Source organism: Lagopus muta, chromosome 12 (assembly GCF_023343835.1).
Source record: "Lagopus muta isolate bLagMut1 chromosome 12, bLagMut1 primary, whole genome shotgun sequence".
NCBI lineage: Eukaryota > Metazoa > Chordata > Aves > Galliformes > Phasianidae > Lagopus > Lagopus muta.
The window spans coordinates 8,164,138-8,286,033 of NC_064444.1; the positions used below are offsets into that span (position 1 = coordinate 8,164,138).

Consider the following 121,896-nt stretch of genomic DNA (forward strand, 5'->3'; position numbering starts at 1 on the left):
GAATTCTGCACATATCAGATTAACCAGTAGATGAATGACCATAAATCCTCTCCCTATCTATCATCTGTGTTGTTACAGTGATGTAGGGTAAGTTTTGCACACTGTCTGTGGAATTAAGACTGTCTACCAAGCCTAAAAATAAGCTGGACTACTATTAGGTATTATAAAAAGATAAAAACTAATGGTATTAAAGTACACCCTTGAAAAGTGAACCCTCCTAATACTACAGTGTTGTGATTTGATAAGGATTGTGATTTGATATGTATAGTTATGAAGAAAAGATGTCCCACTCTCAGTAATGCTCAAGACACTACACAACTCCCCTCTTCAACTGCTGCAGGTTTACAAAAAACAAAGATCTGCTGTCAGGAAGGGTTTGGCATGGCAGGGCTCCTGGAGAGGCTTGGCTGAGTTCAGTGTCCCACTCCCCCGCACTGCTCCTTACAAACACAGCTACAGAGGAACGCTGTAGTACAGAGTGACTTCCTCTGATGAGTACAAGAATCGATAACTATGTGGGTGAGATGAATAGTTGGTTCTTTGCAAAAACAAGATTTCAGACTGAAGACGGTGACTCAAAAATTGCTATTCAATGTTTCCATAGGAATACTTTCTTGCTATTTTTTAAACACGTAATTGGCAGTTACATCAATAACATCAACGTATTTTTCATGTCGATTCTTACACATAAAAATAGGTAATATCTTTTAATGGTTACTTTTCACCATTAGCTTGCCTATAAGTGCTAGTATGCAACCTGTAAAGTTAGCAATATATAAATGGGCAACATAGGTATACATGGAGGTACAGGTAGCTGCCTACTTACATGGATATGCAGTCAGGCATTCCATTGTCCTACTGCACCCTTCATCCTTCATACTCTTAAGCCAATGCCCAATTTTAAGTAGCTAATGAGACTCAGTGACTCTGTATCTGACCAAAATCTGCATAAAACACTAACATATGGACGACTGACAAAGAAAGAGGAATGTGCTGGCTCATACTCAGCACACTGTCCTCTGCAACCTTGCTCTTGTAGTGCTAACTTTCCATTTCCTCACCTACATCCTTACAGCCCTCATTACTCAACCAACATTCAACTTGCCCACTTACCTCATTCCTACAAGACCATCACTCCTCAGGCACCAGCTGTTTAACTGCTGCTCATGTCCCTGTGCAATTCTTACCTGCTTTCCAATGAAACACAATCTTACCTCTACCTTCTTTACAGCACTGACTTTGAACTGCAGTATTATTTTGGAGACTTTGTGGTCAGTTAAGCATCACAGAAAGCAGTTTCTACTTAAAAAGACGCTACCTGTTAATGCACTGCCCCAAATCTCTCAGCACTATTTGACTGTCATAGACCTTTACAGAGAAGCTAATAAAACGTCATGCTTGCATGTATGAAACCCTCCACCAGAGGAAATCAGCTGTGTGCTTCTGATAGGAAACTTAGGCTGGTCAGGAGAGACATATACAGAAAACCTATGGTAAACTTAGCTGTAAAGAACTAAGGGTCCTTTTAAGACAAATCTTGTTTACAGATGGGTCAAGGGAAAAGTTAACCGAAAAATCAGGTATATAAAATAACTTATAAAACTTTTTGTTTGTTTTTGATACTTTTGGTTCCCAAATTCAGAAAGCCAACATTTGGATGGAAAAAGAAAAATCAGTAGGAATAAAAAATATTGTTAACACTTGAACTATTTTTCTGTATTGTCTGTTCATTGCTAGAGGCAAGATAAGACTTCTACACCTGAAAATAAAGATGGTCACAATCTTTGACTCCACAAATGAGAACTCCAGAGCCACACAGCTCTCCAGCTACCCAGGCCCATAAGTAGGACTCAGCTCAATTAAATACACCTCAATGTCTTCGTAGCTCTGCTGCAGCAGTTTTCATTCAGTGAGCATTAGTTCTAGCTGCTCCTCATACTGCCTTCAGCACCCCCTCTGATCAATGGCAACACCCATATATTTATGAATGCTACAATTTTAAGTTACTCGGTATGTTTTTCATAAGTCCTTCTATGCACTGGAGAGATTCAGCCCCACATCATAGTCTCTTAATGCTACTCAAACAAATGGTACCTGGGATCTGGGGATGTAATCTGACCCCATATATGGAATACAAAAGCAGGAAAGAGGCCAAAACTCACACACTTATGAATAGCCCCCTTGATTTCAATAAATATAAGGGTATGAAAAGGAATACCAAGAATTTGGCTCAGTATATGAGATTCCCATTCAGTATATTAGGTTTTCCTGCTCTTTTAAAATAAAAAAAAAAAAACACTTTGAATTTCTTTAGTATTTATGATAATATAAACAAAGGCTCAACAGCTCACCAGAAAGAATGGATTCTTTATCTTTACATCCACAATGCTATAACTAGGCATTTTTAAATTCATAGACAGGCTTTCTATGCAATTAACTAATAGCATTAAGGAATAGAATTTTGTGGGGTTGATTTTGGTTTTGTTTTGGTTTTTTTTTCCATTTTTTGTATCATGTTCTACTGTGAACTGTAGAGTGGCAATACAAGAATAATTTAGAGATAAATTAGCATAATAATTAGAAGCCTAAAAGTCTTTATAGTGTTTTTAATATTTATGCTTGATAAATATTGCTCTATTTGTCAGTTTATGCAGTATAAAGTGAAACTTCATGTAAGAAGGTTATTAGCATAAAATTAGCATAATGAGTAAAAAGCAAAACACAAAGGTAATCAAAAATAACAGAGGTTGTTTCCCATTGCCTCTCTCAAAGGACATACTTTACACTCAAAAATCTGTGTTACGGAAAACAAATTTCATTTAAATTAATTATGAGGTTCTATTATAACTGTGAAAAATTGATATCTTTTAACAGTTCTTCCAGAAAGTGCTTTTTTGTCTCTTTCAAACTTCTTTCACACAGTCTAGACACTCAAAGCATGAAATCACTCTGGTCATATTGCTTAGGAAAAGTGGATTTTAAAAAAAACGACGCTTGTCCAAAGTCACAAGATAACAGCTTTGATGACACAGAGATATTTCAGCATTAAACCAAAGAGACATACTACAAATTCACACCATTAGACACTAACAAAGAGGAGCAAGTAGCAAGAGGCAAACGACAGTAGCATCCGTACCAGCAGAGCCATCAGCCAAAGTTACGTGCGACTGTAACATTTTGCTGCATGCCTCAAAGTTCATGACGCCCCACCTCTAAAACCAGGTACCTGACATTTAGTTTTGCTGACTTGTACAGCTTCCTAATGATACTCAAATCTCTCTTTTCACAGAATCACAGAAGTGCAGGGGTTGGGACGACCCTCTGAAGGTCACAGAGTCCAACCCCTGCCAAGCAGCTCCCTGCAGCAGGCCAAACAGAAAGCATCCGTGCGGGGCTTGAATATCCCCAGAGAAAGAAACTCCACCACCTCTCTGTGCAGCCTGTTCCCCTGCCCTGTCACCCTCACAGGAAAGCTTTTCCTCACCTTCGTATGGAACTTCCCATGCTCCAGTTTGCACCCACTGCTCCTTGTTCTGTCACCAGGCATTGTGGAAAAGATCCTGGCCCCATCCAGCTGACTCCTGCCCTTTAGATAAGCATAAAATCCCCCCTCAGACTTCTCCATGCTGAGCAGCCCCAGGTCTCCCAGCCTTCCCTCAAACAGGAGATGGTCCAGGCCCCAAACCATCCTTGTGGTCCTTCACTGGTCTCTCTCCAGCAGTTCCCTGTCTTTCTTGAACTGAGGAGCTCAGAACTGGACACAGTATTCCAGATGCAGCCTCACCAGGGCAGAGTAGAGGGAGAGAATCACCCCCGTGCCCTGTTGGCCACACTCTTCTGAACGCACCCCAGGGTCCCACTAGCCTTCTTGGCCACAAGGGCACACTGCTGGCTCATGGGCAACCTGTTGTGCACCAGAACACCCAAGTCCTTATCCACACAGCTCCTCTCCAGAAGGTCAGCCCCTCACTTGTACTGATGCACGTGGTTACTGTTATCTCTGAATGGCAGCACAGCCTTCTGGTGTGTTTATCTCCTTCAATTACAGCTTCCAGAAGTTTGTCCTGTACTATGAAACTCATGGCTTTAGAGACAAGGGCAGCTGAGGTGAGCACTGATAGGGGTGAGTGAGAATGCAAAGACTCCAAACCATTCACAAAGCTCCTGTGATATGACCTGCTGCAGGCACAAGAGGGAAAATGTTATGAAATCAGCTAAACCTGGCCAAAACGGATTTCAAAACTATTAAGTCATTATTCCTCAGGAATAAATTAAGAAGCAGTTAAGCTCCTTTCTAATATCACAAGCTGAAATGGCAAGCATCTATCCAGAATATACATCAATGTTCAGAATTAAAGCCAGAGAACGGAAAAGCATCACTTGGATGTGCCGCGATAAGATTAATTTATCTGCAAAAGATAAAAGAGGGGAGAAGCTGCGTCCATGAATAATTTTAGGCCCACACAACCAATTCTCCAAGGGATGCAGCAACCCAAACTCACTCCTGGTGGTACAGTAATGCCACCCCTACACTCTTTTTTCCTCCCATGACTTCACACCGCCATACATGATCTTCCACAACTCCATCCTTTCTATTGCATAAAAAGAACACAACTAGCACGCAAGCACTAGCCCACAGCCAAAAAGGCAGCAGCTTTCTTTCACACTCTCCACAATCTCCAGTGTGGAAAATACAAATATAACAAGGTGAATTTACATAAGTTAATTTTTTTTCTAACTGAAAAAAATGATCACATTCTTGACATTTCTGCTGTAGTTGTGCAAGGAGTCCAGGTCCAAAAGTCACTCACAAAGCCAGATCTCCTTGGCAACATATGTAGTAAAATACAGCTTGGAGCTATTGCTTTTTTCCTAATACTATTATTTTTACAGTACCCACAACAGTATTAGTCATCAGAAGGCAATACTTGGTTTATGCTGAAAATTTATGGTCCTTTCCACACCACCACCATTTATAAGATATACTAATTAGCAAAGTAAGGATTTGTGGAAGAGATCAGGAAATAATAAGCCTTTTAACAGGCACAGTAATTAAGCACACACAACAGATGCTAACAACAATTTTCACTTCTGTGGAAAAATGATTGAGATTTAGAAGTACAATAGCAAAGAGGAATAAGAACAAGGAGGCATACACACGAGACAATTTATGTGTGATCACAATTACTAATTTAAAAAGAACTTTCACACTGGAAAAATCTCAAAACCACCTCCTCAACAGCAAGCTGTTTGCCTTTCATGCCATCTTCCCACTTCCTGTTAGCCCAGTTCTGCTATTTACAAAAGTCATTTCAATCTCTGCATCAGTTTTCTGTCATATGTAAAATGTCAGGCCAGGTGTAAAACCTGTGTCTTGAATATCTGCTTACTAACAAATCTTCCAGAACCTTTCAGACTGCTCTGAATATTTGTTTCTAGCACCCTGGTAAACTTGGGTAATTGTGTATCAATTTACTTTTAATAGCTTCCTATATACAAGTGGAGCGTTGTTTTTCATTCAGTGACCCAAAACACTCCATGTGATGTTTAAGTTCCAGTGCTGAAGTAGATGTGTATCATTAATGAGTATGTAAATTCCTATAAAAACATACATACACAGAACAAGAGTCAAGTCTTCAAATTACTACCAACCTCAATGTTTAATATAATGAACAGTTGAATTCAAGTTCATAGCTTCGTTTGTGTCAGTGGTAGACTTCCTGTTAAGTCCAAGAAACTGTTCATTAAGATAATTGAAGTTCTGAGCCATTTCACCCATCAATCAGACTTTCTTCTGAGCACTTACCAATTATTGCTGAATAGACTGTGACATAACCCATTAACTCAGCATGTTTGCCAGAAGTTACAGGTGCTTTGAGATCTCTAGGAATGAAAGGTGACATGTAAATCAAAGGCATCACCACCATTTGATGCTCCTGAAATCCGTACTGAAGTTACCTTAATCATTAAGGATTGACATCACCAACATTTGCATTAGAAGTCGGGACTAAAATTTCATTCCAAGATCAAAAAAGGGGGGAGAACTGGCTGGTGAGGTTGTGAACCTGATATTAAAGCAGACCTCTGGCAAGGGATCCCAGAGACAGAAGTATTTATGTAGTTGTCCTTTAGAACAAAGCAGGGAGCAATAAACCTGTTAAAAGATATTTTCAAATCAAACCATTTCTACTTCAAATGTCCACACAAAAAATAGCTTAGCAAATTCCACGGCTCTGTGGAAGAAAGATTTACCCTTTGTGCCTGCAATATTTTTTGAGAATGAGACACACCTCCTCTTCACACAATAAGCCAAAGAAGCTATTGAAAGAAAAATGACTCAGCCTACCCTGCATTTAAGCGTGCTAGGTGTTTTGTCAATTATTTAATGAAGCAGTGGGCATATAGGCATGACAAAATATGAGAGTTAGCTTTACAATAACCACGCTGGCAATGTAGTTATGGTAGTTTTGAATTTAGTATAAACCAGCCTCCGGATAATTTTTTTGTTTCTAAGGTAAAATTTGCAAATAAGGGTATTTTTGGTCACCACAGCAGCCCTGGTAACATGGACATGGTTCTCCAGCACAAAGCTCACAGACACATCCACAGGCAACATCACAGTCCGCATGCCACTTCCTGGCAAAATTTTACAACCATTTCAGGAGTGCTGTGCTCAGCCTGACCTGCCTGTGGACTAACTGTGAGGGCAGATCAGGTGCCCAAGCACTCTCACATTGCAACTTTCCCACCATCTACTGCTGGAAGAGCTACAGATAGCCAAAATTCTCAAAGCCCATCACATCATGAAGCTTTCTGTTTTTTCTTTTGGCATCAGAAAAACTTGCTTTTTTAAGGTTCAAACAAGGCCACATTACCGCTGCCATTTTCTCCCTCGGTATCTAGGCTTTCATGTTAAAATATATTATATATATATACACATATATATACATAAGCAAATTGCTCCTAACATAACATCGTCAGTAGACCAGATCCTGGAACATACCCTTGCCATGCTATTTGCCAGCAGACAAGTTTAACTCCCAGTGGGATATCAGCTTCCCCAACTTAAGGTATTTATGTATTTATGTCTGTTGGACATCAGGCAGCTGACCACTGTGCTTTCCTGCGCTATTTCCTGATAACACAGACAGTGATATTTGTGGAATTAACTGTGCAACTGTTGCTCAATACTTTAAGAAATGTGTTCTAAAGATGTTAAAAAGGATGTTTTTAACTGATAGCAAATGCTTGCTTTATATATATATCCTTCAAAAAAGTGCCCTAAATCTGTTCTGTGAGCGTATACAAAGACTAGATATTAGCATTTATGGTATTTACAGAGATTAATGTGAAGAGTGTTTACAGAAAGTAATGAAGACACTGATCTGGCTTTCTGTTGTTCTCTGCCAAACTTAGGAAGAGCAACACAGGAAGCACTTGGTCATAATCTTTTCTGTGACAGATTTTTGCAGGAGTTAAAGAGAACAAAAAACTGTTTTTTACAACTGTTTCAGTAGTTTGCAGTGTAATCAAGAGCCAGTGTGAGTAAATACCCCCTTGTAAACAGCATCACATTAGCAGCTCTCAGCTGCATTCTTTTGGTGGAAGAAGCATGGCAAAAATACATTTTTCATGGGGAATGCCATCTGGAGAGGCCAATGCAGCTCACGTGCTTGCCCAAGAAGAGTCACTGAGCAGCTCAGAGCACTGGAGAAGCCAGGGCAGTGTCACAAACAAATACACATCCTATGCTACACACACCCTATCCATATCGGAAGAAATGAACCTTCTCAGTGGAACCAGCTGTACTTTTAATTTCTTTCTTTGGAATTCTCAGACCATCAGTACCTCCACAGCATCAAGGTGATTGCAAAGGTCCCAGCTCCTCCTGCCCTTCCTCCTTTTTTCCCCATCAATGACGTGTACTTGAGTACCTGGTTTCTTTCACTGCAGAACTCCACGCTACCAATTCCCTGGCAGCACTTTTGATATAAATCACCATCTGAAAGTGAGTATTGGGCAAGGAAACAGATCCAGCCTTTTACATTGACAGGGGAAGAAAAGAACAGCCAGAGTCCTTGATTTATGGTGATGAGGGCCACTTTTAGTGTTATTTTGATTTATTTGTAATAGAAGATTTTAAGCCTTCTCCTCTCATAGCTAAGGGAACGACAAGAAAAGCCAAAACTTATTGTAAATTAAATATTATTGATAACAAACAGACAGTAATCTCCCATGGACAGATCTTGGTATCTTACAGATTGTTTATCATAACACAAACAGCACTTATGATAAAAAGAACTCAGGACAGAACCCTTCCATAGCTATATGCTGGCACAGAAATATAGCTGAAGCACTTCCACAAAGCTACTATAAATTACTGACAGAACAATGTTCTGATGTATCTACTGAGAACTAGTCTTTGCAAGTACTGCGTTACTACACTGTGCTGTGTTACAGCTTTGGCACTAAGTGGAGATGCTGCACAGAGAGGGAAGTCTCAGAGCACATCTCTACAGCTTCACCACAATGCCACTGAGCACAGCTGACATCCGTGTGTGGCACTGCAGCTGCTGCTGCTCACTCACAGCTGCTCAGCACACCCAGGTGAAGTCAGTGACATCCTCACCTTGGTGCCACCAGCGCAGCACGAGGCAGCTTCCTTCCAAAAGTCAAAAGGAAAAAAGGATCTGATCTGGAATCATCTAATATCAAAAAGTCCATAAAGCACAGATGTGAGCATTCACAGCAAGGAGATTCTCCCTGATGAACCTTACTGCACAGCCTCCATCTCCATGCCCTCTCCAGGTTTCAAAATAGTAGAAGCCAGTTATGAACTGCTCTGTAACTCCTGTTCTATTCAGCAGAATCATTCAGTGATACTCACCAATTTTAAATGATGAAAAAAGAACCTAGCAAGTTCCCACTGACAGCTCACTAACAAAGAAAGTGCCTGAGGTCATTTAGTAAATTATTTGTTCCAAACTGTTTCACTAAATCTAATACACAGTACCCTAGGACAGTACCTATACGTATGGGAAGGAAAGAGAGAGCAATAGGAACCGTTAGACATATTTTGGAAATGTTCACGTCAATTGTGTATAATTTTCGTCGTTAATGGCTTTTTGATATATAATAACGGAATTCCCATTTTTTTTGCACATATCCTAGTTGTGAAACCTGTTTCATTTGCATAATCATAAACTGCAGTTAGCAACCCTCAGCATGTGGTTATTCATTTGATGAAAATGTAAATTTCAATTTTATTTTTCTTCAATTGCATACACATTGCACTTACTGAATATGAAAAAACATTTTAATTTAACCAATGGATTCAGCTCATTACAACCTACTAAGAACACAGAGGAACCCAGAATTTTGTAACAAAATGCAGCTTTAAGTAATTGTTAATAATTAACTTACCTTTTATTTGAGGTTTTAACACCTAGAAAATTAGTCACTGTGTTTGCTATTATCTAAAACCTTCCCTTTAGAATGCAAGATTGTTCCATCATCTTGGATACAAAATTAGTATAGTCATATTCAAAAGGAAGGCACCCAGTTAAAAAAAAAAAAAAAAAAGGAAATATGCAAAGCTAACACTGAGTAAAATCTCCTCAGAAATAAAATGTTTTGTGCTAGGGACCTAAAAGAGACGCTCATGTAAAAATGAATCCTCGAATCAACTCATCTGCCTACACAGGCTGAGAATCTAGAGCTGGCCATGATGAAGGACATCTAAATGTCATCTTTAGTTGTGAACTGGATAAATTACATGAAGGCATTCTTGGGAGACAAAAGTCACAAACTCTTGTAGAAGTCTTGCATAAAGCTTCCTTTAAGAACCTTAAATCACCCTATTTAATGCAACTTAATGGAACTTTGGAGGTACAGAGAAACATGGAAGACTTGTAGCTCTGCTCCGCCAATGCAGTTACAAGTCTCCATTCCTGCTATTAGCATTCATTACCATGCTGGTGCCAGTGGAGCGACTCCCAGCACAGCGGTAGTGACAGCCCACTCCTTGTCAAAGCACAGGCATTCCCAGGCTACAGACAGGAGCAACAGGTGGAGGCTGCAATTCTCCAAGGGACCATTTAGTTGGCTGAAATTAATTTGCTCTGACATTCTAACTACTACTTCTAATTAAGCCAAGTTCATGATCTTCATAGAAGAGAAGTAAAGCTTAGAAAGATGAACAAGTCCAAATATTTTGAGATAATATAAGTAAAAATTATACTGAAGCAACTTTGGTCTTAATTAAAAATGTATTTGATAATCGCAGTAATGGGCTTTATTTTAATAAATTATTTTTATTGCATATTTTGCAAGATTAACCTGGATTCCATTTCTCTTCAGAGGTAGTGTAAGTATAAGTAATTAAACTTTGCAAATTGATAAAACCTAGCATTATAATTCTATGCCTGCTTTCCTTCCTGCAAGCATTCTCTTCCTCCACCAAACCCCAACTGTCTCCCTGTGTGCTGCCAAGCTGCAGCCATTGCTTTCCCATGACTTCAGACCACACTATCTTCAGAAAAAACAACTTCTACAAAGGCAATAGAGTTGTTGCTTTACACACAGAAATCCTGACTGGATGAAAAATGAGGAGGATTCAGGACACTTGTCCAGAATGTCTTAACATCCTGCAGCTCAGTCAGGTGAACAACTGGAACTTGTAGGAAAACAAGACTTACTTAATGCCCATGCACAGTCCCACCCCACATCACAGCAAACCTGGTCTGCTTGCTATAAACAGGACCTGATGTAATGCGCTGCATGTTCAGAGTTCTCTGGGCACACAGGATTTGCCTCACATATCCTCCAGCTGTGAGCCACATGTATGGCAAATGCAACAGGAAAACGTCAGACTTCTCATGCATGCATAGCAAAGCAAGGATCACCATGAAGCCAAGATATGATGAGGCAGCTATGGCCTGTGCTGTATCTGGTCTGATGCTGATATGAATGAGCTGAGATATTTGGATTGCAGCATGTGCTATAAGCCAATATTCATAATGGGACCAAGCGTCCCTGCCAACTGGTACAATAGCTGGCTTGAAGGAATGAAAAACATTCAGAGAAGGAGAGTGAAATATGTATTTTGTTCTGCCTTCAGTTGAAAACCGAGGAGATTCACAGTCATAAAACCTTGTGGTTTCCTTTGGGCAACATATTGCTGAATTTCATTTTTCTGGTCTATCTCATGAAATTCTGAGGCATTTACTATATTTCAGGCAAAGCCAATGGTTTGTGACTACTGCTGTACAATATAAATATTGATCACACATTTTCTGGGTAGAAAAAGTATATTCCTTTTTTCAGATGTGATAGTTCTAAGCAGAATGCAATGAATATAGAAAATCAAAGTCACCATTGAAAATGTCTACAGTTTATATATATATTTATATATATACATTGATATATATATCATTTTTTTTAACGTGAATATATATATATTCACATAAAATTAGCTACAAGATTCAAAATCCTAACCTACTTCACAGAATGCTGCATAGTAGATTTTCCAGCCACCCAAAGTAAACTGTGATAACGTATACCAAATATACAACAGGCAAATATCTAGAAAGTGGAATCCCTCCTAGAAAAGAGAGATGAGCAGCTCGGCCAGCTGGCTTTTCTCTCCAGTGATTTGGCACCATACCTGAGCTGGCTACTGTACATGGCCCTGGTTGAGATCTGTGCTGGGCACTCTCCAGGTGGCTGTGCTGAACCCACAGTGCACTGCAGAGGTACCTTCCATCACCACAGTCCCTGGCTCTCAAAAGCATGACACACTTTTGGAATCAGTCTCCCTTCAGAAGCAGAGCCATGCTCGATCAAGAATTTCATGTCTTGAGACCAAGGCAGCAGTAGCACTACGCTAAGCAGTAAACTAAATAACACCTAGGAAAAATTTGTTTTTTTCATGTGCTCCAAACCACTCTATCTCATAGAGAGTAGAATTGCTGAATTTGACAGAAAGCGGGTGAAATAAAAAGAACAGTTCATAAAACCTACTCACCTACCACTTTGTAGGACAGCATCATGTGGCAGACTGAATTCAGAGCACTGAGTTCAGCACCTTACACTATCTCTAAGCATCTCCTTGTCTGCCTAAGATCATACATTTAACTAATTCATATTCCAGTTTCTCCCATATGGAATGACTGTATTATTATTCAGGACAAAGTAGTTCAACATAAAAATATGGATTAAAAAGAAAACGAGAACCATATAAAAATAATGCAATACTGCTGATGTCAACGCCAAAAATGAAACAAACAAGAACACTTCTCTTGGTGTTTGCATTAGCAGCCTCAACTATAACCAGGGGGATTAAACAACATACTGCAGAAATAATTCAACTAGTGATTCAATAACTTAATTAAGCAAACATGTTTAGTGCTTAAGTTTTTCCATCCCATGAAATAAACAAACATTCCCAAGCCAGCAAAGCCTCCTCCGTGCCAAGCTGAGTCCTGCCCCCATCCATCCCCTCCTGCTGGACCACACCCTCCCGCATTGCCCTGCAGACAGTGGCTCTGCTCCATATGTCACTTGGGTTTCAGCCATCCTTTTGCTTGCATGGCACTATTTGTATCAAATCTGTTTTTCATCTCAACCCTGATCATTAATTGCTGTGTTTCTGACAAGCCTCTAGAAAATTCAGTGTGTGCAGCTATGGCTGGAAACCAAGGACGCCTAAGAAAGAAAATGGAAAAAAGAAAGGATGGTGACCCCTTCAGGAAGTTTAATACAGGGAAACAGTATCCAGTTTTACTATTTTGAGTCCAGATCCAGTAGAGACCAGGGTACAAAATTTCTTTCAAACAAGAGGCATATCCTCAGCTGCTACAAAATGCTGCTACACCAACTGACCAGACCCAACTGAGGATACGGCTCTGAATGTTTGCATATTGTATACCATAGCAAATGCTGTCAGCAAATGCATTACACACACAAAATCCCCAAAACCCACAGAAGGAAAAAACGTAAGCAGTAAATCACCAACAACACAGAATACTAAAACACATGTACTGTATCACCTACACGTTTTTGGATCTGAGTGCCAAGTCAGGCACAGAATCTGCCCTTTACAGTTCTAACCTACAGTTCACAAAGCTCTGAAAATGTTCTAGGTTCATACAGCCTCTGTTAACCGGGTCTCGACACATCACAGGTACAAATTTCACTGTTACTTTCTACTACATTCAGCAATAGATCAAAAAGCTTATTTAAAAATAGAAGTTAAATTACCAAAACTAGGCTACTTCTTAACTTTAATAAAGAGTATTCTCTTAGTCATTACCTCAAAGAACATCCATGCCACAAGATGACGACGGTAGTGCTAGCACAATTCAGCATTACAGGCAGTAGCGCATATATTCAAATGTGACCTATTTTTATCTCCGAGACAGTTTTCAATTTTGAATTCTACCTTTATTGAAATGAGAATGAACTTTTTGTAAGATTTAAAGATAATACGCTAGGACCATGGAGACAAACATATTCCCTACAGCAGCTCATGTTTCTTGCTATAATAACACATAAAATGCAGCTAACCTTTATCAGCAAATCTAAGATGTTTGGAGAACCTGAGCTTCTTTTAATATACCAGTAACTTCCATCCCTGAAGGAAGATGATCTACTGAATCTGGGTATATAGCCTAGAATCTTCAACTGGGAAAGAAAAGCAACTGTAATAGAAGATGCAACTGGCAAAATAATTTTAATGAAGCTGTTTCACCTTTACCCCAATGTAAAAATGTGAGGCACTTCAATAACCATCTGGATTTACATACTGTGACTCAGAATATAATTATGTGACCTATTCACAGCTTCAGCATCTAATCAATTGCAGCATTCTCTTGAATCATACACTTAAAGCCATACTCATCTCATCTGCAAAAGCAACTTCACTAAGTAGCACAGACAAAAGATGGACAAAGTAAACTTCACATTTGGATTAAGACTACACGAAAATCTTCCATAATGCAACTCAGCCCAAAATCTTCATTAATCAGGCACATAAATTCAGTCATCATTTTAAGGGTGCAATATATTTGATACTTAGATGACTTAGATACTTCAGTGCCTTCCCACATACAGCATCTAAGGCACCTTTATAAAGAAAAATATTTGTTAGTTATGCATTAAAAATAAACAAAAATTTAAGAGACAATAAGGATCAAATATAAAAAACATATCTGTCATATTTGAGAAATGTAAAATCTAAGAGTTGTATGAGAGAGGTCACTGGTTTTCTAAGGTGGTGGAAAAAAGTCATCATTCAAGACCTTCTGAGGCATACCAGAAGCAGTGGACATTAATGATCTAAGAGAAAAAAGGCCACATCAATGCATTTAAAATAACTTCCGTGTGAGCTTGTCTCAGAGACCAGACTTCAGAACTACTGTGCCCGAAAACAGAGGATAAATAAAGCTTCCAGCCAAAGGAATAATACCGATCAAAAATCCATGCAAGGATCATTTAGCAAGCATGAAAATAAGGTTATGGACAGATTCACAATACTTACCATAAGCAGCAAAGTTACATATTTCAACTCCTTTAAGACAGGCTTCTGGCCCCCAGCTGAAGTCACATGTTTCTATTCCCTTGATTGAAGTGAGCACAGTGATTTCCAGAAAAAGCATTTTTCTATCTGAATTCAAAACCTATGAGAAGGTTCTGACTCATGACAGAGATTAGTCCTCCTGCTGCTCCTGCTTGGCTTTGAGATGCACATTTTTTCCGCACATTTTTATGGAATTTCTGAACAAAAATGAAACTATAACACATTAAAATACACAATCTCTAGGATCTTTTTGATAGACATTTGAAATTCCTTTAAAATGCTCCCTTGGCTTCTGACACAAATTCCATACATGGGTAATAGTCCTTCCTACGCATGACACCAGACAGCCTCAAATACTGCTGTCAAACTCTCAAAAGACTGATGGATACTCTCAGCATGGTTGTGTACAGATCATAATTTTCTACAGGAAACTTTCTCTATTTCCATCTGAATCAGTTCTTATTCAGAGCTGCCCCTAAAGTCAAAGACAGAAACACCTGAGTAAAGATGAGGATTTGGATGTTAATTGTGTACCGTTAGGCAGAAAGAAAGAAATGGACTATGGAAACCTCAACTTTCTAATTAGTGAGAAAACAACCAAATGCAGGGTCTGGTCCAAACGCAGGATAAAACATCACCTTGTTCCTTCCAGCACTTTCTTCTCTCACTTGGCCTTATCCAAGGGGCTGTATTCAGAAAACATTTCAGACTTCAGACATGCTGTTATGCAGTAATCTGTGATTTGCTTCATTAATACAGAAAAATTCTAACTAATAACACAACACCTCTTGGTAATCTCAAAAGACAGCAACAAAGGAGAACATTTACTACTCTCCAGTGGGCTGTAGATAATACAGCTCATCACTGAGTCTCCCTCCAGCAGCCACAATAAACAAAATCCACAATATCCCTTGAATCCTCCACAAACAGCAGAGTTCTAAGACAATAGATTCACTAAAATAACAAAAGTACTAAATAAGGATTACGAAACATTGCGTCCAAAGATCTCGTGTATTTTTCACTCAGCACATAATGGTTTTGAGTCCTAATAAGTGCTCCATACACTGCAGGATGGTGGCCCAACCTGCCTCTGTAGAACTCTGTAGAACTGTAGGTGCAAAAGCAACATCACAAGTGGGTCCAGACTGTTGAGCTTCATTTAGCTGCTCCTCAGCTACTGGGAAAAAAAAAAAAACTATCTGATGTCTCAGCAGTGCAGCATGCCTCCTCCAGTGTGAAGAGCATCAGTCCTACCACAGACAGACTACCACAGACATTTTCACACACAACACCTAAAATTGAAGACATTTCTGTTCTATAGCATTCAGCAAAGCATTTGAGCAGACTAGTTAAAAATGGCAGACTGATTGAAGTAGTTGAAAATCAGTTTATCATGACAAAACATTATGCTGTATTTTGAGTATTTAGTGCTGTATCAGCTACCTTTATACCTGTACATTTGGAATAGTTTGGCAAACTATCTCTGCAGAGGCTTTCATGCTAAGTTATGTTTTATCATTCTCTGAGGTGCATTTCAGATACTGAGGAAGCTTCTCTTACAGAAGAAAGAAAATTTTCCTATAATGCAGTTCTTGGCCTTCTAGATTTGCGCATATGCACAAAGGTAACTTCTCAGTAAGGCTCAGCTGACTTTTATACACTGCAGTGAACAGGCACTTAAACAAGCAATGTTATTCTCTCTCAGCAAGGAGAATAAGCTGTCCATCCAAAGAAGGATACGAGTTTTCAGAACAGAACACTCTGCTGGTGTACAGCATGTGTCACAAATCATCAGTTCATTAAGGAAACCAAACACAGGAATGGCTCTCTGCAAGCAAGACTCTACAAACAGAGTCTGCGTTTTGTAACCCGTGAACTATAAAAACATTGCAAGCAAGTACAGACACAGCTGAGCCAGTATATTGTAACATCAGTCAATTACCTCTACTCAGGACAATAACACAGGAGATGATGACTTCAGATATGTAATATGTGAGGAGAAGACAGCAATATACTTTAGCTAAGGTTCCTGACTTTCAATGCTTTTCTCCTGAAATGGCAAATTATGGAAGGGAATGAAGGGAAGAGAGTCTATTAATATTTCTGTAAAGCTACAAGTGCACTTAGGTAGTCTATGCTCACATCTGTCTTGCATTTACACCTCATGAATGCTCTCAGAAATAAATCTGCCAGCTGAAACTGCAGATTTTACATAAATACTGAAGTACGTGCAAAAAAATGAGTCTGTAATTCAAAAAGAGCAGATATTAACGATGGGAATCAAAGTTTTATAGTCACCAAGCCATGGAACAGCCAACACATGACATTTGAGTTCAATAAAAAAAGCTGGTGCAATTCAATTTAGGTAGACCAAACACTTGTAATTGATTTCTTCTGCATTTAATCTGCAGGTACAGATTAAGATTTGTTCATTGGTATGAGTCACAGAAAAGTAAAAAGTATATATTGGTTGCAGAAAATTTGTAAGCAGAAAAAGTGCTGAAAGAGAAAAACATAAAACAGTTACTTTGAATTACAGATTTCTCTAGAGCATCTCCTAGGGAGATGCATTCCTGCACATGTTTGTTTAATAAAATGGCATATGCCAGAATACAGAGCCACGCATGCACAAACCATTCCCCCTCCCACAGCAGTTGTCAGACATTTCCACCAAACTAACATGCTGTAACTAGCACAAAGTACAGCTTTATTGGTATGTTTCAACCATGCACAGTACGAATGCTTTCTGCAGGAGCTAGTTCTGAATGATTACATCAGGCGTCTCCAATGCTGACAGATGCTGAGAAGATTCAATAAAATACTCCAGACTCACTCACCTTCTGCAGTCATTGGAGAAAACAATACACTTCTACTATTATGACTAAAAAAATGTCTTTTCAAGTGGAAAATAAAGTATGTTATTAAATAGGACAGGAGATATCAATAGATATTTATGTATATGAAGGATATTAAACTTCATTAACTACATACTAGAAGTGTTTATCTTCTGGCACCTTAAAGAATGCCTCCATTAACAGAGGAGAACAGACAATTTTGACGCAGAACTCAATTTATAAATATCTCTGAAAGCAGCGCTCTGTAGCAAGCAAGGCAACAAACAGTGGCCTAAAATGCACTAACTGTGCCACATGCCCAAAGGGGCACTGCTTGCCTCCTGTGCCCCACACATGCCCAATAGATGGGGACAGCATAGCACACTGCCCACAGCAGGCTCCTACTCCCTGCTGAAGCCTGTATCTTACATCACTGCAGCAGAAGAAAGCAGATGAGAACCACAGGGAACGCAAATCCATTTTCCATCACCAAAAGATATCTCCAACAGGAGAACATGGTGACACAACATATTTTATTATGAGGATCTCTGTGATAGTCACAGATCACACGTGGCAGTGTATGAATATATGATGTGCTGTGAAACAACTGACTGGATCCCTGAGAATCAAAGAAAGAATGGGACAGGCAGCTCCTTGCAGCACAGGAAGGACACACAGCAGAGCTTCTAAACTCCAAAAGAAATATTTCTGACCCAGTACACTAGAGAGCTAGCTACTGGCCTCATAAAGACACCAGCAGGACTTTGTGAACAGCAGCTAAGTACCTCTGAGCTTTAAACCTGTATCCTATTTAAGCAGCCAGATAGATTCTTATCACAATGCTAAAACACTCCAAACTCTTCCCGTAAGTGGGCTCCAGACCCCCTAGTGTTAGTTAAACCAGTCATGGTAACCAAATTTGTTGCCACCTGAGCTTTTTTCTTTCTAAAAAAATTGATTTTTGTCTGAAATAGAAAGCATGCTCATGATGTGTCACACTGACCACAGAGAGCTTTACATAAAACTCAAAAGAAAACCACTTCCACAGACTTCTTCCTTGGTGAAGTTTCAGTTTTGTAAAATCTTAGAAGGCAGCATGCAAGCTTAGGATTATGGCATTTCTCCTCATTATTCTTTATCATTAATGACATTTACATTAATAAAGGCTGAGTAGGGGGAAAGAAGTGTCCCTTTTATTCATTGTTCCTCATCAGAAGTTTAATTACAGCTTTCCAACTCCTTAACTGATTACTATCAGGTAGCAGTGATGATTACAAACCCAGGAGAGAAGTAGCAGAAATCAGTGTGTGCAAATTTTCTGTTACCCTGCAGTATCTTAAGTATATTTGATTCAACAAGTGAGGACAGTGAAAAAGTACATATGTCAAATAACCTGGATTTAAGAAATCTTCCAAGAAATGCAAATGCTCTTAGAAGTGAAAGAGTTTTGATTAGGAGACACATAGCACTGCGAGCACACTGGATATGCAACATTTCTCAACCTAAATTCAGCAAAGTAATCTGCAAACTATTTTCTTGTTAGAAATTCTCAGAAACCCCAACAAACTGCACTGCGGGCATGGCACACTGTAAGCCACTAACACTGTAATTAGCTGCTTTATAACCCAGTGTGAATGTAGTCCTCAACTGTGAGGTAATTAAATAAAACCTTTCTAATATTATTCTCACAAATATTAATACAGAAAGTGGATATGTTAGTTTTCAAGAGAACAGACATTCAGACTGGCATAGAAGCGCTGTGATATAAAACGGAACAAGCATTTCTTTTTGGCACCAAAGGAGAGGGGACCGAGCATGAGAAGGTAAAGCACACCTGAGGGATATACATTTTTTATACAGTTTGATAATTGTTTCTTTCAGTAGCAGTCCATCTTCTTCTTGTGTCTGATTATACCATGGCATCCCCTGAGCAGCATCTCCAGCCACACTGAGGAACTGAGCACCATTAAGGATCTGCCCCTGCCTACACCAAAAGTCCACGGTCTACCTCTGGGTCCATCTTATGTCTGCCAACCCAGCTATCCACGTCTCATCTCCCTGAGAGCTCAAATCTCAGAGGCAGAGGCAAGCTCCCATTCTCCTCATTTGCAGGGCCTCACACAGCAGGGCCTCTGCTACCGCAGCAGAATATCAATAAGGATCCTTCTCAAATGGCACTCACACATACACGGAGCTCGGGGTGAACATGATGGGCAGCTACACACAAGTGAGGATTAGAAATTAAAAGAGTGGGAGACAAACTATCTGCAAGCAGCTGATAATTCTGCAGGGGAACAGTAGGAATAAAACACTGCAGAGAAGTTGTCAACTTCCCTCTTTCTCTGTAGTGGGATTAGCAGAAAAGGTTAGACTATACATTATCCAACAGTCATTCTAATGATGTATCACTCAGAGGTTTTCATAAAATTAATCTCTGAATAATAAGACATAATACAGGTTTCATGCATACTAGGTAATTAAAGAGCTTGATGAATAGATGAAAGAGTGAATGTTCTGGATCCTTAAACAAATCACAGCTTTAAATTTCATTAATTTTAAATTTACTCCAAAATCTAATTTAAAATTGGCAAAGCTTCCCTACCATTCACACAACCAATCATTAAATAAAACTGAATTACATTATTTATTGTTTTCTCAGGCCAATCAAATACATCAACATACAATACTGGGATGTCTAGAATATGACAAAATCTCTGTAAAATTATACACAGTTTCAAAAATTCACTGCAGCTCTTGGTTGAAAATTTAAACAAGATAATCAGTTCATAGATTCTTTCTTGCCTTATTCATTTTCTTTTCTATGCCTATGGCTAACATACTGAAAGGCTTGTAATAGTTTAACCATCTTCTGCTGGAGCTTTGAAGGAGGAAAAGAGTACTGATTCTACCTAGCTTTCAGGCAACAAAACCCATGCAAGGTGTTAACTAAAGGCTGCAGAGCATATCTGAGTGCATGTAGCACTCTGAAACACCACAACCTCAGTAAAACCAACACTGCTGGAAGCAGTTCTTCAAGGCTTCAAATCGTAATCTAAGTATAAATTGTAAAAAACAAATAGGGAAAATTCACAACAGATCAATAACAGCTCATAAATAGCAAAACTGGGATTTGACATACCTATTTTACTACAAAATCAGGAAAAACTCCACTTTGTGAGCCATGGCAAAATAATCAAAGACAACAATGTGGTGTTTAAACGTGGGGCAAATCTCATGCACGAGGCCGACAGCCCGCAATGTGCCAGTCTGCCTCTCCTGGCAGCCCATCCCATTCCCTGCTTTCGTTCCACAGCCAGCAGAGCCCAGTGGTTCCCTAAGTCAAAGGGGAACCTCTGAATATAAAACCCTTATAAATATTATTTTTAGGGCATTCTAAATGTTCACAATAAAAAAGCCAAATGTTTACTTAATTTCAATACAAGATATGCAATTAAGAACTTCTTTTTGCTGTTGTAACTAACAAAATTACCATTAACAGAATCAATACGTTTGTTAAAAGAGCCCAGATTCCACCACTCTTGCTCATCACACCTTCCTGCTATACTGGGAAAAAGCTTGATGCAAGGAGGCCCTGACTGGAGACCTGATCCAGATCTGTGTAAAGGAGATTCTGATGTAATCCACTTTCTCCATTGCTGAAAGAGAAATATTTCTTGGACTGCTACTTCAATGCCTCTCATATTCACACCTGACACCAAATTGGAGGGCGAGGATTAACTGAAGAGTCAAAGATATTTGAGTCATAGAGGAGACATTATATTACATGTAATATATGCTACTGTTGTGCATATTATTTGTCCTGTATGGAAATAGATCAAGTTAACCTTCAACATGTATTTTCATGAGACCCATTACTACTCTTCAAAGAACGTCTGATTTCATCAAGAGAACTGAAGACTGAAAAAAAAAAGAAACCCATACCTTTAACAGGCTGACGAAAACTAGTTTTGCATTTTAACTCTCTCCGACTCAGTTCATGACATGCATGCATGATCAAGCATCAGCTCAAGACCATACCTAGATTACAGCTGGTTGCCTTGGACCAGATCCAGACAACAATGTGGTAATAATAGCAGACTGAAATAAACAACTGAAAAGATTTTATCTGTCTTCTGATGGAAGAATACCTCATCACCTTCCTCAGTTCAAAGGCTATATCAGATCTTCATAGCTGTCCCCAAGTGCCCCAGCAGCAGTCCCACTGAAGAGTGATTTTATCCATCGGAGTTTGATGAAAGAGGAAAGACTTTTCCTATCCAATAATGAGACCTGTATTGTGTCTTTTACTTTCACAGATACGACTTCCTTTAGAACTTGTTGCTCTGGATTATCAGTTGCAGGCACTAATGTTGTTGCTTGAGTTTGTTGTCTAGAAGTTTCTAAGTTGCACTTAAAGAGTTATACTGACTTTTAAAGGTCTCAGCCTGCCTGAGATGGCACCTATTTTGCTATGCAATGAGTTAGCAGTTACAGTTAAGAGAGGCCCACAATATAGTTAATCAACCCTCTCAAGCAGTTGTTAAATTGTTAGCCAGCATGCAGTAGTCACATGTGGATGCTTATTATTCTACCAACAAATGCTGTATTTCATTCTGGTTTCCTTGGCAGGAACAGTTCACAGCATATTCTTTGTCACTTAATTTCCTGCGTATATAGTGAACAGTTAGGAAAGCTCAGCAGGGTGCATCAGAGAAACCTAAAGAAAGAACGTAGAACATTAATCAAATTACTCTATTAGACACTATTACACGCCTTCAAGTTGGAACTAGTTTGTACTGATTTTTACAGCTTTCTTTTTATCACATCAGAAGAGATCGAAATAACTTATTAGGTCAATCCATCCTTTCCACTGCCCTTGCTGACTGTGCAGGAAAATGCAGACTGTGAAAAAGAATGTGGAATGGGGCAATGCCCAGACACCACAGGGAAGGATGGGCAGCAAAGCACTGTCATCCCCCCTCTTCTGCAGGCAGGCTGGCTTCACACTCCCCTGGTAGCTGGATATGGCAGCATGAACAAGCTGTGTACCTCTCACATACGCTATTTCCACTTCAGTGATGTCTTTCCCAGTGCTGCCAAATCAAACCATCCCTTCGTTTCCCTGTTGCTTTTTCTAACTTGTGCTTTGTGCTTCTGTGAGGGGGTCAGCAGGTGTGGAACTGGGTGGTCTTTTTAAGGCAAGGCACTTTCAGTTACCACAGCATGAAACAGAGTTTTCTTAAGAGCTTTCTTAGACAGCTAGCAAAACAGGGACTGTGCTGGGCAAAACATAATAACAATCCCTTCTATCCTATCAAAAGAAGAAAAGTGTATCTGAAAAGTCCTCTGCTGGGAAAAATGATTTAGTAAATTATATATCTTTTGACAAATAAATTAGGCAGTTTCAAAATTTGCAATTAATCTAGGATGCAGTCAATTATTTCCTATTCACAATCTGCATTAATTTCTTCACTTCAGGTGGTCCTGAAAAGTTTTATGCGCGTTGGAAATTATTAAAAGCTTTTATACAACCACATCTCTGCTTTTGCCTTTGCATTTCTGTGCTCATATCACTGCACATGAACAAAATATACCAAGGCTTTTCAAAAATTAATGTCAAAAGGAACACCGACAGTGCAAAAAGATGCAAGAAAAGTGTATTAGGAAGAGGGAAAAAACAAAAGTCCTTCATGGCAAATTGTAAACATATGTTCTTTGTAAATGGCCCTCATTGCAAATTCATGGAAATGGCATGCACTGGTGTTTCCCACATCAGCACTACACTTGTCTACTAGTTAGAATGACTTACGGACAATAAATGAGTAAAATTAACCATTACAAAAATAACATTTGCTACAAAAAAGGACTGTAATGCAATGGAAAGGACAACAATGACAGCAGATTATCAATGTCCTAGGCTACAGCAAGTAAGGGTTTGCTCAAATGCAACAGTTATGGGCATAGAAACAAAGGAAGAAAGCTGCTTACTTTGAGAAGGGCTCAGATAGGCAGGGATCTCCAGCAAGAGATGCCCTCACCACTGCCAATCCTTAAATGAGGGCTGGGAAGGGCTGCATCCTGGCTCCACCCCTTCTGGTCACTCAGGTGCACTGCATGCACGGAGCTCCCCTGGGTTGGCCCTGCCTTCCCACCAGGTGCTCAATCACTGCTTCAAGCCATAACTTAGCATTTCTACTACAAGGGACTGTGCAACAGTTTCTCTCCATATTCACCTGCTTATATAAGCAAACAGAATTCATCAAATAATCTGTAATATCAGCTTCTGTAGGCTGTAGGGAGCACGGGATAGAGAAAACAGAAAAGAGTTGAAGGAGATGCTATAAATAGAGAACACTAGCCAAAAAAGAGATGGCTGCAGAAGATCAAAAAGAGACATGTTAGATTTAAAGGTGCCAAAGGACAATGTAAGGCTAAACTGCTAGAACCTGAGCACATGCCTTGAAAATGCCCTGATTTTCACAAGTAATAAATACCTCTTGACATCATGTTGACATATTGACATCAGCTCTGTGCTCCTGACTTTGAAAGTGACAACTCTTACCAAGGAGACTAAAACAAAGGGTTGTAAAAGATGATACGATTTAAAATCCTGGCCTAAAGCCAATGAAAGAAATGTATAATAAGAGTCTCTAACCTGTGACTTTGTAAGGTCAGAGTCCACATGTATGAGTCTTCATATTTTATGAGAGTGAATATATCTAAGAGTATTTGGCAGTTCACTCCTGCATTTGTGTTTGAGGGAAGAAGGCTTTCTCGATGGGCAGGCCTTTATCTCTGGCTTTGACATGTGCCATCCTCCAGAGCTACAATTTACCAGGACTCTGGGGAACGTTCAAGGAAGTTGTTCTAAGTCACAGGCCAAAAGCACCTGTTTTTCCACAACATAAGTTAGATGCATTTAGCAAAAGGTGCACAGAGCAATGTTAGCAAGTAGTCGGTTATACCAGTTACTTACAGTGAAGCAGAAACGTCTGTAAACCAGCTGGAGTAGGAGAGTTTATCCCTAGACCGTCACTGAAGACTCTGCAACTTTGAATTCAGTCAGAGAAATAATTGGCAATGAATAATTTCAACTGACAAGTTTAGTGCTTTCTGTCAACAAGTTATTTGCAAACAGGCTATAAATTTCATTAATTTGTTCATTATTTGTGATCCTTTAGCAATTACCTTGTACAAATAAATTTAAACTTACAATTAGTTGCTAAGAATGCTTGTTGTTTATTACATGTTACTGAAACGACACGTCTAGCTTTCTAATAAGCATGCGTTTTTGAATAATTGCAACCTCCCAAAATTCAGCTTTCCAAAATGCTTCTTCTATATTGACTGCAGTGCACCTTGTAGAGACAAATGCTAATGAAATTTGAGCCAGAAAAGATATTCTCAAGCATAAATTCTTTTAATGTAACAGAAAATTAGATTACTGTACCTTTCTGAATTGCCTGAATTTACTCAGTATATAAAATATCCTGGGTTAGATTTTCAGATGTTACACCTGAACAGCACTGACTAACACAGAATTACAGCTTTGAAGGAACGATGATAGCTAGTACAAAAAGGCAACAAAAGAGCTAAACACTTGTGTCCCAGCAAGAGTCTAGTATTAATTATGGTCCTCTTGGGTCAGAGAATTTTTCGACCTTATCAAACCCACACATTTTAGCCTTCCAAATGTGACCAACTTCAAATAAACCTAAGAGGTTTTGGTGCACTGGGTCTCACCATATTTTCTGACCAGCAAAAACACAGAATGAGCAAATTGCAGTCATGAACAAACAGGGCTGTACTGCGCTGACTTTTTTCTGTCTCATACAGGGCGATTCCTCCTTATGCGATTAGATCAATTTAAAGGCTGCTCTAGCTTATGGCAGTATGCTACACCTATATTTGTCCTAGGACCCTTCACAACGGTTATAACAGAAACAGGTATAATAGCTACCTGACAGCTATCAGCAAAGATGAAGAGTGGGTAAAGTTCACCTCTATCAGCGCACATAGTTGAGAAAACCTCTGTATCCACATTTGAAACAAAACGATGTAACCCACTGCCACTTCACGTGGCCTTGGCTAACCCACCTAATGTTCTTACCTAGCAATACAACTTTCCACATGCAAACAGCAACACAAATAACATTTTCACAGAATCACAGACTTACACGTGTTGGAATGAACCTCTGGAGATCGAGTCCAACTCCCTGTTAAAGCAGGTTCCCTCCAGCAGGTCACATAGGGAGGCATCCAGACAGGTCTTAACCATCTCCAGAGGAGGCAATTCCACCACTTCTTTGGGCACCTTGTTCTAGTGCAGTGTCAGTGAAAAGTTGTAGATTTTCTGTTTGCAACAATTAGCCTTTCAAAAGGGGGGTTTTGTTAAGTCATATGAGTTGCTTGCAATACTTTACCATATAAAAGTCATAGATAGTTAAGTTACACCCTCTGCCTTGTACTGATATCCCATAAATTATATCAAAAATCAAAATGACACCCATTGGTATGGTCTTTTTAAATATAAGACATCTGATTTTTAAAGGTTCCTTGCCACATAATGGACAAAAAGTTGAACTAGTTGCATAGCTCAGCAGCCTGCAGATGACAACTTTGCTGTTTGTATAACAAAGCCCCAGGTAAGAGTGCACTGTGATGGTCACTACAACAGAAGTATGATGGTCATTCTTTCATGGTTGTAACTACTTTCAAGCTGTTATTTACACCAGCAATCTCTTCCTTGTCAATGCTTCACTTGAAAGAAAAAAAAAAAACAAAAAACCTAGGTTGAAGTTTACAGAGGCATTTATCTATGTTCACTTTTAAACACCAGCAGTATCAGCCAGTCTACAAAAAAACTCTTGAGAAGAAATATGAGATAAGCAGTAAGAAGAACATCTCAGAAAAGAAACATAACTAAATCTGCTCAAGGCTCAGTTCATAACCAGGTACTACAAAGATAGCAATGTATTTATGAAGGCCAGAAGACCCAGGTTACAGAAGCATTAGGTAAGGGAACAACAAAGGGAAAAGTATGGTGTGAGGAATTATTTTTAATTGTTGAAGAAAAATTGCGACAGCTTCTATTTCACTATAAATTTTGCCAAAGATATTACATGGGTTATACACAGATCACTTACCAGAATATTCTGTTAGAGTGAGAACTGCAGAGCACTAGAAATGCATTTATGATTTTTGAAAACAGAAAAAAAAATCCAACCCAAAGTTGAATCATTGAGTATTTATGTGTACACTGTGCATAAAACATCTTCCTTAAATGTATCCCAAACCAAGTTCTCTTAACATAGCACTTCTAAAATAAATATTATGTTCTGAATGCAAGGAACTCATTTTTATAATCCCATTTGCACAAAATGGACCAAGAGTTTATTATCCTAGACACCAGTGCCCTCAGGGAATGCTCCTTCCACACCGTTCTTAACCTTTTCTAAAAGAAATACAATTGCATTTGTAAGTACAGCATTATGTGACAACAACAAATGAAACCATAATACTGTTTATTACATATTACTTAGGCTATGGAAAGAACAGAATTGTCATTTCTAGAGGGACAACGAAGACCACAAACCAGGCATTTACCTGGACATTTTTACTACATTTTTGTATGAGTCCCTTTCAAATCAATGCTGCAAATAAGAAAAGAGGGTAATGCTTTGTATTTATTCTCTCAGTACTGTTACGATTAGATATTAAACAATGAAACACGATGATACACACTCTGCCAATGGGATATAGTATATACAGCATATAATCAGAGCCACAGATAATAAGCTGTTAACCTTATGAAAAGTTTTACTAAAATGGCTTCATATATTTTTAGTATATGGTGAACACAAACAATCTGTTTTTGCCACTAAAATAATGCACACAGCTTTTTACTTCAATAATTGCGCTGCTTTGAACTTTGAGGCAGAAAGCTACATTGGGCTTAAGGCTCTGTAAATGAAGAATATGGCTTCAGTCTGTTTATGTTTGACAAAACGTTACTAATTATAATACCGTAATAGTTCTTGCTTATATCCTGAATGAGTTAATATTGACAGAAGCATACAGTGTGGGTACCAGCTCCTCTATCAGCCCAAATGGTGGAGTACAGAAAGGACAGAGAGGGTGTTAAGAGGGTGAAGACAAACTTACAGCACCAGCTGGAAGAATGAGGAGTGCAGATGCTATCAGACTGTGCCACATTAAAAAGGGTGGGTAAGCAAAGCACTTCCCATGAAGTGCACATGGCAGTCTGGCATCTAAGCATGTCTCAGGGCTAATCCAAACTCTCAGGACTGCTAGGTACAGTTGTCACGATGGAGATCATCCAACTAATAACAAGGTGTCCTGAGATTAACTATGAACTTAATGACAAGACATACACTCCTCAAAGAGGGAGAGAGAAGCAGAGGTGGACATACTAACGATGAGCTACATTACTGTGACTTATATTTTCACCATAATTCTGACCTTTTCTTACACTGACACCTGGCAGCCTTTGTATTTGTTGTACAATGAAGATGCATTTACTTCAACAGCAGATAATGTTCTGTTTTGCCTTTTTATTATTAACTTGTCAAAAGAAGAGAGATGATAATAATGAAATGACAAAATAACATGTTGTTTAAATAAATTGGATGTATAATAAATCAGGAAAGGGTAATTAATTATATGACTGATATACACAATGTCAGTTATTCATAACTACTCTAAAACACTCACAATTACCCATGTTTAAAAATACTGATAATCATATAAATGGGCTTAATTATAACAGTGGATTTTAAAAATAAAATAAGCAGTTAACTCTAGACCTAGGTAAGGGCACAGACTTCTGGAAGAAAATAAAAAGGCCTGATGGTCCTACATTAAAGTTGCATATTTTTCTGTCACTGTCTATAATCCCTTTGTAGCATAACAACTGGTGAAGTTTTTAATTGAATTTCACTGATGACTCTTCATTTTATTATTTCCAAGGTTCATCACATAACCTTATCCTTTACTTGATCTAACTTGAACTTTCCCTGAAGCTCTTATTTTATACATGAAGACTTATGATACCCAGATATGACACTATACAGCACAATATAAAAATGGAAAAAAAAATTCTCCAGTTATAATATTTTACCATAAAATCCAGTTGAATTCTCCATGCTATCTTTAAGGCTTTACTTTTACTCATAAGATATATCATACTCCATACAGTTTATTTTCTAGATTAACTATGGCCACACAAAACTTGATTTTTAACTATATTGCTGTAGTCTATATATAAATTGGTTTTGAAAATGTCTATTTTCTGTTCTTAAAGTATGCTTTTATTTTAGAATTTGTATGCAGATATTAAAGTTCTTTGAACTAAAGCACCATTAAAGAAGACCACTTTGCAATACAAACAGACCCTATTCCTAAAACTCTGATTCAGGCAGAATTCCTGTGGGAAGGCAAGATCAGAAGCAAAAGCTCTATTTTTACATGTCCCAAATAGTACATGCCAGAGCAGACCAGAAGCAAAGCAGAAACAAAAGTTTATGTACTGAAGTAGAATAGCCGCTTGCTAGGAAGATGAAATAATTTGCATCCAAGTATTTAACACTTCATAATCACATACCTATAACATATGCTACTTCAGTAATGATCTCATTTGATAATTAAAAAGTAACTGCAACTGTAGACTTCTCATTGCAATTGGCTCGGATGAGGTGGGGGGTAGTTATAAGCAAACTGGTCATTTAAATCAGGCATTGTGCCTTTCCAAACACAGATTCAAATTAATGCATGAGGGAGCAAGATGGTGCATCCAGTGCCAGACTCATGGCTTTGGCATATATGTCTTCACTGCTCTTGTTTGAAAAAATCCTGTCTACAGTATTAAATTCTCTGAAAACATCATTTTAATTACTCTTGAAAGACTTATCCACCTATTAAATGATCCAGGGTTAACTGAAGAGCTACTGCTATAGAAAGATTTAAACAGTCCATGGTGATTTTATCAAATTTCACAGCTGTTCCTGCAGAAAATGCAGTTTCTCAGAACACAAGATTTCTACTTAATCTGTTAACAGCAATTTTGGAGAAAATCTTTATCAAAGGAAAGACTTCTGCACAGGACTTGCCTGACTGGATTGGACCACAGTCAGCCCAGTCCAGAAACTTGTCTGGATAAGACAGCACCAGATGCTCCTATGAAAATAAATACATAAATATGCAACACACAGATGTAATTTTGCCTGCAAAAGGTCATTCTGTTTAAATTGCTAAGACACAGTGTTTTGTTTTCTCCAACGTGCTTTTATTAGCATTGCATCATGCAAGATCCTTGTCAGCCATAAAAAATATCCCATCACACTTTGAACCTGTTTCCTGGCTCAAGCAATGATGAAACCTATATTTTGACAGTGTGGCTTGAAGATGGACCCTTTTCTCATTCAAGATTTTTTGTATTTCTATCATGTTGCTCTTTTATCAGGAGGTAACTGAGCCTTAGGCTATTTTATTATCTTTTATTTTGTTCCCCTTATTCTTCACCCTTGTAGAGTGGGTAGTCTCAGTCACTTCAATTTCCTCTCCTCGTAAGAGATTGTTTTTCTGTCTGATCTCATTCCCAACACCCTTACTGATGAAGCCACACAACGGCAACTTAGGTAACCCATACCAAGAGAACAACCAGAGATAGGCCCATTTATTTTTGCTCTGGAACCACAGTTAGCTAAACCACTGTTTAGCTGCATCTCAGATCCTGTAGTCATGCTGACTTACAGCCTGAACCCAGAGAAGAGTGAGAATCTAGCAGGAACTAGCACACAAACATCTTGTATTCCAGTGGTTGGATGTGCTTCCCACATAGGTCCAACTACAAAAGCCAGCCAACACATAAAAAGCCTTCTAGCTTGATCCTGTGTTCAGTTAAGCATAGCCTGTCTTCCTTTCATTACCATGATCTAAGGATCATGGTGCTCTGCTAGAGTTTTCTCTGTTCTTGTTCAATCTCTGCCAAATATTTTTCACTACACACAAATTCCAAGGGCAGATCTAAAGCTGAGGCTAATAGGCAAACACATTTGTGTGTGTTAACAATTATGCCTCTGATGTTAGGAAACTTTGTAGAAAATTTACACACATGCAAGATAGACAATTAGTCAAATACATGTTTCTGATTTCTGAAACTGGAAGCCAGGCGTGGATTATTTTTTCCTTTGTGTTGCTTGCATTTTGTTGCTTTCTATTGCACTATACGCTTAGCAAACTTACAAATAAGCTCACAAGTCAGCAATTAGAGCTGTATATGTAACTAGCTGTGCAACAACATTTACAGATGAAGGAACACAACTAAAGATAGTCTGTTCTGGTTGAACTGCAGCAAGAAAGGTATTCTGCATTTCCTGATCGCTTATGGACAAACCATCCAACCAAGGGGACTTCTGGCAAGCAGAGTAAATTGCCTGTGTAATTATGACTTTAGCTACCCACACCTTATCCATGTTCAGCTAAATAGGCCTCTGCCTTTGCAGACAAGCTGCTGTCTGATCTCCTGTGAATCTCAGAGGTTATGTCTGAAATTCTAGGGGGCGATTACAGTAGGTATGATGTCAAATCCTTCTGTCAAATTACTGCATAAACTGGATGTTTCAGATCCCTTTCAGTTGTTGGTGCTTTATCCTGTTTGCCCCAAACTGCTGAATATTTCTTCTAGTCGTGCACACTAATGCCAAAAGCCACTGTGACAAAAAATACATTTTGAACAAAGGCTAAACAACAGAAACACTTTTACTTTACAGATGGCAGTCAGAACTCAGCAGATGGTGAAAGAAATCCCACAGGATGTTCTTCTCTCCCTCTCTTTTTCTTCTCTTCCCTCCCTCAATATATATATATATGAATGCATGCGTGCACACACAGAACAGCAAAGTGTCCTGATGAAATACTCAAAAGGTTTTCACAAGAGCAGGATCTACCCACTTAACAATATCTTGCTGACTCGTTTTAGAATAGAAAAGATGCAGCCAGTGGCTGGTTACCAGAGAGGGATTCAGAAAGCCTACTCTGTCCATGGGTTACATCTATCCCCTTTGATACATCTTTGGGCAGGCAACTCTCCTTTGTTCTTTTTTCTTCTCTTTCCATACTCCGCCTTCTTTAGTTTTATTCTAAGATCCTCAGGGAGGAGACTTTCTGTCTCTAACTGTTAGGCCTTAAAACAGCTTGTACCATGCTGGTGCGCTTCAATCCAACTTGTTTCACAGAAAGCATGAGAGAGACAGCATGCTCTGTGCTACATTCCACAGAAGTGAATATAAAGCTCTCCATGAAATTTCCCTGCCTGACAAGGGGAATAGCATGGCCAAGGACAGACCATACAGAATCTACAATCCTCTTTTTGCATCAGGCCATTTAAAAAGACAGAAGATAGATTAAAGCTGGCAGAGAGCTGTGCTAACAGGCACGACTTCATCCAGTTCTACTGGTCATGGGGTAATCGTACACAGCAGTGCACTGTTCCTTATAGATAGGTATTATTTTGCATTTTTGCTATATTAAATTTGTGTGTACTCCTAATGGAAATGAATCCAAAACCATTGTAAATGAACTCTTCATAGTTGCGCCCCAAATCCTACTCACCATAGAAATGTCACTCATGTCAGAAGCATCAGCAGCTCAGCAATACAGAGCAGCACCAGGCACCCAGTAAGGGCTAGAACCAGAACCTCCAAGCTCACCTGGAACTGCGGGAGGAACTGGCAGTAGGCACAGCTCTGGCCTGCAATTTTCAATTAGCCTTTCACTCCTTAAAGAAAATCCCAAGAACTTTCAAAGATAAGAAATCAGCAATTCTCTTTTCTTTGCAGTACACGAGAACCCCCCCTAAAAAGCAGCATATGATTGCACGTCACAGTATCGTTTAGCATTTCATAATGCAACCACGCACTGAACCAACCACGCTCTCCATAATGCTATGCTCTTACCTCCTGGAACAAACAGACTCTTTCGATCCTGTCATTACAATCACACTGAACTCCATGTTGTTTCCACATACAACCCAAGACAGCCTTCATCTGTAAAGTACTACGCAGTCTCCACAAATACAAAGCCTCAAATATAAAAATGTCTCTCCTTCACTTACATTCAAGGGGGTATATTGTACATATTTGTGATGGGCTCTGTGGACTGAATTTTACAGACATAGGGCCATGCAAACCTGACCCTCTGTAAATGGGAGCTCACTTGTTGGGGAAAGTAGATCCAGCATGGCACGAGGCCATCATGGACATAACCAGCACAGCACGCAAGAGACAGCTACATGGCACATGCCAATACTTTTTAAAATGCCAGCGAAATCTGAAGCTGGTCACATATCTGAATGGACTACAGCAAGAGGAGCACAGTGATATGTGTAGCTGTTCTGAAGTTACGGAATCACTGAACAGATGGGCTGCCTTGTAGTAGGATGGAACCTACTACAGCCTTTCCAAATTGAGGAGTATCAGACATATGCATAGAAAATTGTACATATAAGACTGTACTCAGCTATCTTGACGTTTACAATTTTGGCAACTCATTGACAAATCTGTTGTTTAACCAGAGAGAAAAGTGCTTTTTTTTTTTTTTTTTTTTACTTACTTTACAGGCAACCTGATTGTTCACAACAGAGATTACTTCAGGTAGAAGAAAGCCATCACAGATTTACATGACACTCAGCACAAGATGTTGCAGGCTAAGAACCCATGCCAAACACTTCACATCATCTATCTCCCCACCTCAAGAAAACACTTCAAATCACAATACATGTAGTCCTACACTCAAAGGTGAACTATTAATGAAGGCCTGCTTGCAGTACAGCTGCTTAGGTCTAAAAACTACTTTGCTGCAGCTCTAGGTGTACATAAAAAAGCAGAACCAAAAGTGGGAGCCACTTGCTGAATACAAGAGGATCTGCCCTGAAACCATGGATTACTTCTTGGAAAATAACACACAGAAATGGCCTGTCGTTGGCTCTGAATTTTTCCTTCCTCACCATTTCAGCCCAGCGGCACTCTGACGTATAACTGTGTCTTCCGCCAGCAGTAACACAAAAAGCAAGTTGGCCATTACTGCCTATTCATAAACCTGTATCAGCTGTTAAGATTTAGCCAAGTGGGTGAATTTTTTAAGTGAGAAATATCTATCAGCTGTGATGCTTGATCAGTTAGTCAGTCAGTTCCACATCAAATATTACATCTAAAGCACTGCTACAGAGTCATCTAATCTTGATGGCTGACCCAAGCTTGGTATGCTATCCAATCTCATGGGCACTTTCCTTTATGCAGAAATTCAGACCATGCCAGTTAGGGCCCAGAAGACCAAGGAACACAAGCAAGCTGCTTGCGAGGTGCACCTTCCCCATAGCTCCTCTGCTAGCTCCAGGCAATGGGAAAAGAAGCTGGAATGAGAAAAACGCTACAGGAGCAAAAACTCCTGAACAGTAGTTTAGGAGGTCCAGAAACACAGCTGGAACTCAGACATACCAGAGACTCTCACTGTTGATCAGACCAGGGAACAAAGGTAGAAGCGAAGTAGATGGGGGCCACCAGTGGAAATGGAAGAAGTAAACACTGAGTGGTATTTAATTAAGGGCTGTATTGTTTGGACGTAGGAGGAGCTCATAGACAGACAATACAGGAAACCACATTCCTGGTATTTCCTATATTGAGGGTGGGACCGTGATCTCTATAAGACTTTCATGATATGTTATTATGGATTGTTGGTGTATACTACAGATACAAAAGCTGTCTGAAGTATTTGAACTCTGACTGGAATGTGAAACTACTCAGAGCTCAGATCCAGGGGATTTATTTGGGCTCATTTCTAGTTAAAACATTGTGAGCTGAGGTCATACAATTCCATGGAATAAGGGCAGTTTCTAAATCAAACCACTGCAGTATTAGAAATGGATAGCTCCATCTTTCTGTCAGGAGCTTTTTTATTTTTCCTGCCTCAAAGGAAACAACCACAGCCGATTCTGGATGCCTCTGAACCTGCTGAAGAAGTTACATTAAAGCCTTGTTTAAAACAGCTGTACTGGCTTGATACTGTTTGAGGAAGAACCTTACCCAAATAAGAGGCTCCTATCTCAGAAAAGATCTTGCAGTACTCTACATTAATTAAAGATAAGGTGATATCATTACAGAGATAGACATTGCTATCTTTCCCCCTAATGTTATCATGGCTGCTTTTATGCTTACAGACGCACACTTCCAGATGAAGATATTTTTGAAAACCTCCTATTGTGTTTGAAAGCAGCTGCTAAATGGAATAACAAAGTTTCACAGGGAAGCATATTTTGAGGTCTGATCTGCAGCTCACTGAAGTCAAAGAGAAGGCATACAAAAGCATACTTTACTGTCTCTACTCGGGGATGTTAATTTTGTAGCATACACTTGTATAACATAAAACACACTGCGAATTTCTTTCACTTTGCTGGTTGTTAAATCAATGTTTATAGGAGATATTTTCAAGAATCTACCTGGGTTCTGCTTCACAGAAAAACATTACTGGGCAATGAAGGAAAAAAAAAAAAAAGGCAGCAGCCAAAAGGGTTTCAGTTGCTGCCAAAACTTCAAACTATCCATTGCTGAAAGCACTGAGAATTCCAGATGGATTTTTTTTCTACGTGACCAAACTCAAGCAAGGATTATGTGACGGTGTACCCTGACTTCAGACAGCAGCAGTATCTTCAGATACAATCTAAATCCCTTCCAAATGAGACTTTGGAACATACACAATAGCAATGATTTACCTAACCTACAGGGGAAAGCTAAGCAAAGGAGCATTTAAAGTATGTAAAAAAAAGTTGGTGTTGGCTTAGCTGATCTCCTGGTAAAATTATTTTTAGGATTTTTATCATTTGAAGCCAATTACTTAGTCAAAGTTTCATATATATATATGTATTCATGTATATATACACACACACAGCAGGATGCTGGCTTGTGGGTTCACTACAGCACACATTTTGTCAGGATGCACTTTGGGATGATAAAAACAATTTTTGTAGCTGACACTATGAAACATCAGAATAGACCAATGAATCCTCCCTAAAATAGGGAATTCAACCCTGTCAAGAGACGGAGTTGCTGAAAGACAACAATGGTGAAAAACAGATGGTGCTTACACTGAAATTCATACTTTGACAAATGAATTCATGTTTACTTTTTTTTTTCTTTTCAATTCTTTTGGATAGAGACAAGAGCTCCCGAGGTCTCTAACTGTACACTTGGTAAATACAAGAGAATGAATGAATCTCTACGTATTTCTTCATTCAATTAAGGAAAATTTAGAGCATTTTCAATTTAAACGGATTATCAGGTGATGCCTAACAGACATTTTATTTTTTTCCCCTTTGGTTTTCAGGCAAGCAGCTGCCATACAACCTTCTGCTTCTAGAGCTTAAGGGAAATCTGAAAGATAAAGTACTGATTTCCAGATTTAACTCCTCAATATCCTCTTGTTTGGTAAATTCCAATCATAAGCTTGAGTTTGTTCCTGCCGATCCCAGTTCACAAGCAGACTGGAAAAAAAGCTCACAGCAAGAAGAGTCATAACTTGAGAGATGTGTTACCATGGTTCCTACAGCATGTCCCTGGATCAAAGTCATCCTTTGCACACAGAATTCCCTGGGAGTTAAAGCCTCACATCACTAAGCTTCACTTGAATCTATGGAAAACTTAAAACGGTACAGAGCTGTCCCTGCCTGGAACTATATTGCACTCAGACAAAACCAGGCTCTAGGCTTGATGAACCACTCTAACTCTAAATTTTATAAATTTCTACCTGCTTTATTTTTAGAAATTTGCAATATGTATCAGTTAACACAATGCCAAAGACTTCTGCTGAAGATTTAGTAAAGGCTTCCAAATAGATCAAGTTTGGTAAAATAACACACTTTATGGGAATGGTCAGACAACAGCAGTAAAGCACACAACTAGCCTCAGTCAAAATTCTGATGCTTTCTTTCCTGGCTGATTAAGAATCCAAGGCTAATGCTTAAAATTAAAGATGAAAAACAGCAGAGAAGTGTTTTGGAACTGTAGGCAGATTTTTTTATGCTTATGTGCCTTGTGATGCAGTTAGGTGTTGAGTGTTTTTTCAACAGTATTTGAACAGCTAATTGCCAATAAGAAACACTTCTGAAATTCCCTATGGACATCTAATTCTGTCTCTAACCTAAAAGTCTGGCTTCTACAGTTCCATCATCCTGTAAAAAAAAGAAACTATGAGCAAGTGCAGCAACCTGAATCTTGGCTAGCTCGAAAGAGTTTGTATGGTAGAGCATGCTACATATAACACATAACAACAGCTCCTACGCTTAACTACACTGCAAGTGCACATGGGTTGATACTTGCAGTTTGGAGTGCAATCCCTGAAACCTTTTAAGTGAGGTAAAATTAAAAGACAGATTAGAAAACTGCAATAAAGTAGCTAAAAGAGGCAAAGATTGTTTCAACTGATCTCCTTGAAATGAGCATTTATTACAGCATTTCAGCATGTTTCTATCCACAAAGAATCAGGAACAGAAGTGACGCTGTGCACAGCGGCCAGGAGCTGGCAGCAATTGCCCATGGGCCTGATGAGCTCTCCATTCGTGTTCTCAGTCTAAGGCTTTTAAAAACTGCAAGAGTCAGAGAGGTTGATACCACTTTTAAAGCAGCAAGTTCTTCACAACTTCCCTGGAAATTCAAAGAAAACTGTTACGAGCATTATATTGTTGCTTACATCGACCTCTAAAAACTGAGTGTTGAAATGTTTTTTGGTCTGGAAAATTTAGGTCTGACTTGTGGAAACATTTTCTATCTCCATGTGAGCAGTACCACTTGCAGAGCCAAACCCAGGGTCAGTACAGTATTAATGATCAGAATGTGCCTCCTATTAGCATTGCCTGCTTTCCCTATCAGAACTGCTACATGGTGTAGCATCACTGCATCTTTACATCAGTATAGTTACAGTAAGAGCAGAGGAAAGGTAGAAAAGGTGCAAAGGACGAAAAGAAATATCACATCCAATATTACATTACTAGCAAAATTTAACATATGCATCCTTTCCTACAGTCAATCTCTCTATGGCATCCTCTTCCACTAGCTTTTTTTTTTTTTTTTTTTTTTTAACTGCTTGCTCAGGGAAGAGGTAGGCAGACATCAGATCCCAAATTGGGGCAGAGAAAGCCCACAGAATTCAAGAAAACTGGCAGCATTGACGCTAATATCTCCTCACTTTCAATCTCTGAAAGCTTTTGGAAGGAGCCCTCCAGTTCTCCGCAATCAGTCGCCGTGCTCTGAGCTGCATCGCTAGCTCAAAACTAAAATATTCCCTTGGTATGCAAGTGAAAGAAGTCGGTAAGTGGTGGCAGGAGACTGGCCAAGATCCACAAGCCCAGATGTGCAGAAATGTGTACAACTGCCCACTTTTTTCTTTTTTCACACTCTTCTTGCTTCACCTTCAACTCTTCAGACCATCGAGTGCTATCAGCAACCAAACTGCAGGGGGCAAACCAGCAGGCAGCAAGTGGGAGCCTTCTGCTAACCCAGAGCTTCCAGGGCAGGGATGAAGGAAGGGGAGGTGATGGGGATCAGCTGAGCTGCTGCTCTCTAATGATTAAAGGTTTTCAAGTGTCAGGAGCAATTTCCAAATATCACAGATCATTTTCCTCCTGCATGGCTTCACTACAGCATTCTGTATTCAAAAAGTTTAGTTGCAAATTATGAAAAGCTCATCTGTAGAAAAGGCAAATGTCTCAGATACAATGATTCTGATTTTTTGACAACTGACTTCTGAAAACAGAATATTTATTCAATGAGTTTAAGCACAGCAGTACCAGTTGTTGACTCTCCTCATGAAAATATTGATTCTAAGCTCCCTAGCTTATAATGTTTTGATCCACATTCTAGGCCTATTGATTTACCTTTGATACTTCAATCACACTGCTGTTTATATCAACAGCAAATGCATTTGATCTCTCCAAAATAATTAGATTAATCACAGGAGGATCTGTGAAAGCTTTGTTTTGATTGATTATGTCTTTATGCTCTCCTGAGGAAAACAGGTAAGTTCAAAAATGTAAAAAAGAGACAGTTGTTAGCCTCTTCCTTCTAGCATCTGTGAAATGTTTTTAGTCTCCATTTTCCTTTTACAATATGAGACTTTTTACAAGACTGCCAGCTTGCAGTGTGCTTAGTTATGATTTCCTCAGTGGCTGACATTTTGCAACACATAATGATTTAGTCAATCTGAGCAGAACTATCATTACACAATTTATTGTTCCCCAAAGCATTATTTGTTATAGAAGCTATTAGGCCAATGAGTTACATTTTATAGAATTTTTATTAGAATTATTTTAAACTCCAAGGAAATTAATCTCTTCCTTCCTCACCTCCTGGTCCCAGATTTCCATTTTGCAAAAGTATTCAAGCATGAGGGAGGTGGGGACTGTAGGTACTTTTCCTGAAGTCATCAGCGCTTTTATTTGCATAGAAAGCAAGTACAGACCCCAAGATTTTACATTTAAGGAAGAAATTCTCTTAATTTGCGTTACAGAAACACTACTGTTGCCAATGGGAGTTCTGTGCAAGTGCTGAGCCCAGCTGCAAAAATAACGTTGGATGCAATGCCGCTGTTAAAAAAATGTATTTTTATTTGATGAATGAATTGCTAAAGAAAAAAGGAACCAATTTTTTTTTCCCCACTCTCAAAACAATGACTTTGTATAATAATCCTATTGTTCAATCATCACTACAGTCTCTACTGGAACCAAGCCCAGAAGGACTAACATTTTGTGCTAAACCTTCTGTATACCTTTTCAAGGGGACCTACTCATTAATCAATAGTTTGATTACTCGATCTTATTATTATTCCTTTTTTTTTTTTTTTTTTTGGAACAAATCACTAAGGTTATTAATTACACTGAGAAAGTTATTTATCTGCTAGCAGAACAAATCGAGCTCATCCTGTCACTCTCAGAGAGCTGTTTAATGCACCGTGACATGCTGAACTTCACTCAGCTTCACACTCTTCCCATCCCCTCTGATGGTGTCACTGAATGATAGGATCAAACCTTGGGTTACGGGGCCAAGGAGGTTTCCCTGAAGATGAAAATGCCACCACTGCTGCTAAAGGTCACTTCTGAAAATGCACTTCTCAATTTGAGAGGGAGATCAGCTACTGGAAGCAGTGCAGGAAAAACAGGGCTTGTCTGATGTTGAAAGCAAGCTAGGCCAAGGGCACATCAAACATCAGGGAATGGTCACCAAAGAAACTGAGCAGAAAGAGGGGGGGAGGAGAAACAGGGAAGAGAGAGCTGCTAATCTGGGGGGTTTGGTTTGCTTTTCAGGCATGCAAAATGCAGAGCAATTAGCTCTCCCTGTGAAGCGAACTTCTGTATGTCAGTCATGAAACAAGAAAGCCTCAGAACTTCTTATTCAAACGGAGTAGAGCAACACTACAGAGCCAACTGTAATGAGACCAGACCAAGAGACATCATTTTATACCCAACAGTGCACAGAAGAGCTGAATGACACAGCATTTCTAGGAAGTGCAAAGAGAACAAAGGAGCGGTCAGTTTTTACACACTTACTTTCCATAGGAAAGCAGATCTGTATTTATGAAGTCAGCCACTCCTCTGAAGAAACCTCCTTCCCCTACCTTTCTAATTACGTGAGGTTCTTGTGATTTTTATTAGATGAGAAGACTGTCTTTTCCTTTAACTCATAGCAAGACTTCTCATATGGTTGCACAAAAAGAAAATTCAGAACTTGCGAGTGTAAGAGAGCGTGGGAGCCACCAGCTAGCAGCCTGTCAGGTCTCATGTACATTCTGTGCTGGCTGCTGCAAGCGCTCAGCATGACATCATAGCCAGAGCTGCTGCGTATCTGACATCACACCTTCTGGAAGAATGCCATCTGCCTGAAAATAACAAGCCAAAGCTCAAGTCAGAACGTACAGTACCTATTTGAAGTGTACAAGTCACACAGATTGGGCACATCTGGGATCCGGCACTGCTTAAGAAGATGAAGGACGTAATAACATCCGTCTACCTTAGACTGAGCTTATGATTTTCTTTAAGAATCCATAAAAAGCTGCATCTTTTTAAAGCACCTGAATGGCAGATAAAACAAGACTTAATATAAATCTCCTTCCCCCTTTTTGAGAAGATTCTCCTTTTTCTCTTTTTGTGGGATTGATTTCCCCTCCTTGATACAAGTCACTACATTATGCTCTGCCTTCCTTCTTCAAGTGCTTTGGTTTGGTATTGATACTTCAACCGCTGGTCTCAGGAACCCAGGCTCTTTCTTCTGTGTCTCTACAGTACAATAGCATAACAGGCTCCCAGTATACCACAGATTGTCTACTATACTTCTAAAATATAACAAAAGTAGAATGCTACGGCACAACTTGAATTTGGGAAAGGTTTTGTTGTACAAGATGCTAAAACTGAACTCTTTTGTTTATGTCTGAAATAGCTTGGGTTTTGTACAGCATAAGGACAAAATCGTAATATATAGTTTTCTGAAGTGATGACAGAAAATAGAAAATTAAGTAAGAGAACTTTTGCAGCTGCCTTGGATTCACTTCTCCACTGTTCTGAACCTGTTTTTTCCTGCAATGTCTGAAATGACAAATACAAAAATTCACATTACAAGTCAGAAGAAATCTTAGGAAAGATACATTGATTTTTTTTTTATAGAGGTGTCAGAGGAAACCACTTTTTCTTATGCCACAACAAAAATTAATCTTACATATTTTATGGGATAAAAAAAAAAATCTCAATAGAGTTGAAAGCACCACTCCTAAGAAAGGCCCTGCTTAAATTCCATGAACTCATTATGGAGCTGGAGAGAGATGACTTTTCATTTATCTAAAATTGTCAAGTTACAGGAAAAGTATTACAACTAAAGAGCAAAACCAAAATGTTCACAGGTTTACAGATGTGTTCTACCTGAGACCCACTGGATTCCAGTGCTGGGTCCTAAACACCCAAATCACTTCAAAACAAATCATTTCAAAAGGTCCATTAGAAAAATTACTTTTCTCCAATAGTTAATGAAACATAGCACTGCACATTCCTCTGATTTCACATATGGCAAGAATTAAAACCACCAGCACATTTTAAAGATTCTGTTTTAAAATGTCATCTTTTGATATGCAAATACAAGGCCAGAAGTAATACCACTTCTTCCACTAATGTTCTGTTCCTTAAACCTCAGGAAGAAAGAATCAAATCAATAAACAGCTTCAATTTCTACTCCTTCTGTCAAGTTGCTTCTAAAACAATATGCAGCTAAAACCTCATAGTTCAGTATTCTAGGCCAACATATCGCTTCAATTACTGTCACATAACCTTTTTCAACTTGATATCTGTTATCTTATCTCTAATAGATAAATATCTACTCTTGGGAAAGGACCTGCGCATAATAAAGAAGAAAATTGAGTCATTCTCTTAAGACAGCTGTCACCTGGCACAAAAAGTGACAATCAAACGATCTAAAATAGCACTCAAGCAGATCAAATTTAAAGGGAAAGCTTTTTTTTTCTTCTTTATTTTTTTTTTTCATTTCCCCACAGATGTCACGAAACAGGGTCAGTTCCCCCTACCTGCTGTTCCTGAAAGAAACAATGCCTAGAAGTTTGAAACAAACACTTTTCCTCCAGCAAATCCCAACTCCACCTCAACAGGCTCTAAATTCACTGCACAGGACAAAAGGAAAGCAAAAAATGTAAATCATTTGTTAAAAGACAGTGCAGTTTGGATAAACAGTAGATTCATGTTTAAACTTGGCAAGAAAATCAGAGGGAGCGGCCTCTCCATTTTGCAGGGATCTGGAAAAAGTAAAAAGCCTATGGAAGACTAATAAAACTTTTTTGGCATGCCATCTGGAAGCATCAGCAGTTTCTGATTTCAGAAAGAATGCATTCTGCTTTTAGCTTCACACAATGCCTCATTTCTGCTTTCACGTACTCAAGACCAAGAAATCTTTTTTACAAACAGCCCAAGAATCAATACGTGTTATTCTGTCTCACCCAGGTACGTGCTCTTTGAAAACAAAACTGAGCCATCCTGCAACTTAACATCACACAAAAGCTCGGCCAATTCTGACAGCAGGAAGTGCGAGTGCAATACAGTCAAAGCCTGCAGACTGGAAAGGTTGTGGAGCACTGAAAATGAACGGAGGAGGAAAAACCAAAGAGAAGAAAATCCTTCTTATTCTTCACTTGAGGGACATAGCCTACAACATGGCAGCCTTCACCTAAGACATCATCCAGATTTTGCACTTCAATTCAGAGTACTTAACTCAGACTTTACCTTAAGACTGTGAATAGATTGAATTCCTTCCAGTTCTGAGTAGGAATTCATATATACTTAGTTATGAATGCCTAACTAGATCAAGGTCCAAGTTACTGGGACAAGGAGCTTTATTTTTTGAGCATATGAAGAATAGGAACAGAGAACAGTTTTTCTAATTCTTAGTTGGAAAAAGGACGCCAAAGAAAGACAAAAGCAGGAAACACAAAGTCCAAAAATATTAGACGTGGTACGACCTTCTAACAAACCTTGACACTCTAATAGCAACTATGCAGACTGACTTTTGGCTATAATCAAATCAGTATACTCTAAAAACTTATTCAAATCTTGTGATAACTAAATAAAGCAGAAACGTGGACCAGAATCCCCCACGTGTGAGTGCCACATTTCAACCATCTGATCCAGGACAAATGGCACAATACTCCAGGAACCCAGATGCTCTCATGCTCTGGTTTAAATCTGAAAACAGGTTTTTCAACAGTTCAATTTACATGAAGAGTTCAAAAGGCTTATTTTTCATTCCAACAGAGAATTAACACAAATGTCAGAAGTTGCCAGGGAACAGACTGTCACCCTCCAACTGCTTCCCTCCCTTCAAATACTTGGAGGATATTGTACTTCGTGTATCGCCTTTTAATCCTGTGTTCTGGTGCAGGGTTTTTAATATATACTTGCCATATCTGTATAAAATCTCAAAATGCAGAGTAGCCTACCAGACACAGCTCTGGCTTGGGATTTAGGGGACCTGTGAACTGTTAAAAGTTATTAAGAAGGCTGCAGTACAGTCACTTCCCTATTCTGTGCTCCAAGCCCTGCACTTGGCAGTGTAATATCAACAGGCTTTGAAAGTGGTGGATGAAAAATCTCTCAGACTGAAAAAAACTGAAGTATAAACACACACAACAGACATCCTTGCTAGAATGGAAAGATGCAAGAATACATACAGAACAGTCAAGAAGATGGTTTGTTTCTAATAGCTAGACTGCACAATTTCCACAGACCATTTCTTAAGATATTCCACCCTGCATTACTAAACCAGTTTCCTTCTAAACCAGTTTCCTTCTAGCTCCTGTTCACTGCTCCTTCTATTTTAAATCCCAAGCCTGAGATGGTAACCTTTTTCCTCCATAACAAGAGTGATGATATGCTACATCCTTATGGCTTGTGCAGACATAAGTACCCATTATGATTTCAAATAAGAAAATAAGTTACTAGAAAACATGTCTTTAAAATCGTTTGCTTAATATATTTGATGTGTGAGCTTGCAGCCTCTAGATTGAGAATTTAAATTCAAAGCAAGTTCAGAGTGAAAGAAAATTCTGCCATCTGGTAGAAATTAAAGCAATCCACAGTGTAAGTGGGCTGGTGCTGACATCCCAAAAAGACTGCCCTGAGTCTGCCTGGGCTTCCTCAGCTGAAGTACAAAGTTAGAACAGGCCAGACACCAGTCTGCTTCTTCCCCTTCTGTAAGTTCCCAGGAGAGAAAAACACAGTATGCATGAGCAGAGCCAGTAAACACAGCATTTTGGTCCTCTCAGTGTACTCCACTGGAAATCAAATGAACATTGAAAAGGGGAGGACAACTCTTTGTCGATGAGATGCAGGCTGTCTGATGTCAGTCGCAGTGACAATCGCATCAGGCTGATTGAGCAGAATGTGTTGAGAGTTCATCTCCTCCCAGAGGCAACTCTGCACTTACTTGTTTTCCAAAATAATCAGTCTAAAGAACATGCTGAATGAAAAATGTGCTGAATGAGTCGCACACAAAGAAACTCCAAAAAACTGTGTTTCAGAGAGCCAAGGAAGAGAAAACAGACAGACAAATGCTAATTAAAGATTAGATTTTCAAAATGCCACATAAGCGCAATGCCTGCAACATGAAGGCTCTTTCACAATGGAAAAAAAGCCTGATGGTGTTGTTCTCATGAATTACTTTTCATCTAATCCTCTCCACAGTCTTGGCAAATGAAGAAAGTATGTTCACTCACCAACACCTATTTCATATCCAGATACTCTACTAGGAAAATGTCAAAAGCATCTTCTCAAGACTATATTGCACTTTTCAATATAAAGAGAAAGATAAAGGAGTTTCCAAAGTCAGAAGGTTCCTGGTAAGCAAACTGTCTAGTTAGCTCCCACTGACATAGGAGCTGGGCTTTATGCAATTTGGTAAAGTTCTGATTTACCATTTGGGGGCTGTCTTAAGTTCTTCAACAAAGCAGTCATTTTACCTACTCTAGAATTCTTAGGATCTGGGCATCTCAGCTCTTTGGATTCTTTCACTGCAGTGGGTGTTTACATAGAGAACATCACTGACTTTGTCACTAGGTAAGTGCACGTACACCACAGGCTTTATAGTTTACATAATTTACATAGACAAAATAATCTTTTCCCTCCACTTCACAGTGTAACATGAACATTTCACAACTGCGATGCATTGCAGACTGTCATAGGACAACACAAACTGTACAGGCTGCACAAGTCACCTGCAAACACAAAATGCTAACAAAAAATCATTTCTGTCTTTAGAGATGACTGATTTTAAAAAAAAACAAACCAACAATCTATAATCCAGCACCATAGAGGCTTCCATAATAAAACCTGAATTGTCCTAATACATGTCTTGTGTGTAAAGTGCAATAGGGCTGTAGTCAGCAGAAACAGAAATCAGAAGTAAATACTTCGGGGAACTTTTCCTGATGCGGTTGGAAAAGAATGCTGTCTGGAGAAAAAGCACTGGGCGCATATTTATTCAGAGGTCAAGAGCATGGCTCAGTTCAACATTCTGCCTTCTAATGCACAGAGAGAACAAGACTTTGCTGGCCAGAAAAACAGTTTCTGTACTATACACATCTGGTTGTAATATCAGTGCTACTGCCTTTTCATTATTCATTACAGGCTTTAAAGGATTCTAACACTGTTCCCTTTTTATTTCAATTATTCTGGTAGATGCTAAGACCGTTCAGAGAGTGATGGTTTCTTTGGAAGAACTTGGAAAGGTATGCCCTTCCAAATACATCAAACCACTCCATAAATGTCCTTTTGAAAGATGAGGCAATTCTAGAGACTTTATTTATAAACAATCCAAACAACTCATTTAGTAGTAACTGAAATGGACTCGAGCAATTTGATGCCTTTCTGGTGTTAAATTCTAACAGTGCTTTAGATGCATTATTAGGCAAGGTAATTTACTCTCTTCAAATGACCAGGCTGGTTAGCTTGGGCTACAAGCCGGTCATTGAAATTCCAGCCAATTCAGTGGTGTCTAACTTGCCCTCTTGCTTTATATGCCAGCTCTAAAAAGAAAAGGATGTTTACTTTGAAGTAGTGTAAATCTAGTAACTAACCTGAAATAACAGAAGGGATCACAATTTGGGCAGCTGTCTGTATGATCCAAGGATGCTGCAGCCAGTACTTACACAGGAAGCTAAATAATTCACAGCCTTTCCTCACAGACTCGAGAGTTCCATGTCTCCTACCAGGAGAACCCTGAGGTAAACGTGATCTTCTGACAAATAAGGTCCACCTTCAAAGACCTACCAGTTGTTGGAAAACTTTTGCTCCAAGAAACATTCCCCCCAGTGCTCTTGGAGGCCTGGGAGATTGAATGAAGTACTTAAAATACACTACAGATGCCTACATCACAGGAAAATGACATACTTAAAATCAAACAAAAATCACCCAAACCTGCTTTGTGATATATCCAGAAGTAAGTTCCTTGGCAGACCATGTTCTTGCCACCCCAGCTAATGCCTGCAGACTGCCTCCTTCCATGCAACACTTTGGTACGCCAGCAGCCATTCCCATCTGCCTCTGACTGGAAGACAAACAGCTTTGCACAGTTTCTGGGGGAAAAAAAAAAAAAAAAAAAAAAAAAAACAGGTAAAATGTGAACTCTAAATGTGACATCCATTAAGGCTCCGCAGTTAAATTTTAAGAAAAAAATTAAGGAAGTTTGTCTGTAGATTAAGGTTACAGTGTTAAGAAGAGAAATGCTCACTCTCTCCCAGAGGCCCAAAGCCCTTATCAGATATGTCCTTATAAATGCAACCATGAATTCACTTTATATCTCTTTGGATTCAATCTGGAACAAGTTCACCACTGCCGCTTGTTCTCTCACTTCCCAACACCATGATAGATTAGTAGGAAGCTCTGAAGTGGACTCTTGGCTCCTATTCCCACTGTAGGTGCAGAAAGCCCCATGAATAATAATTTCATGATGAGGAAAAAGACAAAAATTACCTTGATTTTTTTTTTTTTTTTTTTCCAAAACTGTACTTGTGCCTAAGTAACAAAATAAATTCCCTGTAACTTAATCTTAGGAGGAGATTGGGAAAAATAAGGAAGAAAAAATTAAAGGTTTGAGTGATATGAACTGTCGGTCCTTCTAACCAGAAATTGGGTCACAACAACTGGGCAGAGCAATGAGATTTTGCATTACTGCTCCATTTTTCAATTTGTTATTCAAAATAATTTCCCCAGATTTTTTAGCAGCAGGCATCTTTGAGATTTGCCTGCTTTTTGTCCTCCTCAGATCTCTCTGAGTTTTGCCATGTACTCCATTCCACAGCAAGTTTCTTGTCTCCTTTCCCTCTTTACATTTGGAGCACACTGGGCCTTCACCCATTTAAAGGGGAAGGTCTCTTCTGCTCTCATTGGCACTGCTTGCTCCCTGAATATTTAAACAGCCCTGCTCCTTTGTGAGCTATGAGACACCTACATCAAGGACGAAAAGATCTAAGCAATGACCATAATATTTAGATCTAAAAAGCTGTTGATAGCCAAGTTCACCCTCAGCTTAGTTTCTCTGAATTTGAAAGACTCACGTGTGGGATACACTTGGTCCTCTGTGTTAAAACTGCTGGGCTGATCTGGTGATACATAATAAGCAAAGACATTTGAGGGAGTTCAGCATCTTTCAGGGTAAGGATTTTTAGATCTGCACCTTTGTTCCCAAAAGAGGTAAATGAATAATGAAATCTCCCTGCAGTGTGAACAGCTGAACTTAATACAGAGGAAATTTCTCAAAGAACTGCCCTGGTGCCTAGCAAATGTGCCTGTCAAAAAGGGTAGCTCTTTCCTGTATATTTGTTTTACTAAGTCCCAACCTACAGGATTACACAGAAGGGCTCAGGATAGATTTCTGCTTTAGCAGGTTTTCATTTTGTAGCTTTGAAAATTACACTTTTCATTAGCATAAATGTGACAGCAGTTTCAAGAATGAAATTCTATTTAACAAAAAGAATTCCAAGTTAATAATTCTTCAGATAACCAAGACACTAAGTTTTGAAGATCAGCACAATTTCTTTTAACAGGTAATTCTTTCTTCTGTACAGTAGCAATTGTCATTTTATACTGTATCTGTACGATTGTCTCTACATCAGATTGAATGCTTCCTTTCTCAGGCTTCAAGCGTTTTGGACAACTGACAATACTACTCAGATATCAGATCATACAAACCCTGTCTTGAGAGAAAATTACAGCCTCTGCAATTTAGAAAGGAGCAAGTTAAACTCTTCTGTCATTTCTCATCATCTGTAAGTTGACCTAAATAAATAGAATCTGTTAGTCAACCGTAGGTAGCAACACCACTTCATATTTTTAATGGTCACCACAGTACAGATGATCCACTGATAATTGTCAGCTGCAGGAATTATCAAAAATTGCATCAAAACTTGTAAGATACTTTGATTTTTAATTCTTTAGAAATTACAGTGCCCACATGGACACTATTTTAAAACAATGCCAGCAAAAAGACATTTGCAGGAGTGCAACATGTTAATGGGATTTTTTTTTTTTTCAGACCAAAAGGAGGCTACCTGAACACAGGACATTGAATCCTGATGTTTTCTGTCAGATTGCTCACCATTAAGAACAGGGTGGCTGTAAAATTACCGGAACTGAATTCTACCAGTGAACTTATTCCTCTGACAGATCCCCAGTTTCTTAAAAGTTTCACAGACTGTTTCCAAGCTACCGTTTACTTTTGTATTTTTGTCAGCCAATCCACAGCAGGAAAACAAATAGGGTTGACTAGTTCTAAACAGACTGCCAATAAAAAATTTAAGCACCACTATCTAGAAGTGGAGTTTAAACAGAATTTTAAACTAAATCAAAATGTCAGAGTAAAGGACCATCAGCATAACAAGCTCTGATGCACTGCACTTTACCTAAGATATTGCAAAAGAACTTTATCCTTCCTGAATTTTGAGAAACTGTAATTCAGACATTGAATCCTTTGTTGCTGCTCAATGGCCTGTGGAGCACAAGAAACGTAACACACCATTGCCTGTGCCCTGAGCAGATGCTTCTTCAGCAGAAAACTCAGGCAGAGGAGATGGATTTGTTTCAGGAAACAAATCCAGAGACAGGGGATGCCTCCAATTTCATTGGACACAGAACTTGGCAGAGACCTTTGGAAAAGTGCTTCCTTCTTACTATCAGCTGTAGCTTAAAAAACCTGGCATTTTAGGACACGTATCCGAGGTGCACACATAGGGGAAATTTCCCAATGCTCATAAATATATTCTGCCAATGTATCTGCCACTGCTATATATTCTGCCACTATCATTCTGCATAGACAGAGCACACAAATGGAATTATATTTTTCTCCCTAGTATAATTAACTCCTGTCTGGATTAACCACCTCTGGAATCCAGCTTCTAGATAGAGAGATATACAGGGCACATCTCAACTTTGCTGCATGGACAGGTCTCTGAGAGTTTAAAAAAATTCTTCCCAAGGAACTTCCACATTTTGTACAGTGTCAGTGCAATGTTTTGAAAGCCAACAGCAGATAAGACTTGGTTAAAGCAGGTTAGGGTAAAAAGGCTGCTTCAGGTATGCCTGTAACACACCAAGAGGCAGGGATGTGACAGTTATGAATCTCTCTGGCTATAAATCACTCAGTAGTTTTCCAGCTGAGTTGAAAAATAAAAGCAAAGTGCCGGGCTTTACAGCACACCCTGCATTGTTTGTTTTGTCTGCCAAGTCTGTTCCTCGTCCTTCAATGAAGCGCCTGTGGCTTGTGAATGACTTCTTAGCCAGTTCTGTCTATCTCTATCTGAGGCCCCAAACTAGCATTTCTGAAGTGTCATACAAGCTGAAAGCCTGTACTTCTGTTCTCCAGCCCTTTGCAGACACTGAAGTGTTTGTGTCTAAGTATTTGTGCAATTTCAGCAAGTACTCAGAGAATGAAAACATCAGCTCTTCCATGTAAGCACACATATTCAGAAAGCAGAGTTTGATTTTGAAAATCCAAACATAAAAATGAAAGGAATCCACTCAGCAATACTGAAGCTTTCCTACCACTAATTGGAACCATTCCTTTCCATGCTATATATCAAGAGAAGATCCTGTTCCCACTGCAGGCAGCACCACTAAGCCTCGTTTTAAGTTTCTTCATCTCTCAGAGCCAGATATGACCATTACCAGGCACTTTGCTGGAGCTCATTAACAGCCTTTCCCAATGTGTGAAACATTTATTTTACTTCGCCCTTAAGGAAGAAACAGGGGAGGGGGAATAGGAAACAAAGGCATTGTAATAGTTATCATTCTTGAAATCCCCAGACAGTTACAGTGGGAGGCACTGCAGACAGCACATCAGTCTGTTTGGCCAAACACAACCACCCAGGATCTAGGGACACAGCTCTTCCCACTCAAGATGCAAGCAGCAACCTATAGTAAAAGAAGAGAACCTCACATGGCTACAGGCTGTCAGAAAGTAGACTTGAAAAGTAGGGGGAAAGACTCCTTACATCTTTTTAACATAACTTACTCTTAGTAATGAAAAAAAAAAAAAACCCTAAATCACTATTGATCAAAGCATTCGGTTTTCATGGCCCAGACAGAGGCAAGAGACTGAATACAAATCCCCTACCACAGCACTTTCCATATTGGCTATTCCCATTGCTGGCAGAACGGACCGCTCTCAAAATGTATTTTATAAGGAATTCTATACAGCTTGCAAGAGACCTCAGAATTCCAAAGATTTGTCAAAGTCTCCAGTACACCAGCAGAGGAAAAGCTTCTCTGAGATCAAGAGCTGATCAGTAGCAACCCTTTCTTCTACTCCTTGTGCAAGAAGCTTAGACTTCATCAAGCTATTTTACTCCAGGGTCTCCATACAAAGAACAGAAGGCACAGAAGAACAGAAGACAGGAAAAGAAATGAATTACAAGCAGGTCAGCACAACAGAAGTATTTGCCTTGGGATTTTCATTAAGGTGCACACAAATTTGAGGAAGGTCCAACACTAGCAGGCTGCATGTGTACTATTCTAGATTACATAGATAAGGGCCACACCTTGCTGTGCTTTGAAGTGATTCATTAACCAGTATACTAGTTTATCCTTCTTGATGTCTGCTCAGGCTTCTCAATTTTAGCTCTCCAGTACCATCCAGCTTGTAAGGTTGCTGATGATGGTGTGAAGAACACCCAGGCACACAACATCCCTTTTTCAAGTAACAAGTTTGATACAAGAATGGGCCTTTATTCAGAATTGAGTACTAACGTCACTAGGTAAGTTGTCCAAGTCAGACCATTTGTGTTTTTTTCATATGCATTTGATTCACCAAAATGCTTCATAAGTACTAACAAGATAGGGCTTTGAAACTTCTTACAAAAGTATAGCAGTTAAGAAGTAGGAGAAGCCATCATAGTCAGGAGAGATGGCACTGAAAACTGCAATGAGCTATACTCCCAAAAAATCAGATCTGTGAATTTCTAATTCCTTTCTTCTATGCTTTCAGAATGTAATTTCATTAAAGCACACCACTATGCGAATTCTCAGCACTGTGAGAGTACAAGTCAGGCTAATGGATGAAATTCAACCCCACTGCATAGGGACAGTCTGGAGGAAGATCTGCCATCCATGTCAGGTGAATGACCCTGACCCCTTCATCAATCCAAACCAGGCTTCATCTTGAAGTGCCATCATGCTCAGTCATCTTCTGTCAGGATAGTTCATAAGTCAGCTGTAGCAATTTGCTATTAATTTGCTTCTCAATTATTTCATATTATGAGCAAATGATGTACATGAAAGGAAAATTAATATATCCTCACACGTCACACTTTGCTTTCTGCTGTTCTTTCTGATTCTCTTTTCTAGCTCCTATCACTCACAGCTCATGTAAATACTGGCACACAAGTAAATCTCCATTCTGTAGATCAGCGTGCATGTAGAAATGCACTTATTTGAGTTTACAAGCAAGGTTAAGCAAGCATATTATACATAAAATGCTGTTTTTATGTTAACTGTACGGGAATTTAACCCTACAGTGCTCTAAAGCCTTCTACTGTCTTCCTTCTGAGATGTGTATTTCATGCTTGAGATATTCAGTATTTCACTGCTTTGGAGAAACATTATTTTTAAAAGCTCTTCCAGCAACTGCGTTTGAAGTGCATAGCTTGAGACAGATTTGAACTATACTTAAAGCAATCACTGTTAAGATTGGCAAGACTTTAAGTGCTGCTAAGAAACACCACCACCATTTTGCTAATTACTTACTTACCTAAGACTTCCATGTTACCAACAATTCAAATGCTGTGTGTGGAGAGCTCTGCATCACGGTCTTAAAACTGTAAGGAACAACTCTCTTAGTAATAAGGCGTCTTAAGGCTTTTGATATTCACTTACAGGGTAGAGCACCAGTCCTTACAGGTACCTGTGCCGTTATAACAAGAGCAGTATGACTGCCATTAACAAGCCCATCCATGTGAGCACAATATCCCTTCATACGTTCACTTCAGGCAAGTTACTACGAGGTTTGGACTACATTTAACTTCTAGGGAGCCAAAGGTTTGATATTCCTCACCACACTGCTGCAAATTAGCTTGTAGAGCACTTGATTTGCTTAAAATCAATAGAATTCTTTCCAGCAATTTTACTCGTATCAATAATGCAACATTTCACCAGCACTAAAATAATCTGATCTAGAAATTATTTCCCTAAAACTTGATAATGATTTTACCTACAATAAGTTAGATTTTTTTTAATTGGATAAATAATAGCTCAAAGGCAGACATTTCTAAAATTAGCTGTTTTGCTTCACTGAGGCTGTCATGAAAAACAAAGCTTGTTCCCTTTCCTGCACCACGCAGCACATTTTAAAACAATTTCTATTTATTTGCTTAGTATTTTTCTATAAGAAGCCCAACAAATTATTATAACGTGCATTTCATATGTTACTAAATTAGATGTCAGCTGTACTTCTAGTGAGCAGTAAAGATCAAGTTTTGTCTACTCAGAGGCAAAAACTCAATCAAATATTAATAGCTGAATTAATTCCAACAAAACAATACTAAGGCCTAGCAAAACATCCAAGGTCACTACACTTCAGTTGGTGCACTAATACAGTTACAGGACTGATGCCTCCTGGCATTTTCAATTTCTTACAAAGGGTTGTCTTTGGAACTAATCAAATTGAGAAGCTGGCAGCTGCAATTTGCCTAGAGAATTAAATTTGAAGGATTTTAACTTCAGTTTTAAGCAGTGATTTGACTGTACTGATGTGAAGCCACTATTACTGGCTCTTGATTTTCAATAAATGTTGACCACGACATACCATAAATTCAATCCAGATAAAACCAACTGGTTGTTCATACAGATTTTTTTTTCCATGTACACATCCACTGATTTAAGCCTTTTCTAACAGGCAGCAATTACAAAGACAACAAAAGGACCATACATGAAGTAACTTCTATTATCACAGCCACCTCAAATATTTTATGTTGTGTCACATTAGGGACATTTTAAATGGCCATTTATTTCATTTGGAAATTATGCTCACACAGTGAGCATATATATATGCTATATATACCTATATATATATATATATATATATATACACACCTATATATATATATACTTTTATACATAGTGATATTCCTACTTACACATGTGCAATATGTAAACATAAGCTTACAACTGTATACCAGAATTTTCAAATTTGTGCACAAGTGAATGCACTCTGTACTGACTGCTGTCCCAGAATCCTAAGGCTCTCTTTCCAACATAGCCAGGAATTTCCTAGCAGCCTGCCAGTCACAGGTCACAGTGCCTAGCTTTGCACTCACACAAAAGCCTGTCTACAAAAGCAATGAATTACAGGAAGGCCACTGCAGTTATCCCAACAACTTCCCTGCTCAGCTAAAAGACAGTCTGTGCAGCACAAGGAGCTCAGAGGGGCTTTAGACTATCAGTTATCATATATTGATCCAGTGGGGGGGGGGGGGGAACAGCACACTACCCAACACAAAAAGCAAACACTTCCAGCTCTCTAAAAATAAACAACACCCAGAACTGGATGTTGGAAGATGGATACCAGCCAGCCTGATGGGCAGCACAACTCAGAGCAAAAGATGCAAGAGATTTGCTCTCTGTGTTACTACCACCTTTCTCAACAGACATCTAAAGTCTTTGCTGAAGATTTCTATCAAGCAGTTCTGTGTCTTGGGATCTTATTTGAGCCCATCAACAAGTTTCTGAATTACATTCAGGAACCGAGGCAGCATTTGCCTTCAAGGTAGATTTCCTTTAACTAATGGCATCTTTCCAGTGCAACCACTGTAAATCCTGTGTTCATATTCCGTTGAGTTCTTCCAAAAAATTTACTTCCAAACCAAATAAAATGCAGTTTTAACCAGTTCATAACCTTCCTTTTAATCTGTATGGTTTTTGCATTATAAGATGGGACTTTTCATACAGTCTTCTTCCTATCCATCCCTGCAGTGACCTTACTATAAAAACCCATACTTTGCCATGTTTGGCTTTTGCCCATCTCACTGTGGTTCCTACCTACCTGATTTATCCTTCTGACCTCCATCAGTTTCAGTTTAAAGCTTTTACTACTGCATTAGCACACCTGTGAACAAAACAGTTTTTCCCTTTTAAGCTTTCTATTTTGATGCAAACCTAAACTATCGCAGCATGGTATTGATGATCTAAATATTGAAACCTTCATAAATAAGTTATCAAGCATGTTCTATTTGTATTTGCATGTGCCTACACACATGTATAAAGTTAAAGCAGAAACGACTAAGATTTTTGTAACTCTAAAAATACAGTAATCCTGAGCAGCTTCAGCTGAACTGAAGGCATCTCTAAATACACAGATATTCAAAGCATTGGTCCACTATGTGTCAGAATGAAGCTGGTGCAAGGAAGAATATGGAGACAAAGATTTTTCTTTTGGAAAAGGCTGCAAAGGGATGGGAAAACAGGTTGTACTGAGCCACCAACAATCACACAGCTTATACTAAAAAATTCCACACTCAGTCCAAAGGAAAAAACACCAGCAGTCCTTCCACTGGACTTTCTTTTATGGACTGTGAAGCACACAACGATTCTTAAATCATTTCCCTACAAAATAATTCCCATATTGATAGAAGTTAAGCTGTCAGTTGTGATGTTTCTTCAACTGCTTCCTTGCCATGCAGGATAAGGAAAGTAGAGATCAGAGTGATCTGCCGAAATCAAACAACTCAAAGTGTTATTTAATAATATATGATTTCTCTTGTCAGAAATATCTCTAACATTACCTTTGGAGAAACAGACACATTGTGCATGACAGAAGATGCACCATTTGTTTTTAGCTCGGAGCATGACCCAAATAGCAGCTGAATACCCACGCCACACCAGAGCCCCAAGTAACTCCAGAAAGAAGTCCAGCAGTCCACGGTCCAGGTGGCTCCAGTATCACACGGCATCAGATGTGCCACCATGATGGGCTGAAATGCACTCACACCTCTGGCCACTGTGAAGCTCCGCTAAGCCCTGTGCTCAGGCCCCTCAGGCTCTGTAAGTGCCTGAGTTGCTTGCATGTTATTTTTCCCTGCAGTGAGAGCAACAGGCACATCAAAGCAGGTAACATTTCTCTCCCATAACAGAGTCATAAAACAAACAATTCTGAAATGGTTATGCAGAGATTAAAAAATCCTGGATGACAAATTAATTCCTCAAAGTGATAAAGTGACATGTTCTCACACTTTCTTTGAAGTGAAGATCAGGAGGCACAAACCTGACGAGGCTCAAGCACCAGCAGCACTTTTATAAGACTGTGATATGTCTGGGGCCATTTATACAAATGGGCCCAGATGTATCATGAAAACATTCTCTTTAAAAAAGCAAAAGCAGAAATTCAGCTATCTTTTGCTAGCAACAGCAGCGCCCTTAATTCCAAAATTCAATTTAAAAGTGAAATATAATCCACAGCTATTCCATACAGAAAGCAATGATTATGTTTTCAATGCCTCTAGTACAGCACTCATTTAAGTTTTCAAATGCTTTCTTCAAGGAAGTGCAATTCTGAGCTTCATTTTTTCCTGTATTAAAAACAAAAAGCTATGTTGTCAAAGGGTAAACAAATATAGGAATTTTACAAAGATTTGAGGTCCCCATCTTGCACAACCACTGGCATAAGAAGGCACTGGGGATGAAGCTTCATGACCCCAGGTAGGAAAAGCTGAAGAGTAACAAATGTGAAAGGTGGTTTGGCAGGTTTCTTTCTTCAGCTTCAGATAATTTTGGGAGTCTCACGTAATGCACGGGCGCAGGAAGGACAGATTCTCCATTAAGGATGTATTCCATAACAGATCTCATTATTGATGGCACATCTCTGTTCAGACTGAACTTCCAGTGACTATACAACAAAAACAACCCTCACAGAATCACATACAGTATCCCAAGTTGGATTCCACAATCCTTGTGGGCCCCTTCCAACTCTGCTTTCACAGCACACCACCCAGAACCCAAACCCTATGGCAGCTTAGTGCCATTCCCTGTTCCATACCCACCACTGTTTGGGGCAGCACCCAACCCCACCTGACACAACTCCACACTGTTCCCTCAGGCCTCTCAGACCTGAGAGCAGAAATCAGTGCTGGCCCACACTCCCTGTGAGGAGTCTAAGAGCAGATAAAATTGCATCGAAGTGTTTGTTCGCACTGTGTTGGAAATTACTGACTCTACCCTGGATACTCAAGCTCAGGGGCCTATGCCATGCAGATACTACAGGATCATCCCAACATTAACAAGTAATAAAGGAAACATGAAAAACTTGTGGTTGCAAGCACAATACACAGGTTTCCTCTTCCCTTCTGAATATTTCTCATTTTTCCCAGCACCTGACAATGACAGACTCCTCCACAAGATCATCTGTGATACATTACTTTCACTAGAACAAGTGAGGGGAATTGTAATGTGCATGCTAAATCACAAGCACCTTGATGAGCTAATTCACTGTCTTCTCACTGATTTCAGAAGGGTCTGTGGCACATTCTTCTCCAGTTCTCATAATTCTCATTTTGTTCAACACAGGTGAAATTCAATAAATACTGTAGCTTAAAGTACAATCAGGGCTACAGATATTGAGAAAGATCTCTTCAGAAATCTCATTACATAATGCCATATATAGATACACAAAATCTCACAGTGCATTCATATTGTGAAAGTAGAAATTAACACTGCCATTTCAGGTATTACTGCCTGGTAGGAATTTGCAGGTGTCAAATTTATAATTGCTACCAGTACCTCTGGATCTTACCATATGTATTATAAGAATCAGCAAGGAAGCATTTCGGCTTTGACAGTTGTTCTTGTTTTTCAGTTCTTGCTTTGTTTCTGGATCGATGGACAGATAGCTGTAAACAGATTTTTGCAATGCTGTCTTAACACAATTACAGTACACAGAATTGATTGACTGTCTACGGGACAGGCTATTTTGTAAAGGCAAGACCCTGAAAGCAAAATCTGAATCACAGTTTGTGATGTTTGGATAGTAATGTAGAAAACCAGTCTCTGTGAACTATGCCTTGAGAATTCAAAATGAACTGCTGCACCACTTCTTAACATAGCGTGGATTTGTGAAAGCTACTATTTGTAGGAAAGGATGCAAAACTACACCATGCATTTTTTAAAGTTCGGGTTATAAAATATTTTGTCCTACCTTAGACTGAAGGAGTCAGAAGAAAAAGCAAGCTAATATGACATGTTATTTCACAATATACTAGCAGTACCGTAAAAAGAAATACAAAAGTATTCCACATTGGGTTTTTTTGTTGTTGGTTTTTTTCTGTTATTTTCCTTCTTAAGAAAATCTAAAGGAGTAGATTTCCCTACTGCTAATGAAACCTTCAGCATTCAGATATGCAATAGACAAGCGCTTCACAGCGAGTAAGGAAGAACTATTTTGAATTCTTTAGCCTTCAGGAGCTTTCTGGAGGATGACAGCCTAAAACTAAAAGTGATTTATACATATATAGGAATATATCCATAATCATATATATAAGCACAGAATGAAAGTATATAAATACAGGAATTCCAGCAAGATGCTCCCAATCGTATTTGTGAATTAATAAAACAGAAGTCAGTTGATATAGTGACTCAGTGAGTTTCTTCGAGTAAAACACACTTCCAGTTTTAAAAATACAGTTTATCTCCACCCACAGAACTATGCGACACAAACACAGAACGGAAGAGAAACTGTTATTTTAAGAGTGTATAATCCTACCTCAAAGGATTTGCTGAAACGCTGCATCCCTATAGAAAACATTTGTTTCTTGCATATGAGAAAGCTGCTTTCATTACCAGTGAGTGAAATTGGTTCTTTAGATTGAAATGAACAACAATACATTCTTAAGCTTTTCCAACAGAGTAATGTTCTTCTGCATTCTTGGTGTCCACCCTTTAGCAAGTGACAAACAGCTACTGAAGCACTTACAAATGTTTTGCCTCCCAATTTTATTTTGAGGGCATACAACGATGGCAGCACTTAGGATTCTTAATAACCACTTTTTGCATCAATGCTTATTTTTCTTCAAGATACCTTTAAGATAAAAAGGAGAATATAACAAAAAATTATCTTAATTTTTAAACTAGAAAAATCTTTATTTAAGGTTGGGTGTTTAATAACCTAATTGGCCGGACTATTTTCCTTTTTGCAGAGCATTGCAAGGCTCAGAATAATGTATTCTGTTCAGACTTAAAGAAAGGATTAAAAAAAAAAAAAAAAAAAAAAGACATCTCCATACATTAACTGCCACCCACCTTGGTCAGAAATACATCATTCTAAGTGCAGCAGTATGCTGAAAAAGGTAAAATTCTATTCTTCCCCAGGAAAGGGGCTTGGTGAGCATCAAACAAACCTGCTGTGTGTCCTGTGCCATTAGAGGACAGCAGCTTGTAGGAGGCTATGTCTGCTAAGAAGCAGATGTAATTACTGTTAGCCCCACATACTCCTGTGATTGCAGCTGTAACATAAGGACATCCACAGACTTTGACTATGCACAAGTTCTCTACAGCCCATGCACAAGCAGAACATGTAGGAAGGATTCCTGATCTCACACTACTCAGCTCAGTTTTCTGCAGCAAGCGAGAAACGATCAGCCCTTCTGATGACTGTGTTCACCAGTTACCTGAAGGATCGCACAGTAACAGCCCTCACTCTGTACCTGGGGCCAGACTTATCTGCAGAGCAAAGCAGATGGAAAAAGGATTCACAGGCACCATTTAAGCCTTGATACAAATTCTTATTATAATATACTTGTGCTCAACTCATCTTTTGTCCTAACTTACGTAGGAAAAATGAAAGTCAACTGAGCAAAACACTTTGCTGTGAAAGAATCACAGTTCCCTTCTGTATTTAGCTTTCCCCCAAACAGCTCTCAGCTCTACGCCAGGATCCTTGCTTTGGGGGACAGAATGTCTCCATATGCATTCATAGAAAAAGGAGCTAGGATAGTTTCAAGAACTCCCGCTGCACGAGCCATCGATAAGCCTGAATAAATGACACATTTTTAGTGGGCTACTAAAGCTACTTTTGCTGTGAATTTTAACCATTGGCCCTATGCACTGATGACCTGATAGCTCATCTTTCCCAAAATGCTCCTAGGGAGGCACTTCATCTATCAGTTCATTTTTATAGCAGCCTTGAGGTTAAAGCACCTTAGGGCATCATATAATATTACACAAACTAAAATGCCAAAGCATATAAAGGAAGCTACAAGTGCAGTCAAAGAGATAATGTCTGCTGCCTAATTCCAAAAAAAGCTGCTAGTTATTCTTCAGAACTTAACTGTAACAGTAATGAATTTCTTTGACAAAAGCATAAAACTGAGTATGACTGAGTGCCAGAAGAGGTCATCCAGCCTGTATTTTCAAGGGTCTTCTAGAGTCTAAAGAAATAATTGACAAGGAGGAAGAAAGAAACCCACAGTAACGTGTACAACTGACTGGCTTTGAGAAAGTTTACAAAAAATTACAATAAAAGTTAACAGGAATCCTTCTGCTCTCCATAATAAAAACTATTCCTACTTGAAAACTACATGCACCTTTAGCAACCTGAAATACCAAATTCTACTTATCTTACACTATTTAGTTAATAGCAATTTTGCCAACGTCTTTCCAGTAATGTAACTTTTGCTGTAACATTAAGACCCCCAGCTGAATGCCACTGAAGTGGCATGAATCTGTTATTGTACTTGCTGACATGACTCTGGATTTGATTTTTGTACATCACACATGCAGTTGGAAAGAAACAACCAACCAAAAAACACACTTCTGTTCTTGCTTCTGTCAGACTGAGCAGATAGATAACATAACTCTTCCTGGAGGTACTTGTCATTTCCTGAGAAATGACAAACCAGCCATTCAATAACAGATCTTGTCCACACGTATTACTGCTAGAAATTATCTCCAGGATAATCTACACTACTAAACTCAGCAGGTCTATTAAGACATTTTGATGTGAATCCAATGAATTAACACAGCTTGTAATAAGCTTTCTACCTTCTATCAGTTTATGCTATCTATATGTACTTCTTTGATCTTACTATGTTTTGCTGTACTCAAGTCATTGGTGGGGCTCCTCCACCAGACTGACAACACTGGGAACAAGCATTAGCAGAGTTCTTGTAGCCCCCAAAGGGAAAGAGGGCTGCTCACAGTCCTTCCTCTTCCTCTTGCATGCTACCCCAGAGACTCGTTCTCATCTCTGAAAAATAAGGGCTCTGTTCTACCAAGATGCTGGCAGAGATGCCTTCTTACCTTTGAGACTAACATAAATAAAAACTGACATTTTATTTTGTGGACAACTCATCATTTCTGTTCAGCTGAAGACACACAGGAAAAGATGAATAACAAAACTGTCCAGTTGGCTTATTTTTGATGTCTGCTATGCTTCCTGAGTGTAAACTCCTGGGGACCTGCAGATACACTTGACCATAAATGATGAGTGACCTATTAATGAATTGAATCCACCCACACAGAATTTCAAGCTCACAGAAAGCAGACTGCAGAAATACTGTGCACACCCGACGTGCATATGCAAGCACTGTGTCACTTCAGAGCAGCCACTGCTCCAAGTGTCTGAGTGCTGCGACACAGAAACTTTAGCTAGCACAGCAAGATCATGACAGGAACCTGTGAGTCAACTGTCACATAAAGACTGAATTATAATGATGTTCCTCATAATGAGAAACTTTCTAGACTTTTCTCTACTATTAGGGAAAGATGTTTTAAAGTAAATTCAGCTCTTACAGTTCTGTTAGTACTCCCATAGCGATTTCTCCTCTGAGTTTCTACACAAATCAGCCGCATTCATTTCACACATCTGACACACTGACTTCACACAGGATCATAAAGTTCACCAGATTTCTTATTTTATGCAGTTAATAAACTGCAGCTGGCACAGAAACACGGTAATATCAGAAGAAATAAATAAATGAAATTACGTAAAGACTCCTTTCTTAGTCTGGACTAAAACAGAAACTTGCTTGTATTTAAAGCCAAGCAATAGGGAAGTGTCCACGTGCCCAGGAACTCTTACCAGATTTTCCTAAGATGACTGAAATTTAAAAGCTCTTTAAAATACAACAGCCCAAGATGTTCTGGGGACTTTGAAAAAGTTAAGTCTCACCCCCTGGGGCATATTTAGCACTGATTTTGGACATCAGCTGTGTAAATAATCTTTTAGAACTGCAGTGCACAAAAGAACTGACTTAATATCTCAACAGGTATGGAAATGGTGTGTTTTTGTGGGGATTTCATTTTAAAGAGGCTCCAAGCAACCTTCTCCAGATCCTTGGTATTTCAGTTCTACAGATGGCAAATCCTCTGCTACTCTCAGCACCAGCTCCTCAATGGCTACTTCCACTTCTGCTTGGCTCCCAGTGGGTCAGCACTGCCTCACTCCTTCAATCCACACATTACTTATCATGACATGTTTTATCCCAACTGCTATTTATTTTCCTTAAAGTTTCATTCCACACCAGAAGACAAATACAAACCATAAGTTTGTACCATGAACTCCTTAAAAAAATACCTATTCAGTATAGATGGTAATTAACTTATTGCTTCCTCACAAGGTATAACGTCATTAGACTCTGAGGAAGGTCTATGCTTTCAGCTAAGGATTCTCTCTCACGGAGACACACAGAACAGACCTAAAATTAGTAATCAGCAGAAATGATCAAAGGAGTCATGTACTTTTTGCATAGATGTAACAGGAGCCAAAGCAGCACTGTGGCGCTTCCTGACTCATTTTAATCCCAAACTCTAATCAGTAGACAATAACCATGCAGATGAAAGATGATACAGTTTTACATATATCCATCCTTTGAAGCAAAACACGGAAAATTAACACAGATAATACTTCAATGTCACAGAAGAAGTAAAGGCTTTTTTTCCCGTTTGCTTTTGCAGGTGCTGTCAACAAAACAGACAATAATGTATTATTTAGGCTTCGCTAGCACTAAAAATGACAACAAGCTCTACAGCAATTGCCTGCTACACTCACTTTCTAACCGTTTGTACTTTCCTCCATACTCTAATTTAGAGCTGCTATAAAGCCTGTCATATTTGATGGGAAATGCCACGGAGCTGCAATATCAGCAGCTTACATCATGAAAAGGGATGCTGACCATTTCACCAAGGGCCACCTTTCCTATCAGCTTTGGTTTCTCTCCGCTTTCATTTCAGAGCTTCTTTTTCTTTCCTTATTTGTCTTCACTTCCCAGATAAAAGCAAAAGACAACTTGGAAATTGTGTTTTCTTCCTACAGTTATTTCATTTTTCTGAAAACACAATACACAGTGTGAAAGATTTCCAAACATAGCCTCTCTCTATTCTGCCTGTGAACTAATATCACATATGTAATCATACGTGCACACGTTCTTGTAAATCCTCTAGGGCAAACAACCCTGTAAAAATGCTTCCAGGTATTAACCAGCATAAAAGTAGCTATCCAACCTCAAAAGAACCAGTAATTTGCACCAGTAATGCAAATGCCGTTACTGTATATACAAATTACACATGCAAATGCTTGCACCTGCAAGCATGATATTTGCATATACAAATTAAGTTGTCATAAAGTGTTTTTTTATTCAGTTGTTCATATTTCTTAAAAAACACAATGTCCATGTTTACTTAAATTGCAGTACAAACTCTACATTTTGATTAATTGCTGGCATAATCTAAGAATACTAGCAGTAAAACATTACCATGCATAAGCATCCTGTCTACAGTTTCTTCACGAAACATAGCAACAATATCATCAGCACAAAGCCCAAGGAACAAATGAGACACCAAAACAATGCCATGGTCACTGTAAAAAACACTTTAAAAAAACTTTTTTTTTTTTTTAACGTATAGGTGAAAAAGTGCATTCACACCTGTTAAAAGCTAGGAAACATTCAATAACATATCAGTATCTCCCTGCTTCATGCCACAAGGTAGTTCTTCTGCTTGGAACCTTTTCCCCATGGCCAGTTAGCACGCACCACCTGCAAATGCAGAGCTGTGCCCCACAAGGAAGAAACCCACTCAGCTCTTTTCAAGCATCTCTCCTGACACTGTTTTGTAATAAGTGATTTTCAACTTCCAGAGAATCTATTTGTCTGTTCCCATCTCTGTTACCTTACATGTACTGTACTGAAGAATTGGTTTGCTGTGATCATTTGAGAATTAATTGTAGGAGCCCATATATAATGCTAAAGTAAATAATTTCATCGCTTTTCCTTTTTTTACAAATAACTCAGCAATTACTTGCAACAGAAATAATGTTTGTGGAAATCAGACCCTTGAAGTCACCGGTTTATTATAAAGCAGTTTATCTCATGCTTGCGATATTTCTCATGGAATTAAAGAAAAAACCCTACAGAACAAGAAACTGTTTATAAAACATTGCACTGGAGCCTGGATCTTCAGTTCATTAAGCATAAAAATTCAGTTCCATTAGCTCTCTCCTTGAAGATCTCTCTTTTACACTAACCATGTTTAGCAGCAGTTTGCTCCATCTGACCTTAATTTAATCTATTTTTCACAGAAGTGTTGCTTCAGGGTTGAAACGTTGGGGTTTTTTTTGGTTTTTGGTCTTTTTTTTTTTCTTTTTTTTTTTTTTTTTTTTTTTTTTGCTAACCAGTGCACATTGTAGTACTTGGCCCTAAAGATCTTCTCTCTCTCTGCAAACATTTTGCTTCACAAAAAAAAAAAAAACGTGGGAGTTACCATTTTTAAAATCATATAGCATAATTGATTCGTAATTATCAACAGGGAGAAATACAATTGCTTCTGTTTGCTAACCTAATTGTAAAATATATTGTTCCTTTCAAGTCTTAATGTATTGCCTCAAGTGATAGCTACTTAGGCACCAACAGGCTAGAGTAAATAGAGCGACAGCAGGAAGGCTGAAAGATAGCATTATCCAGTTCTCTCCGTAATAAATGGCATTCTCTTTCTGACTATTGTTCAGTCCATTAACACAATTTCTGAGGGTTTTTCCCTCAGTGGGATGCAGACCAGGTGTCAGCTCTTGGAAGCAGGATCATACTTTGTAACATAATTTACCTTGCTGAAAATTGTGTGCCATATGCTTAGTTAAATGTAGGAAACAGCTAATTAATGCACAAACATCAGTCTGCATGCAGCCCTGGGTGCACTCCCATACACACGTGAGCATGCACACACACACACACACACACACACTATGGTTCTTACCATAGAAATTCCAGCACTTCATCTCAAACAACACTCAGCTACCTATCATTCTGCATCTTACTCCTCTGCTATTCTTTGCTGAGTGCTTTCCGATTCTCAAGGCAACACTAATCTGAAAGCTGTAGTTTTCTTACAGTTAAAATTCTGTCAGCATTGGTATCACAGATTAGCTTGAATACCTTTGTCGCTAATACAGAATATAAGCAGATCAGGAAAACAATAACAATATCAGTTGGCCTGAAGGGGGTGGTGCACAGGGCACACTCTAAGCTATATGAAGTCAAAACAGTATCCACACTTCAGTAGCTTTTGGAGCAGCTCCCTAGGGCACAGCTTGTGCCCCCATTTGATCAGACAAAGTGTGCCTAAAAAGTAGGAAAATGTTCCCTTCGTTTCTGGCTTAAAGATGGCTCCTTACTATTTCCTTCAGTTCTTGTATCAGCTAACGTGCTCATACTTGCTTTCAATTTTAGATTGTTATTAAGACTATGTGAAGAAAGCTTTCACAAAGGATTCGTTATAGAATTTTGTTAAATTTCTCTATCTTTTTAGCCATCAAAAAGACTTGAGATAGAACTCTTGAGCAACACAAGTTATTGAAGCCAGATCCCGATTCAAACCTGGTGACATGCAAGCTCCCAGGTGTTGTGCCCAGTATTTAGAGCAGGACACAGGGCAATGGTTGTACAGAAGTTTGTACAACAACAAAAGTTGTATCAGAGGAGGTTTAGGTTGGACATAAGGAAGAACTTTTTTTCTCAGAGAGTGGTCAGGCACTGGAATGGCTGCACAGGGAGGTGGTGGAGTCGCCATCCCTGGCAGTGTTCAAGAGGCGTCCGGATGACGTGCTGTGTGATATGGTTTAGTACTAGTGGTGGCAATGGTGATGAGGAGATGGTTGGACTGGATGATCTTACAGGTCGTTTCCAACCTTGTGATTCTATGATTTATTTGATGTTCAGTATTAACAGCTTCAGTATGGACAAGAAAAACATTAATGTATTTTCAACTAGAAGCTAAGTTTCCAATTCAGTGGGGCAGATTTTGGCCCATTTTTGTGTAGTAGCTTTGTTCAGTCCTAAGATCCACATGGCTGGGCTCTTCCCCAAAGACAAGCTCTTCATATCAGTGTGAAGTACCAATGTAATCATTTATAAAGAGACAGCTTTGTTTCAAAATCAAGCTCTGGTGACATCACAAAATAAATACGGCTACATGATGTTCAAGAATTAGACCTCCATTAAACATGTATAGACCAGTTTCTTGTTAAGAAATTAAAAATTAAGAAATGCTAAATTAAATTCATAAATAATTCTCAAAAGGCAATTTTATATTAATAGTTTTGTTGATTTGAATGGTCTCACCGCTGTGAGCTTGCTGTCACTTACCCACTATGTTCTCTATGTATCATCAGCAGTTTGCTAAAATATGAATGCAACACCAAGCTCAAAGGCTACAGCGAGTGTAAAAATTGTCTCTAACTTGCATTATTGAGCCAGTAAGTAATTCAAACTGCTCAAAGTGTACTGCACAACAGATACATCAGGTCGCCATGGTCATATCACCATCAGACTATAGTATTTTCTCGTTGCTGTTATGTACAGAAAATATGCTTAATGCTGAACTTACAGACATCAGTAATCTGACTTTGAAGAGAGACATCCACCAAGGCAAAAAGCAGTAAAACAAGCACACAACAGAAGTTTGTTTTTCCACAATCATTAGCAGGGCTGAAGAGAAGTGGCTTCTTCAGCTCCCAGTGTTTGTAGAGCAGCTGCCTGAAATTCGCCCCCAGATCCACAGGACCCAAAGTGCAGCAGCACAGGTTGGGAATGCAACCCTGCAGGTCATATATGAGGGATTGATTCAAGGTCAGCAAATGCTGAGCAGCACCAGCTGGTAAGGACATACCCACAGCTTATCACAGGGCTAACCTCTTTTCTCTCACTTTGAACAGCAGTTGCAGGGATTGCTGCAGCAACCTGGGAGTTCAGGGAGAGTGGCTCAGAGTCCCCCCCAGGCCTGTGAACAACACAGCAGCAAGTGATGGGAGGGTGCAATGGAAAAATGTAACATGCCTTAATTTCTAAAATACGGATACCTGGCATAAACTAAGAGATCTCACAGATATTTACAGGCTCTTAAAATACCAGTACACCTATACATCCACTGGGAAGTGGTGCCTCTTCTGCTTACTGACCTTAGCACTTGCGCTTTTTCCTGTAATTGTGCTTTAAAGCCAAGTTCTTGGCTGAACAAACCAAGCAGATGTTGGACTTTATTTTTCCTCCTATTTTTTTTTTTTTTTTTTTTTTTTAAATCCTAAGAGCAACCAAAAACTGCTTGCAGTAAGGCATTTAATTTATTCATCTGTAAAGGGCAAAATATACATACAGGCTATTTTTTTCCCCACACTATACCCTACTTAAGTCAATCCTTATACATAACATCACAATTTAAGCAAGTTTCAGGGATATTTCTGCTGGGCTTTTTATTGCTGTTTTTGTTTTTTCCTGCTTGGGGAATAACACAGTCAGATCTCTAAGGCCACTTTGAAAACCGCATAAAAAGCTTAGAAGCATTCTTTTTATATACACATATTTTTAAATATGATCACACTAAGCCATTAATGTCTGCATGATAAACTGGCAACTTTAGCTTCTGCCATTAATTCAACATCTAACAGTAATTTTAGCCAACGTTCAGTAACACTTGGTGCTGTAAGTAATGATGCAGTTCAAAAGCAGACTCCGACAGCTTAACCTGCACTGACCCAAACATATATAAGGAGTCTGGCTTTCATGTTAGACAATTTGGCTGATGCATCATAGCTACCCAGTAAAATACTTCAAAATGACTCTGTCAGTCCTCTGGGGAGACTCAAGGAACATTTGAGAATTGTTCCCGCTGGATGAATAAATATTATTACAATTCAAGCAGTCAACATAGTCATATGAAAAAATTCTCACAAGGTTTTCCTATATGTACGTATGTATATTTTACATAGGCCCCTTTATTCTGTCTCCTGTGCTCACTGAAAGCCAACCTTACTCTAACTTGACAAAACTCTACTTGCTCTCCTGCAAAACTTCCAGCTTTGTGTTGTGAAGTGTTCTTCAAGTGCAAACACCAAATCACTTAAAATGTAGATGTTGCTGGATCAGGCCGAGCACTGTCATAACACACAGTTTGCTTCAGTATCTGGAAATCTTTGTAACTGGCTGCATTTCAGGGCCTTAAAAACCTAAGAAATTATCAAAATAATCATTCAGAAAATACAGCTTTGAAGTGGAACTCTTATGTCTGCTTTCTCAAGTCCCAGGACTCGTCACTAGAAAGGTATCTGGCCCTAACACACAGCATGAAGAAGAATGCTACAAAAAGAAAATCCTGCCATAGCATCCTCCTCACAGCACCAACAAGAACACTCGAGTCTCCTGAGACACAAAGCACATATCTTCATATGGCCAAGAGCCACAGCACACCCCCACACGCTTTGGACAGCTGAGGCAGATCCAGAAATGGCGAAAATGATTCATAAAATGGAAGACTGACATTCACAACTCCCCAGGCTCCTGTTCTGTGGCAGGAGGGACCCAAAATAACTGCAGCTGGCCAGCTCAACCGGAGGCAACCTCAGCATGCTCCTCTGGCCCACCTGGTCCCCAACCCAGAGAAACAGATCATTCAGCAGCCCCACATTACCACAGGCCCTTTGGAGGGGCTACATTTGAACTGCTACAGGACAAAGCTACAGGAGATTCAGCAACTACCACGTCTGCTCATGTTGTAAGCAAGCTGCTGGTCTTTCCGATTTCGTTTTCTTTAGAGGTGAAGGGAATAGGTCCAGATGACATAAACCCTGTGTAGAAAATGCCTCTCAGAAACATATATACATACATTCAAGATAGATTTAGACTGTTTTCCCATATATAAGCCACAATTCCTGATACTTCAAGTGGTAAGTGGAGTCTGAACAATCAGGATCTGAGAACATACCAAAGCAAAGACATTCCTGCATTAACAGCCCACTACTGGGTGCACCCCTGAAGATGTAACAGCCCCAAGAGCTGAGTTCCCTTTACACAGAGAGGCATGGTTCCCACTCCGGGTAGCTGTGTTGTTCTCCTGCAATGTACCTTCACACACGAATGCTCTGCTGAACAGATGTAAAAATATTTTAGAAAGGCTTTCAAGAGAAAGCTCTTATTAAAAATCCTAAACTGCACAATGTGTGGAACAATAACAATGTCTGCCTGAAAATGTCATATCCTTGTCTGAACAGCCCAATACCTTATGTGCTCTGAATAAAGATAGAGATGTAATTGCTTTTCTTGTTACGACTCACTTGTGCATCATAGATTTTTTAATATCCTGCGCAACACATGTATTGTGGGAAGGAAGCAGGTGACAGCAGTAAACATATGTAATGTTATTTTTCTTTATGATAGATATGAGCCGGGAAATCTAAATGATGGCTGTTTTTAATAATCATCTGTAGAAATCTTAGGGGGAAAGAATACATTTTGCCAGGAGCAAAATCATTAGAACTTTAACTCCAGCCATTGTGGGGAATTTCATTCAGCTAATTGTAGCCATTAAGTGTCAGGTTAGGCAATGAAATTACTTCAGCCTCGTCTACGTTCGAAAACAGGATGCTATCAGCAAAGTAGCTTTTTTTTCTGAGAATGAATGGGTTTAAAAACATTCAGTGTTGTTAGAAGTCTAATGGACTGCCATATAAGAGGAGCTGAGCTGATGCTAAGCAGCTTTTAAAAACTGTACAAGGAGATGCAGAAGAGTTCTGAAAACTGCAGCTAGCAACATCTTTATGCTTGCTTATACATGAAATGCCTGCAAGTACTGTAAGCTAAACAATTCCTAAAGTTCTGGAGATTTAAAGCTACTATGCCTTGCCCTGGCACTTGTTGGACTGACATAGCAACAGGTCACATGAATAAAGAAGAATATTCATTCATGAAGCATGCGATTGCAAAGTCCTTTTGAAGATTATTTCCAACAGTCTGATAAAGCTTCCCACTCTCCTGCACACTGCCTAAACCTGATAAGCCCTGAATGCGGGCATCTCCTCTCTTTCATGGCTTTGCTCTTTTGGGCCTTATAAACTTAGGTCTGTAAAAAGGAAGAGTTTACAGACGAAGCCAGAAGGAAATCAGAAGCCTGCTGGTTGAAGCCAAAGCTTATTCGCTGAATAGTGTTGGCCAAAGCAGCAATATTTCTCAAATCAAAATACATGTGCCTATCTGCTTTTGGTCTGCACAGAAAGCTCCTGCAGAAGCCCTTGACAGGCATGTACAATACAGAAATACCTGAGATTGCCACAGGTGCTGCAGTCTGTCCAGGTACGCCGCACCAGGTTCAGATGTGGAAATTCCGATTCGCCAGGAAGCATCCCTGTTAGGAAAATGCCACTCCACAGGACTTGAGCTGGGGAAACAAGGAGGTGTAACCCCACAGTGCAGCCTGGTGGAGTCGTAGTGCCAAGAAGCAAATGGAAAGAAGCTAACAGAGGGCACAGAACCTCTCACGCAATCCAACAAATCTGCCAGCTTCACCTCAAGGAATTCCTAGACGCTGCATAGCACTGTCTAAAGGAAAAAAGAAATCCCTCTGGTTTCCTGGAGCACAAACTATCTGTGTATGTGCTTTCTAAGAAAAGCATATAAAGGTTATTAAGGTGTTATTAATTTAATTAAAACAGCTAATCACTGTTCTGCATTTGTAAGTTGTGACCTCAACGTTTCTCATTATTAAAATGAAAAGTCAGAAGCAAGAGGCACACCTGTATCCTTGCCAGGATTTAACAAGTTTGCCTCAAAGCTATGCTAGGTCAGAGAGTGGGATCGACCTATTCATTTATATGATGATGCTTCTGGCTGTTTTAGGAATTTCCCTCAGCTGCGAATAAATTCTAATGAAAAAGAAAGCTAAAGCAAATTCTTCTGAAATCCCCAAAGCTCCAGGCTGCTACAAAATGAAAAACAGCGCTGATGAATTGAGAGAGTATGTTTCAATTCTAACCATATCCAAAGTAGATTAAACTAACTGGTATTAAAATATCGTCCTGGGACGGTATGAATTCTGCTAAGTGCATGGAAACTAAGGAGCATCCTTCTGGGATTAAAGTCTGAGCATGGCACCTCCAAAGGGTTTTCTACATAAGGACTTAAATGAAGGCAAGCCAACCAACTCCATTAATCTAGTGCTGATATTCAAGTACGTATTCAAGTACTCATTGATATGGATCTTACTTGGTGGTCCTAATTTCTCGTAGCGTAATCCTTATCAAAGAACTCAATTACAATGATCTAAGGCGACTGTTGCCCCAGTGGAAGATGCATACTGGTGGTTCAACTTGCTTATATATACACACAGTGCTATCTCTGCTCAATTTCCCAGCTTTTCAAAACAAACCATTGAGATCCAATGCTATCTAATGCAGATCCTGCTTAGATTCCATTTTTTCAAGATATACAGTCGCACACAATTCAGACAAGTCCCTAGTAAAAGGTTTCTTTCATACCTCTACTCTGGTAAATATATTTGAAACATATAGCATTCCTGGTTAAAAAAAGCCATTTACCAGCATTCTGAAAAATAAAGACAAAATTTGAACATCGAAAAAATTCAGTTTTGAGGCCCCAAAACACATTAGGAAAATAAAGTTCAAAAAATTGGGTTTAAATGCTAAGAACTTCCTTGGCAATGCTAGTGGGAACTAGCATCATCCTGATTTAATTCCCTTGAACTTCAGAAAACTAATAATGGTTCTAAATAATTAGAAACTCTTATTACATTAAAATGCATGATACATACTGATTAGATCATATTAAAATGAAAAGAATAATTTGCATTATTTACACAATAAAATTCAAAGTGAGACGAATCTATGGACCATAAAGACAAAGAAAACAATTCCTCTAATAGTAACAGCTCGTTGCACAAGTAGCTCTCATATAATATTAGTTATGTCTGAATTGCATCAGATAAAGAATTCACACAAAAAGTACCCATATGTATTTCCTGCAATAATGCCACTTAATGCCTTGGCTATCTAGTTCAGAACTCATTTTTAAGCTACTAGATGCAAGCCAATGACTTTTCATTAAATGCAAAACATTCACTATATTACAAATTATCCAAGACTATCATGTGAAATGCTTTTGTGACAGTAGCTATATTTAATATTCATTGTCAGCTTCTCTGAGGATAGACTAAGAACTAATAAATTCAGAATGTATTAGTATTATAATACACTGCACAATTTATATTTAGTGTTTTATGTTAGCCATAATACTCAGTACAAGGCAGGTAGACTGAATACAAAAGATTAGACAGAAAATACATTAAGATACCAAACTGGACATTAAAACATTCCTGCCATACACCTACTGTAACACTGAAGTAAAGGCCATTAAAACATTCAGCCAGTTTGGTTCACAGCCCAAGTAACGCACAAATCTGGAATGAAAATGCTAACTTTTCTCTGTAGTGCCTATGAGCAGTCTTCTGAATGCTTTTATATGAAGTAGAACCTGTGATTGTTCAACCTGTGCTTTGCACAATGGATGTTCACAGTCAACACTTCACATAGCAAACAAGCTATTTTACAGAACACGACTGAAAAACATGAAAACCTGAAAAAACAGTTTCTGCATTTCTCCCTGGACATCTGTGAGAGAGATCGGATACAGGCCATACGTTTATAGACTGGTTTCCTAAGATGACAAGCGTTGCCCCATCGCCTGTTTGCAGTCTGCCAATCCTCTCCACAACCATAACAGCCAAGGCTGCTGCCCGTTTCTGATAGCGATCTGGAGTTTCTAACAAGGTCTGTGACTCTAAATGCCTCCACAGAGAGGAGTCATTCTATTAATGTCTACATGGAAGAATGGCTACTGTACAAAGGCAAGCCTTCAAACATGCTAGATGAATGCCTCTCTCCTTACGAAAGCTTCAGTCAGCCCTCGGCTGCCAATTCAGCAGCCTGGAGGCAGCAGGGGCTCCAGGAGGCCATGCTGAGAATGCTCAGAGGAATGCCAGTCACTCCCTGAGGAGCGGTCTGAAAAGGGTGCTTGGCACTGTTTCTTCTTAGCTCCTTGCAAGGATCATACACACAGATCACACCCAAGTCCTTGCTTCCCAGTCATTTTAACCACCAATCAGCAAAGCAACACATTTTCACCCCATTTTTGCATGCCATTCCTCATGGCGAAAGCCTAGCTACCTAACCAGCAGGTATACTGGGGCAGGACAGGGTGATTTTTCAAGCACTACAGAGGTCACAATCATTCCCATAATTAAACAAGAAAGGTCTAAAAAAGACTGAGGAATACAATGGGGTAATCACATTTTATGAATAATCACCAAAACTGATGGTGGATGGAGAATTCTTAGGAAGTCAGAGTGAAACAAGTCACTGTTACAGTATGAAGAACGAAGACATTCCCTATCATACATCCTGGTTAGAGAATGGGGAGATGGGGAAAAAAGTGACTCAGACATTTAAGAAATCCACTTTTTTCTATTTACCACCCAAAACCCTGCACCAGCATTCCACCAACACATCCCTTTCTTTTTTATTAAGTTCAGTCCTGAACAATCAGCATATTCATAGCCCTTAATGCCTTCAACAGTTGCAGAGGGGCAAGGGGCTGCGCAGACAGCTCTTAAGTCCCCACAGAAGGGAAACAGAGCATAAAAGCCACTCATAATTCAGAGGACATTGGGAATGCTGGCATGAAGTTTGTTGTGATGTTGATCCTCCAGTTTGTCAAAGGTTAGCTTCAATAGTCTTAGTAAAATTCAGTTTAAAGAGTCAGTCAGCTCAGACACAAATCCAATGGAAACCAGGCTCCATTAGCTCTAGTCCTTAAGAAAAGACTTGCTAAGCAGTAGTTGTAAGCCACTTATGTCTCAACAGACTTTTTAAAGTGAATAAAATTACTGTTTATCTAAAACGTAAGCAGCCAGCCTCAATTCATTTACATCTGTGAAATAGTCAGATCTCTGAATCAAGTCAGTGTATAAATGAGTGGTCAGTAGCAACTAATAGAAAAGATTTTATTACGCTTGTACTAACGTAACATAAGCTTCTACTTACGTCTTTGGCATTTACACCCCTGTAAACTGTTCAGGTTAAAAAAGAAGAAAAGAAACACTACAAACACACACCCCAAATTGCTTTTTTAACTATGACAGCAGTCTGAGATCTTGCAGAAGTGATCACATGCATCTTAAACTAGTTGGGAGCATCACTTCCTTTCCTCAATTTTCCACATAACTGACATCAAGCTGATACACTTCCCTGGGGTACAGATGGCAGGGACTGCTGACAATGAACACATAGTAAGATGAGGAAGAAAAGCAGTTAAGATGAGACAATAGAACCAATTCTAAAGATTTACACAGCCCAAGGAAATACTGCCACCAAAGCATGAAGTTAAAAAATTAAATAATGCCGACCAACTCGCAAAGCATAATCAGAACGACTCGGCACTTGGGCAGGTCACAGCTGGATGAAATGACATTCTTTAACAGTAGCATATCAACACCTTTCAACAAACAGTGGAGCAGAAGAAAGAGGACAGCTGCTTCACAGAAGTTCAGCTCCTGCAGAACAAAGGTGACTCAAGGTTAACTTCTGAAGCTCCTGCTGACCGCTTGGGAAACTTGGCAAGGTCTCCCGACTACTTGCTCCCTTCAGCTGAATTGCCTATTAATGTAGCAGCATTTTTTTCTCTTTTGCTCTTCTTAGTGCAGCACTGTTCAACAAGGAGAACAACATTAATCCTCCATAACAGTAGGCTTAAATCAGAATTTACTTGCAAGAGTCATATTTCAAGAAGAGGCAGATCATTCTCCGCTGAAGACAGACTGCCATTACATGAAATCTTGCATAGTTCTTCAACCTCAGGTGGATTTTTCGTATGACAAACCTAAGGCTGATAGCCACTTTCACTGCACAAAATATATAGAACCAGCCATAAGTCTTTAAAGCCCTGATGTATTCCAGTCCATTAGTTTTTACGGTTCAATTTATGTTGTATTACGAGGAGCTGTGCTGAACTGCCCGAAAGTACAGATTTGCCAAACTATCCAAAAATAATCTGGAAAGCAAGAAAGTCAGGATACCAGCCAAATCATAAGTAGTATGGGCATTTTGCTGCCACTTTGGCTGGTAATAATTTTTTTTTAAGGCACTGTAAAACCTATCTATACAAATTTGCCTTTAAATCACACTTTCTGGTGAATGTTTAAACAACTATCGATTTTAAATGAAGCAGATATACAGACTAATACAGATTCACATACATGAATAATGACAACACAGAACTTCCTTTCTTTTAGCCTTGCACATCATACAATTTCTCAAGCTACTACACTGCCTCACAGTAATCAAAAGCGATTGCCTCTATCAGGATTACACTTCTACGTGAATTCTATGATATACAAGAGTTAAGTTGGCTGGCAAAGACAGAAGTCTCAAGGAAGTAGAGCTAGCCAGAGAAGGAAGACACAGAATCATTACCATCACAATATATCTTCCTACCTTAAAGGAGTGAAATACTGTTAATTTAAGCTTACCTTACACAAGTCAAACATATGTGTAAGCTTATCTTATACAAGTCAAACACTTGATATTTGCTTTCTCTAAAATATACATGACAATTGAAGTGTTACCCAAATGCAGTCATCATATAAGCAAAGTACCTCTCTGATCACTTCCACATGAAACTATGGCAGGTACTAAATGTTTGAATTATTTCTGCTTCTATTCTGTGCAGTACTTGATTCAGACTTCTAGGCTCAAGGGCCATCACTGTGCTGCTTAGCAATTCAAACATATTCATGGAAAGACTTGCTGAGAGTCACTTCCACAACTGACGTCTGACAGTTCTTCTCTGACTTCCAAAGTGTGCAGCCATCTACAACTCCTCCTGAAAAAAGAGCTGATTAAAAATAATACCAAGGACACGTAACTAAACTTGGTGAGAAAGCTGCCTTTTTAATGGTGGCCCAATATTTAGAACTTTGTCCTCTTTTTTAAAGTAATGAGTTGGGGAAAAAAAGGCAAAACTATAGAAACTGCAGACAGTCTAATGCCAAAGCAACAGGAGAGTCTGTCTTAGAGGAAAAACAGAGAGCTGACCTTCAAATCATAGCTGTCATTTTTACCAGGCACTTCAATGGTATTCAAAGAATTTGTTTAGCATATTTGTTTTCCATGCAAAAATAAGAAGTTCCGTAAGCACAAATCCCAATTCACATGCACAAGATGAACAACGATTTCAGAAAATTCTTAAGAAAATTAGGCCAACAACACATCCTGTGTAACATTTCGCAGCCATTCACAGTCTATCAAAAGACAGTATGCCAACCCCTTCTTATGTAGTGAACAATTTGCCCATTGCTAAAATCCTCTTCCTTTCAGACAGCATTGGTGGGTAAGCAGTATCTCAACGGACTTAATCTGAAGCCTGTTTTGATCAGTGGAAATAGTAGCACTTGGACTATAATGAGCCCTGCGTCAAGATCTTCATGCTTTTTCATAAGGCATTAAATGACTGGAATAGGATGAGAAATGATAAATATCACACTCATGAACATAAATACATTGAAGACTACTGAATACGAAAGATGTTCTTTATGTTACAGAAAAAGGACCTACTCCATCCTGCATCAGTTCATATTACAAGGTTCATTAAAGTGATGCATGCCATCACTTCAATGCAATAGCTTCCAGTAGTTAAGTGGTTAACTGCTTTTACTGACAGATTTGATTTTTCATCCTTTCTACGCAGAGATAAAAGCAATGGAATGTCTTGTTTTGATAGCAGTTTTGGTTGTGTTGCTCATGTATACAGACAGAAATTATTATCCTCTTATTTTAGAGGAGGTGAATCAAAGAAATGCACTTTACAATTGGCTGTGGCGGAGGCAATGTTTATGGCACTACTTTAAAAACGTACAAATGAGTCAGAAACTTTCATTAAAATCTCACTATACAGTAATCCATCTCTAGCAAGCAATCTGTTTTTCCTTGAATTGACAGGTAGAAAGACAGTGATTTCAGTACTTGCATTGGCAACAGTAAGGAGCTATGTTGAAGGTGGAAAACTTTCAGAGCAGTTTCTCTCTCAACTATTGGAATAATGCTAAACATTCACAAGGGAAGGACTGGTTTATATTGTTCTGCTTTGTTATTGCTAATTTGTATATGCAAGTGCTAAAAGGGATGAGGTAGTTACTGAGACAACACAATGGGTCAAACTCAGTACTTTCACATGACTGAACCATTGATTTTTCCTTTTACCAGCTGCTTTTCTTGCCTGTATTTTACCATTTCTTCAGGAAATAAAATATGGGAAAATGCCAGTGTGGCTCTTGACGACCATATTCAATTTCTCACTGTATTAAATTTATTAAAGAATGGCCTTTTTATTTCACAGCACCTTACCTAACCAACCTACGATTAGGATTTCTTGGCACTACCGAAACACCACCTGTAACAGTGACTACAAATAAACATAAATAAGAGCTTTAAGCTCCCAGTTGGTAGCTTCATGAGTCTCTATTTTTCACTCAGGAAGTTTTAAGCATTCCTAATGTTAAAGAAGCATACTCTACAGCTTAACTAATTCTGGAGATAGGAAAATTGAAACAGGTAGGTCAAACAATTCCATAGCAAAATAAAAACCAAATCTCAATCCCAAATACACCATGCAATGTTTTAAAGTATTAGATCTGTCAAATACAATTCAGGGACTTGCACAGAATAAGCCACAAAACATCCTCCATTCCAAGTCTTTCTTAAGGCCTCTTTAATTAGCAGGTCAGCAACATAAAAAAAACCACAATGGCTCCCTTAGTATCCATCAAGCAAGTATGTAGAACAGACTGCCATTTATTTTCTTTTAAACAAAAACTGTAATTATGTTCTAATTCCACATACTAACATTTCTTACACATTTGTTTGCTACAAAGTGGGACTAGATCTGATATATGAATTTCAAAGAGAAATCACAATGTTGTATTATTGGATTTGTAAACTGCCACTGACTTCACTTTCAACAAAAGTAACGCTGAAGTCCATAAGGAGAAGGGGGAATTACAGGCAGCTGTCACATACTACCCACATACCTTTTCATTCCATGCTCCATGCAGAAAACACACACCATGCAGTGTGAGATGAATGGCTGGAACAAAAGCCTGATTATGCAATGGGGCTGAGTGCCTCACCTACCTCTGAAACTGCAGGGGCTGAGATGCACAGCACCCTGCAAGATTGAGCCCAAAAGCATTATCAAGTCAGAATTTCAGGAAAAAATTGGTCCAGATCTCCAACTTACTGAGGAGTTGCATTGTCTTATTTAAAGAAACAGCAAAGAACCTTGGGGAGGCTGAATTTCCACTGTTACAATGCCTGCTGAGGAGGTCTGAATGACATCAATTAAGAAGAAACTTGGCAGGACGTAATCTGTTAATTTTATGCCATTTACATCCATTTTCTTAGCAATGCCAACTGTCAGCATTTGAACTGTTTAAGTTCTCTTTTTCTCCTTCTGTCTGCTGCACAGGATTGCAAAAGCTTAAGTCGTAAAAGGAACGTTCAGCAGCCATTGTCACTCCAGGCTTCAGTGGGTCTTTTCTTATGCCAAAAAACGTCACTGGCATCACTGTTATTAAGTTTCAGGAGCACACAATTCCCTGCGCATCTGTTAGTGCCAGGATTATTGCATATCTGTATGCTAGCTCTCCTCCCTCCTCTGTTCCTCAGACCCATGAGGTAGCACAGTTCAGATCTGCCCTGCTCTCAAACCTCCTTTATTGCAGCACAGAGAGAGCAGAACTGCTGGAAAACCTGCTAAAAACCCAAGAAGGCAGCTCAGTAAAAAATGGAGGCAGACAATTTCAGAGAATTAGACTATGTAAGGAGATTGGTACAACATCATTTAGCTTCATTTGCATTTTCTATCTATTTCTGGCTGCTAGGAGAAAAGTTGCTTCAGGTATGCTTGCAGATAGGAACTAAACAGCAAGCACAAATACAATAAAAACATGGATAAATGTTTCTACAACAGCTGTGGCCAGCCAACATTGGAGAAAATATCGTATCATATCTGTAAATTATTACTGATGTTCACCAGTCTGACAAAGTGGTTGCAGGGATGATGGGCTCATTCTCCACCCTCTCCTTATCCTCATACTAACAATGGCTGCTACAGCCCTGGACCACACAGACAGGCTGATAAGACCTGACCCAGAAGCCAGGGGTTTCACCAGCATAAATCCTGATTTAAGCTTTAAGATGCCATTCCACTAATATGATAGTTTGCTTCATTCACCTGCAATAGCAGAAAGGTAAAGATGTATGTGTGATTTTAAAAATTCTTATTTCCTTCTTCACCATTGTGATTCACAAGTCTGCTCATTATTTCTTCCTTCTTGAACATTCCTTGTTGCTCACTCTTGTTATTTCCTCTTTCCTACTTTATCTTCCCCATCTCTCCATAATTTCTGTTTTCTTCTTCCCATAAGGTTCTCTCCTTTTTGTTTTCTCTTTTTTTTTTTTTTAAACACTCCTTAACTAATTGTATTTCATTCTTCTGGCAACCATGTATACTCAGTTGTTCCCCATTCACCCTCATGGCTACTCATCAGAAATGCTTACACTGCACAGACATTCTCAAAACATTTATTTCCACTGACATTCTCAAATACACATTTCCCACTTTGACTCCAAGTCTCATTTTTTCTTATTCCTCTTCTTCAACTAAAACAGTTTTTCTGTTACCTTCACTGTTTCCTTTACCATACGTTGGAAGGAACCTTAAAGATGAACCAGCTCCAACCCTCCCACCATGGGCAGGACTGCTAACCTCCACATCAGGCTGCCCAGGATGCCACCCAACCTGCCCTGGAATGCCTCCAGAGATGAGGCATCCACAACCTCTCTGGGCAGCCTGCTCCCTGCCTATGATTAAAAAATTTCTTCGTAACATCTATCCTAAATCTCCCCTCCTCTACTTTAAAGCCATTCTGCCTTGTCCTGTCACTATCAGACCAAGCAAAATTCCTTCAAATACTGAAAGGCTGCAATGAGATCTTCCCAAGCCTGCTCTTCTCCAAGCTACACAAGCTCAACCCTCTTAACTTCTCATAAGAGAGGTGCCACAGCCCTTTCACCTTTTTCATGGCCCTTCTATGGGCCCACTACAACAGCTCCACGTCTCTCCTGCACTGGGACCCCACGGCTTGGACACAGTACTCCTCACAAGAGCAGAATAGAGGGGAATAATCACTTTGCTTTCCCTGCTGGCCATCACCCTTCAGAGTCCACCGGACACCACTGACAACATCAGGTTCATTTGTTGTTAAGTATTCATTTAAAACACATACTTCTGCACTGTCAGCTGGAAATACTCCATATGCTTAAATATAGATGTTGCTTAAATTTTTGTACTTATAAAATGAAAAATAAAATGGGTGCTAATTGCTGTGCAGGGTGGATAAAACAAGTGACTTTTATTGGGCTTACAGTACCAAGATTACTCTGGTGAACATCACTGCAAGCAGTTTTCACAAATGTTGTAGAAAGTGAAGAAAACAATATTGGGGTTAATATTAGAAAAGCTTTCATATTAACCTTATATCAAAGAGCCTTGTCCTGTAAGATGGAATGTTTAATAGCTTGCACTAAAAAAAAATGGATGAGGAAAAAATATATATATATATATCCCAGGCTTGGTTTTGAAATACTCAGTGCATACAGTATTTTTGCTTGCACACAGGATTCCTGTTATATTTAATTCTGAGTCAAATACATGCCCTAGAAAATTAAAATCAGGAATATCCAGGCAATGTAGCATTTGGCTTTACTGCAGAATGTAATACTTTTTGTTGACATAATTACTGTTGAAATCTTCTGAGCAGCAAAGTGCATTCAGAATGAGCCAAGAAAGAACACGGAAGTCAGATAACTTGGGTCAGTTGGGCAGCCAAGTGAAAAATGAAACAGAGCAGATCAGGAGACTGCAATCAACCTCATCTCCAACAATTTTCCTTTGGAGAAGAACCCAGGAGAGGCACAGCCACCACTCGCCCGCTCCCAGCACACACCTGCACACCCTCAGCTCTGCAAGCTCCAAGCGCTCAGCAACTTCCAGCAACTGAACTTTCCTCTTCTGCGCCACAAGCAGGAAGTGTCTCACAGAGATAAAAAAGCGTGTTTTACTGCTCAGAAAAATGAGAAACATTGAAGTCTTGCCTTACTGTTGCTATAATGACAAATTACACGTTAACTTCTAGAAGGCTAAATTTTATATACTTCTCTTTCACAGAAACAACTTGTTTGAAACGCTGTCAAAATGCATCAATAACTTACCATTATCAACCCTGCAGGAAGTACCTAGGTACTCAAGAGAAGCTAGCATTCTAATACAAACTTTCAGGAGAGCTAGGAAAAAAATAGCTATGGTGTTTATACCACAAAACCATAATAATTCATCAGAAATCTTTAGCAGAAGGCAGAATTTGACCTGCAGTTTGTAGGACAGAGAATTCATCTCCCATTAACTAAGAATTCGTCTTGTTCCATTTCACTAACTATCCACCCTTCCGGCCAATACAGATTCATTCTCTTAAACCTTAACTTAAATCTAGATACATTCTCACTCAAATTTAAGGAAGCATCTCAAACAAGGATTTACTTTACAGTCAATAAAACTATAGCGTTAATTCAATTTCACAGATGCAGCAAACCAATTTATTATTCAAGGATAAGTATTTTTTTCTCCAACTTAATGATGATGAACTAAATAAGCAGCACTCTCAATTGCCCATCACAAGAAATGTTCAGCCCTCGTAGCTAATTAGTAATATTTATTTACATCATCATTCTACAAAGATGTGCATGTGAAATAGAAAATGCACTGTAAGCATTTCTTAAGAACAATTCATAACTATTTAGACTGCCTGTGGACACACAGCACTTGCAGACAGAGCTTAGAGGGGTTAGGACTGGTAGGAGTCCCATAACCTCCAACAGTGTTGTGCGTTAACCTGTGTAACCTCCAGCTCAAAAACTAGCACCAAAGAGGTATCTTCTGAATTTAAAAAGTGTAGTCATTGTTTGAAATAATGTATAAGTTAAAAACTGTTGTTCCTTGCCTAATTAAGCCATCCACTTTTAAATAAAAGGTCACTTTCTGTTGGTCCCACCTGAAATATGCATATTTGCACTCTTCCACCTCCAGTCTGCATTCTCTCAGTCCCTAATAACACAACAGTTCCCTCGGAAGGTAAATAACTGACATCACTCAAGGCAGTTTGTTCAGGCAACTTCATAATACACTCACAGCACTTCCTTTCTACGGCATGTAGGTAACAGTGCAACAACACCAAAACAGCCATTAGAGAAATCCTCTTGTATAAACTATAAGTAAATATATGTTTAACTAAACAAGAGCTTCCTAAACAGTGTAACAGACAACATATTTTCTCTTAACATGCAATTTTGTTGATGGTGTTGTTTAAATTAAATCAATGTTTTACACAGTGACTATTTTTTCAACATACCCCAAATTATTTATCTAAAAATCTCAACTACAGAGCAAAGAAAAAGGAAAAAAAAAAAAGATACCACTGCTGCATTTAATGCTGGCAAAGGTATAATAATTCAAAATGTGGTGAAAATATTTTGTTCTATGTTACAGACCAGATTTCCTACAAAAATAAAACCAAACACCATAATCCAGATGCAATTCAGATCGATTGTTTCATATTCTTTTGGGAACATGTCATAGAGATATCCAGACAGAAAGAACTGCATTGCAACAATCTCAAGGTGCACATAGTGATACAAGGTTTCCACACTGTTTTTAATCATTACACATCTTCTCATGCAGCTTTTGTCAAACTTTCTACTGACATGAAGAATCTATTACGTAAACCACATTTTGGAGGCTGGGTTGAAGGGAGGAAGGTTGCGCTCCAGTGATTTCATGAAACCTGCAACATTTCTATGGAAAGGCACAGTATCTCATAGCTACAGCAATGGTTCATTTTGATTCCTTTGTAAAAGCTATCGGTCAACAGCCAGTAGTGTTTGTTAAATCTTGTGACTCCATAAGATCTCAATGCCACCAAAAACACCAGTCTGCTCAGCTGATAAATTATCCTCGACAATTTATGGGTACGTTCACTGGAAAATTAGCTACCACCATATTTTATGCCAAATGTATCTAATCTCTTATCAAACACAAACCAAACATCTCATCCAGCATTTCTCACCAGTTATTATACACAGCATTCCTTTGGGACAGAATGTTTCCTGTAACCCTGAAAGAAGCAAACACTGAACAGATTACACTCTGGGACTGAGTTTTGACACTGCTTCACATGAGCTGCTAATATACTGAAAGGATAAGCTGGCTATGTTAACTCCCCATCCCTATGCAGGCTGTGGGCTACTCTTTACTACAGCAATACTCCTAGCAGTCATATGAATGTGACACATTTCACCAACACTAGCTGTTGTGTGATCATTGGTATCACCGATGCCCTGAATCTGCTATTTGACTGCACACAAACACTGGCTGCCTTTATTTTCATAAATAGAACATGTAGAAAGTCAATGTTTATATAGAGACACATCACACCGTCCTTCTCTATTTAAATGAGGAGAGTCTTATGGCTACCACTGTTAGGATTTATTTTTATTTTATTAAAAAAAAAAAAAAAAAAAAAAAAAAACACATTCCTCCTTATAAGTTGAAGCCCTGGGTTTCATAGGTGATATCTGACCTTGGAAACCTAAGTTTTGTAGTTGTCAATTAACAGCCCAAATTTTTGTCTGTGATCAACTGCACCCTCAGCTCATCAAGCTATTCCAAAACTAAAGGGATGCCTTTCAGAGGGACCTCAACAGGCTTGAAATGTGGGCCCGGTTGAACCTAATGAGGTTCAACATAGTAAAGTGCAACGTTTTGCACTGGGGTTGGAGGAATCCCAGGCATCAATGGCAGACTGGAAGGAGCAGTCCTTGAGAGCAACCCCGCAGAGAAGGACCTGGGGGTCTTGATAGATGAAAAGCTTAACATGAGCCAGCAGCGTGCTCTTACAGCTCAAAAAGCAAATGGTATCCTGGGCTTCATCAGAAGAGGAGAGGCCAGCAGGGACAGGGAGGTGATTGTCCCCCTCAACTCTGCTCTTGTGAGGCCCCATCTGCAGTACTGTGCCCAGGTCTGGAGCCCCCAGTACAAGAAAGACAGTGAGCTGTTGGAGAGGGTCCAGAGGAGAGCCATGAAGATGATGAGGGGACTGGAGCACCTGTCCTGGGAAGACAGGCTGAGGGAGCTGGGCTTGTTCAGCCTGGAGAAAAGAAGGCTGTGGTGTGACCTCATTGCAGCCTTTCAATACCTAAAGGGATCCTACAAAAGAAGGGGAATCAATCTTTCAAAGGGTAGATAACAGCAGGACAAGGGGAAATGGTTGTAAGTTGAGGGAGGGAAGATTTAGGTAGGATGGCAGGGGGAAGTTCCTTACTGTGAGAGTTGTGAGGTGCTGGAACAGGCTGCCCAGAGAGGTTGTGGATGCCCCCGTTCCTGGAGGTGTTAAAGGCCAGGTTGGATGGAGCCCTGGGCAGCATTAAATGCGGAGGTTGGTGGCCCTGCATGTGGCAGGGGGGTTGGAGATTCATGACCCTTGAGGTCCCTTCTAACTCTGGGCATTCTGTGATTCTGTAAACATTTGAAGTAGCCCTACTATCCACAGATCAGACCTGCGGGCATAAATCTTTTAACTGTGGGCATAAATCTAGGGCACCAAAATTGGAGCCATATCTGTACATGGTCTGGCACTGCATCCTCACTCCCCAGTGATCAGCTAGCTGATGTATTTCACCTGGCTCTGCTCTGGTGACCCAGCCAAGGCACCGCTGGGCTTCATCCTTATTTTCCCCAAAACAGATGGGAAAAACACTGACTCAGCAATCAAAAAATTACAAGTCATCATCTTCTTTCAAGCATAGTTAAAAGATTTTTAATATTGAAAGAGTATTCGGGGAAAAAAAAAAAATAATCAGGAGTCAAGAAGAAAGCAAATATACTTAGAACAAACTCACAGAATCACCAAAATTGGAAAAGACCTCTAAAGATCATCCAGTCCAACCATCCACCTATCACCACCATTTCCTAGTAAACCACATCCCTCTGTACAACAATCTAATGTTTATTTCCTGAACACCTCCAGGGACAGTGACTCCACCACCTCACTTAGAGAATTCTTATTTACAAACTCTGACGTTCTCAAACTAAAGTGATGAGTCCTATTAAAGCGGAACATCAGCAAAGAGAACGTAAAGAAGAGAAAGTAGAGGTTAGAACATACAGAAAAGTAATGCATCTCTGAAGAATCCCTGCTAAGGAGATGCCAGCTGTCTCTATTGCACTTACTGTTTCGTAGTTTAATAAAATACATAGAAATTACTTTACAAGACCACAAATTAAAAATGTCACATTCATGCAGGTAAAAAGAAAGGAAGAAAGAATAACAGATTCACGGACAGACAGAATACTGCTAATTTCATTCAGAGCTCATAAAACCTTATTTCATCCTTCTTCAGTAAGAGTTTTCACTCTTAAATTAACATGGTAAACTGAGTATTCTGTAGCTTAATCCTGTATTCTTTATATAGCCAAGACTCCCATCAGCTTCTGTAAATCCTTGATCCTACAGGGGCACATACAGAACCAAAGTACCAAGGGCAGAACTGCATGTATCTGACAGTCATACCAAGGATCATTAAAAAAACATTAACCAAGAAAGAAAAAAATCGCCATGTACATTCATGTTCAAAATGGACTATAGAAATGAGAATGTATTAAAAAAATTCCCCTAGCCTGCCTAATACATTACCTCCATACAGCATACACACAACCATGAACAACTCCCTGCCTAATTGAGATGTCATATTTCCCCCGCCTGAATAATGAGTATTTGATCCGCAGACATTACAGAGGTCTGCATCAGAGTAAAACACCAGATTGCTCCTGTGCCTGCAAAGCAGGCTGTGCTGGCTAGAGAGCGTTGGAATGGCATTAGGCAAAACCTCCTTGTTCAGTCATTGTTTGTTCACAAGTCAGAACAGTCTGCAGAGGCAGCCAGAATTATTTGTCATTTCTACTTCCACAAAGCAACATAATTTTCAGACGCAAGAAAATTCTCTAAAATAGAGGTGAATACTAAGAAAAAGGCAGACTTTCTTAAAATTTAAATCCAAGAATAATTTCAATAGCAGAAACAAATATAAATAAAAACAAGTTCTCCCCTCGTCCATCTATTACAGATGATTAACTGAAGGAAAAAAAAATTACTGGTTGAAGCACCAAAAGACCACCCGGTTAAACAGCTCAACAGCTGCTCTGCACTCAGCCATACAGCTCAGTGTCTTGCCATTCTTAGAGCAGAAGGCTGAGTGAGCTATTTGCCTTCCAAGGGACAGAAACATCCTAATTCACTAATGCATCTTCCCCCTGCTCAGTGTAACAGAAGGTCCTCTCTGCCTGACATTTGCACACTTCCTTGGCATTACAGGAAGGTTTTTTTTATACACATGGATCTCTAGTTTCTTTTTTCTTAAATGTTCTCGAGATTATAATGCTTTCAACAGACTGAACTGAAAGTGAGGGCAAGTATTCACAAGCCCATGGTTATTTCAGTTGCAAAACCCAGTCAGATAATAAAAACATAACTGGGAAACTAGAGATGCAAAATGAACAGGCCCCTGCATACTGTGAAAGTAAGTCCCATTCTTACCAAGGAATTCTTATTTGCCTTATTCACAAGCAGAGGATCCAGCATTGCTCCTCAGGGTCCCCATTTTTGCACGAGGGGTTTCCAGCCATAGCAACAGCAGCCTTGTATTAATAAAGCTGAAGCTAGGCTCTCTTGTTGACTCTAAGAAGCACAATGGTTTTAAAGGGCATATGTCTGCTTTCTGGCTTCGCAGGAGGATGCACTGGATCCCCCTGAACATGTGCACACTATGCAACCTTCTGCTAATTGTCACAAATAACAAGCGCTCAAGCGTAACCATCTAGTGCACTCAGCTGTTTATCAAAAAAAGACCCAAGAAAAAGGAGTGGATCCAGAGAACAAAGAACGGGCTATGGGCCACATGCAGCATTATGGGCTCCAGACATTGCCAGGCACTAGCTGGTTTCTCTTCTTCTGGAAATACCATTTCCACTCATACATGCTGCCTTTGAGATTTCAAAAGCCACAGAGAGCAAGGAATAGGGACAGCACTTGGAGCAAAGGGGAGGGAATAGGTTGTGAGACATTCAGGAAAGCAGCAAAGGATGAGCAACTACTTGCTTCAGAGCGCACACTCTGCTCTTTATATCCCATCCACTGGGCACAGTAAAGTGATGAAATGCACTTAAAACACAAACTTATTTTTGTTCCCAATACAGTCTTTTAACTTTGCATTTCCCCCTATTCCAGCTTTTTTTTTTCTTTTTGCAACCCTGTCCCAGCAGTTTGGATATTTGTAACACAAGCATGATTTTGTTTACGTTCCTTCACTTACATCAGCATTCTGCACCAGACTAATGCTCCAATGAAAAGTCTTACATGACATAACAAGCACAGAATAGTATCCTAGCACTGCTTTTAAACCCAACACTCAGCTTTTTACTCCATTATAACAATCTGAGAAATCTGCCTGCACAGAAATTGAATGTCCTTACTGCACTTGTTCTGAAGACCATGAAGGCATAAGACACATCAGGAACATCCAGACCAGGGGCAATGGAAGGTCACCATGTGCCAACAAATCCTGTTCAAATGGATGCTTCCATAGAGCAGCACTCTAAATTAGAGAGTAATGTGTTTCTGTGGAAGCAGTCTCTTTGCCACATTAGCATATATTCCATAACAAGCGAACTGTAAATCTCAGGCATCCAGAGAATGGTACTAAAAATGAGTGCTCATAAGCTGTCTGGGGTGTCTGAACAGGTACTTAAGCAAAGAGCTGCAATATGAATTACACCTGCATGCTTCAGCTCTCACATACATGCCCTAAGCCATGACCAGCAGACAGTGCATTTACAGAGCACATGTAGCCAGTCCAAAATGTCTTAGATATCTCAAAGGCAATTCACTTACATGTATGCTTTGAGATATTCAGTCTTGATCCAGCCAGGTGCAATTTGGTCTCCTCAGGTCCCACTCAGGCACATCTCAGAACTCTCCAGAGCAAGACTGCAGGCAGAGAACTAAACAGAGGCAGGCGTCGCTCCTGCATGAGGCCCAGCAGCACAGCAGCACCAGGACAGCCTTCTCTGCAGCCAGCTTGGGCCACGGGAGGATTACACAAATCACAGTCTGGAGGTGGCACAGGAAGCCCAGCTTAATGGCAAAGGCTCCCCTGGGGTTGTGTGACAAACTTGCCAGCTCAAGACTGAACACCGGAACACAAAGACATGTTCCAAAGAGCAACTAAAAGGCCTCCCAGTGCTTCTACCTGCTGTGGTACGGGGCTGCCTGGTTCAGTTCCTCCTCCCTTCTGAGACCATAGAATTGCTCCCTCTGCCCTTTTGTTCTCCTTTCTTTCCCCACAGATGCCTGTCAGGATTTTGTGCCAGTCGTTACTCATTTTTTTCTGGAAAGATCAGGAGGTCCATCCATGCGCTTGCCTTCAGAAAAGAAAATCTAGCTTTTCCTCTGATTATATTAAACATTTTTTCTTTTGCCTAGAGACTTCAGGCAGCCATTAGTCACATAAGCACAAAGTATTCCCAGAAGCAACTGAAATCAATAGCGCCGAGGCCTCCGTTCCTCCCACCAGCAGGGCCAGCAGTTCCTCCAGCCCGCAGCACCACACACCAGCCACACCTGCCTGGCCTGCTAATCACCTCCTGGCCGCACTCCCTCCCCAGCTCACCCTGAGCTTTACCACTGCTCTCCCACCCAGCTGGCTGTCCCTAGGCATTTCTGGGGCACAGAATCAGGCAGCACCTGCCTGCCAGGCTCAGCTGGCCCGAGCAGCACAGAACACTGCACTGCAGATTTTGAGATTATACACACAGACCCCCAGCAGCACCTGGATCTGCTGATCGATGGGTAAGAACAGGCTTGTGCCTAAAACAAATATGGATTCTTCCTTGCAATGGATTTTCTCATCATGTTTGTGTTATGGTACTAAGTGAAACAGACCAAGATAGTTTTTTCTCTCTACCACGGTCTCCAAATCGATCTGTCCTACAAAACTTCAGTAAGAGGCAGTTAGCTTTAATGCCGCGGGTGAGAAGTAGCAACGATGTCCATGACAAGTTAACATGATCCAGACACACCTAGTCTCCCAGGCAAAAAGGTATAAAAAGGTGGCCTGGCTTCCACAAATACTTCTGTCACTGAAGTTTTTAAGCGTGTGTACTAGAGGGTTTTTATTGTTGGTTTGGTTGTGTGTGTGTGTGTCTCCACGTGTTTATTTCTTATGGGTTGGTTGTTGGGATTTTTTTTTTTTTTTTGAGATCTGCCTCAAAAAAATTCCATCATCATAGCAGTGTACAGCTGATAAAAAAGAGAAACTACTTCATAACAGACGTACAGAAGGAATGGAGATGTGATCACAGAGCTGACCAAGCACAAAGATGCCATCTCAAGCCTACCACGTCCAAGGTACTCAAAATGGCACGTGCACTGTTGCAAAGTCACTGCATCTCTTTCTCTTCCTGCCATGAGAAAAAAAGGTGTCAACAAAGAAAACCTGAGGCACTGAATCCAGTTGTACACACAGCAATTCTACTGTTAAACACTTAATTGAGGCTCTCCTGTACGTGCCTACATTCAGATGAAGCGATTGGTCCAAAAGGGCACAAGACAGTTTAATTGACTGACCCAGCACCGGCTGACCTTTAATCAGCCAATTGCTCGGCCAGCCAAAGCTTTTTGCCATCAGAAAGAGTAATAGAACTGAACTATATTTAGCCATACCACATTTCCCTCACCTATACATTTTGTTCAGCCATTGAAAGACAAAGTAACACACAGCCCTGAAGCTACATAACCGTCCAGAACACTCCCTCCTTCGGAACTGCGAATTGCAGTGAATAGCAAGGAGGCTCTTGTTTATAAGTAGGGCGTTTCTTCTGCACAACACAAAAGGAGAAAGGACCAGAACTACTATTTTTTTCCTGAAAATGTTTTTTAAGAATAGATTTATGAGAACAAACCCAAGCTTGCTTTGGAAGGTAATATTTCATCCAATGTTCCAGGTACTACTCACTTTGACTTAATAATTTAAGTGCATTCAGCACTCTGCTCAAAATCAAAATAAAGAAAAGGTACGTGAGATACACTCAAAACTACTTGTATTTCCCTTATTAACAGCATATTCTCCATGCTTTATTTATCCTTTCTGCTGGCATATCTGCTGCAGACTTTGAATCAAAGTATAAAACTACGTTCTTTTTATCACCAATTTTGACTGGATCTCTGATAATAAACCATTAAAGTGACAAGCAGATATATAAAACAAATGGAATCATTGATGCTTATGCATCACGGTTCTTGAATATAATAAGCACATCTCTCCCCATTCCTTCTTGTCTTACACCTGAAAAGGATTTTTTTTTTTTACTTTTTAACGCAAGTCATAACTCAGAATTATCCTACTTAGGCATCAAACACACCTACAGCTAGCTCTTTTTGGAGTTTAATGCTATGTTCCACACAAAACCAAGTGAAGGTAAAAGCAGTGCTCATCTGTGTAAACGCTCATACTATTTCCGTATTTATAGACTACTTTAAATTGCTTTAACCTTAACGAAATTTTGCAGTGAAAAATATTTAAGAAATTAAATGTCCAGCGAAGTTTTCAATCCTCGGTATGATTTCTTGGTCAGTTCTAGGGGATGCCTCTTCCTCCAGCTCTTCCCCACAGCCAGAGAACTAACAGAAAATCTTAAATGTTAAACAAGCTCAGAGTGCACAGCACTGTAGCAGATGGTTACAAATAGTCAGTAAAGCACACATGAAAAGGAATTTAGAAAGAGGAAGAAGGTTCACTGCTGTTTCCTTTCAACACAAAAACCACATTCTCTCACTCTCTTGACTGCGATGAAATCAACATTCAGTTTGGTTAGGACTTACAGAAGAGATCAAAAGTGGCCTTGCTCCCTTCCCCATGAAACCAGTTCACTGTCAATATGAACAGTATTGAGAGCTGCTTCCAAACTTTGTGGCTTTATAACTCAAGACATAATTCATAAGGGCATCCCAAGTTAATCCCAAGTTAATGTATTTGAGATTTTTAAGTCACTCTTACTGTTTCAAAGGAACCTAGTTATCGTTTAGGAAATGTGGGGCTAAGCAATACCACTAATCTAGTTCATCTTGTCAGAAATAATATAGCAGAAATATAGCAGAAAATAATGCAGAATACAGCAATAATTAAATTACTGCAGTCTACATGTGAATATCACCTGTTTGTCGCCATCAGCTTGAGAATTCCCTACACAAAGAACACTTGCTTCCCTTATATATTATACACTTTCTAAGACTTCAGACTACTTCTGTATGGCACATTTTCTCTTCTAACAGAAAGCCTCTCTCCCTAAGCTGAGGGGGTGCCTTTGAAATTCACACATTGGAATTCATTCCCATTACAAACCTGCTGATCCAAACAAGCTTACAAACAGCAAGACCCGTGTCCTATATTCGCTAACCTGCTCTCTATGCTTTCAGTTTCTTCCCACGTCCCCCGCTCGCCTTGCTGATAACACACTCTCTGGCTGGGCCTGGCTGCCACCCTGCAGCAGGAGCACGGATTGAGTTCTGCCCAGCTTTCCCCTCTAGAAGCTTTCATGGACTTTTTTTTTTCCTCTAGCCAAGTATTTTCACCAAACTTGTGGGGACTTGATATCCCTGAAGCCCCTACAGCTCTGTCAACTTCAGTGGAAACAGCCAGTGGCTTCCAAAGCAGTCAGCAGGAGCCCAACCAAGAGATGTGGGCTGGAGGGACAGGAGTCCTACGAAGGCTCAGCTCCCAGAGAAGACAGGCTGCAAGGCTACTGGGACATGAAGTACTGAACAAATTAGTTACAAGGACAAAAAATCTTTTTCCAAGAAGTGAACGTGAACAAAGTCAGAGGCTGTTCTGCAACATGTGGGATTTTTAACGCACACTGGAGGCTGATGAGCCTTCTGCCAATGCAGCAAGTGCTGCAGAGCCCTGCGCTGCCCAGCCCCACGGCTCAGCAGTAACTGAGCACAGGCGTCCAGCCAGCACCAGGCAGAACACAAGGACTGAAGATAGTAAACTTAAATCCACGTTATCTGTGTGTATAGTTATAACCAAATTGAAGTCCGATACAGTATTTGAGCTTTTTCACTTCATTTATTTCAAAAATTCTGCTTCACGGATGCTGTAAAATAAAAGGCAATTCAGCCTTAATTATAGTGGTTTAGCTGCGCTTCTATAACTTTCCTGTCCCTTAATTCTCCCCATGTTTATAACTATCTAAGAGCTTAGACTCTGGTAAATTTTTTATTCTTTGTAATTGCAAAGCCTGAGAGGAGCAATAAGAGCTCCTCACTTAGCATTTCCTCCTGTAACCCACCGGCATACTGCACCAAATATTAGACACTTGAAATAAGTCACCGTGGGTAGCAACATATATGCTTTACCTCATGGCACACTAAGCATCTGATGTAATTTTTCAAGTCACCCACATACCTATTCATATCAAAAACTACACCATAGCCAGACAAATGTAGTACTGCTTCTACAGTAAAAACAGTCGCTATTTTTGTCCTGTTGCCATCCTCTGTTAAATAGTTACAAGTTGTTTCTCCTACATTTTGATTTTACTGGAGCAATTCCCACTCAGAACCCAAATAAAGAGAATTAATGTACACCACCATGTTCATGTAATGTGCTCACCAAACTTGTGAAAGCAAAGACTGGCAGCAGGAGGAAGTGTGAAAGCTCGGATCCTGTACCCAGCAGCTTCCTCCTCAGTGGAAGAGGATGATCTCCCACTGCACTCTCTCCTAGACATACATAGGAAGACAAGGAACCATTTTAGCAACAACTGAATGCCCCCTGTCTGGTCATGACAATGTGCACCTTAGCTCCAATAGCGACAAATTAAAAAGATGCAATCTGTAGAAGTGGGGGAAACCTCACATAATATACAAGAATCTTGGACAGATTTAGGAAATTATTTCAGATGTTGCAATATCAGTTAAAGAAGAAGAAAGTGCCCAGCTTCACTTGGCAGGCAGCCATTTACTCAGAATTCCCATTTGCCAGCACACAGGGTAGCCATCAGTGATATGAAATCATCATTGCTTCTAATCCACCTCGGTGTTTGTGAGCACAGCTAGTACAAAACAAGAGAAGTTGAGCCCTAAGTGTACATCTGCATAACCTCTGCAGAGCTGGTCATCCAGAAGGCTGCATCCCACAGGAGTCCTTCTCACGCTTACCATTTTCATTTTCCTCCTGTCATGCATAACTTTAATTTTCAAAGGTGTTGCCCAGGACTCTTTGCTGGACTCCTTCACTTTACATGATCACAGCTAAATTCCCTTAGAGTACCACACTGTCCCTTCCAGCTTTGTCCAAGCTGCTTTTTCTTCCCTATCCCTTCCCCCCCCTCCCCCTCCTGAAATGATCCATATGCAAGGGCCTCAGAAGTTCAGTGCCTTGCAAAACAACTGCACACCTAACCCACAAGCTGGCTAGAAAGCACAAATCTGAAGACAAGTTTACACAGGCATCCTCACAAGGGCCCGAATCTCCAACAAACAGCTTGCTGCAGCTTCAGTTTACAGAGTTTATAATTGTTCTGGGAGGTGCATTACAGAGTAATCAAAATGATAACAATTCTCAAAAATTGCAGTGGGCTGTGTGGAAAGATTAAACAGCTTGGTCTTATTCTCACTGGGAAACAGGAGACTTAGCAAACACTGAATTAACATTTTTAATATTATGAAGGGGAATTAATAGCGTGATAAATTTGGGAGAGTGGAAATCAAGTAGTAACCTATCGACAGCAGGTATTCTGCTGCTATCTGGAGGCTAAAGAAAGAAAGAATTCCTCTTGTGAAATTTCAGTAAGGAACAGAGCAAGCATGCAAGCAAGATGCACGATCTGTGAGATAAACATGGTAGGCAGTGGCTGCAAACCATAAATTTGGGGACCCGTTGCAGAGAATTTCATACTGGTGCCATCATGCTGCTGGGTCAAGCTGCACTGACTGCTGCTCATGGGCATCTGGTTGCTCACAAGCACACATGAAAGCACTGTGTACTTAAAGTCATCACAGATCCATTTTTATCTATACCAATTCCCCTCTGGTGTACAACACATACTCTTCACTCTTTGTTTCTTTTCACTTCTAAGAAACGATTTCCAGGTTGTGTTGCCATCACACTTAATTTAGATTTTAAAATGCTCTGGAAACCTCCATGTGATTTAAAGATGGCTCTTAAAAGCATTCTCCAAAGCTGCTTTCTAGTCTTTACACTAAGTATAAGAAATGGCAAGGAGAAAAAGGCAAGCAGGCAGGACATCATTTGCTTTCTTGTCTGTTATTTAATCATAAATATGCTTTTTTTTAAAATGATAGAAGAGGCCTAAGAATGGCCTTGTATCATAATCAAATATTTAGAATTAACACATTGAGATATGGATAAACTTTCATGCTCCCCTTACACAAGCAGAGTAATTTTCAGAAACTTGCATCCATTCCCCCAAAAAATCTGCATCTTCTTTTCACTGGGTCATGCAGGATTAGTGCAACCCACAGCCAAGGCTGAACACATCAGCCAGTTTTAAGTCAGTCTCGAAGCTCAGGTATTGCTGGAGCCTAAAAGCTGGAGCCATTCTGTGGCTTGCCTGCTGCAATATCCATCCAGCTACGTAAGCAGCTTTTGTCACAATCCCCAAGTTCCTAAAAGGCCCCATAGCTGCACTGGTAAGCTGGAGCTGGCTCAGAAAGCCACAGCAGAGAAAGAAAACGCCAGCTAGAAGAGTGCATAAACAACTCTGATGTCCAAAGACTGAAAACACTACAGCAAAACAACAGAAATTCCTGTTTCATAATATATTAAGCTACATCTAAATGCAGAGCATCCAAATCCTGTTACCAGGTAGTGCTTCTGTATCACTCTGAACAAAGCTGGCACACAAAGTAGCCAGTGCTAGGTTCACCAAACACACCTTTCACAGTGTCACACCACACCACAAACATAGCATTCACCATCTGTCAGCGTAACTGACAAATCCAGCTCTCACTGTGCTGCTATTTTGTTAACCTTTTAATTTTTAATTTTTTTTTTTCCAAAAAATTGATGTCATTTTAGTACTTATTTCCTTTTTCCTGAGGCAATTCACTTGAGCTTCATAATGCAGAAAATGACAAGATGTGGGAAGGAAGGTTAAATAGCCAACTCTGGAGTACAATTAAAGCAGGACTTCACTCAGTGCAGTTCTGGTTTTGTAAACGTAATGATACCTTACTGCTGGGTTAAAATGAGAGCATTCATGTTTACTACTGACATATCTTGACAAAGGTTCCAAAAATCAACAACAGTCTGAATAATTGTAAAATAATACATTCTTCTCCACTTTTAATTATATGAAATAGCTTTTAAATATTAACATTCTCCACCATTAGAGCAGAATTTGATTAAAGGCATCGTATTATGCACAAAACCACAAACGAGATTGAGTTCAGTTTTTGGATTGGAAACAGGCAACAAAGCTAAGCTTATGGGCTCATCCTGCCCAAATCCTGCCAAGTTCTGGTAGTTTGAACTCACCTCCCTCCGAGAGACCTGCATCCCCAGGAGGCACCTGAAAGTTCTGCCAGGCCAACCAAAAGAGGAGTTCTGTGCTCACCAAATGTCTCCTCTAAGAATTTCTATCCCTTCTCACAGAAGAAACTGTGATCCCAAATTTGACCTCCATTAATATCAGTGCTTTCTGAAGGAGTCCCTATGTATGGCTGTGTGAACCACAGCTGATGCACCACAGACAGCCCACGACTAGCCTGCTCTTCAACAGCACCACACTTCTCATCCAGAAGAAATACACCACTGTAAAACAACACACTGATTGTTGGGGGTTATACAACTAATTGTGAAATGCACGTATCATCCTATTGCTACTCCCTCCGGGTACTGATATATCAATGAAACAGAATCTTTTAAGTTTGATGCATCCAGCTCCCAAAGAAATGTGTTACATTTGGAGGTTTGAAGGACACACCTCAGGTGAGATTAAACTAAACTTTGTTTCCCATGTGAAGGACCCAGATCCTTTTGTAAAAATAAATAAAACTAAAATTAAAATTAAATGGCAGTCATTTCAAAATGCCCCAAACCAGTGAATGCAAGAGCTCAGGAAAACCAGCATGCTACAGTCAGTTGTTGTAGAGTACATGCAAGCAAGCTACAAACTTTCATTACATTTTATGCACTAATGATACTTTTTCCACGTTTTCGTGAAAGGGTTCTGTAGAATAACAGTGCTCAGCCCAGCAGATCACAGGTCCACTGTACTCCAAGACTGGATTACACAAACACTTATAATTAGGCACTTAATCCGTATTTTTAAACCTAAAACAAGAGGTGTCTCACTGTAAAGTTACTGGTAATAGCGTAGAACTGAGAATGAATGAAGATGCTTGAAAAGCAAGGTCAGCTAGAAACTGTGGCACAACTTTTAAAGATACTTTGTCCCTCTTTGTCCCTTGTGTGAAGGGCCACAGGATGTTTGTAGACCCACCGGGCAGCAGCACTGAACAGTGCCTTTTTTCAGAAAGTCAGTCTTAATCTTTCATTCTGCATCAACATCCCAGCACTCCACAAGCATGGAAGAACTGCCCCAAGGGACCCGCAGCCCTGCAGCCCTGCCCAAAACCCAAGCAGCCTCTGGTGAGCAGCAATCTGAAAGACTACATCCCTTCTTTGGGAGGTTACAGGACCTCTTCAGGGAGGATTGTAGAATTATTTAGGAAGCTGGGCTTGTGTGTATTTCTAATATGCATGGGTGGGAAGGGATCTTCAGAAATTTATTTGTAGCTCAATACAGTCTTTCGCAGGACTTCGGCTTGCTTTTATTCATCAAAATTTCTAAGTGGAAGATGGGAGTTACAAATGGAACAGTAACGAGACAGGCAGCTACAGCTTCAATTTGTATGAAATGTCTCTCTGGAAAACATTTTTTCTCTGCCTCACCTCCCAGTAACAAAATGATGGTTACACTTGTCCTCCTGTGTACCCATCTTCACACTAGAAATTATAACTAAATTACAAAACAGCTTGTCCAATGCTCATGCAAATAAAATTCCTAGTCCACTCCGCTACAACTAATTAATTTTTTTAAAACTGCATCCCAGAGTGATCAAATGAGACACAAGCTCTTTCATAACAAGAAAATCCCACTTGAGTTCCTCAACATCAAAAGTTAACAAACACCAATGTTCTAACGTTTGCATCACCATGTTTGAACCTCCATGTTTGCATATGTAAGCACACATTTGCATGTAAGGATTATGTATTATTAATATCGATTAATATTATTATTCAAAAGTAGTAGTCCGCCTACACTCTGTGAAGCTTGTTTCCATGCATGCAAAGCCAGCTTGCGAAACAAACCAGAAATACATAGCTGCTGGTTAAGGTCATTAGAAGACAATATATGATCATATTGAGAAGAAAACAAGAACCAGGCTCCACCTCTCAGCACCTACTGCACACAATGGCTGCACTGCATTCCAACAGCACAGCGTTTCCTTTGTGTGTCCAGGCCTGGGAACCCTTTTGTGCATTTTCATATAGCTCATATTAAATATGAGAATTTCAGCCTCTCTCATGAGATGCAGTTCTGCAGCTATTTTCCCTAAATAATAGCCATCTGTTCTGAATGACCTCCCCAAACAACCCACTCGGCTAATGGCAACTTTACTACAGTTAATACACCAGTTGGGATTACTCCAGCCAACTTTCCACAGGCCTCTATTGTTATGAAAAGCTATTATCAAGCAATTAAATGACAGCAAGAACGTAATAAAGTACAATAGTTTTACTTGTATCATTATCCTGGGTGCTGATGTTAATGAAAGGCTATCACACCCCAGACTGTAATTCCTAGATACTGTCATGCAGGAGAACTCCAGTCAGCAGCTATCTGCAACCTTAATGGTCTGAGCAATTACAAGCCCTGCCTAAGCCCTTCCATGGTATTTTGCCCCAAATTAAACTAAGGACAGCTCTGAGATTATCTTCAGGCCTTGCTGCTGAAGGCCAGATGTAAGCCTGAGGCTCACCTAACCTCAGCTGCTCTGCCTAGGCACTTGTTTGTTTGCTGTCAGACAGGCAAGCCTCCCCCATGTGCATCCACAATCACTTGTCCTCCGTGTAAACGAAACAATAAACCAACTTTCTGAATTCTCTGTTCTGTACTTGTCGCAGTAGAAAATAATGAAGTTGAATTGCCCTGGCAATCCTGTTAGCATCCCTCTGGCAGGTTGAATTTCCATGTAACACCTTTCCCTTTCTCATTTCTAGAAATGAACATAAACTTAAATAAACCTCTCTGAGAAACAAGATGCACATAATTGCCAGAGATACCACATGACATCTAGAACATTTCATCTTTCTAAATTATCCTGGGCTTCAAATTTATACAATCAGCATTTTGTATTTCTGGTATATAACTTAGCAGTAGGTTTAAAACAATTTCTTTTTTTCCCACCATGACAATAATCTAAAAATTTATGTTGACATGAAGTAGTGCTTTCTCTATCACTGAGACAATTCAAGTGCAGTCATACTGTTTGGCATGGATTCAGCTAATATGCATTTATAGTTCTCCTTCCTTGACAGAACACAGTATATTTACCAGCCTGTATCTGCAGTTAGGCTAAAGTGTTGTTTTTCACTGGGACTCATAACCTCCACTCTCCGGAATATTTATTTGCTTCCTAAAATGCAATAGGGGAAACTTTATGCAACTTACTATATCACTTCTACATCAATACTACATACAGGCTTCTTCCAGATAGCTGATCAAAACAAGTACATGAAAAAGCTCCCCAGTCTAGCTTACCAGATGACAGATAGAATGAGAGCAAGAAAATGAATGAACTACAAGCATTTTTAGATTGTTTTAGTCTTATAGCAACACTTAATTGTTTAAGACAAAAGTGTTTAATCAGTCCAGTTACACAGGCAATGTGCATGCAGGCTGTCTCAGGAGGGACCCTGTAGAAAAATGTTTTCCAATCCAATGAGAAACTCAGCATTCATTTACACCACCCCCTGGAGGAGACGCAGTTCTCACAAGAAGCCATAGCTGATGAGGAGGGACAGACTTGATCCTCCAAACCCACTTCCCTTCCCATCACGTTATGCAACACCAGTTACCATCTCTTTTCCAGCTTTTAGGCCTATAATCCAAGCCAGAAATGGGAAGATCTAAAGTGATACCTTACTCCCCTTGCTATCCTGCTGAACCTACATGAATACTATGTTGTAAAATCAGGCCTTGAACAGCAAATAATATTCTTCCTGATGGCATTCATTTCAGAAGTCTTCTACGTTAAACTGCCCTAGAATAAGAGAGGTGAGATTAGTGTACCTGTGATAACCATTTGCTACACAAAATTAAGCATGTTGCCTTAAAATTAGGCTAGGAAATGAATGGAGAAAGGCTTGCAAATAAGGCAGAAATAAATTATTATTGCTATTTTAGGAAATTCTAACAAATTTTGCAAAATAGCATTTGAGACATCTACTTGCCTGCTTTAACCACAGAGACCAGGCATGTTTTTTCTTCCCCCTACCAAGTGCTAGTGAGGCAAACCTATTGCCTGCACATGTCGTTTGACATCCTGAACACAGAATGAGTGCTCCACTGGCAGTAAAGGAAAACAGAATCATTCCCAGCATTTGTCAAATTCCCTGGTTGGTTCTTATTGAGCTGTTTGGCATGGAAATGTGAGTAGGAATGAAGCTCTGTAGAACAGAGCACAGGAAAAAGCTTTTGCAACAAAGCATCATCTGCTCAGAGGTGAACACTGAGTTACAAGGCTGAGACAGGAAAATGCATCACAGTGATACATTCTGATAGCACTTTTATGCAAATAAAGAGGAACTTAATAACAAGTACCAATTAAGTATGTGTTCACTACTTTGCTAAAACCCATTAATTTTCAAGAAAGCATATGGAGACATGCTTCACTTCAAAGTGGATGCAGCTCCAGTTTGCACCTCAAGCTCAGCATATGACAGAGCGCTCTACTGGGTAAGAAAACAGACAAAGAGCTGGTGCACATCAGCCTCCTGAACTGCCCCATGCAGCCATAACACGCTGACAGACAGGGAGCTACCCTGACTGAAATTTCACATCCAAAATGACTGTGAAACATTTGAAATCCACAGCAGAAAAAAAAAAAAAAAAAAAATCAGAAGAAAATTGAATTATTCAGGAAAAATGTAGAGAACACCACGTTTACTTTGACCAAAATTCCCATCCATTCACTGGAAGGTTTGTAATCTTTCCGACACCTAAAACTTAACTCCCAGGGCGCAGGGCAAGGTACGTGGAACTTCTTCTCAAGGCTTAATTTCATGTGGCTTCCTCACAAACTTCCATACTTTCATAGTTACACAGGCGCTCATCTACGTATCAGCAAACTCTCCTGTTTGTTTTAGTAAAATAAAAGTAGCTTGTGATGCCTACCAATAATCAGCTGACAGAAAAACCCCAAAATATCCTATAAGTGCGCAATGAGTTTTCATTTCTGAAGCCTCTCAGAAGAATAACATACATAAAACTCTCTAATCTCGTAGATTATCTTGATAGTATCGAATCAGAGTTGATTCTGCCTTGACTTCAGCAGGGCTGACATAGTAGCTAATTGCTGTACATTGTGCCCTGTAACCCATGGGAAGTAGCCAAGTATTCTTATCTCTAAATGCTTCACAAATGGGAAACTGAGGCAAACAATGGTTAACTGAATTACTCAAGGACACACGAAAGGTGAAAAAGTAATGCTTTTGTGAACAGTGAATAGGAGAATAGCTGACTTATCTCTTTTTTAGGCATTCTGAAATAGATTAAAAATAGGCTCCTCACTTTTAAGAAGGCTCATTGGAATTCTCCAGCATTTTATTTTTCTTTCCACCAGCAGCAGAAACGGCCTCACGCATAAAAGCAACATTTAACATTAGAATGCTTAAAAGTTACTTGGCTGTCAGTGATGCTTGGAGATGAGCTCCACCGCTTTGGCTCCCAGTGTCCCATGAGCCACTGGTAATGAAGCTCACAGCTGCTCCCATCCTCAACAAGAGGTGCAATTCTGCCTTTAAAGCGCAAATTCCTTTGCTACTACATGTTTACTTAAAACATCAATTCAGATTTTTTTTTTAAATACGTCTCTGGAAATCACTGTATGACAAATAGCCCAGCAGCAGTGATCACAACCTCAGAGTACAGGATTCTGCAGGGACTGAAAAGATTGCATACACACAGTGCAGAAAAACTGATGGAAATTGGAAGCCAGGTAAAGTTGGAGTGTTTCCTGTTGCCCAATATATACAAAAAGGAAGTGATTCAAAGAAGAACTTGTGGCTTCATTTTGAGCAGAGTAACTGGCTGGATAAACTAGAGAAATCAGGGTCAGAAAGCAATACATCATGGCTATAAATAATTCTAAATTTAAGGCTACTGCTAAACGAAAACAGAAAATACAACTGACAGCACCTATGTTTCTTGTCTTTCTCTATATTCTCTTACAATTGACCTTGAGAATACCTTAATACTAGCCTAAGGGTGAAAAGAAGTGTTCTTCACTACAATAATTTAATAATAGCTTGTCCTCCTTCTACTCAACATGCAAGTAGACACTGCTTTTATAATACCTTCAGAAGGTGCTTTGTTCATACTGTCAGCTACTGCATAAAGCATAGGAACTGCATATGCCCACGACATCACATTATAATACCAATGCTGAGCATCAGGTATTCAGGTATAATAAATTGCCTCATCATCACATAGTACAACACCATGATACAATTCATCTGTCATTCAGCACAATCATTTAGAAGGCTGCTTATGGTAAGGGGACCCCTGCCCCTCAGCTGGAGGGGAAAAAATTATGAAATCAAACTGCAGAGTGGATTTTGATTCAACAGGCATTCTGTCAACTAAAAATGTCTGCAAGCAGTTTGGAGTTGGGGTGAAATCAGATTGTTAAACTGTATTTTGTTCACATTTATGAAATGCTACAGTTTGACATTGTCATGAGGCTGGTGATGGATGGAGGAGAGAAGGCACAGCCTTGCACTGCTCCCGAGCAGCCGCAGCCCTAGAGCCGCACTGCCCTCTCCTGAGCTGCTGCACAGCCAACAGGGAAACACAACCTGCTTTTATGGAGTGCATGGTGAGCAGGAAAAACATCCACAAATGCAGTTCAGGCATGTTGGGTAAACTTTGCCGCTTCACAGCCATGCTGAGAAACAGCAGGGAAGTCTAAAACATGAATACCACTGCCTGCAATCTGTTATCTTTCCTCCCATAGGTCACAAAGCAGATTTTCAGCTACAGCCAGGATCTGGGGATCCTTCCAGAAGCCTGAATGTGAGTGGTGATGCAGTCTTGGGTTATCTTCCTGTAAATATGATCAGAACAACTTGAAATCAGGGATCTACAGAACAAAAGCCTTCACCCTCTATCTCAAGAACAAGCGCTTACCCAGGATGCTGCAGGATGACAAAACTAGGACTGTAAAAGGAAGCAGAAGCTTCGTTCTTCTACAGCAATGAGCAGTGCAAGGATTAATCAACCAAATAGCGCTGGGACATTTTGAAGACATACCCTTATGAAGCAGTGCTGTAATTCAGAAGGGGAAAATGTATGTGCATTCACATCTATAATTACTGTGATTTCTGGGTTACTCGTAAATGTACAGAACAGCTGCCAGGGAGAAGGCCGTTAGTGAGCAGAACTAATGTAAGTGCATACATCATTCCACTGTGCAATGAATTTCAATGGTAGAAAGCTGGATCCATGCTGTACAGAGCGTATTTTCCTTAAAAACCATTTCAGTCATTTCGTAGGGTAAATACAGGTTTAATTTCAAATAATGGCAGTTAAACACTCATCTTCACTTTCAGCTATCATAAAACAGTCTTTTGAAATATTTTTTCCCCCCATTTTTCCTATTCACATATTTTCCTAGCCCTCTGATCTGATTTCCCTTTTTCAGCTCCAGCCCTGCTTTACAAGCCTGTGCCTATGAAAGTGGTCAGAAATGCTTTCCCAACTCTCTTGCAGGGCTTCACAAAGACACACATACCCCATGCAATTCTGTTCTCTGAAGAACAAAGTTTAAAGGATAAGGACACCATTTCTTTATTTTTATGCTTAATGCTTCATTTCCCCTCCCCTGCCATACCACAATTGCATTACGTGCTGTAAGTTTATTCAAACAGAAATCACAGGACATGGAAAGCAAAATGACAATAGGCCAGATTTTGGCCCACAGGTCTCTGCTGCCACTCTAACCAATAAGACATGCAAGAATTTGACTTAAAGCATTTCTGTACTGCAAAGAGCTCACAGACAGAAAAGGACACGTGCACATCATCCCCTGTTCTGAGGACCCACCGCTTCCACCAAGCTCATGGATGATCCCACTGCCAGAGGAGCAGTGAGACCACAAAGGAGAGGTACTAATGGCTGTGCCTTACATTAGTACTCTGTTTGCTGTTACCAAAGTAACATCTGTATATTCTTATTTCTATGCTCACAGTTCTCTTTCTTGCAGGCCCTCTTCTTCATGATGCTTTGCTCATTCCCATTTAGAAATGTCAGTTCTTTCTTTAAGTTTTAAACTGGACTTAAATTAATGCTGCTGCTTTGTTTAGCAACAGCAAGAACTTCAACTACTAACGCACCTTTTCAATGCCAGAACATCTCTGTTTGTGCACCAGCAACAATGATTAATGTCAACACAGCTCTGGGAATTGTTTGTTAATTAACTGCTGCTGTAGAGCTAGCAGGCAGAGTATAAAACATGGCGTTCCTACAGGGTATACACAAATACTTATTTTTCTTATGCAAAAGAAAAATCCCAATAGAAGATTTATTGTTTGGTTTTGTTTCATGTAACAGCTGAAACAGTTACTCTCTCCACGAGGTATATTAGGGTAGGGACTCCTCACCTGGGCTCTGCTAGGCAGAGCACGCAGCGGGTGATCACCAAAGGAGGATGGGTTTCTGTATTTTAGAGTCCTCTAAGCTGGTTCACCCCTGGAGCAAGGCAGTGTCTGCTCTAAAATGAAGTGTGATAAATTTCTGAAGGGGATTATATGATACGGTTTTCTGTGATAGCAGGAGACTGAACTCAGTGACCCAGAAAGCCCTTCCCAAGCGTGTGCTGCTGAATGCTACTTCCCAGGCATTGGTTATGGACATTGGTAAGTCACTAGCTCTGAGAGCAGCCTGAAACAGCGTTGCAGGTGATGCTGACAGGGAACATGCAGCAGCCTTTTGAGGGACTGCTTAAATCAACCAGTCCTGACAGAGTTCTCCTTGTTGCTCCAGAGAGCACAGCCATTTGGGGCAGCCAGCTAATGGGATAGCACAGAGCTCGATGTAACGAGGATCTATAGCCTGAATGCTGCTGGCTGAGGGCTGCACACCAAACAAACTTGCTGAAATATGCCCTGGCTGGGAGCTGATCCATAACAATAACCTCTCCCCGCGGCTCTCCGCAGAACCCTTTTTGCTATCCTGCATCCTGGGATGCTGCTGTAATTGACTCCATCCATTACCTTAAAATGTTCTCCAGTTTATCCTGCCTTTATCACATCTAGCCATTGTAAAAATCTCTTCTGTTTTACATCTTCCCTGTGCTTTCAGCAATGCTATTACTCCTGTAATAAGCTTAATGAGGACACTGAGTGGAAGAGTCTTCACATAAATCATCACAACAGAAAATGCTCCGGAGATGCATATAGCAATGTCACACTGCCCTCTGTTGAAATTTGAGACACTAAAGCAATTTGGAAACTTCTAAGGACTAAAGGTTAATTATTTAGTATTTTTTTAAACAGCAACAGCTCTTCCCAGGCATTGGATAAGATGATTATTTTTTCCACAGAATACAACATACATACTGAAATAAATTTAATTAGCTGTCAGAGAGAGAAATCCTTACACCCTGCCTTTAAGGCAGAGAAGACAGTAGAGGGAGGCTGCAATTCTGACCCTGGATCTGCCTTTCAGACCTGAGGAGCTGCCCCACCACCAACCTCAACTGAGCCCTTGAAACACCTCAGCCATCTGCTTGCCCACAAACCAAATTTTCATCGATGGTTGCAATGACCACATCCCCAAACTCTGGCAACCACAACAGAACACCTCTCCTTAAGAAATAACACTGAGGTAATACTTCCTCCTCTGCCAAACCTATTACTAAGTGGCACCTGGGAAGAGGTCCTGAGCAGTCTGCAGATGTCACCAACATTATGCTCTGCACTGCAAAGGGTTCTCCTCCTGTTCTCATCTCATCTTTGCAGCTTATAACAGCATAAAACACAAGTCATTCTTCTGTACTTATAGGATTGTGCCACATCTCATTTTTAAAATCCCAGAGTACATCCCGTGATCACACTACAATGAGATTTTGACGCATAGACCCATACTGTAATCAGCCCAATTTGCTTTGAACAAATTGCCCCAGAGATGAGTCAGGAACAATATGTAATACAAGTGTTGCATTCTGCACTCAGCATATCTATTCTTAGGTATAGGAGGAAATTATACTGCATAAGAAACAAGTGTGTACTCTGACCCTATTCAGCTGGAGTTTGCTCTCAGTGGGTTGGAAGTGGGAGAAAACATCTTTGATATTATTGGCAGCAGGTCACTGCCAAGAGCAGCAGCGCTGGAGTGAGCAGCTCGAGGCAGCCGCCTCTCAGCACAGAACGCAGGGGTTGCACCAAAGGGACACAGACTGCACTGCACCACACATTCTTCTCTGACTGCTCATCCTCACACAGCCACACAAACCTCTGCAAATGCTGCATGAGAGACAATGAGAGCAGCTTCACATTGACAGCAAGTTCACAGAGGGCCCGTGCAGCTCTTTGTGCGGCTCAGTGCTGCACCGTCCCTGCGTAACAGCAGCAGCAGAGCCCGACAGCTCTAGAGCAAAGCCCATTCCATACTCAGTGACCAAATGTATGTTTATTGTATGTGAGACATTCACAAAAGCAGAGGCAAGCAAGACTCTTCCAAGTATATTTTCTAGTAAAGATAATGTTTTTACCTCAATGACAGCTACAACACCAGATTCAACTCATCAGCATTCTTCTCTGATCCATAAAGTAATACATCAGCTATAGCACTGTATCTAATAAGAATAAGCTATAAGGTCTCTGCTTCGAAAAATCTGAGTCAAAAGCATTTTTAAGAACCCCATGGAGCTTGTTTCATTATCTAGCATGCACTGCAGACACCGGAGCATCAGCCCTTCCTTGATTTCATCTGCAGCAAAGGATGGTTTTTTTAGTGTCTCCAGAGATTCCTTAATTTTAATACTAAAAAGTTAAAACCTCTCTAGTATGGCCTGAGACGACAGGATGTTTTGGCATTAAGCACAGGTAAGTCTAATGTGTATTTATTTCCATTTCATCACCAGTAACACAGGAATACACTCACTGGCTTTGTTTACAAAAGACTTTCGAATCTATGGAAGAGTGAATTATTATTTTGGCACTTTCAAGCAAGCTGGGACAATTATTTGAGGCCCCAAGGATAACACTGCGATGGAATCTGAGTATATTCCGAACAGCATTAGCTTGAATTATGTGTAACACTGCTCCGTGGCAGTCATAAGAAGTATATAGAGCACCTCCCTTTCTGTTACCAACACCAACAGTGATTTGCAGATAGATCACCAGTGTCACTTGAGAGCAAACTTCACATCAGAATTGAGGTAGAAATGAAAATTTTCTGATATATACACTTTTATTATTATAATTACCAGAACTATGTAAAATAGAGAATGGAAAATGTGACTTGTGAAAGCTGAACATTCAGATACACGCTTTAACAAAAGCACCTCAAAGGCTATAGGTAACAGAATGAGATCACAAGCTGACCCATCCCAAACATTGCCAAATGTTAATCTGAAGAGGGAAGTACGCATCACTTTCTGCTTGGAGCCAAGTTCTATTAAAAACACACAAAAAAAGCATGCTGTGCTAACCAAGAACCCTGTGTTAAACTCATGGCCAAGCCCATGTCAGCCTGCAGGAAGAGAGAAAATTTTCAATGCTTCAGCTGAATAACACTTCCCCCTACGGCAAGTCTGCATGCACGACAGCTTTACAACACTCTTCAGTTTAATTTTTCAATACTGATGCTGAAATATTAAGCTCAAGTTCAGTCTTTAAGACCTGACATCATTCAAACCAAGAAAGAATTTTTAGCAGGAATGAAGACAAATGTGCTGAAACACAGGTGAGGAGGAGGCGACTGTTTGAACCAGACAACTCTACATAGACCTCTATCAGTAATTCTATAAGGAAAATAAGTACATTATTTTAGCTAAGATTTAAATGGTTAAAAAAAAAAAAAACCCTGTATATCAACCTAAATGAAAAAAAAAAACCTGTAAGTAAACTTAAATTAGTTATATTGTTTTATGAATCGTACTGCAAAGTACAGTCAGTGATAAAACCTGCGTGGGTCTACATCTGCACTATACGTTAATGCTCTTTGGTTTAAAACAACAAAAATAGCACTGAAGTACATAGCAAATCCAGATACAAACGCCAGAAAGGACCTTCATTTGTTTGCTCCCTTCTCTATTTGCTCCCACAACCATAACTCCTACAGTTTGTTTCAAATGTGGTTATGCAGTTGGCAAATATTGCTGATAAAATGCAGAAAAAAACAATATTGTTGTTTCCCTTTCTGTACAATAAATATGCCAGATAACATTTGATCCCCAATTTTTTTGTTTGTTTGCCTTAGAACTGTCAATTAGTTTGAAGAAGGCCATTTGATCAGCACGTACTCCTTCCTGGTAGCAGCACACAGCTCAGCTCTTTCCTGACTTGAAAAACATGGGCTGCAGAAGTCTGCATATTCTCCTCTTCACAACTTCAGGAAAACAAACAAATCAAGCTCCCAGCTCATTCTTTTACATTCTGGGCAGAGACAATATAAGCCAGACTCACCATTCTAAGACCACATTCCAGATCACCACAAGCAGGGAAAGCAGAGGCAGGCTCATTGCTGGGAACGGCCCCACGCAGCCTGCATGGCAAGGACAGGGCTCAGCCCCAGCCTTACATAACAAATACTGCAGCGTTCTCTTAGCACATGCTATGACTTCTTTCTGCATTCTTGTAACAGTTCTCCTCATGCAATAAGATGTTTATCTTTTCAGATATTTCCAAAAAGTTGTCTCATAAAACTTATATACCACAGACATTTCATTAACAACTAGCATTTTATCTGTAGCTTCTTCTTCCCCCAGGTGATGAAGAGAAGTCAACAGCTCTTCAGACAACTTGAACTTCCTTTGCCAGCTCCATCACAGCAGTCTGTGTGGCATTGTGGTGTCCTCAGGACACACAAAGCTCAGATGTTCACTTGGATGAACTAACTTTGCTTAATATCTTACATTGCTTTGCATTCTTAGAATATCTTATTTCTCCTACGTACTATCAATTGCAACCAGAACAAAAGAGCAAGAAGCCATTTTCCATTCACATTCAAATTACTTTTGATCTAAGTTAAAAAATACAGTATGGTTTTACTGCAGGTTTTAAGGGGAATGCCAAACGGACTGCAGTCCAACAAGAAGATGAACGTACTGTCACTTTTGTTTGTTTGTTTGTTTTAGGAAGGACTTGCTTGAGTCCACTGGTGACAGCAGGGTCAGACTCACGCCCAGTCACTCCCCTGGAGGAAGAAGAGGAAACTCATTTCTGAGCTTCCTCCCTGGCATCCTCAACAATGGGCAGAAAGCTTTGCTCTCTGTTCCAAGGGGAAGCAAAGGAATCCTGTTTTGCTCATGTTTTCCCAAGCAGTTTCCTGTGAATATTTATAAGGCAGGCTTCACGTCAATGTTTTCAAGCAAACCCAAAGAGTAGATTAAACAATATAAGAAGGCACACACTAAATGCTGAGGTACTGAGACCTCGAGAGAAATAAGCCACAGAATTAACTTATAACTCTATTTTATTTTCCAAATTATGTGCCCTGCTATATGTAAGGCATCTATTTCAAGCCTTTACATTTTTCTTCAGCCTCCAGAAAATAAAGTCTGAAAAGTATTCTTCTCCTTAACAGTTCTTTCCAATGTTTTATATTACACTGTCTGAATTTCTTCTACAATTATTCAGATAATTTATCTACCAGAAGTGTAAAACAGATAATTGGCCAGCTATGAAAATACCAGTATTCTTATTCAATATGTGCAGTTATTTCCTTACCTACAAGAAAGCAACTGAAATCCTTATCTGCCTATTACAAAGATTTCAACTTCCTAAAAAGCTGAGATAAGTAAAATTGCCATTCTCAAAGGTCCACTTTAAAGCAACTAAGTTACATTTTGTATTTAAAGGTGAAGTTTCTTCTTTCACCTTAAGGGCTTTACATTCTCATCTTGATGTATTAATTAAAAGCACATTTATGGTGAATTTTTAATTATCTCCCTAATAAATGGCATCACAAGGAATAAAATGGTCTCTTCACAAGTCTCTCTTGACTCCCCCGTGTCTTGGAAGCAGCACTAATTCCACAGCAAAATAAGAACGCAGATTGCTGGGAGGATTGTGAATGCTGATGGGCAGAGACCAGATGGCTGTCTTACACTCTCTAGATTAAGGCGTGCTGCAGAATTCTGCATCCAGAGCTGGCCACACAAAAAGAACAGAGGAGGCTGCTACATTTCTTTTCTTCCACTGAAACTCAGAGGGAAAGGAGCACTTTTGTGAGGTCAGTCTCTATGTTCTTCCCTAGGGCAGCTTTGTACCAGAAACTGGAGGTACTTCCACTGTGCAGTGCTGCAGCCATTTGTGTGTATCACACACAAAGCAAATCCTCACCAGGGAAATGTGGGTCTGGGTTTGCATCACAGCAGCAGTGAGCATGGCCTGCACAGGGAGGCAATAACTCAGCACCTCCCAAGCTGGAATGAGGAGCACCAGCAGCACTGCAGGAACATCAGAGTAAGCACCAGGACAGCTCTGAAACAACAGCCAAGATCAACTTGCCTCATCTCAAAAAAAAAAAAAAATATATATATACATACATATATACATATGTATATAAAAGTCATAGTGCCCAATAAGAAGAGAAAAGGTGTGCTATTGTATGATATAACCTAGGCATTCAAATACTGAACATACATGACTCTACTTGTCAAATGTAGAGTGATGACAGCACACAGAAGGTGGGAAATCAGACATTACTATCCAAACAGTAATATGTAGACTTTTTACTCACATTTACTTATGCATACACAAAAAATGCAGAAGATGCCCTCTCACCTTAAGACTTGATTCTTGGATCACTTTCTAAGATCTGCAGTGGAACACACTCCAGATTCCATCAGACAAAGTTTAACAGACCCAGGTTTATGAAACCCCAAGTGCTAGAAGCTCCTCTGCACCGAGCTGCGGTCTCCCCCTGAAAGAGGTGGCAAATGAAGCCCTCTGGGAGAGGGGCTGAATGCTCAGCTTTTCATCATTCACCCATCCCTCCTGCAGAGCACTCATGACCCGATCAAGCCAATAATTCATATTTCTATCTAGCTTTTTCTGTATTATATGAGGAGAGAAGTATAACTAGTTCACTCATAGCTGCAGCTCCAGATCTTTTTTTTTTTTTTGTAAAAGCTTGAAGCCAATTGGTATCATGCAGCTAAAATCCTGTTCACTGTTTGCAAAACAGACTGCAGCCCATAGCCGCAATACCCGTGGCTTGGTGCCAGTCCCTTTAAATACAGAAAACAATATCAGAATACATTACTGCTACGTGGGATGCTTCATTGATTAACAGAGAACTTTTGACTACTTCTGTTAACCACAGCCTTGTCCTTCTATTTTCTCCACTTTTAGTTAAGAAAGTTACTTCTTTCTATATGCAAAATAACAAGCAGCAGCAGCATTTTTGAATACTTTCCCAATCCAAGGTAAGACTCTAAAGTATGGAACACAGCTACATGCAGAAAAGCATTAACAGAATACAAGACCAAGACCATAGCATTAAGTGACAATTAGACTTTAGGTTTGTTTTTTGTGTGTGTGTGAAATTTCACTCATGTCTGTAGTCAAGCTGTAGATAATTAAGAATTGGTATCTCCTAACTTGTACTCATAGGTGTCCATTGACCAAACTGATGAGTAGGTAAGTAAATAATTATTTTAATATATTCAATGATCAGCATCACCATAGCATTTTGCTAAAGTGGAATGTTAGCCATTAATGATGGTATTTCCAAACCATCATTACCACCAAGGTATTTCCCTTCAGCTGCAAAGACTTCAGAAGTTCTGAAAGACTTATGCACTCACTAGTTCAAAAGCTATTGTTTGCTCAAGGTGTTAAACAGCAAAAAGTCAATAGTATACATTATGTATTGTCATTACATGCTGGCACAATTCCCCTGCAAAAGAGATTAGTCTACATTTCCAACATGTTGATTTCCTAATAAAGCATATTAATTTGTCTATGACAGTTATTGCCTTAAACCACCACAAATTAAGGATGAAATAAAGTATTTTATTTTGAATGTTTTCATTTATATTCTCATCTGTTGAAGTACAAACATTATTTTTATCCAAGTTATGCCACGCATGAATCAGATTCACTTGCTTGTAAACTCTTAGCAGCTTGTAATTAAGTAATGCAGAGTAGAGATGTAGTGCATGTATACTGCCCTGGCATTTGTGCAACCTCCCTTGCAGACCTGCACAGTATAGGCATACAGACCTCTATTACTATACTTAATGCTCACAGTCATGCAGCCTACAGAAGGAGCCTAGGCAGAAGCTCAGGCATTTGGCTGACCTAGGTCTGCTGAAGGACACTCCACTCAGGTCTGAGAGTCCTCAACACATATTATTAAAAAAAAAAAAAAGACACTAAATGATAAAAAGGGTTTTTTGTTGGCCCTTTTTTTGGTCCTGACAGGCCGTGTTAACTCACAGCTTCTCACAGGAGCACTGCATGCCAGCAGCACAAGTAACCAGACCGCGGAACCATGCAGGGCAGCTGCTGGCTGAGTCAGTACCACTGTAAAACATCTTCATCATAAATTACGGCCCTAAATTGCAAGAACTCCCCCACAGCACTGAAGCCAGCGCAAAGCCCTTCAGTTGAGCACTCACCAGCAGAATTTCCATCCTCTCTAACGTGTGCTTTATTACCCCTCAGAGTAGGCAGCGCACCAACTGCCACAGAGCAGAGACTGAGTCCTCAAAGCTGCACTCTGCTCCCAGCTCCTGCAGTAACACAGTGCCAGAGCACAGATCCTCATTTTCACATTCCTATCTCATTTGTGTCATGGGTCCAAACTGGAATGAGAGTATTACCATGGCTGATACTAGAGGGAGGTCACAGATGCACGCAGCTAACTGCAGCACTAGCTGCCAAAAGAAGCCATTGGTTTCCACAGAGACATAGCACAAGGCATTGCAGCACACCTTCCAGCAGGGTAGAGGGCAGGTGAAAGCAGGGCAAAGTGACTTTATACAGACTGAGCTTCCATTTACGAGGTAATAAGATGGTAATAAGAATACATCTAAATATGTGTTTAAAACACACTGATCTCGAAGAAGCCAAAATTTAGCTCTAATGCTATTGATATTACCAATCTGATGAGAATTGCATCAGAAATTGCATCAATAATCTCCAGCACTTGCCATCCACTGAAGTGCCAACCTCCTGACAGATAAATTACTGAGGTTATATCAATATGGAAGCTTCTCTGTAATAAGCAGCACATCTGTTAGTAGCAGAGCAAACTTTTTAGTATAATATTGCAGGAGATGAAAAGGTGCAAAAAGACTCACAAAAAAAAAAAATAGTAGAGCACTCTTTGCCCAAAGTAGTTTAACAAAAATCATTTACAAAATCAAGTTGAAATAGTATAGATATTAGTAAGGAATATGAAGGGGAAAACGTTGGATGATGGATTATTTGAATGTTTCTTATGCTACCTACCAGAGACTGCTGAATTTTCAGGAATAAAGTACTGCTTCAAAGCAAAACAGATACCTACAAGTTCCATTGAGACCTGCAAGTTCATAACACCTCGCTGCACAAGCGCCACAGGGAGCGCTCCAAGCAAGGCGCTGCTCGCAGGGATCCATCCCCTGGCTCTCAGCAGGATTTCTTTTGCAATATGCACTGAATTTCCAACTAAGTGTCTCCCAGTCACGTGTTCTATTTCAGGCAAGTTTAGGGCTATACCAAATAGCCACATCAGTGACAAGAGAGCATTTTTTCCAGGAGTTGTATTTTTACAGGATGCACATACAGTTACAGGCTCATGAAGGAGGTTCTGTCAAGGGGCAGAACACAAACCACAGACCTGTAATTAAGTCTCATGCACTTCAGCTGCTGCCTGCTCCCACAGTCCCAGAAAGTAGCCTCTCTTTCTCCCTTTAACTGACTTCCTCTATGGAGGGGTTTCTTCCCCACGTCTTGGGAAGGCTCTCTCCTTCTCCTCAAAGAAAGCGATTAAAGATTACTACCCCTCCCCAGGAGGTCTGGCTACCATCCCCAGATATCCTTTCCCACAGCTGTATGAAGATGGTTGGCCTGTGTCAGCCAGGAGCTGCTTCTCTGTCCCAGCCTGTGCCAGCAGCCTGGCTGCTCATGCTCTGCACCACAAGAAGCCTGTTCTCTGCACTTCCAACCTATCTAAAATATTTAATGAATATTTTAAATGGGTACCAATGGTTAGTTTGCCTCCTGGAAAACAAGGGGGAAAACATATGGGTAATATGCAGCTTGTTTTGCAAAACAATAACAGAGCATCTGGTAGCTTCTCCGGAAAAAGAAATGAAAGCTGAGGGATATTTTACAGATCTTGGAAGCACACATGGAATGGTGCGCTGTTATCCAGCATGTGTCTAAACATACACAGTCTCCTAGCACAGCTTGAGGAAAGCTATCTGCTACACTCATTGTAAATCTCTGGCAGGCACTCACAGCCATTCAGTGCTAGCACCACCAGATCCAGGCTCCAGATCCTCTGGCAGTTCACAGGGGACCATGATGAGCTGCAGGCACTCACACCTGCCCCAAGCACCAGCCATCAGGAGCAAATTGCCTACCTGTTAGGGGCAAGAGGCCTAGCATAGCATTTGGACTCTTTTTCCACCCCAAAATTAAAAAAAAAAATCTACCTGTGTTCACAGTTTATCAAGTCTAATTCTCCATCTCGCTGCAGAGAATAAACAAATTCCATTTGTATGATTGAAACCTAAGGCACCAAAACAAATCATCCAGTTATCCCTTTTATTGTATTAATGTACTACTTCTACACCTTTATAAAGCGCCAGACTCAACAAGCACTGCGCACTGTGCACCACATACTGCTTGTGCACACACACACCCCAACAGTATGGTGAGCCACACCATCAGCTGCTACAGCAGACCTAAGATTTGCCTTAGGACTGCAAGAAAGGAATACTAATTAGAGAACTGCAAGACAACTCATCCCAGAGTTGTTATAAAATACTATAAAAAGGATGGATGCAGACAGAGGGAAGGGCATGCAACTAGAATGCAGTCAGCAAGGACATGATCAAAGCTAGGACAAATAGGCTGCAAATACCATATAATGTGCAAACACCTCTAAGGTATGCGTAAGAATCTGTGAAGCATCCTCACAGCAGGAGGCTGAAAGCACATTTGGTGCAGCCTAATTTGCCAACATATCACAGCCAACTAATAAAAGCATTTCTCAAAGACAAGCAAGTTCTGCTGGGCTGGCCTAGCACCATGTAGTAAAATTAAAAAGCTGTTCTTCATACAGTACACAGCATCCATCCAAATCTCTGTTACACTTTCAGCCATGCATGTAATTCATTGCTAGGGCACACTGACTTTTGCAGAAGCCACCAGCATAAGGGGAGCCATCAGAAGGCAGCCAGCTCCACACCAGCAAGGGCAGATCCAACTGCAGGTGTGGTGCACCCAGCACAGGAGGGCTCACTGCCCAAACCACCAACTCGTTTGTGTGAAGGAAACACTTTACCCCCAAGATGCAGCTCATTTCCCAGAATCATGCAAGAGCTCCCTGCATGTACCTTGAGCTGCCGAATACTCAAGTTCATCTGAAAGTTAAAACAAACAGGAAAGGAGCATAGTCAAAAAGTTTTGCCTCATCCAAAACCAGTCTTCTGTACAAGTATGTGTAGCACCTCAGCTTACCAATTTCCAAGGAAGAATTAATTATTAATAACATAATGCAATGAGCACTGCTGTCTTCATTCTCCTCACAGCTGTCAGGAAGGCACAGATGCACCACCACCTTCTGTAATTGGAATCTTAATTTTACAAACACCGCAATAGACTGTGTTTTATCTCCTTTGATCCCTATGTAATACAAACAAGGCTCACTAATCAAGGCTCCTTCCCCTTTGTTTGCCCTTCAAACGCAGCGGAGAGCCTCTTCTTGCTGGATATTGCTGTTATGTACACTGTACAGTGAAAACGTATGTGATACAGCAGACGCTGCAGACAGTTTCTGTCCACACTTTAAGGTATCTCCATAGTGCCAACTGGCAGCACATAACAGCTTGGCTGGGTGCTGTTCTGCTGAAGATACCATTATGTACCAACGATTAACAAATCTATCAACAGTTTTCCTTTATGATTCCTGGTGTTACCAAATTTAAATACACTGCAAAAGCACAATAGCACCTGGACGGTATACAAAAACATATCTAGCTGGCAGACCTGAAGCACAAATAAAGCAAAGCAGCTCAGCTAAACCACAGCATGGATGGGAGCACAAGCAAATCCTAACTCCGTGTAAAGTCCTTCAGGCAAAGCCAGAAGCAGCAATTATTGCTGGGGCTGTAGAACCCCAGCCTCAGTTGGTAATTTGTCACTTCCTAACTATCTGGGGCATTTGCCAAAGGGCTGAATTTTCTGTGAGCATTTCAGCCACAACATTTCCACCATTTCTGAGAAGGGCCCCCGAGGAAGAACAACCTACTGTTGCCAAGGTTAACTGTAAATTTTTACAAGCTTTTCTTCCTTAAGAGCAGAAGTGTCCCTGTGCTGTAGAGCAAGGAAATAAAGCACAATAAAAAGCTTTAGTTTTCATGATAACCTGCCTGTTTTTCACTTAACTTCATAGGTAAAGTTCCCAACCACTGAATATATTTCCTTCTATATGGTTTAGCTAAAACACTTCAAGGAAAGAGCTTTTCCTTCATGCCTTTTTTTTTTTTTTTTTTTTTGTCTCTTTATTCTAGATAGTCCTAGGAAGCATGAAAGATAACAAAGCTTAGAATTAGTGAAAATAAGCATCAAATAATCAGGGACAGGAGGGAAGAGCAAGAGGTAGAGGTAACTGAGACTGGCTAGAGGAAAAGAGACAAATCAGAAAAGGGATGAAAAGTCAAACAAGAAGTTTGGGCTACAGCAGTACAAAAAGAAACACAGAACAATTGATGAGGAAGCAATATACCAAGGAAACAAGCATTCTCTTGACAAAAAGCAGCATCAATGAAAAGTCAGAAAGACAGGAAAATAAAGACAGATTTGGTTGAAGAGACAGGATATTGGTGTGGATGATGTGAGGAGTAAAGACAGTTATTGAACGGTCAGAGGCTCTGTATCAAGTTTTGCTGGTGAGCAGAGTACCTGCAGTAGGGAAATCAGGGCTACCTGGCAGTGATTTGAGTTCAGCACATGAGGAACAAAGGTTATGCTTGTACACAGCTCACCTAGAGAATTGGGCTTTTTTGGAAAGGGAAGGAAAATATTAGAGAGTTTCAGGATAAACAAGTGGTAGAACACATTTCCAAAGAATACATCACATGCATTGCATGAATATAGAAATCTTCATTATTTTTGGAATGGTGAAAAACTATTTAAGCATAATAAGAAAGCTAATTAGAACAGTTATTACATTACACTGTTAATTCAGCTTGCTCAATCCGCTGGTAACTTGCAACCCAAGATTAGGGCAGCTTCAGATGATCTATTTTTCCCCCAGAGTGTGAGCAGCTGTTAGCCGAGGCCAAAATGGATAGCTCTGCAGTAAACTTGGCCACTTTTTTCAATCACAGTGATCACAGAAACAGGATTTCTCTTTTCCTATGCAGGGAATTGGTAAATATAGGCAAAAATAACCTGCACCCCAAGCTTACTTTTCTTTTAGAGCCCCAAGGACAGGAGATGCCCTTCTTGCAGGGCACCAGGGTCAGGCCTACCCCACTGCCCCATTCCTGGCTGAGCCTTCTGTGCCTGCAGGTCTCTCTGCCCTCCCTTCTCTTGAGGTTGAGAGAAGCCTGGTAGAAGAAGACAAGGAGGCTTTGGATCAGATTCTGCATTCCCTACCTAAATCCCAAGGGTTCAAAAGCTTTCAGCTGCATCCTATTCACATCTTCGCCTTGTCAGACATCCCTTGATGAGAACAGAACCTGACAGGAGGAGAGGAAGAAGGAAATTACATAAGCAAAACAAGAGTGTAATTAAATTCCCTCTGCAGATGAGCTGATCAGGTCTAGGCTGTTACTTTACTTCATTCTGTCACATTCTGGACTCTTTTTTAAGGGACTCACAGCTAGGCAAAATTAAGAGGGCAGCTTAACGTTTCCTTTTTCCAGGGAATGCCAGATGTCTGGTCTCTCCTTTCACTCCTGCTGTTTTATGCTGTTCCTACTAACGTGAGCACTGACTGGATGAAGCAGAAAGCTTATTTTTTCAAAGTACTGAAATAAAAGCACAGCTGAATTATGCAGGAAGAAAGCATGCTTCCAAGTACTAGCCTCCATGGGTACAGCCCTGAGCTGCCTTAGCCATCGCTTGCAGCAGTAACAAAATGCCACTTGACTGACACTGGTAGTGTTTCTCAGGCATCTCATCAATCACAGCCTAAGCCTCTCCCAGTGAGCAACTTAGGAAAACAAGGCCATTCCTCCTGCTTGTCCAGCTCAGATGATTTTCAGTAGGTCCATTACTCCATGTTACTGATGGAAGCTCCGTTACTTCTGTTGCACAGCTTTGAGGTACAAATGACTTTCACTTCAACACACAGATTGAGCCCTTACCCCCATTCACTTTTCTAACTGGAAAAAGGCTTGAAGCAAATTTGAGAAAATTGGTTGATGCTTCTCTCTTTCAAAATAAAGCAGTTCATATTAAATTAAAAAAAAAAAAAAAAAAACACAGAGGAGCTTCTAAGTTTATGACACCACCTAGGAAGGAAAGAACACAAGATCCTAATAAGAACACTAAGTATAGTCCTATTAAATTGCCATATTTTTGTTTCAAGGTTATTCAGAATAACACAAAGATTTACCTTATAGTAGGGAAGTAAGATGACTTCAGGTATTTTATCCGCAATTAGAATATTATTCTTACATGCTTAAGGGGCTAAAAGAAACCATAACAGCCAATGCCAAATATTCTTAATTACATTGTGACTGTTATAATTGTGATGTAAATGAAACAAACAGCAGCAATGACTAAGTGCTTTTGACACCATGCCACAATGGTTACAGCACAACCGTTCACAAGGAGTTCAGTGCATTGTGTGCCACCACTTCAGTATCAGCCACTACACTAGTGAATTACATAAAGAAGTATCATTGCATATCAGTCTGAGCATCAGCATCTCCATCACACAGTAAGATTTGCTACTGATACATTACACATGCCCAAATGATATCCCCAGTTCTGGTATATAGGCCAGAAATTGATTTTTAAAGAGACAACATTCATTTAGGAAGAAAAAGAGTTCAGGTAAACCAGATGAGAACTTCTAAGAATCAAAAAACAAATCTCTAAACATAACACTGTAATGCAACAGAAAGTGCAGCAATAACAGCAAAGTAGCAAGGTCCTAAACAACATAAAATGAGGGTTTGCTCAAACACAACAGCTGTAGGCACAGAAACAGAGGGGAAAAAAAAAAATCTGCTTACTTTCAGAAGGCCTCACATAGGCAGGAATCTCCAGCAAGAAGCCCTCACCTCCATGGCCAACCCTTAAATGAGGGCTGGGAAGGGCTGCATCCTGGCTCCACCCCTTCTGGTCACTCAGGTGCACTGCATGCACGGAGCTCCCCTGGTTGGCCCTGCCTTCCCACCAGGTGCTCAATCACTGATTCAAGCTGTGACTTGGCATTTCCATTACACTGAACCACAGCAGACCTCTGTATTTCAAGTCCAACAAGAAGGCTTCCGCACAAATATATTTTTGCTTGAAAGCCTACTTGTAGCATGTGCAATCTGAGATATTACAAGGCTACTATGAAAAGTGATGAAAGAATAGTTTGAACTAGTGATCTGATCAGCTAAATGGAAATTTCACCTTCCTTCTCAGACACTTAGAGCAGCTAGCCATGAAATTACAGCAGGCAATTTGTCCAAAAACTTCCAAAGCAGAAGTCCAATTTATTACAAAAATTATGTCTAATTTGTCTCTCAGTATTCTGATCAGCTGAGAGCCATACTTAATTTTTGAGGTGCAAAATAAGGGAATTAGAAAGTTTTAAAGTTAGGAACAGAAAGCATGAACTTTCAAGGAGATTGGTAGGAAAAGGAAGTGAATCTTTCAACTCATAAATGCAAAGTAGGCAGCAAACTCTCAGCATTTAAATCAACAAAGACTACAGCACAGTGAAATCAGGCTTCCTGCATTGTCAGTTTTACTTCTCAACTTTTAACTTGATGAGATTTTTTTAAGCTACCAGGAGAATGTCAATGAGTTCAAAAAAAATGAAAGCAACAACAAACAACCACATTCCACAATAGAGCTGTCTCTGAAATTCAGACGCCAATTGATCTAGTGTGTTAGATTTCCAAGCACTTAAATTCATTACTTAGACACCATCAACTGTGCTCATACAAAATTAGCACCTGCCTACATTCACTCATCACAGTTTAAGTGACCATTATTAGGAGCCACCAATGCTTTCCTGAGGTTGAGGAAGCGATCTATAAAGGATTGCTTGAAGAGGAAAACAGTTCCAACGCCTGATTCTTCAGCCTGCTTTAAAATCTCATCAAAAGCCAACTTCAGAAGGATCAGTTCCTCATCTGTGAAGTATGTTTGAGACTGCAAGCAGTCACACTGCCTTACACCACTGACATTATACAGAAACGTGATTCTGATCAGTTTAATATAACAGCAGGTTTGGTTCAATTTCACGGCCACAAAATGATCTCTCATTATAGTAGACACAGAGTTGATTGGTCTTAAGTTAGAAGGCGTTGAATATGCAATAGAATGGCTTTACAAATACTGCAGCATCCTTAATGATACAGATTTTGAGAGTATCACAACATATACTTCAGGGAGGATTTTGTACATGCAGTTGGACAGATGGCTGGCTGGCTGCCTATCTGTACAGTTTATTAACTGTATGAGTTACTAATGATCATATTTCCAGCCAGTTTTACCCGCAGCTTCTAGCTTTTATTCTCATGCTGTGGCATAGTCCCTGTGCTCCCCTCTGGCCTTGCACAGCCAGGCTCCCCGTGCAGGGCCGTGTGAGGCACACAGAAAGCTGTGCAGAAGCCAGCTGTGCACCTCTGTGCCTGCAGAGCCCAGCCACAGTTACAGGGGGCAGCTGTCCAAAGCCTGCCTTCCAGCTTGGGTGTTATTTAAACAGCAATCTTTCCAGGAAAAAAAGACAAAGCATTAAAGCATTCCTGCACCATTTAAGAAGGTCTAAGTAATGAAATGAAACAAGATGGTCTTTAAGGCCCCTCCTAACCTAAACCATTTTATGTTTCTATGAAGTAAGATTGCTAAATGAGTTAAGGCTCGCAGTGAAACTTGTCACTTCAAGGAACCCACTGCTCTCCAGGTTCCTGAGTATTTGGCCTTAGGGCTCACACAGCTGAGCTACTTAATGAGCCCATACTCACATCAGAAAGAAACAAATGTCTGCTTTGGTTAGCACATACTCAAACAGCCCATCCAACTCTAGTGAGGCAGAGAAACATCAGAGGATGCAGAAGCCAGTAGAATTTGCTGAAAATTCAAACAGAGAAGCTGTTCGGATGGAGTTGTTTTTGGAGAACTACTTGCAGGCTTATAGAATTGGGGGCTTTTTGTGGTTTGTTTATGTTTTACCTTTATATATCTGTCTAAAATCAATATTATATTTGAACTATGATGTAAAATGAAATACTTCCTTGGAGAGGCTGACTAACAGCAGTGTATTTCTGTAAGATACAATTCACGTAGAGAAGACCAAATCAGAGCACAATGTTATCCGTTCCATCAAATCTGGATAATAATTTAACTGTCAATAGAAGCTGGAACGAATGTACAGCTTATATAATCCAAACAACTATAATACGCACAGAAGTAAGGAACAAACATTATCCAGATTATTAAAACAGCAGCCTGCTGTAATATGCCTATATAGTATAACTTGTAGAAATATTCATTTATCTGTTTGTCTAATGCAGTGCCTGACAAGTGAAAATTATACTTTGCACCATCTTATTCACAACAGAGAAGGTCAATGCAGGACATCGTATTAAAGCTCACTTTCATTCCTTGAAATAATTAAGTGTAGCACTTGCAGAATCCTTCTGAGGGGATTTGCCAGTGCTGTTAAATGACTCCACAGGTAACTGCATTAAAATAAATCCTCAGGCATTGAAGATCTAACAAAACACAGAACAAAACAGCAGCCTCCTCTTTTGAGCAAGGGCAGCACTTTGTTGTCCCAGGCTTTTTAGGTTCTCAAACCAGCAGCATCCATTGCACATCATTTTGTTTTCTGGCACATGTACGGCACAATAAGAAAATTCAGTTTTCTTCTATTTAGAAAGAGGCTAACACCAGATTTTCTTATTGGAACAAATCTCTA

The 121,896-nt window shown here is 39.8% G+C and overlaps 1 long non-coding RNA gene across 1 annotated transcript; it reads right to left on the reverse strand.

Annotated features, from left to right (window-relative positions):
- Positions 1 to 38,655: 38,655 nt before the first annotated feature.
- LOC125699267 (uncharacterized) lies at positions 38,656 to 119,085 on the reverse strand. The gene is made up of 4 exons (XR_007379492.1): positions 118,991 to 119,085; positions 117,402 to 117,484; positions 46,436 to 46,593; positions 38,656 to 40,350 (listed from the first exon to the last, which is right to left on the reverse strand). It is a non-coding gene; the product is annotated as an uncharacterized LOC125699267 (long non-coding RNA).
- Positions 119,086 to 121,896: the final 2,811 nt, after the last annotated feature.